Source organism: Macrotis lagotis, chromosome X (assembly GCF_037893015.1).
Source record: "Macrotis lagotis isolate mMagLag1 chromosome X, bilby.v1.9.chrom.fasta, whole genome shotgun sequence".
NCBI lineage: Eukaryota > Metazoa > Chordata > Mammalia > Peramelemorphia > Peramelidae > Macrotis > Macrotis lagotis.
Window position 1 is genome coordinate 680,819,210 of NC_133666.1, and position 120,220 is coordinate 680,939,429.

General features: G+C 40.8%; 1 protein-coding gene and 1 long non-coding RNA gene across 2 annotated transcripts; both read left to right on the forward strand.

Annotated features, from left to right (window-relative positions):
• Positions 1-28,367: 28,367 nt before the first annotated feature.
• LOC141497978 (uncharacterized) lies at positions 28,368-43,236 on the forward strand. The gene is made up of 3 exons (XR_012471502.1): positions 28,368-28,486; positions 35,113-35,199; positions 43,113-43,236. It is a non-coding gene; the product is annotated as an uncharacterized LOC141497978 (long non-coding RNA).
• Positions 43,237-60,304: 17,068 nt separating this feature from the next.
• On the forward strand, positions 60,305-94,212 carry SRRM4 (serine/arginine repetitive matrix 4). The gene is made up of 9 exons (XM_074202247.1): positions 60,305-60,339; positions 64,735-64,833; positions 65,996-66,161; positions 83,817-83,862; positions 85,634-86,033; positions 87,465-87,683; positions 90,558-90,668; positions 91,520-91,666; positions 93,450-94,212. The coding sequence occupies exons 1-9, from the start codon at positions 60,305-60,307 to the stop codon at positions 93,712-93,714; spliced, it is 1,488 nt and encodes a 495-aa protein (XP_074058348.1). The 3' UTR covers positions 93,715-94,212.
• The last annotated feature ends 26,008 nt before the right edge of the window (positions 94,213-120,220 follow it).

A 120,220-nucleotide genomic window follows, 5' to 3' on the forward strand; every position in this document is an offset into this window, starting at 1 on the left:
ATTTTACTAGGTCATAGACCTAGGCACAGAAATGGTCATCTAGTCCAACACTTTGATTTGTTATGAGGGATGAGGGAACTGACTTCACCAGGAAGGTGAATGATTTGCCCAAGGTCAAACAGCTAGCAAACAGGATACTAAAGGTAAAAGATTGCTCAAAAGGCCACCTAGTCTAAATCATTCATCTGACAAATAAGAAATTGAGGCCAAGGGAAATTAAATGACTTACCTCATATCAAACAATTAGTAAATATTAGAAATTGTATTTGCAGCAAAATGAGGTCATAGTGCACAAAGCATCTGGCTTAATAAAAATAATAATAATGCTTGTCCTTCATTTTTGAAGGCCACAACATCAGGAAGGTGATGCTATGATAAGTACATGAATTGGCTTTAAGTGTGTGTGTGTGTGGGGGGGGGGGGGGGTTGTGCTAAGTCATCAGCCTTACTTTCTCCTCCAGATCCACATGGGTCCAAAGACCAGATATGAATCAGGATGACTGATGACCCTAGATTTTGGGCAATCAGGGTTAAGTGACTTGCCCAAGGTCACACAGTGTCTGAGACTGGATTCAAACTCCTATCCTCCTGACTCCAAGGTCAGTGCTCTATCCACTGTGTCACCTAGCTACCCCTTACCTGACTTAATAAACATTTGTTGGAATGATGAGTAAAATCCAAACCTTTTCCATTGACTCAGGCTTCTTCGCTAAACTGTTTGATAGTAAGACTGCTTCATACTTCATTTTTCCCTCTGGAATACAGGAGGTGCTTGATAAATGGTATAATGAATGAGAAAACGAAAATCAAAAGTCATAGCTGCTGAACACTTTAGAAAATGCTCCTGTTAGTGGCAACCTTGTTTCATCAATCAGCTCGACTTAGAACTTCTTTCTAGATGTCTAACTTTGTTTGAATGATTAGATATCTTCCTTTCTTTACTTTACCTTTTCTTTCTTTCTTTTTTTGGGGGTTTGATTGTTTCTTTGTTTTTTTGGTGAGCAATTGGGGTTGAGTGACTTGCCCAAGATCACACAGATAAGTGTAAAATGGCTGAGGTTGGATTTGAACTCAGGCCTTCCTGACTCCAGGACCAGTGCTTTTGCTATGAAAGAAAAGTTTTCCTTCCCTGCATCCCAGTCTAAATAAGTAAGAAACACATGTGCCACTCTGGAATCATTGCAAATCCTAAATTGGTGAGGGTCTATGGTCCCAGAAAAGCCAGAAGTCTGCTAAAGTTGAATCTGGTTGAATCTGGCTTTTGGGGAAGCCTCAGAGAGGATCCAGTACAAACAACTACATAGAGAAAGTTTACAGCAAAGCCTCAAGATTTGACTCTACTGAGTCTTCCCTTTGACATGATTTAGGTTGTCATGGAATGACAGTGCCAGGTCACTGGGCGAATGTCATACCTTTCCTCCTAAGATCTTAGAGCTGGAATGGACCATAGAGACCATTTTGTTTAGCTTTTTCATTTTAAAGAGAAAAACACCAAGGTCCTAATAGATAATTATCTTTCCCAGAGACTTATAGCCATTATAAGCAGGATTTGAACCCAGGTCTTCTTGCTTCAAGATCAGCCCTTCATCCATTACTCCCTCACTACCCCTCTTGGTGATGTCAAAAGCCACCTGATTGGGTAAACAAATGAGTCCAACTCTGAAAAGGTCATTGAATTCAAATCTTTGATTTTCGTGTCCTGGCTGTTTCAGCTTTGAAAACTAGGGGGCCTAATGGCTAGTGTTGTCTTGATCCTTGGGTATCTTTGATCAGAAAGAGGTATTGTACATCCCATACCCGACTGGAAGGTAACTTTAGAGGTCATGTGATACAGCCTAGAGAATCCTATGAGACTATATACCAGGGACTAAAGAGCCAAGATCTCCCATGCTTCTAGCCTCCCCCAAATCTGCGTTTCCTTGGGTCTCCACCAGAGCTGATAGGACTTCATCATCAGGGGAAAAGGCAATGAAAACCTTAATCAAACAGGCTGATATCCTCCTCCATCTAATCTGTGTGTGGTGGATTTTGCTTATGAAGGGTAAAGAAAAATTACAGTTAAAGGTTCAACTGTTTCCTTTCAGTTCTCTAACCAGTTTCAATATAGTGCCATTTCATCAAGATGGGAAAGTACTTCACTTCAATGGAAGGACGTATTTAGGAAGTAACAATATTAGCCATAACTCTCTGTCTCTCTCTCTCTCTGTCTCTCTGTCTCTCTCTCTCTCTCCCCCTCTCTCCCTCTCTCCTCTCCTTCCCCTCTTTCTTTCCTTTCCTTCCCCCTCTCCTTCTGTCTCTCCACTCCCTTCTATCTCTATCTCTCTCACACACACATACACAGTAATGTTTCCTCTTCTCTTGTCTCATTATCTATCTCCTCTCTTTTTTTTTAAATTTTCTTTCCTCATTTTCTCCCATTCCCTCTCTCTTACATTCTCTCTCCTAACTCTTCTTTCTCATTATATATATCTTCTCTCTTCTGTCTGTCTCTGGTTTCTGTCTCTGTCTCTGTCTGTCTCTGTCTCTCTTTCTCTGTCTCAGTCTCTGTCTGTCTCCCTCCCCCCATACACACACATATACCAATTCTCTTTCTGACCTCTACTTTTCACTTTCCAACTCCTGTCTCTTTTCCTTTCTCTTCTCTTTCCTCGTTCTCATTCTCTCCCCTTTGTCTCTCTTTGTTTGTATCTTTATCTCTGCCCCATCTCCTCCTCATTCCCCCACTATCCCACCAAGCTTCTTTTTAAGGATTCAGCATTTTCAGGAGACTATGGAATGTTCTCAGATTTATGACCAGGATGTAGATAATGTGGATAATAGAAGGTTGCAGCCAATACCTCTCCATCAGTATTATCTGTAACCAGCCTCCCCCTTCTCCAATCCATCCTTTACACAACCCCAGCACATCTGGCCACATCTCTTCGTTGCTCACCAAGTCCCAGGACACCTTGCTTCCAGGATCAAATGCAAACTTCCTTACTAAGCCATTAAAGCCCCTCTGAATCTGACCCCACCCACATTTCCATGCTTCTTATATATTACTTCCCTTCACATATTCTGCCTTCAAGAAAAATTGACTTATTTGCTATTTCATATACACATCAAGCCCATCCCCCCATGCTGCTGCAAGACTCTCCCCTTCCTCCAATGCCCAACTCAAATCACCTTTCAAGTTAAACTTTCTCCTGATTGCTTCCTTGGTCCTAGTTCCAAAGTCACATTGTATTGACGTCATATCTTTATACATATATGAACATGTTATTTCTCCCAAGAGAATGTAAGCAACTTGAGGGCAGGGGCTTTTGCTAAATTTTATCTCTGTATTAACTAAATTTTATCTCTGTATTAACTAGAGTCTAGCACAACACTTCACAAATAGGTGAGGAGTTTGGAATGGATGGGTTTTGAGTTTCTTTCCACCTCTAAATCTGTGGCCCTATGACGTCATTGAGCCCTCTTACTTTACAGATGAAGAAAATGAGGTTTGAAGGCAATCATTCGACTAGAATTTGTGTCTGCTATTTTCTAGGCATTATGATAAGTTCTGGGGATAGATAAGAAAAATGGAAGGGGGACAGAACCAGTCCTTATCCTCAAGGATCTCCCTGTCTAATGGAGGAGACAACATGTGAACAACTTTGTAAAAACAGAAGATATATATATATATATATATACATATATACATATATACATATATATACATATCTATATGTCATGTTTGTCCTTCATTCTTGAAGAAGACCACAACATCAGAGAGATGATGCCATGCCAAGCCCAAGAGTGAGGGAGGACAGTGCTAAGTACCAGGCTCATTTTCTCCTCCAGAGTCATCTGGGTCCAGTGACCAAGTATGAATCAGAATGACTGGAGATGACCCTGGATAGGAGGCAACCAGGGTTAAGTGATTTACTCAAATTCACAGCTAGAACGTGTCAGAGGTTGGATTTGAACTCCCATCCTCCTGATTCTAAGGTTAGTTCTCTATCCACTGAGCCACAAGGTGTCCCTAAATCTTAGAGAGAAGACACAAAGATTGGGAAAGATAGAATCCAGGCAGTCACTGAACAGTCAATTATTGAGCACTTAGTTGAAGAATGAAAGGAAGACTCATTAGATTAGAGAATAGGGGACAGACTGGAAAGGATTTTAGATGCCAAACTCAAGCATCTGTATATGTTTGTGTATATACATATATACATATATGTGTGTGTGTGTGTGTGTGTGTGTATTTTTAAAATTTGATCTCTTTTATCTTCCAAAGCAATTGGAGTTAAGTGACTTAACCAAAGTCAAACAGCTAGTTAAGTATCAAGTATCTGAATCCAGATTTGAACTCAGATCCTCTGGACTCCAGGACTGGTGCTCTATCCACCATGTCACCTAGCTGTATTTTATCTAAAGCCAAGGGGAAGCAACTGGAATTTCTTGAATAAGAGGATGACATGCTCAGAATCTGATGTCAGATCTGAGCTGAATAAGTATTCCTTTGGCCATTATATGGAGGATAAATCAGAGAGGATAGTCAGGGATAAATAGAGTCAGGGAGAAGAATTATTCCAGGTTCTTTTCACTAGATTTAGTGAAGGTTTAGAATTGAGGAAATGGAGGCTTAGAGGGACAAAGGCTCCAAAAGTTTTCAGCTACTTACCCTTCAAAAATTAGGTTTGTTTTTATGTGAAATCACAAATACTTTCAAAACTAAGGGGAGTGAGCACATTCTCACAGGGAGACACACAGTCCCTAAGGATGAGTTTCCTCATGTTTGGGTGTATGTCCCTGACAGACTCACCTGCTATCTCCAGAGCTGAATTCAGAAAAATCACCAGATTGTTGCTAGTGAGCTCAGGGTAACTGCTGCTTAGGGGTGGGGAGAATATCATGTTGAATTAAACTTGGCCTTGATGGGATTGGAAAATAATTATCTCCATCAATAATGCCTCTCCATTGAAGAAAAGGGTTTTTTCCTTGTTTCTGCAGAGAGCCTGTGGCTGTCTCTTGGCTAAAGGGAAGCTAATCCAGGAAATAGATTCCCATTGACCTAACTCAGGTCTACCCTTTCCCACCCCCCTAATTCTGCCTAGAGTTGTTTCTGAGCCCTTGGGAATACTGATGCTCAACTGTTCAGGCTAGTCTTAAAGACAAGACATGCTCGGATCAAGGTTCAAGCGGTAGCCATTGAGCTCTAACCCTTCTAATGCCAGTTAAGAGAGAAGGAGGATTAGGTCTGTCACTTTTAGAAAGATACTTTATTCTCTGAACCTCAGCTTCCTCATCTGAAAAATGGGATGGTAACAAAATTAGACATGGGTCACAGTCAGATGATTCTGATTTTATTTTTAACAAGGGATGACCCATTTGAATGCTACATAATATGATGACATGACTTTAGTCTAATTAATACACTATTACTGCTTCATCTTCCATCATACCAGAAACAGGGCTATCTATCTGAGATCTGCCCTGCCCTACTCCTGCAAAGTAGCACGGATTTAATAGGCACAGAAAAAAATGTGATTTTAAAAACAGAGGCAGGTGGTAGCAGTGTCTGAGCCCAAAAAGATGAAGACAATACACCGAGAATGACAAATGTGGGAGCTCCAGGAGTTGTCTCTGACAAGGCCCACTCGCCAGAGCCCGGGAGCTCTCTGCTCCACTGTGTGTGATTGGAAGGTAATGAGGACAGTGCTCAGGAGTTCTGTCTGCCATCAGGATTGAGGGCTTTACTCTTGTCTCCCCAGGAGGAGTTGGGCAGATCACTCCATGATGCGGAGAAGGTTCTCTGGAACAGCTTCTGAGACTGGGGCATTGGGCTTGGGCTTTGAGGGGCGGGAGTGTCAATTATGCTGAGGGATGGATGAGGGAGAGGAGAGGAAAGGTGGATACAGGAGATTCATCATGTTGTTCCTTGTCTGAATAAGGGAGAGGGAAGGAGAGATGCAGACAGGGAGGATCAGAGATAGATACAGAAGAGGGTGTCAGAGAAACAGAGAAACACAGAAAGAGATGGCAAAGGGAGGAGAGAGAGAGAGAGAGGGAGAGAGAGAGAGAGAGAGAGAGAGACAGACAGACAGACAGAACTGTCAATGAATCGATTGATTCATTGATTATCTATTTGTATGAGTGTTTGTGTGAGACTGTATGCTAGTTGTCACGAATGTGTACATTTTATTTGGTGTGATTTTGTATTCAACTAAGGACACCAGTAGCAAACAGCAATAGTGATGAGGAAATACATCTTTAAAAAAAATCTATACCCTATTGCATCCTTTTAAAAACTCATCATTCACCATCTGTATTGTTGATAAGGTCCAGAGTGTCACATCAAGAAACCTCTAGATGGGTAGAGAAAGAGTTATTATACTCTTGGACAGAGGAGGAAGAAAACAGAAAGAGGAGGGAGAGGGGAAATGATCCATTTCTGAGTCTAAAGTGGTCATTCACACAAGAGATTGTGGAAACTTGGTTCTATAGCTAAAAGAAGAGAATCAGTCTATTTCTACCTTCCTACTGTGTGCTAGCAGCCACTGGGAGAGCATTTTCTTTCACTGATGAAATTTCCCTAACAGGGGATTTTATGGCCTGCTTTAGACAGATGAAATTAAACACAACTCAGATTCATTAGTTAGGAGGTTGAAGGTGAGATTTGGGAGCTCAGTTTTCCCCAAAGGCGTCAAACAAAATCTGGTGTCTATCTTTTTTGTCTCTGTGCCTAGCTCCATGGCTACCTTATAAGAAGCCTAAGTGACTGAAAAATTGAATTGAGAGGTGGGGTATCTGGGTAGCACCTCCCAGTCAGGAAGTCATTTTTGTTTTGTTTTGTTTTTTACAAATCTTCATCTCCACTGGGCTAGGAAAATCCTGACCATGCCATGCGATCATCACCAAATGGTCTTCAGTTTGCTTCCAACACTAAATCTACATATTTCCCACCTCCCCTTGTTCTCGGTTCTGCCCTCTTGGACCAAATAGACCGAGAATTTTTCTTGTTCCATATATTCGTATGGAATCCAAATGTGCTCATATCCATATCCATATATAACAGGCTAATAGACCTAAGGAAGCTGTGACTTCCCCAATGGCACACAGGCAACAAGTATAAGAGGTAGGCTTTGAACCTAGTTAGACATGTGTTGTGTCCCTCACTCTATGACCTCATTCATTGCTCTACCTCAGTGCCACTACTTCATCTGTCTGCACCTAATTACGCCACTCTTCTTTTTCTGTATCCATTCCTTTTTCTGTGCTACCCTGGTCTTGATTCCTCACCTTCCATCCACGGCTACTTTCTTGCTTCTAATCAACGAATCACAGAATCCCAGAATTATAAAACTGACTCATAATCAAAGCATTAAAACCTTCATCATAAATAGAAAGAATTCTCTTGAAGATCTAAAATGAGAGGGAGTTTCTATTCATAAGACAGTCCATTGCATTCTTGGGATGCACTAATTATTAGGAAACCTTTCCTCATTTGAATCAAAATCAATCTCCCTCTCACTTTCATCCTCTGGTCCAAGTTCTTTCCCTCAGGGTCAAAGAGAACATGACTAATCCCTCTTCCATGTGACAGCCTTTCAAACATCTAAAGACAGCCATCAGGTCCCCACCCCCAGGTCTATTGTCTAGAGAAACATCCCAGTTCCTTCCACTAAGGATTAAAGGGGAAAAGCATTTGGGGGGAGTAGCTTAAAGGAAAAAGCATTTGACCAAAAAATATGGTTTTGCTTCTTTCTAAAACCTGAATGGTTTCTATTATTCTTCTAAACCCCAAGGGATTATTCTATTGCTATATTGAGAAATACTTTCTACCTACCCCCCCCCCTTTTTTAACCTTGATGCTACAAGCTTATCTCAAACATTTGGTCAAGGTCCATCTGTGGGTGGTATTGTGTGAAGCAAGCTAAATAGGCATGACTCCTGCCTGCAAGGTACAATTGTATAAATATATCCTATTTGCATTTGCCTACTCCCAGTTTCGAGAAATCATGAAATAAGGGTGGCAAAAAAAAACGGATTTGGTGTGAGAAGACTGGGGTTCTAATCTGGGCTTTGCCACTTATCAGTGGCAAGGCACTTAGCCTTTTCATGCCTCAGTTTCCCCAAATGAAAATGAGGGGGAATGGACTAGATAATTTCTCTGTGCCTCAGTTTCTGCTTATGTAAGATGGAGGTAGTAAGACCAACCACTTACCAAGACTGGGAGAGTCAAAGGAGGGAATATAAGTAAAATCCTTTGTATGTCATAAAGTACTATGTAAATGCTACATTTTCACATTTTAAAAAAATCATCTTAAATTTAAACTTTTTAAAATTTAACATCATTTAAAATTTTTAAGATTTACAAATTTTAAATTTTAGAATCTTTTTTAATTACCATCTCTGAATAGAAAGTGAAGGAATTAGACTAGATGACTCCTAAAATCTGTGACCCTAATCTCATTTTACTCTCTGTAGACAGCTACCTGGTAAAATATCTAGGGCATTAGTCCTGGAGTCAGAAATACCAGGGTTCAAATGACCCTGGGCAAGTCACTTTACCCCTGTCTGCCTCAGGTTTCCAATTTGTAAAATGAGAATAACAACAATAGGGCCTGATCCAGTAAGATAACATTTGAAAGTCTATGTAAATGCTAGCTATTATCATTGTTCCCGTGGCCTTGTCATTGTTCCTGCATGGTTCTTGAGGAGCCCAATGACATCATGAGGGTGATGCCTTAGATTTAAGCGAGACAGACCTGCAGAGTCATCCACCCATAGGCTCCTTCTAATAGCCATCTGACATACCATGAACATATTCCATATTATCCTGCTCAATGGTAGAATGTCACTGGTTCTGGAATCATAAGAGCGGGGTTCAAATCCTTCTACCTCTGACATTTAATATTTGTGTGATTTCGTACAACTCAATCTTTCTTAGTCTTCATTTCATTAACTGTAAAATGAAGGGGCCACACCTTCCATCTCCTGCTAGAAAGAAAACAGCCCAGAAATATGGAACCAAACCTGCATTCTCAGGCACACCCAATTTCTTGATTTGTGCTGCCCAACTATACATATCTGTTAAAAGGAAATGTTTCTACTGGGAGATATTTAGCTGTAACTCATACAGATGAAAAGTAATGGTGTTTTGTGTATTGAAATTAACTCATTTTACTCTAAATGGTTATTAAACAAATTTGGGTGAGGTGATAAATCCATGTGCTGGTTAACTGAAGATCGACAAGGTCACCTATTATATCCATTGCAACAGTTATCTTAACTTTTGTTCCAGATAATTCTGGAGGAGAGAGTTAGACTGTTGGTTTGGGGAAGCTCTCACTTCCAATTCACATGCAAGTCAAGACATGGTTCTCATGATGTCACTGGTTTTCTTTGAGGAAGAAGAAGGAACAAGAATAACATTTTAAATGTAGTTTGAGTAATTGAACTACAAAGTCATAGGCAAGTTGGAAGAGGATATAGAATAAATGTTATCTAAAGGGCAACAAAGAATAGAACATAAGCTCCTTGAGGGGAGGGGAGGGTGCATTTTGGTTTTGTCTTTATTGAGGACCTAGCAAAAAGTGGTCTCTTTTTTTTTAGGTTTTTTTTTTTGCAAGGCAATGGGGTTAAGTGACTTGCGCAAGGCCACACAACTAGGTCATTATGAAGTATCTGAGGCCATATTTGAACTCAGGTCCTCCTGACTCCAGGGCCAGTGCTCTATCCACTGTGCCACCTAGCTGCCCCCAAAAGTGGTCTCTTGATAGATGTTTGTATAAATCAAATGCTGAAAAATTAATTCAGTTTAGTTCTACTTAACATGCTGAGGGATTATGCAAGATTTCATTCCTTATCTTCCATATTTATGAGATTATTTGATCATTTTGCTGATGACTATTAACTTTACAGTAAAGCCATTTTTTTGAAAGAATAAAAAAAATCAAATGAAGAGATTAGAGTAGTTGTCCTTAGAGGTTCCTTCTGGCTCTAGATTCTTGATGCGTTGAATTGACTTTTTCTCTCAGCACTGAAATAGTTCTTTTCCCCCTATCTTTACTACATAAAAATTTCCCTAACATTCTGTTTAAATGTCTCTTCCTTCTTCTTCCCCTCTAGAAAACTGTGCCTGAGTTTCCTACCTCAGAAGGTTAATGTGTGATCCAATAAAAGAACATTTATGAAATATTTTGAAAACCCTAAAGTCTATGTAAATGCTACCTATTATAATTGTTCCCGTGGCCTTGTCATTGTTCGTGCATGGTTCTTGAGGAGCCCAATGACATCATGAGGGTGATGTCTTAGATTTAAGCGAGACAGACCTGCAGAGTCATCCACCCATAGGCTCCTTCTAATAGCCATCTGACATACCATGACATATTTGGTTGTACCTCTCCTAGGTACTTAGTTTTAGAAGTGAGACAGTGAATCTTTATTAAGAAGGTTGCAGATATAAAAAAATATGAGCACAAAGAAAGTCAAGTCTTGACCTCAAAGAGCTTAGTTTCTTACCTTCTCTTTCCTTTGCGTTATAGTTACTTGTGCTTATAAATGCCACTGTGGAAAGTGACTTGGAGTCCTGAGTTCAAATACCAATTCTAATCATTTAACCACTTTGAGAATCAGTTTTCACAGCAGTAAAATGGGGTTGACAAATCTTGCATGGAGATTACTGTCAGTAGAGTGAAAGTTTCCCTGATAACAGATATGTCTTTTCTCTCCAACTAAACACTAAGCTTCTTGAGGGCAGTGACTTAGATTTATTTGTCCTTGCTTCTTCCCTAGAACAAAGCATTGTATTTTGTAAATTATATATCCTTAATGAATGATGTCTACATGAAGGAATGAATAATAGAGGTATAAAGTTGTCTCTCTTCCAAAGATGTAAAACTTGCTGATGTCCGTGAATAGCTAGACTCTCAAGAGACCTCCCATCCACATCTCTAGTTGGACCACAGAGTGAATTTTCTCATTGAAATGAAATGAAATGACAGGAAATTGTTAGTTGGAATTAAAACTGTTCCATTAAGAATATCACAGGATTTCAGAATTTTAGAGCTTAGAGGGATCTAATCCAATTATAACTGAACTGAAATCTTCTCTACAAAATACCTGAGATCTCCAGTGAAAACATTGTGTTTGGAACAGGAAGGCAAGTAATACTCATCTATTAAGAGCCTCCTATAGATCAGGAACTAGCCTAAGTTCTGCAGATATAAATACAAACTCAAAGAAGGACATCTCCTGCTCCAAAGAACTTACCTTCTCATGAGAGAAAACAATACGCTACAGGTAACAAGGGGGGAAGAGGTTGGTTAGAGCACCGTCAAGGGAGCATGGTGGCAAAGTTCAGAGAATAAAGGATGGTCGGTCTGGGCCCCTCCTCAAAGTGGAAGCTCTGATAGGAATTCAATAAAGGCAGATTGGGACCAGAGAAGAGGGATATTCCAGGATGAGAAGAAATAGTTCCTTCTACTCTGAGACAGCCAGTAAGTTTTTCCTGACATCTAGCCTAAACTTATCACTTTGGTAATCTCTCTCCATTGCTGAGTTCTGCCCTCCATGGCTAAACAACACAAACTTAGTCCCTCTTCCATATGAATTCTTTCTTTTTTTTTTAGTTTTTACAAGGTAATGAGGTTAAGTGACTTGCCCAAGGCCACACAGCTAGGTAATTAGTAAGTATCTGAGGTCAGATTTGAACTCAGGTACTCCTGACTCCAAGGCTGGTGCTCTATCTACTGCGCCACCTAGCTGAATTCTTGCTCCTTGAATTATCTCCTAAAAATTCAGTTGTTCCAGTCCTGTTGGCTATTGCTCTTGTGTCATGGACATTGTACTTTACAATCTAGATATCAATGACTCTTCCAACTTCTGTCCTTTAGGACAATTCCTCATACTAGAAGTCAATTCTGTACATGTTTCCTGAATCTTCCATCCTCTCGGATTTTTTTGTTGCTGTTGAGTCATTTTTCAATGATATTCAACTTTTTGTGACTCCACTTGGAGGTTTCTTGGCAAATATACTGGAATGGTTTGCCATTTCCTTCTCCAGTCCATTTTACAGATGAGGTCAACATGGTGAAGCGACTTGCCCACTGTGGGAGGTTGGATTTAAACTCAGAATATAAATCTTCCTTACTTCAGGTTCAGCTCTCTATTTAACACTGTGCCACTTAGCTGCCCCCTTTTTTCCAGATAATCATCTCCAAGCTTTTCAATGAATCCTTATATAGCATAGACTCCATTTCCTTCACTGTCCTTCACTGGTTGTTTTCTAACTTGTCAATGTTCTTCCTGAAATGTGTCTCCCAGAGTAGAGCACAACCCTCTGGGTGTGATATGAGGACAGAAGGACTATCACCATCTCCTCATAACTAGATACTACTTTATTTAATATACTAAACATCACAGGGTAAATGGGGACTTATATTGTCTTGTACAGGTTAACCTTAGAATGTAAGTACCATAAATAAAAACAGTTAACATTTATGTGATGTTTCAGGTTTGGTAAAACACATGCCTCACAATTAACTGTGAGATGAATAAAACGGATTTCTTTATACCCATTTTCCTGATGAGATAATAAAGAGAAGATGAAGTAATTTGCTCAAGGTCACATGGCTATTAAGTGGCAAAGCTCAGACCTCTTAACTTTGTTTTTAACTTGTTCTTTCCAACACACATTAAGCATCTGTTCATGGGAAAATCTATTCTGGGCTTCCACTTACTGACTTACAAATTGCATTCTGAAGGGCAACCCAGCCCTGAGCTAGGGACTTTATGTATTTCAGACACCTTAACAACCCAATCAAACAGCTACTGAACAATTTGATTCATGGCTGGGCAGTGGACCATAATGCTTGGGGTGGGAGGAGTAAAGGGAGGGATGAGGGAGCAAGTTTAGAGTTGATTATAGGGCATAGTATAGAACTGGCCTAAGATGACAGTTTAAAACAATCAGGTTTAGATTTTACATGTTTCTTGACTGAGACATGTAAAAAATACTGAATTGATTTCTCTTCCATTTGCATCCTTTGACCTGACCTAGGTCTATAGTGATTCCTATAGTCTCTCTCAAATGTTCTCTTTCTTTCTTCTTCTTTCCCTCTCCTTCCTTTTTTCCTTCTCCCCATCCTTCTCTCCTTTCTTTCCTTTCTCCCTCCCTCCTTTTCTCCCTCCTTTCCTTTCCTTTCCTTTCCTTTCCTTTCCTTTCCTTTCCTTTCCTTTCCTTTCCTTTCCTTTCCTTTCCTTTCCTTTCCTTTCCTTTCCTTTCCTTTCCTTTCCTTCTCTTCCTCCCTTTTCCTTCTCTTCCTTCTTCCTTCCTTCCTTTTCCTTCTCTTCCTTCTTCCTTCCTTCCTTCCTTCCTTCCTTCCTTCCTTCCTTCCTTCTTTCCTTCCTTCTATTTTTATATGTCTAAACCTTTCAAAATATTACAAGTAAGGAATTTTAAAGAACAAGATAATAAAGGATATCAGGGTAATGTCTGAAAAAGAAAATGGATCAGTTACATAGCAAGAACAAGGAATGCCAGGTTAGCTTGGTGTCTTTGAGATGCTAGGAGGAAGAAGGATAGACTATAGAATGATGAGCTAAGCCCCTGTGGTAAACTTAGGGGAGAATATGGATGAGTCACGGAGGATGGATAGCTGAGTTTGCTATTTGAATCCCTAAAGAAATCTGGTGAATCTATGATCCATTAGAGTATTCCAGTACTTTGGTATCCACCCCAGGACCCAGCTCAGTTCTTTAACTAGAGAAGGATCTTAATAAGTATGAATGTAATTAATGAATGGGTGCACAAATGAATGAATGGAGGAAAGAGTATGGTAGGTTCAATAGTGTTTGAGTTTGGATGATGGAATTATGGAACATCAGAACTAGAAGAGACTTGAGAGATTATCTAGTGCACTTCTTTCATGTTACCTTGGAGAAAACTGAGGCACAGAGAAGAGCCTTTGCTCAAGGTCAGACAGAGTTTACGACCACTGTCCATGGTCCGCTTCCTGCCATGTTTAATCACTGCTATGCTAGGCAAGGCGGAAGGATGCCTAAGGCTTAGGATTTTTTTCCCCCAATAATTCTGTTATTACTAGGGGAATGTGAATGGGAAAAGATTCTAATTGATTTCTTGTATATTTGAGAATTCTGAAGGTCATTGGGCAGGTTTCCAAAAGGGCATTTGGATGCTTCAATCTATTGGGAATCTTGGAATGTAGCAACATCTTGACTTTTCTTTCCATTTTACTAGCTTTGAAGTGCTGAAAAGGGGGAAGCTGAGGCACATCTGGTTGATGCAGAGGATTGGAATGCTGGTCAGGTAGATCAGGATTCCAATTCACTTAATTAATCACCAAAGATGATATAATATTTGTAAAGCATTTTACAAACCTTAAGGTCTACATACATTTTAGTCAATATTGTTATGATTATCATACCTAGAACCTAGAATTATAGAATGACAGAGTTGAAGGAGACTTTAAAACAGAATATCAGAGGGAATGTCAGAACTGGGAAGGGTCTAGAGAACATATAACATTAGAACTGAGAGGGACCTTAGAACATAGAATGTCAGAACTGGAAAGGTCCTTTGAATAGAAAATGTTAGAACTAAGAGGAGCCTTAGAAGAAGAAATGTTGGAGCTGGAAAGGGCCTTAAAAACAAAGAAACAAATGGAACAATAGTCCTCAAACAATAAATTTAGTGCCTATACCAAGAGACCAGTACAGAGAGAGCAGATGGACTATCCTGGATCTCAATCTCCTTTTTTGCCCACACAGTACATACAGTTGGTAGATAGAAAATTTTGTCCTCAGTCCTTCTTGTATCATTTTGACTCATACTTGAAAGAAATCTTTGAGGCAGAGCTTTTGAGATCATGTTTGGTTTTTCCAGATCTTCAGGGTGTGTGTGTGTGTGTGTGTGTGTGTGTGTGTGTGTGTGTCTGTGTCTGTGTGTGCACATATATATCTATAAGATAACTTTTAAGTATATATCTGATAACAATAAGCACAGTGAGACCTCACATTACCTAGATCTTAAAGATCATTCAGTAGTCTGATTGGGGAAAGATTCAGTTTGGTATTTGCAAATTGTTTTAGAAAGCCTACCTATTTCCCCTTCAGTTTCCAGGAGGGTTTCTTGGAAACAGAAGCAGATCTCTCTCAGCCCAATGACATAAGATAGCAGGAATAACTTATGTCTTCTCAGTCACCTCTTAAAAATACATGGCATTCATATTCTCTTCCTTTCTTTTTTTGGGGGGGAGGGGATATTCTTCCTTAATAGAATGAGATCTCCTCGAGAGCAGGGTTTGTTTCTTTTTCTTTTTCTGCTTCATTTTTCAGTGCTTAAACATAATAGGGATTTATCGTGATTGTCCTATTTGGAATTTTCTTGGCAGAGATACTAAAGTGGTTTGCCATTTCCTTCTCCAGCTCATTTTTTCCCAGATGAGGAATTGAGGCAAACAGGATTAGATTTGAATTCCAATCTTCCTGATTACTTACCTGGTTCTCTATCAACTGCTGCTATAAGTGCCCATATAATAAAGGATAGAACTTTATAAAGGTTGGTCAGTTGTTGAAGCTTCGACAGTTCAACAATTCAGAATCTGGTGTGCATCGACACTTAAGGGCTGGAACTACCTCTAGACTTAATTGTTGTCAAATTTAATGTCTCTTTACATTTATAAAACTGAAAACCTAGAGCTGGGAGGGTCCTCTGGGACTACTGAACCCAAATCCCTCAAGGTACAGAGGTAGCTTCTAATGCCCAAAGTCACACAGTTAAGCCAAAACTTGAACTTGACTCTGGCTCTCTTGCTGGAGAGTTCATTCCACTTTCTTAAGATGCTGTTATTTTAGGTTTCTAAGTTCAGATAGGGAAGCTGAGAAAATTCTGGACTGGAAGGCAGAAGGTTAGAGTTTCAGTCTTGTCTCTGGTCTTAGTATCCTAAGCTTCAAGATGAAGTAGAGAAAGGGGAGAAGAAAAAGGGAAGGGGGATGGGCATCTGGGTATGTTGAGAGATAGGACAGCACATGAGGAAATCTTGGATTAGGAGTTTGAAGGACTGTGTCTGGGTTCTAGTGCTGAGGGACTTAAGGCAGAAAAATCCCATCACAGTTTTGTACCTCAGTTTCCTCATTTATAAAGTGAAAGGTTTGGTTTTGGTGACCACTAAGAAAGGTCACCTCCATCTCTAAATCTATGCTTCTGTATGTGTATCTCTAGTGGCTGGGGGGATGAGCCTGGTGATTGCTGAGGAGGAAGCAGATAGCCAAGGAAGAATGTATTTCTAGACTGAAATAGTGTAAGTTGAAAGACCAACAACAAAGAAAACTAAATGCTATATAATAATTATACTGATCAAATCTGGCACTGGAGAAGAGATAAGAAAATATGATTCCCTCCCTTTTCATTCAAGGTGGAAACCTATGGGTCTGGAACGCTGTATGTACTGCCAGATTCAATCAATGCCTTAGTTAGTTTTCCTGGATGGACTGCTTTAAAAAAAGCAAAAGAAAAAAAGCTTTTTTATATAAGAGGATGACTCATTGTATGGGAACAAGTGAGTGATACATCATATATATATATATATATATATATATATATATATATATATATATATGAACATGACATCAAAACAAAATATAAGTAAAATTCAAAATTTTAAAACAGATCAGATTCTGTATTAAAATAATGTGGGAAGAAGAAGGGAGGGAGGAAAGGAAGGGAGAGAAAGAATGGGAGAGAGGGAAGGAAGGAAGGAAGGAAGGAAGGAAGGAAGGAAGGAAGGAAGGAAGGAAGGAAAGAAGGGAGAGAGGGAGAGGGTAAGAGAGAGAAAGAGAGAGAGAGAAGAAGAAGAAGAAGAAATAAACAAACAAAACATTGAATGTTGTGTAATCTTAATGATGAAACTCAATCACCAAAAAGAAATTAGAAAATACAGCTCCCTCACTTCTTCTTTGCCAAAGTGGTTGACTGTGAATGCTAAATATTGAATATACTATTAGGCTGGGTTGATGAGGGTTTTCTCCCCCTGACCTGCTTTATTTCTTTTCTTTCTTTTTAAGCTCTGTTATAAGAGATGATTCATTTAGTAGGAAAGAGGGCAGGAATATATTTGAAAATGAATAATGTAAGAACAAAATAGTAGGTATCAAAAAAATCAGACTTCTAAAAAAAAGAATTATATAGAAGCCTTTGATTTCTGAACAAGAAGTCTTCTATGTCCACCAATACTCAATGCTCCCCACTCTCCAACACACACACACACACACACACACACACATTAATATAAACCAAGCTATTAGTTCCTGCTAAATTCAGTCAGTCAAAAGGAAAGAATTGCACCAAGAAGGGATTAAAATGAAGGGGCAAGGAAAGGAAGCAAGAAAGGGAAGGGAAGAGGAAGAAAATAGAAAGGAAGAGATAGCTGAGCTCTAATTTAGTTCACTGAACCACATGGTGAGGAAAAAACTGAAGTTCAGTTTCTTAACCTACTGAATTGATGGCCCCTGGGATGAAACAGCTGTTGAAACAGGCTGAACTCCCCGGAATACCCTACCCTGCCCAGAGATCTGTCTCTGCTGGCACCATCTGCCTTCCTGGCCCCAGAGCATCCCTGTCCCTCACCTCCCGCACAACCCACATGCCAGAAGTCTACATCACTTTGCTGAATGAATGGATGAACGTTTTAATCTATCACTTCCTTGATCTCTTGGAAATTGAAAAACTGTCTCCCACCTCCCAGCTACCAGATGAAGAGAAATGTGGTTTCTTTCCCTTGTAGGAAGGCCCTGGGGTGTTAAGAAATGAAATAGAAAGGCATTTATTTAAACCCTTCCTAATAACCTAGACACAAAATTCCTGACTTTGAAGAGTTCATATTCAAATAGAGGGAAAAGACACATAGATAGCAATAGCAACAATAATTAGCATTCACAGGGCTCTTTAAAGTTTATAAAGCATTTTTCCAGATGTCATTTAATTTAATGCTCACCACAACTCTGGGAAGTAGGTGTTGCTATTAATTCCCATGTAACAAATAAGGAAACTGAAGTTGAAAGAGGGCAAGATTTGCCCATTGTCACATTAATACAGAAGAAGGCAGTCTAAAGATCCTTAGGGATCCAGGGTAAGGTGGGTGACAAGGCTCAGGGTATATTGTAAGCAAAGGGAAGTCATGGTGGCTTGTGGGAGAGAATGGGGTATATAGGGTAGAGAAGTTAAGAGCCCTACAAGACCCTGCCCTTTCCAATGAACTCTCTCCTTTGCCATAAAGTAGTTATGGAGTCCTGTTTGTCTTAAGACCTACAATCCAGTATTAGTCTCCTGCTTGGTAATCGTGGATAAAACATAGCCTTGAGGGTCTCAGTTTTCCTATCTGTCATATGGGAATAATAATTACTGATACATCTCCACAGTACATTGCATAATTTGTCTCACTTAAACCTCCCCAAAACACAATGAGGTAGATATCTGTATTCCATAGATAAAGTGTCTTACCCATGGTCACAGAGCTAGAAAGTGTCAAGAAAGGGGAAATCAAACACTCAGGTTACTCTGTATTTACTCTTCTTCCATCTGTACATATTTAGTTTTTTCCAGCATAATATAAAACCCTTCAAGACCAAGTCTATTTCCTATATGTATTTGTGTGTATGTGTGTGTATGGGAGCATGTGTGTGGATATGTATGTGAATTTATGTCTACATTGGATCTGATATATAGTAGGTATTTTATTTCTTATAAATTCAATTGGAATTTGTAAAGGGCTCACTATGTGCTAAGCTCTATGTAGGTGGTAAGAGATACAAAGACAAAAAAGTAATACGTCCATCCTGGAGATACTTAAATTCTACAAGGAGAGACTGGACTTTGAATAATAGAGAAGACTCTAATAATCAGAAGAGTCAAGGGATCTTCTCTATGATAGGAAGACACATGAAGAAGAAGAAGAAGAAGTAGTAGTAGTAGTAGTAGTAGTAGTAGAAGATGAAAAAAGAGAAGAGGAAGAAGAAGAAGAAAAGAAGAAGAAAGAGAAAGAAAGAACGAAAGAAAGAAAGAAAGAAAGGAAGAAAGAAAGAAAGAAAGAAGAAAAAGAAAGAAAGAAAGAGAAAGAATCTGTATCACATGAATGGTCAGGAGCCTCTTTGAGTTGTATTTAATCCCCCAGCTCAAGAGCTGGTGCCCTCAGATTTTATCAGCAGGCACATATACAGTGACTGTCTCTGTTGGATCTAAACAGTCGGCACATTCAAGGCTGCATTTGGCTCCTTCTCATTCTCCAAGTGATCTGGATTTGTGCCCCCCACCCCTCCCAGTTGGTAGGCTTGGGGGATTGATGGCTTGGCCCTGCATTCCATTGCAGCCCCTGCCAGCCTCAGAATCATCCTGAGATGCCATCCCTTTCATCAGCATGCCATCCATCTAAGCTGATGCCAACCTGGCCAGCTCTCACCAGTGGGGACCTTCCCTCATTTCATTAGCACCTCCTACCTCCTAGGGCACAAGGCTGCCTTTTTCACTTCTGAGAAGCTGGCCAAACAAACACTCCAGAAAACGACAGCATCAGCATATTCGGCTAAACGCAGTTTAATTAACCGGATTAACCTTGAGGAGGAATTGGAGCACCAGGACCAGGGGGTCAGAACATCAGTACGGGTGCCATCACCTGCCCCAAGAGCCGCCGACACAAATTAGCCACGATCCATCTTGTTTCCGTCCACTGCCAAGTGGCCGTGGCTTCCCTCCCTGTAAGAAGAAATGTTTGGTTGTTGAGTGTTGGGGAGTCTTGGATTCTCCCTTTTATTTTCTGCTGAGGCAGGCAGAGTAGATGGATATGACTGAGTCAGGAAGCCTAGGAATAAATTCTCATAGCCATAAGGAGGTTCTAATAATTGGCTGTCAAGAGACCCGAGTCCTACTCCAAACTTGGACACTAAATGGCTGTGTGACCTTGGGCAAATCATTTAAGATAAATCTATGATTTGTTGAACACTGGGCTCAGTTTCCTCATCTATAACAAGAAAGATTTAGAAGAGATAGAATATCTCTGCAGATGAAAGAAAAAGACAGGTGGGGAAATGGGGTCATGAGAGTCCCGTCTATATTTGCCATGACATTCCTGTGCTGAAGTAACTGCTTCTCACCCAAGCCAAGGTTTGAATGTGCCCCATATGCTGACACAGAGCCCAGGAAGAGACACAGCTACTTAAAAAAGCTTCCCATCTCTTCTGCACTTATCACCATTCCAAATCCCTTCTCTCCGGGCAGTTTGACATTACCTTCACCATTCAGACTACAGATCTCCCTCCCTGATCAACCAAATGCCCTTAAAAAGCCAAGGTCAGATAGGAAACATGGTGTGAAATTTTTATTATTTTTTTGTTGTTATATCTATGTTTACATAGTGCTTTGAGATTTGCAAAACAACAAATTATCTCATTGTTGATGGTGTTTCCAAATCTTCCAAAGATTTTAGAGTAGTTTGCCATTTCCTCCTCCAGCTTCTTTTACAGGTGATAAAACTGAGGCAAAGATGATTAAGTAATTCACTCAGTGTCACAGAGCTAGAGTCTAAGGCCAGATGTGAACTCAAAAAGGAGAGTATTCCTGTATCCAGAACCACCTAGCTGTCCATTATCTCATTAGCTGGAATGGAGACAGCCTTGCAGTCAAAAAGATCTGAGTTCAGTTTCAGTATATCCCTGACATATACTAGCTGTGTGATACTAGGAAAGTCTCCTCGATTCAGTAAGGCAAGGATTCATTAAATTAACATAGATAGATAGGTAGATAGAGATAGAGAGATAGACAGGTAGACAGATAGGTAGATAGAGATAGATAGATAGACAGACAGGCAGACAGGCAGACAGGCAGACAGACAGACAGACAGACAGATAGATAGATAGATAGATAGATAGATAGATAGATAGATGATAGATACAGTTGGATAAAAAGACAGGTGGATAGATATAGATGATAGCTATAATTAGATAGATAGTAAAGGATGGAAAGATAGATATAGATGGATGGATGGATAAATATAGATGGGAAGATAGATAAAAGTTATATTTCAATATAAATTGGTTTTCTTTACAGTCTTACTTATTTTATTTCATATGTATAATATAAACATTTTCAGCAAGGGTCCATAAGCATTACCAGTATGCCCAAGGGATCTAGGAGACACAAAAGGTTATGGATCCCTTCCTTCTGTCTATAAATTGCAGAACAAATGGCAATCTGCAATGGAAGATGTTTCTTCACTAAGAGTTCCTTACAATAGGGAAATCACAGTTCTAGTTCTCTTCCTTCTCTCTGTTTAATTGGGAGAGGCAACATGTTATAGTGAATAGGAGGAAGCCTTTAGAGCTGGGAAACCCTGGATTTCAATTCTGTTTCTGACCTATGCTAGCTGTATGACCCTGGGCAAATCACTTGCCCTCAATACCCCCAGAAACTCTCTAAGACATTAAGTTATGAAGCAAAGGGTCATTCATCTGTGTTGATAAGGGGAGTTTGCTCAGCTGCCTCATCAGATAATGGCTAGACAGATGAAAACATAGATATGCTTACAGGGAGGAAGGGAGGAAGGAAGAGAAGGAGGAAGGGAGGAAGGAAGGAGGGAGGGAAGGAAGGGAAGGAAGAAGGAAGGAAGGGAGGGAGGGAGGGAGGAAGGAAGGAAGGAAGGAAGGAAGGAAGGAAGGAAGGAAGGAAGGGAGGGAGGGAGGGAGGAAGGGAGGGAAGAAGGAAGGGAGGAAGAAAAGTTGAAGACAGCAAGGAAATAGCTGAAGAAGTGGGACAGCTAGTTCAGGTGTTTTACTGATGAGAAAAGAAGAGAAAGGAGCCCAATGGGGCTGAGGTCTGGTGGGACACTGATTCACATGAACTTGACCTTGGGCAAATCAGAGCTTTCCTGGGCTCCCAGATCTGGGGTCCTTTGGCTTGGGTAAGAGGAGTGATGACAGAAAGGGTGAACAAGGCTTTCTTGGAGAGTTCTCTGAAAGTTCAGCTCTGCTCTTATCGGAGGCGAATCAGCTGGTTGCCATGACAACGGAATAGTGCATCCAGTCCTCCTGGTCCCTGATTAGGAGGAGGTAGTGAGGGGGAGAACCACTCAGGAATTCATCGCTCGCCTCCTTCTTCCCTCCTTACCTCCCCACAGCTGGAAGTTGAGTGCGTTGGCCCTTGACTCTTATTTTGTCTCTCCACTGAAGGCTGGCTTCTTTTAAGGTGGCTTCCAAGTTGCCTGGCTGGTAGAAAGGAGAAACTACAGAAAAACTAGGGTTTCCTTGGAGTTTGAGATGTGGCCCAGGTACTAAACTGTCTGTAAATACATTCAGAGAAGAATGTTAAGCTGGAGATGGACCACTGAAGGACCTCAGAGAGGGCCCTGGCTGGGAAATAGCTCTCTTTGTCCTTCTAGCTGAACCTTAAGAATCCCTTCCTTCTGTCTATAAATTGTAGAACAAATGGCAATCTGCATTGGAAGAAGGTGTTTCCTCACCAGGAGTTCCTTGCAATAGTGAAATCACAGTTCTGGTTCTCTTCCTTCTCTCTGTTTTATTGGGAGAGGCAACATGTTATAGTGAATAGGAGGAAGCCTTGGAGCTGAGAAATCCTGGATTTCAATTTTGTTTCTGAGCCACGCTAGCAATGTGACCCTGAACCTTGTTTTAGGTCAGGATTCTCATCTTGTCCTTTGTGATTAAAGAGGACTAAAATTGACGTCAGTATCTTTGAGACAAATGACAGCGTGTCTTACTGTGGCCAATCAGATCAATAGTTTGGAATGCTCTACCACAGGTCAGGCACAAATAGTCCTTATGAACACCTGGGATGGGTACTCTCAATTTAATAGATGAATATGGGTTTGGGCTAAGTGACTTGCCCAAGGTCACACAGCTAAGTATGTATTAAGTGTCTGAGATCAAATTTGAACTCAGATTCTCCTGATTCTAGGGCCAGTGCTCTATCCACTGTGCCACCTAACTGCCCTGATATTTTATATTCTAAAGGTCCCTTCTCACTCTGACATTTTCTTTTCTAAAATCCCTCCCACTCTGACATTCCCTATTTTAAGGTCCTCCCAGCTCACATTCTTTCTCCTAAAATCCCTTTTTAACCTGTTATTCTCAGTTTTAAGGTTCTGGTTCCTTAGAGTTACAGACACAGGAATAATCTATTGGAAAGAAGGTTGAATGCTCTAATCACAAGAGCATGGAGATTCCTGCCTGAAGCCTCCATTACAATGGGGAGAGTAAGGAAAAGAGAACAAGAAAGGAATGAGAATATACTACATAGGACATAGACAGCTAGACTTGGAGGCAGAAAAATCTGGATTCAGATCTAGTTTCTCAACTTACTGAGCTAATAGCAGGTCATACAACCTCTATTGATGTCAGGTCCCTATCTGTAAAATGGGAATGATAATAATCAGTACATAACATCCAGAATAATCAAATGAGATACCATATGGATCAAGTATTATGTAAATGCTATTGTTATTTCATTACACACCCTCTAAGGGGTGGGATCATTTATTTGTTTTGATCTACTTCCTGGGCTGAAAGGGACCTTTGAGGCTATCAACTTCAGCCCCCTCATAAAATGGAGGAGGGAGGTTAAAGAAATTATCTAGGGCCAACCAGTTGTAAGTCATGGAAGCTAAATATGAACACAGGTCTTCCTGACTCCCAAGACCAACAGTCCATTCACTACACTACTCACTTGTATGTAGGTTGCTCCCCTCCCCTCACCCCAGCAGAATGTAATATATTTGAGGAAAAGAACAGAAATATTTCTTTGTGACTTTCCATCCCAAGCAGTGCCTATCACTTAATAGTTACTAAATATGTTTTCTGAATTGAATTAACTTGATTAAGACTTCTCAATTGTAGCAGTAAGGAGCAGTAACTGGGGCTTGACCCCAAGGGCACTGCCATCCTGGAAGTTGGGATAAGGGGAGGTGATATATGCACTACCATCTTAGGTGGATATGGTAAGCTTACCTTCTCTACATCAACTACTGCCCCTGCCAGGCAGAAATGAGGTTCATATCTACATTCTTGGCCTTTTCTTTAAATTCTTTCCAATACACCCTACTGGCCCTCAGGAAGGGCAATTGAGATTAAGTGAGCAGAACTAGTAAGTGTCTGAGGATCAATTTGCTCTGGAGGAGAAAGTATCCCCTCACTCAAATCCAATTCACTTGCTTGTCATAGAATCACCTCCCAGATGTCATGGTCTTCTTTGAGAATGGAAGATAAACTTCATCATCATCACTGCCACTGCATTTCTTCATGGTTGTTCCCTTCTCATGGGATACAACCACTGAAGAATCACGATGTTGTTTTCTCCTGGCCCAATGAACTTCCCCACTCTCCACTGAGTGCACAGCTCTCTTCCCTCTCCTGGCATCCCTGTACACATGTTTGGACTCTGCCCTTCTTCTTGGCACCACCATGGCCCCCACACCCAATCACTTCTGCCCAAAACAAAAACCAACAACCCCCTCCCCCCAACCTCCTAGATACATCTCTGGTTTGCTTTGGTAACCAAAGACAGAGGTTGGGTGGGGGCTGGAATGGTTTGATTTTAAAACTCATTCCTCCTTTGTTGGCTTTCATTTTGAAAAAGATAGACTCACTGACAGTGATGGATACTTTTTCTTGCCTTCTTTTAAATATTGGCTGGGTTTGGGCTCCTTTCCCTGTCGCCTCAGGGACCACATAGCTTATCAGATAGATTGATTCTGAATCCCAAAACCTGTTTTGATGAGATGTCTGGAGGAGACTGGGGTATAAGAACAAATGCAGTTTGAGCTTACATTTTGACTGTGTGTGTGTGTGTGTGTGTGTGTGTGTGTGTGTGTGTGTTGAAGAGGAGAAAGCTGTCAAGAATGTGGAGAGGTTTTTGGCACACCAATTCACCAATATTAACACATCTTCCTTTCTTCAGTGAAATAAATGCTTTGTTCTTGGTTTCTACCATGACCTGGCTACGTGACTTTGATTGGACTAGTCATATCACTTAGGCTCTTCCTAACCTCTAAAAAGGGCAGCCAGGTAGCTCAGTGGATAGAATCCTGGGCCTAGGGTCAGGAAGACATCTTTTGGAGTTCACATCCAATCTCAGACATTTACTTGTGATCTTAGGCAAGTCCCTTAACCCCGTTGGACTCAGTTTCCTCATTTGTTGAATGAACTGGAGAAGGAAATGACGGACCACTTCAGTGTTTCTGCCAGGAAAACCTCAAATGGGGTCATAAAGAGTCAGACATGATTGAGCAACAACACAATCCTCAAAAAAAATGTCTTATAAAGTACCATCTTTATTTTCAAAATTTCATGGTCTATGATTGCAAAGATCCTTTTTTTTGCTATGATATTCTGGGTTTTAAGAACCCTGGCAATCTTATAGTCTAAGTTGGGACCATTCAATGTTAAATAGCAACTAATTACAACTCTCACAGCTCAATCCTTTTCCAGGGACTATCAAATTTTCCCTGCCAAGTAAGTGAGATGCAAGTTTTTTATAGAATCTTAGGGTTAGAAAGGATAGAGATTTAGCCTATTTGGAGGAGTTCATGCAATAACCACCCAATATAATTTACAACTGGGTCTCACAGCTCTTGACTGAAGGTTTTTCTGATGTCTAACATAATTCCACCTTGATAACAGAATGACTCTGCCCCTGACAAAACCCAAGTGACAAAATAGAATGAAAAGAGAACTGATATTGGACTCAGAGGACACAGATTCAAATCCATCCTCTGATTTGTTATTTTATGATTGTCTGACCTTGGACCACACACAAACACCTTTAAATTGTAAGCTCCAGGAGGGACTATTTTTGATCTCTTTTTTTTGTAGCCATAGAACTCAATATAGAGTCTGGAAAATAGTAGGGGCTTTGTAAATTTTTTTGAATTGAATTGAAATTAATTTTCAAAGTCCTCCTTTCTAAAAGGAGAGGGGTAGACTTAATATTCTCTCAAGTTCTCTTCCAAATAGTGATCTCATGTTTCAGCAGTGGGTGGATATTTCCAGCAGTTCCCTGCTGAGTAGGTCCCATGGTACGATTTCAGACACTCATCCTTGAAAGGGATGGAAATTAACCAATAGCTATTTTCTATTAATTATCCTAGAGTTTGGAGAGTATGAATTGTGTGCCAAAGTTGGTATTATCTACCATATGAAGGTGAAATGAGCTCAGCTTTACAGTCAAGCTACTCTGCTATACTCTGGAGATACAAAGACAAAAGCAAACCATTCCCTGTACTCAGAAAGCTTGCAATCTAATGGGAAGATACAATATGTACACACACACACACACACACACACACACACACACACACATATATATTTGCAAATATAAATCATATTTAAAAAGCTGCAAAGTGATTTCAAGACATAGATAGTGTACCATGACAACAGTCGCAAAGACAAACAACTTTGAATGACTCAGGAACCTTGATCATTGCAATGATCAATCACCATTCCAGCGGACTTATGACAAACGGTTCTACTTACTTCCTGCCATAGAGGATAAGAAGATGCAAATTAAGATACATATACATTCTATCAGTCCCACTCTTTGTGACCCCATTTTGAGTTTTCTTGGCAAAGATACTGGAGTGGTTTGCCATTTTCTTCTTCTTGTGTGTGGTCCAAAGTCAGACAATCATAAAATAACAAATCAGAGGATGGATTTGAATCTGTGTCCTCTGAGTTCAATACCAGTTCTCTTTTCATTCTATTTTGGGTTCTGTCAGGGGCAGAGTAATTGTGCTATCAAGGTGGAATTGTGTTAGACAGCAGAAAGATGTCTTCTCATTTTACAGAGAAGGAAACTGAGTCAAAAAGGGATAAATGACTTGTCCAAGGTCACACAGTTAGGGAATGTCTGAGGCTGGATTTAAACTCAGGAAGATTAGTCTGGTACTCTATCCACTGTGCCTTGTGGATAGATAGATAGATAGATAGATATTAATATAGATTTATAGATACAGATAGATATATAGATAGATAGAGATTATAGATATATAAATTTGTATATATATAAATGTATATATAATATATAAATGAAGAAAAGATATTACTATGATATGCCTATATCACATAATATGTATATACCCATGCACAGAAATGGATATACACACAAACACACATATAGTCACATATATACGTGTGTGTGGTATGTTGTGGTAAATATAAACATGTGAACACATGTATATATATATGCCTATATATATATATATATATATATATATATATGTGTGTGTGTGTGTGTGTGTGTGTGTGTTCTCTATGTAACTCCATATAATATATATAGGACATGGACAATGCAGGGATTACTTTTGATTGCTTATCAGATTTATCAAAAAGCATTTCGTTTTCTTTTTTTTAATGGGAGAGGGAGGTAAAGAGAAAGAAAAGGCAGATTTTGAATAATTAAACACAAAAAAATTACTTAAAATATTTATGTAGCATTTTATGGTTCCATAGGACCATCTTTGACTTAGCCCTTAGTCCAATGCCTCATCTGAGCAGGCTGTTAATAAATGCTTGTTGATTCTCCAAGAGATAGAAAAGATCACAGAGATCATAAGTTGATGAGATCTGCATATGGAGTTGGAAGCTACAAGAAAATCTTCTCCAAGAGGAAGAAAAAGAATGGGGGGGGAAGAAGGGAAGAAGGGCAGAGGGAAGGAGGAGGAGGGAAGGAAGCAAAAAGAATGATGCAGTCTCCTGTTTCCTGGTCTAATGAAAGAGTCCTGATTTAGAGTTCAAGTTCCTGGATTCAAATCTCAGTTTTTCTATTTACTAGCTTTGTGATCTTAGGTTAGTCCCTTGTCCCAGGGACCTCAATTCCCCCATCTATTCAGGGAGGAGGCTATCCTGCATGGCCTCGAAAATTTCTTTCTCATCTAAATCTATGATTCCATGAATGCCTACTATATGTACATCCTTGGAAAACTCACTCTACTTCTCTATTATCCTATCTGTAAAATAGAAAGTTTGGATCAGATGAATTCTAAGATTTTTTTCCCAGTTTTCTCCCCATTGTACCACACTGTCTTCTCTCTGGACACTGGGGATCCCTGATGGAGCATCATGAGGCCAAGCTCATGATTCCCTTTACTGAGGCTGAGACTATTTGGCTTCCAGTCATCTTCTCACTCCTCCATGGGGATGCCAAGTCTGGGAAAAATGCAATAATGCTAAATAAAAATCAAATATTGTGGTTGTTATTCATTTATGGAGCCCTCATATTTTACTAAAGCACTCCAGCTGGTACACACAGATGCCCTTGTCTCTTTGTAATGACTTTGTCTTTTCCCTCTAGCACTGAGACTCAGAGCTGTGCGGCATATCCAGCTGAGGAGGGCCCCCCCAAAAAGCTGAGGCAGCATGCAACTCGGGAGACCTCCATTGTCAATGGCTGGGAGCAGGGAAAGGCTAGCCAGGAGCTCACACCTATTCGGACACACAGGTGAGTCTCTATGCTTGCCCCTCCCTGGAGCCATAACTAAGGTAGGATAACCAGGGATTTTCCACAAGATACCAAAACTTCATGGTGAAGATGCCATTGACTGGTGGGTAGTGCTTCAGTGACAAGAGCTCTTCATTTGGAGTCAGATGACCTGGATTCCCATCATGGCTCTTGCCATGTGTTGACAATCTGAGCCTGTTTCCTCATTTGTAAGAGATGATTGGCCTAAAGGTTGGATCTGGAATAAGATGACATAAGTTCTAATGCCAGCTTTGCCACTTGCTACCTGTGGAACCTCGGGCAAAGCACTTGCCAACTCTTGCCCTCATTTTCCTTCTTTGTAAGGATGACCTGAAAGGTCTTCTTCCAGATTTTGTACGTGGACAGTCCAAGATTTCATCTTCCCAAGGACAGCTTTTAACTGTAGCTTTAAATTCATATACACACCCTGCCTTCTGCCAGGCTCTCTGTCAAGTAGTTAATGATCTGTAAACACTGAGATTTCCTAAGGGAGGGACCAAAGGAGCCCAACATTTTCCCTGTGTAAAGGGGAGAATCCTTTCATGGAGGGGAATTTATCTCTCCTCTAATGTATGAGTTTTGTAAATTAAATTTTTTCCCATGAGAAACTTTCCTTCTCTCCCTCACCAATATTTGCCAAGAATTTTACATTATAGATGCAGGTCAAGAAAGTCATCTCAGTCACCTAATCTAGAGAAGGTTCTGACACACAGGAGGACCAGATCCATGCTCTAAAGTCTTGTCTCAGTCTTCCAGGACAGCACGATTAGAATCCTCTCGGTCAAACCCTGTCTAATCACATTACCAGAAATTATAACATCCTGCTCAGAGGCCAACTGGGAGAAGTTTGGCAATGTCCTTGAATGTCCAATCTCAAATCTCCAAAGCTCATTTGGAAGGAGCAAGGGAAGAGGAAGGGCATAGAACACCTGGGTTACTCCTCCCTTTTTTCCTCTATGATTCTATGTCCCCTCATCTGTTGGGATGACCCTAACCCTCCAAGGACCATGAGGTTCAGTGGCAGTTGGCCCTTTGAAATCATCGAATGTGGCTCCTTAAGGACAGAGACATAAAATGACTTGTCTAGAGTCTAGACAGCTAGCTAGAAAGTAGTAGAACTGGGATTCCAACCCAAATCTGGAGATGGAAGCTTTGAAACTAATAAAGACCTTATTGACCTCAGTTTTACATATGAGGAAACTGAGGTTCATTTGTGCTTCTACTTTTAGGGTTTTTTTTATAAGACAATGGGGTTAAGTGACTTGCCCAAGGCCACACAGCTAGGTCATTATTAAATGTCTGAGGTCGGATGTGAACTCAGGTAGTCCGAACTCCAGGGCTGGGGCTCTTTCCACTGTGCCACCTAGTCGCCCTGTGCTTCTACTTTTGGATCCTGAAAGTCCAAACTTTTTAGGCTGAGCCACACTACCTTCCAAGAGAATGAGATAAAGTCCTCGTCAATGGGGAAGTTAGCATCAACAACAAAGGCAGCCAAAGTTTGGTGGGCCAGTTCAAAGACACCCACCGGCCCGCCCACCCCAAGTTCAGCCTGCTCTCCCATCCATGAGCCACCGTTTCTTTGCTCTGCCTTCTGAGAATGGCTACAAGAGCAGAGGAGGGACGCTCCACACTGTCATATCTGCAGCCTGCTCACCTGCCAGGCCCAACATCCCCGTGGCAGGGCTTTAATTAGACTTTGATTACAATCGGGCAGAAACAATTAAATCCTATCAGCCCGTGAGAGCCAAGGCCTGGCTTCAAAGGCAGAGGAAGTTATCTTCAGAAGACAGAGAAGGGATTTCTGCTCAAGGCAGGCTGGCACTGAGAGAGGAGGGCAGGGGGAAGAGGGGAGGTTGGAGCCTTTAATAATTATCCAGGGAGCAAGGGGGAGGGGAGCTCGAAGCTCATGGTCTGACTTTGAGAAGGAATGTACAGTATCACTGAACATTAGAGGAAGGGGTGTGAGGACACACTATGTTAGAGCTGGGAGGGGTCTTAGAACAGGGGATAGCAGAGCAGGAGGGGTCTTAGAACAGGGGATGGCAGAGCTGGGAGGGGCCTTAGAATAAGGGATGTCAGAGCTTGGAGGGCCTTAGAGCATTAAACTTCAGTCTAGAAGAGATGGTAGAGGTCATCTATTCCAACTCTTGTTTTCAAGGTGAGACTCTTATCTGGGAATTTATGGAGAGGCATTTACCCAAGGTCTCCCAGCCCATGCAGAATTTAACCCTAGATCCTTCTCTCAGGCCAGTTTCCTTGTAGTTGTAGACTTCAGGTTAACATGTCTATGGTCACCTGACTTGAATATAGCACAACAGCCTCTCTCATCCAGAACACAGGTCACACTTCTCTGTTCTCCAGCTTTTCTTCTTTTCCTTTAGCACAGGCACATAGGAGGCTTTTCATATATGCTGGTTGACTAATGAGTAGCTAGAGGACCCCACAGCGCCCTGGAATCAGAAGACCTGAGTTCACATCTGGTCGCAGACACTTACTAGTTGTGTGACCCTGGGAAAGTCACATCATTCTATTTGCCTCAGTTTCTGCATCTGTAAGTTGATCTGGAGAAGGAAATAGCAAACCACTCCAGTATCTCTACCAATAAAACCCCAGATAGAATCACAAAATTTCTGATATGACTGAAAACAACTGAGCAACACAAGCAACACTTTATTTTCCCAGGACTAGCAGTACAAGGGCTATCATTCATAGGCTAATCCTCTCCCATTCTGATTGGCAGAGTAGCTGTGCCTTACTGTCTCTGACCTGGACCGATCTCTATCTTAGAGCACATGCTCCTCCACCCTTTATACCCAGTCCCCCTACCCACCTCCCTTGCTCCTGAGGGCTCACCAGATTCAAGCTAAACTTACTGTAGATCTCATTGCCTTAGTTATGCATCAGCCTCAACCTCTCTGGCAATTGGGATTACAGGTGTGTGCCACTAAGCCCAGCATCTTTAGAATCATAATAACTAATGTTCATATAATGTTCATAAGTCTTTTTAAAAATTTATTTAAGGCAATGGGGTTAAATGACTTGTCTCAGGTCACGCAGCTAGCTAATTATTAAGTGTCTGAGGTCAGATTTTGAACTCAGGTCCTCCAGACTCCAGGGTCATTGCTCTATCCACTGCACCACCTAGCTGCCCCTGCATTATTATTACCTTCCTTTTACAGGAGAGAAAACAAGCCTTGTTTGGGGTCACACAGCTAGTAAATGTACAACCTAAGATTCAGACTCAAGTCATTCTGTCTCTATACCCATCAACCTCTCCACTATTCCAGGATGACTTCTCTCAAGAAAGACGCAGATAGTTGGCACTACAGTGTATAGAGTGCCAGATGTGGAGTCAAGAAGTCCTGAATTCAAATCCAGCCTCAGACCCTTACTAGCTGTGTAATCCATGGCAAGTCACTTAACTCTGTTTGCCTCAGGATATCTGTAAAAACAGGGATTATAATAGCACCCACCTCCCAAGGTTGTTGTGGAGATCTGTTAAGATAATAATTATGAAATACTTAGCATAGTGCCAGATATGTGTATTTATATAAATATTCAATAAATATTAACTATTCTCAATGGAAGTCCACTTCCATTTCTAGTCAGACATGTCCTTTGCTAGGATTATAACTCAAAGGCTCAAAGGGATCTCAGAGGTCACCAAGTCTACCTGCTTCATTTTTACAAATGTGTTAGCCAAGGTCATGGAATTAATATATGGAAGAGCAAGATTTGAATTCAAGTCCTTTGACTCAAGTCAGTGCTATTTCCACATAATAGACATCAATCACTTTCAGTAATGTGCTCTGATTTTCTGTGAAAGATAAAGATACACTCATCTATTTTCCTGCCCTCTCCAATACTGAGGAGATCTGTGATCCCATGACCCTGGGATTCCAGAAATGCAGATTACATCGCTGCCTGTCCAGCCTATGGAACTCTTCTATCTCTTCCACTAACTTGATGCAATAAGTCTATCCAATATAGTGGAGGCCTTTTCTGATTTCTTCCAAAATTGCAAATTTGCAAAACTATTCCATTTTCTCTTCGCCATTCCCTCCCCAATTCTCAATTAATAATCCATTGCGCCTTGCCCATATCACCATGTGTCTCTCTCCATTGTGTTAGGAAGAGCCAGGTTTCCATTTCTGCCTCTTTTTGGTTTTTGGAAGCAATGATGTTCCAGGTTTCACTGTCACACAGTAATAGTAAAGTGTTAATATTGAAATGAGGCGGCTTGGCTTTCCTGGAAATCTTAGGGTCCATAAAAGAGCTTTGCAACTTCCTAAAAGTGAACCAGACCGCTTCCCATTCAATTCAGGGAGATGGTAGCTGATAGAAAACTGGTCAGAGGGAGGAGGTAATTCAGATCATCCTGGCTGAGGTCAGCTCTCCACCTCAACACACAGTAGGTGCTTAATAATGTTTAAAAAATAGACTCTATAATCACACTTATTTTTCCTATTCTCACTGGCCAAATTTTTCAGGGTCATCTTGGCCTTCCCCTAGTTAGGGTGAATTATTGAAGTTAGCCCACATTTGCATTTCTGAATGCCAAATGACTCTTCATCCCAAATCATCCCTTTTTACTCCTGAAATTGTGTGTTTAACAGCCCTCAATCCAGTCCCATTATCCAGGAGATAGCTTGAGTTCATTTGCCTACCTCCTGTGCATTTTAATTTAATTGAGATGGAACCTGCTTTGCATGGTGAAAAAATGCTCATGCCTAAGGATTAAACCTTTAAAGGTGGCCTCTGGGGTGGGGGTGGGGTGGGAATGGAAGTATTGGTGATGGCTCTCATTCCATCACACTTTGGTAAATACACTTTTAATATCAGCTCTTATTTAACACATTATTAAACTGCAGTCAGAACAGTAGAGGCAGCCGTGACTCCTTGGGGCCTAAATGCCAATTAATTATTTAAAAAGTTATTTATTTACCAAGGTGAACCTTTTGAGTGTGCAATAATAAATCTATTACTGAGCTGTTAACCTCCATAAATACACTGAATATAATCAATTGCCACTTGGGTAACATACCACCCTTCTCATTAGATCTACATTAACTCCTTATTTGAGATACTTAATTTGAAGTGTGACCAAATTAGGCACGGAATGTTAATTAAGCATTGGCCCTACTTATTGGATGAACTGGGAATCAGGATCCCTTAGGACTGGCAATAATCCCTCGGAACCTGATGGTAGGATCAATGAAACCAGAGTTGCAACTAGTCATGTTTTCATCCCGGGCATGGGATGTACCTCAAATGTTGGGGGGCCAAGGGGGGACCAGAGCAAAGGGGAAAGGAACAAGTTGAGCTGTTGGCAGAGATGCATGAAAATAGAGAAAACCATCTGGGGTGTTGTCTCCACGAGGAGAAGCATGGCAGCCATTTGGGAGTGTCGACAACCGACTAGTGGCAAAGTAGTATACTGGCTAGAACATTATCCTCAGAAACAGGATTCAAGGCTCATATTTGCAACACTGGACAACCTGTTTCACTCCTCAACATCCAGGTACATCTAAGCTCTATTGCCAAGAAGGAGTTGATCTGCATTGACAGAGGAAGTTTCTTTACTAGAATTCCCCACATGGTGAAATCACGGGTCTAGTTAAATTTTTTTTTAATAAATCCAAAAGCATCTATCAAATGACCCCCTAAATATCAGACTCTGTGCCTCCTATTGGAGATGCCAAGAAAAAGAATGAGATAATCCCAACTCACAACAAGCTTACATTTTAATTGGGGAGACAAGGTCATGTAAAATTTTGTTCTGCAATAAAGATGAAGTGAATTGTTATAAGATGGTTTTCAGTGGCACAGCTGGGAGTGCATTCCACCTGGGTGAAGGAAATTAAGAGAAGTTAGGAAGACGTAAATTCAAATTCAACCTCTGATACTTCCTAGCTATATGACCCTAGGCAAGTCACTTACCTCTGTTGGCCTCAGTTTCCTCATTTGCACAATGAGCTAGAGGTGGAAATGGCCAACCATTCCAGAATCTCTACCAAGAAAACCCCCAGAAGGGGTCTAGAGATTCACTGGACATGATCGCAATGACTGAACAGCAACAATTTTGTAAGGGAGGGTACTGCCAGCCAAGATGGTTCCTGAGCCAGATCAACATTTATTAAGCACACAAGATACTGCCATTCAACTAAGTATTAGAGGAAATAGAGGAACCCTATGGGGGGGGGTGCTAAGGAGAGGATGTATTCTAGGTATATGGGATGGTCAATACAAAAGACATGATGTGATGTCTGAGGAAGAGAGAGGAGGCCAAACTGATGATTAAAAGCAGAGTCTGTAGACTGTAATGGATTGGCCTTGGGGTCAGAAAGACCTTAGTTCAGAAGCTGATATATCCCACCTGAGTGACTCTGGGAAATTCACCACAGCCCCAGGCAACTCTCAATCAGATTATTTAAGTGACAGAAAACTTGCCAGTCCTCCCAGGTTCAATTCAAAACTGAACAGCACATTTCTAAGACTTTTAAAACATTTTTATTTCTAAGCTGCCAACATAATACCAACACCATCCCCAACTGCCCCACCGTAGTTACAGCTCCCTTAATGTTCATCCTTTGTATCTCCTACAGTGCTTTCCGAGACAAGGACTTGACTCCACCACCTTCCTCCAGGGGCAAGAAGAAAAAGAAGAAATCGGCCCGGAAGAAGCGAAGGAGGTGAGGTCTTCCTAATTTGGAGAAAGAACAAAGGGGCATCAAGGAAAGAACACATTGTAGTTTTCTTGTCTGGCACCAAGCTGGAGAAGCCCCAAGTTGAGGTCAAGTAGGCTGGAAAAGTCTGGAGGACAGGATTTGAGAACTGATTTTGACTTTGTGTGACCAATGGACAAATCATTTCACTTCTCTGTGAACCTCAGTTTCTTCACATGTAAGATAAGGAAAAAGTCTCCCACATACATTGGGACCTTAATAAATACTTGAATTTAACTAAATTAAAAGTATATGCCAGATTGAAGTATGGGGAAGGGTGATGATCAAGGGGAACTTTAGTCATTGGAGTTCCCCAAACACTTGCTGAAATGCCAACTCGTGTTTCTAGGGAAAGAGCCAACCAGAGCATACGTCCAGCTCCATAGGCTATCTAGAGCTGTATGGGATCAAACTCCAAAGCAAAGGCTTAAGTCATAGCTAAAGATACCTGCTAACTCTATATTGACTTTACTGTTTTCACTCAGTCATTTCAATCATGTCTGACTCTTCATGACCTCCTAAGGGATTTTCTCGGCAAAGACACTGAAGTGTTTTATCATTTCTTTCTCCAGCTCATTCCACAGATTATGAATGGAGGCAAATAGACTTCAGTGACTTGCCCAGGTTCCTACAGAAAATACATATCTGACACTCAAGTCTCCCTGAGTCCAACTCCAAACACTGTACTACCTAGGTGCCTTTTGCATATTGACTACAAATGACTGTTATCTAAGTTCTAATATATTTTTATTTTTATTTATATTATTTTATTTATATATTATTTATTTTTGTGAAATAATTCCCAAATATATTTTAATCTGATGCTGGTAGCACTGGGAAATGTCATGTGATGATACCAATCACCTCACACATACAGATGAGCAAACTGAGGCATTGAAAAAAGGGAAGAGATGCACCTAACGTCTGGCAGAACCAGACACTAAGTCTAATCTCCCAGCTTCAAATGCAGCATTCTTTCCATTTATCTTCCTGTCTTCCTACCCACAAGATCCTGGCACAGTGGTCATACCACAATCAGAACTTAAATGCTTTTAATTGATGCTAAAGTTAGAACTTAAAGGGGCTTTAGAGATCATTTAATCCAACCTTTTCCCCTGCGTTTTAGAAATGAGCCAACTGAGACCAAGGGAGGTAGAGTGATAAATCCAAGGAAAATTTGCAGTCAGACCTGTAACTCCAAGTACAATATTTTTTCTACTGTCCCAGCCTCCTTCAAATTGTTCATCAGCCCAGTTTCTAAATCTTATTTCATGTAATCATGTTATCATCAAACTAGAATTAGAAGAGACCTTGAATTTTATTATCCCAACCCTCTCGTTTAATAGATGAGAAACCTTAGGCATGGAGGCTAAATGATTTGTCTAAGGGCACAAAGGTAGTAAATGAGGTGGGATTTGAACTCAGATCCTCTGACTCCACATTAGCTTTAATGGTATTTTCTAGCTTTGCCATTCCAGGGGTTATTAAGGAAAACTGGAGAAGTATTGAGCATATTTCTAATTATTGAGGCAGGTATTTCATTCAATCCACAAGCCTTCATTTAGTTTCTATTATGTGGATAGAAGTCCCTAAGAATAAAAAAATGACACAATCCCAACTCTCAAGGAGCTCTCACATCTACTGAGATTTAAGAGAGAGCTGAAAAGGGGGTTGGACCCAGATCTGGGGGGGGCTTCAAAAATACTAAGGAAAGTCTCCGACTTGAGACCCCATCTGGGAGAAAGCATGGAGTTGATGGGAAATGTCACCAACCCTGAAGGGATTCTAAGTGTGAGCCAAGAAGCTTTTCTCAATGAACCGACTATGTACCAAGCTCTATTCTAAGATAAAAGTGAAAAACAAATTCTGATCCTCTAAGAGCCTACAACCTGATGGGAGACACAACATATAAACAAATGATCAGTGGACAGTCATTTATTGAGCATCTAATGCTACTGGGCTTTGGGCTCAGATGTAGGAAAGCTTTCTTGACTTCCTTCAAATCTCAACTTCGATAAGAAACCAACCCAATCCTTCTTTTTTGTTTTTTTTTTAATTTCATTTATTTAAAGAACTAGGGATAAGTGACTTGCCCAAGGTCACACAGCTAGACAATTATTAAGTGTCTGAGGCTACATGTGAATTCAGATCCTCCTGACTCCAGGGCTGGTACTCTATCCACTGTGTCACCTAGCTGCCCCCTATCACAATCCTTCTTAATCTACTTTTTTTCCCTGAGATTTCACCCAGTTTATCAGAGAAAGACAGAGACACACAGATGTGTGTGTATGTATTAAGAGAGAGTAAATTAGTAAATAAATATTAGTAAATATATTTGCAAACATAGAGATAGCTATAGTAGATTAGTAAAAATGCATACAGAAACCAATCTATAAAGAGTAAATTAGTAAACAGGTATCTAGATAGACAGCTGTAGTTGATTTTTTAAAATTAGGATTTTGCAAGGCAATGGGGTTAAATGACTATATATTAAGTGTCTGAGGTCAGATTTGAACTTAGGTCCTCCTGACTCCAGGGTTAGTGCTCTATCCACTGCACCACCTAGCCACCCCAGCTGTAGTCAATTTTAAAAGATATTAGCACTCAGATAGATTGATAGATAGGATGGATGAATAGTTAACTAGATAGACAGATAGAGACAATGGATTGATTATGATGATAACGTTTGATCTTTATTCTTGAAGAAGACCATAACATCAGGGAAGGCGATGCCATGACAAACATGAATTGGATTTGAGTGAGGAGGGAATGCTGTCTAAGTCACCAATCTCACTTTCTCCTTCAGAGCTATCTGGGTCCAGGGGTCAGATATAAATCAGGATGACTGGAGATAGCTCTGGCTGTGAAGTAATCAGAGTTAAGTGACTTGCCCAAGGTCACACAGCTAGTACGTGTCATGTATCTGAGGCTGATGATAGATAATAGATAGATAGAAGAATAGAATGGATGAATATATAACTAGAAAGAGAGAATGGATGAATGATATATACACAGGCAGATAGATAAACACAGACACATAGACAGATAGCTAGACACATAGACACACAGATGGATATATAGACAGAGAGACACATAGACAAACACATAGATGTAGACAGACAGACAGATAGACAGACACAGATAGATACATAGATCAATACACAGATAGACACACACATAGACAGACACAGATGGCTAGATAGACAGACACATAGATAGATAGATACATAGAAAGATAAACACACACATAGACAGACCAAAAGACACATAGACAGATCGATAGACAGACAGATACATAGATAAACAGACACATAGACAGGATAGAATGGATGGATAAGTAGATAGGTAGACAGATAGAATGGATAAATGATAGATAAATAAATAGATTGATAGATGGATGATAGATAGATGATAGATAGATGATAGATAGATAGATAGATAGATGATAGATAGGATGAATTGACAGAGAGACAAACTGGTATCTAGTTAGATAGATCTTTTTTTGTCCATAGTTGTTTCCATGTAGTTTCTCTCATGAGACTATAAGTTCCTTGAAGGCCAGAATTGTTTTTTGTCTTCTCTGATGTCCTCATCCAAAGCACTTAGAATAGTGCCTTACACACACACACACACACACACACACACACACACACACACAGTAGAAGCTTAATAAATGCTCCTTGACTGACTGGAGATACAAAGATAGACAGGAACAGTCTCTGTCCTCTAGAGACATCCAGTCTTGGGTTAAGGACCTTCAATGTCCAGTTCTTGCTCAGGAAATGGGCCTGCAAAGAATGAAAAATCCCTACTTGAAAGGAGACTCCTTGGTGATATTGCCGTAGCCAGAGGAGAGCTGGGTAAAGAGTTGGGACAACATGATTCCAGGCCTAGGGCCTTTCAAGACGAGGTAAGGATGTCCCTCCAGAGCTCAACTGCATCTTTGGAAAAAGAGATGCCTCAGCTCTTAAAACAGTAGTCAGAGGGTAGTGCGCACAGGTGCCTCCTGGGGGCAGCAGAGAGCAACCCCAGAATGCAGTCCCTGCTCCGTATTCCCATGGGTTTTCAGCTTCTCTAACAACCTGATGCCTGGAGCCTTTCTGCAGATGAGCTCCCTTCACCCCACCCTTACCCCAAGACTCTTATAACCTTACACACAAAAGGCAAGTCAGGCTTGCCCCAATCCAAACAAATAGGAGATCTATGCACAGGTCAGCCTTGGACTTCCAATAAAATGGAGCTCTATAGGAAGCGACTAATCAATAGATAAGTTCATCTCCCACCTCCATGCCTTTGTACAAATGTCCCTCATGCCTGGATGGCATTCCCTTCTTATTCTTTGCCTATGAAAATTCTCTGTATGTGTGAACAGGTTGGTTAGATGATACAGAGGATAGAGCACTGGACCTCTGTTAGGAAGACTCATCTTCCTGAGTTTAAATCTGCCTTCAGACACTTACTGTGTGATCCTGGACAAGACACTTAACTCTATTTGCCTCAGTTTCCTCATATGTAAAATGAACTGGAGAAAAGACAAACCATTCCGGTATCTTTGCCATGGAGTCACAAAGAGTCAGACATGACTGATCTGTCATTCACAGTGGATAGACCATTCCATTGGAAGTCATCAATAGTGTGGTTCACATCCCACCACTAACATTTACTAGCTGTGGGAGTGTCTCTGTGTCTCAAATTCCCCATCTGTACTTTGTACTCTATAGCCTCTAAAGATTCAATAATCTATAATCCCATTGTCCTAATTTTGAATTCCCAGTTGATTTTCTCCCCAAAATCAATCACAGAAGTCTGGGTAGGCCAAGGGAAGCTGGGGCAGTGGGTACTGTAAAGAAAGTCTAGCCAGAATTGGATAGAATCATAAACTTTGAGTGGTGGAAGGGAACCTTGGAAATCATTCCTTCTCTCCTCCTCAAAGTACAGTTGAAGAAACTGAGGCCCAGAGAAATGACATCTGTGACAAATCACAGAGGATATGTGCCAAAATAGCGGGGTCTTCTGATTCGAAGAGCAGTGTTCTTTTCAATTCTCTTGGTGTTAAAATGACTTCCAAGCCCTGAGGCATGCTGGGATTCCAACTGCTGAACCATTTTCAGGCAGAATTTAATCATCTGGAATAAAAAGAACTCATTAAAACAAACACCTGGGCTATTGGAGGGACCCAGGGTTGCTGGAAAGATCTCACCCTGGTGGAGTAAATAGGGAAGGAGAGCCATCTTCCTAACTTTGCTATTAGGGGAGGCATCTTTCTTATACTGCGCACACACCTCCACTGACCAAAGGAGTAGAGCCAAGACCAATGGACAGGGTGGTGACAGCTGGACTGTAAGCTTGCTGAGGACAAGAAATGATTCATTTTTGTCTTTTATCTGCACCACAAGCACACAATGTTGGCTGAATGTTTGTGAATTGGATTGGGAGAAACCATGGACACACTAGGTCAGGTCAGGTCAGGTACTCTATCCACTGCATGAATTCTGTGGGGTTGGCCTCAGGAAGACCTCAGATAGGGTAGTTAGGCTCCTTGGGCCATGGCCATCAGGTCCTGGGGGTCAGTGATCATTCACAATATGGTAGATGAGTTTTTTACATATGAGTTGTATTGCAGTGACTGGAAAAGTTGTGGAGCTATAATTCAAGAACGTATTCTAAGAATATAAATGGCGGGGAGGGCGGCTAGGTGACACAGTGAATAGAGCACCAGCCCTGGAGTCAGGAGTACCTGGGTTCAAATGCAGTCTCAGACACTTAATAATTACCTAGCTGTGTGGCCTTGGGCAAGCCACTTAACCCTATTGCCTAGCAAAAACAACAAAAAAGAATATAAACTGGGGAGTACAGCCTATCTTTTGTCTCTCCAAAGCACCCAGGACAATATCTAGTCAGCCCATAATATATATTTGTTGAACTTGTGCAGGAAAGGGAGTTTTGCCAGATAAGCCTACTTGGGATTGGGGTGAAGAAAGGAAGGAGGAGACCTGGTGATTCACTTTGAGACCCTTGGAAAGGTACCATATCATCTAACTATTAGCAATCTTGGACATATTGAAGCATACTCTGGATGTAATATGGTTGATACCTAAACAAGTCACTTCCCCTCTGTCTAGATAGAATAATCTCTAAGGTTCTAATTCCAATCCACCACCCAAATTTCTCCAGCTCTGACACTCTATTCAGAAGCCTCCCACTTCTGTCATTCTCTATTATGAAGTCCTTCCTAACTGACATCCCTTGTTCTCAGGTCTCTTCCAGTCCTGACATCCCCTTTTCTGAGACCCCTCCAAAAATCCCAGCCCCCTACCCTCCTGACCACCCAGGGGGCAGAGCCCCTCTTCCCTCCCATTTTCCTAAACTGACTCAAGACAAGTAAAGATAAGATGTTTAGAAGCAGAGTCTTGGAGCTACTGTCAGGATATAAGCATTGGGAAGAAACTCAATCCCTTTAGGACCCCATTAAGATAAGGAGCAATCATTAGAATATTCATGTGGCTTGAGGATGGCAGAAGAGTGATCCTCTGGTATTCAATACATTTAATGGAACACTGGCAAGAGGAGAAAATAGAGAGCATCAGGGAGAGCTGGACTCCAAAGGGAGATAAGTGGAGGGGGTCCTCCCTCCATCCCCCCTTACCCACTCAGTTGCTATTTCTGCTCTATGGTCCTCACCTGCAATAGCATCATTATCTTCCCAGAATCCCTTGGTGAGAAATCATTCTTTCTTCCCCTCCTACCTCATCAATCCCACCTGGACTAAAGGCAGATGGCTTTCCCAAGCTGTGGTCTTTGAACACCTCCTCCTTCCTCCCCCAGGCTCTTTCAGGAATGAGACTCTACCTCAAATGTGTCCCCTGCATTCAACCTCTGAGGTAGAAAAAGCATTGGACTTGGAGTTAAAATGACATCAAATCCCAGTGCTGAAGTTTCCTATGGACATGACTGCAGTTAAGTCCCCTCCCCTCCCTATGCCTTGTTCTCTTCATCTATAGTAAAAAAAATTACTTCATATTTTTTTTCAGAGTAGATATAGAATGTTGCCCTTCTTACAAGGCTTTGCTGCTTTGCAGCTTAATTAAGCCCATTTTTTTACTCTTTATATCTTATTTTTTACATTTTGGTTTTTGCAAGGCAATGGGGTTAAGTGACTTGCCCAAGGTCACACAGGTAATTATTAAGTGTCTGAGGTCACATTTGAACTCAGGTTCTCCTAACTCCAGGGCCAGTTCTCTATCCACTGTGCCATCTAGGTGCCCTTCCTTATATCTCATTTTAAGATTTTTGTTTTCTCTTGAGAGACAATTAATGTTAAGTGACTTGCCCAGGGTCACATAGTAAGTGTCTGAGGCTACATTTGAATTCAGGTCCCCTTGACTCCAGGTCAGGTACTCTATCCACTGCATAATAATTTTTGAGCATTTATTTTTGTATTTTGAATTCTAAATTGTCTCCCTCCTTCCAGCCCATCCATTGAGAAGGCAAACAATATATATATATATATATATATATATATATATATATATATATATATATGAAAGGAGGCAACCCATTGTGTATATATATATATTTATATATATACATATATGAAAAATCCCTCCTCTTTTTTATTCTTTGTTACAATAAATGCTTCTCTGGCAGAGATAAGGATGAAAAAGATTTTTGGAAATGCAGAGAAAGACCAAACAAAATGTATCAATTTTTTAGATATGAAAAATATTTAAATTAAAAATATTAAAAATTTAAAAATCTACTTTACAGATGTGAGAAAAGTTGTTAAAAAGTTGTCAGCTGTGAATTGTCATTGTTTTCAAGCCCTCTGCCTCCCCTCCCCCATAAGTCCTTTTTTAAGTTGTATGCCTTTTCCTTGACAGGTCCCCTTCCTATAGTCCATCGCCAGTTAAAAAGAAGAAGAAGAAAAGTTCTAAGAAGCACAAGAGAAACAGGTATTCTCCCTCATTTCTGGAAGCATAAGTTTGAATGGCTGGAAGAGAAGAGATTAGGAGATCCCAGGAGTCATCTTGGCCATTCTTTGGCTCCTTTTATAATTCCATACACAACCCATTTTCCCCTATGGTGACCATTTTCAATTCATGGAGACTTTGGGGACATCCATCAGGTGTCATGGAGCGAGACATGGTGTTAAACTCAGAAGACACCCTCCAGGAGATTAGACTCTGCTGGAGGAAGGGGGAGAAGTGTGCTACCACATCAATCAAGCAAATAAATATTAATTAAATAAGACTCCAATAGTGCTAGGTACTGATCATTTCTTTTAAAATAGTCTACTATGGGCTAGACCCTAGGAGCCCAAATGAAACAGTTTCTGCCTTCAAAGAGTTAATAATTTATAGACAGGAAAAGTAAATACAAAATATTCTTACAAAGTAGTTGTAAGAGGGAGAACGAACGGACACATGGGAGGATCAGGCGAAACCTTGGATTGGAGATGGCCCTTAAGCTAGGCTTTAGAGGACACAGGGATCAAGCTGTATTTAAGACTTGATGGAATCCCAGGGATTTGGGCTTCTGTTCACTGGGCTCTGCATCCCCCTGGCTTCAGAATGCTGACCCATGAGGGTCTGCCTCCCAGGCCCAGGGAGATGCTGAGATTCTAATTCATGAGCAATTTTCCAAAACAATTTCCCCACCTGGAAAAAAATTCAACCTCAAAGAGTCATCATGAAAACACCTGGGCTTGGGAGCTGGAGAAGGAGGGAGTTGGTTCCAGAAATAAAAACTGCTGTTTTGGTCAAAAGCAGGCTGAAAGATGAAGGGCGGGTAAGGAGCTGATTTAGGTGGAAAGATTAAAGAAGGAAAATAAACACATCTCAGCTAAGTGACAAGTGAGGAAAGAGAAGATAAAAAGCAAAGCAAATATTTAAAAGGTGGAAACTTGGCAGGAGGGAAAGAAGTGTATTTAGTCTGGGAAAAGATCAAGGGGATGTAATTAAGAAAAGGCAAGGTGGGGACTTGACCATGGGTTATCCTTCCTTCCCAGGAGGCCAAGGGAATGGGAAATACCTCCTTTCTTGAAAAACTTAGCTTCAGTGAATTAGAGCATAGTGTTGGCAAGAGCAAGGTCAGGATTTGGATACCCTTTTGTGCTTGGCATTTCACTCTCTTCCATGGCTCTGGGTCATATTATTGATCCTGCCCTGCCATCTTTGAAAGGTGTCCTCAGGGCTCTAGGAGTAGAGTGGGGAACTATCAACAGGTCCCTGCTTCTGCAAACAGCAAGCTAGCAAAGATAGCACAATGGATAGACAGTTGGACTTGCAAATGGGGAAACAGCTTTCTCGTCTATAAAATGACAAAAATTCTAGCTAGGGTCAGTGTGTGTAAAATGCTTTGCAAACTTTAGAGTACTATATTATTTTATTACTGTCACTTGATAATGCAGTTCTTATGTTACTAGTGATTTATGTTTAAATTAGGTGGGTAGAGTATTCCGGAGTGGTCCTTCCCCAGGACTTTGAGGATAGATGTATAGGAGTGACAAAAGGTCTCTACTCTCCCATGACCAAGATTATTTCTGGATCTTGAACAAATAATTTAACTTAGGAAAGTGAATATCAAGTAACAGCAGGGAGGCAAGACCTGGGAGAAGTTGGGGGAGAGGGAAGAGAAATGGGAGAAAAAGCATCATATTGGGAGTTTGGAAGCCAAGAGGCAACATGGGGTATACAAATCACTAGATATGGAGTCAAGAAGCACTGTTTAGATTCTACCACAGATACCAGCTGTGTGACCTTGGGCAAATCACTTACTCTCCATCTACCTCAGTTTCTCACCTGTCAAAGGGGCTTGGATATGATAGCCTCTGAGAGGGTCCTGCCAGTTCTAGACTTTAAATCCATGTGATCTGCTAAGTGAGCAGCTGCTAGTGACCTCCTTGCCTGAACCTTTTCATTCTTCCCTTCTTGTAAACACATAAAGCCCCTGGGGCCTCTAGGTTACCTGCCAGTAATTTCACTTAAGCCTCATTAGAGTAACTGGGCACTACTTTCCCCATCAATTACCACCACCTGAGCATGGGAGGCTTCTGGGCCTGGATTTTCCAAGTGCTTGAATTAATGGATTTATTTGTTGAGTTTATATGAAATTTAAAGGCCAGAATAGTTAGCCAGGAAAAAGGGTTGGTTTTTGTTTATTTGTTTTTAATTTCTCTCTGTTAAGCAAAGTTCCATTAAAGAGTCTGAAAAATGGTAAGTCAATAAAGTATCAACTATTTTAGTGGCAGTGGAGAGAGTGCTGGGTCTGGAGTCAGGAAGACCTTAGTTCAGATGTGGTCCCTAAGACTTATTAGCTGTGAGACCCTAAACAAACTCATCTGTAAAAATAGGTTGTTAGGATCAAATGAGATAATATTTCTGTCTGACTTCAGAAACTGTGACCCTGGGTAAGTTACTTAACCTTTTTTGCCTCAGTTTCCTTATCTGTAAAATGAGCTGGAAAGGGAAATAAATGGTAAATCACTGACATTTTTGCCAAGAAAATTCCAAATCGAATCACAAAAGGTTGAACACAATTGCAAGTTGACTCATTAACAACAAAGGTGCACATGGCTACCTTCTCCAAGAAGCTTGTATCTGGTTCTTGTCCTTCATTACTGAAGAAGACCAAAACAGCATCACACATTTCTCAGGTCTCCCCAAAAGGGAAATAGAATGGAACTCAATGCACAATATGAGTCAAGTATGGGAGAGCTATTTATTTCCTACCCACAAAAGGAATTCTTAAAGACTCAAAAGGCTCACCCCCACATTAATAAGAGTTAAACAATTGATAACTCAAAATTTCTAATTGCTTTTGCAATCTGGCAAAAGGTTGAATCAACACATCAGAACATAAAGAAGTCTATGGGACTATCCACCAGGACTCCACATTTCACCTCAATGCTGCACTCATCTTCTCATGGCCTATGTGTTCTTATAAGCTTGGGTTGAGTTGAGTTTATCTTCTGGATAATGTACACCTCGTCTCAATGAGATGATATTTGCAAAGCATTTAACATAGTGCCAGGAACTTGTCAAAAACACAAGATAGCCTCAGATTCTGTAGCCACAAATGCCATTTGGGCACCTGTATTAATGAAGAATTAAACAGAAAAGAGATTGCCCTAAACCTATGATCAAGCTCACCTAAGAAAGACATGGACTTTAGCTACCATGTTCTGATGGCCGTATGGAGGCCAGGGTGGGCAAATAGAATGAGTTGGCTTTCCTTCCCCCTCATAGCAAATGACTTGAAATGGTCCTTATTCAACTAGAAGCCAAGAAGAGAAGAGAGCCAGAGGAAAGGTCACTGTCATTTTCAAGGTTGACCCAGTCATCAGCTCATTCTGCTCAGTGTACACTAAGGAGGTGATTCCTCATTTCAGAACTGAATCACAAGTTTGGTTGACCAGAAGCATCCAAGTGCAGATGGATGGAAAAAAAAGAAGAGAGAGTTTGGTGAATTTCTTATTCACCATTCCCTTGTTTCTCCACTGACTACCTATGGGTGTGATCTTTGGAGGTCATATCTCTCTGAATTGGTTGCCTCCTCTGTAATGACCTTCCCAGTACCTTTCTAAGTCTTTATGACTTTATGTCATTAGGAGCCTTGAGGAGAATGGTTGTATAGGTGTTCATAGTTGGTCATCCCATAAGTATCTCATAGATTTTAAAGTAAAAAAGTAGCCAATGTAATACCCTCCTTTGACAATGGATGTAGCTGACCCTGACAAGGAGCAGCACTTTTCCAAGATCATTGCTTATACAGTGGGTTCAAATCCGCCTAATCACAGATTCCTCCTGTTACTACTGCTCTTGCCAGCTGGGGCCAAGCAAAACAAAGCTGATCCCTCTGTCACAAGATAGCCTTTAAGACCCTTGAAGAAAGTTTTCCTGTGTTTGCTAAATCTTCTCTTTTCCAGGCTAATTCCTTGTTCTTTCCATTGCCCCCCCCCCATGACTGCATCTTGATGACTTTCATCCCTCTGGTCTTCTCCTCTGGATACTCTCCAGTCTATCCATGACGTTCCTTTGTTCCAAACACAGTATTTCAGAAGGCAGAATTCAATGGAACAATAAATTGGTCCATTATAATCAAGCATTTGCAAAGAAACTATGGTTTTCCAAGCACTATTAGATGCTGGGGGTACACATATGAAAAAAAGAGATAGTCCTAGTTTCATGAATTTGCATCCCCTTTCCTGTCCTGGATGCCACGTCTCCTATAATGTAGTTTACCTATGGTTGTGTTAGTTTTTGAGGCACTAACATACTGAACGGCTGTTGAGTCATTCTATCAAAACCCCTAGATGCTGAGATGGTATCTAGACTCTACTGTCTTGCACTGGTAAAACTGATTGATTGATCTAGAAAACTCTACATTTGTACCCATTCAATTTCAACTTATTATTTCCATCCTAATTGAACTATGGAGATATTTTCTCCCCCCGCTCTGACTCTGCCATCCAGTGTGTGAGAGTCTTCTCAACTTTGTGCCATCTGCTAACTTGATAAACATTCCGCCTGAACCTCTATCCAAGTATTTGCTAGATCCAGATCCTTGGGGCACTCCGCTAGAGCCCTCTCTCCAAGCCGACATCAAACCATTAATGACTGTGGTGGGAATTCAGTCATTCAGTCAATTATAAATCCACCTATTGTTTTACCCACATCTCTCCATCTTGTCCCCAAGAATGTCATGAGAAAAAGCAGTTCATTAAAATGTCAGCAAACTACATCTACACAGTTCTATTATTTTATAGATTCATAACTTTGTCAAGAAAGGAGATGAAGTTAGTCATATTCTGAAGGGGTAGTAGACAGAGGCCTTCTTCACAAAACTTGAGAATTGCAAGAGATATTGGCAACCATCTAGTCCAATTCATACACAAAGGGAATCATTACTCTAGCATACCCAATGAGTAGCCATTCAGCTTATACCTGAAGACATTCAAGGAAGGGAAATCATGTACGTCTTTAGGCATATGATCCCATTTTGGGACAGTTCTAATAGATTAGCAGTTTTTCCTAACATCCAGGCTCAATTGGATTCTTTTTTTGCAGCTGGTTCTCTTCCCTCCTCCATATGTCAGTTCTTTCAATTATTCCAGATATGTATCCCCAAGTCTTCTCTTCCCTAGGCTAAGCATTCCCAGTTCCTCAAACCAGTTTGCATTTAGCATGGACCCCAAATTCTTTATCATCCTGGTTGATAAAATGCTCTTCTGAATATAGAGTTGAGAATAATACCTAGAACCGTTAGAAACCAACCAACAAGTAAGTTTGGAACTCCATTCAGAAGCTATGTAGTCTAATACACAGCTGCTTCCCAGACTATGTCACAATCCCTTTAAAGAGAGAGCTGTCCATGTTGAAGTCCTGATTCCAAACATGTTCTTCTTTGGACTTTAATCCTATTTTTTTGTTTATTTGTTTAGGTATTGGGTTTTTTTTAATGAATGAATACCTAATGGTGAATAGCAGGCAATATGAAATGAATCATAGAGGTATTCAGCAGCAAATTCAGATCAGAGTAGCTAGGAGGAGAGAGGGAGAATAGGATGAATCTTTAACGGCTAGCATGGTTATCATCACATTCCCCCTCATTCAAATCAATTCACTGGCATTTATGGAGCTTCCTATGTACCAGATACTGTGCTATACCAGATGAAACAATGGATGTAAAGTATTTTTCAAATGTTGCAGTACTCTAAGAATGAGAGCTATCCCATGTTACGAATAGCCAGGATAATTTGATGAGAGGATAATAACTCTAGCTCCAGAATGGAATCTCAGAGGCCAATGTGTTCCATGCCTTCATTTAACAGATGAGCAAACTGAGGCTTTCATTGTGCAATAGATTGCCCAAGGTCACACAGGCAGCAATAGAAAGAGGGAGGATATGAAGTGGATCCTTGGATGCTAAAGTGAATAAGTTTTCCACCATACCAGACTGCCTCCCCTAATCTCTTATTCCATAGAATCACAACTTTAAAGTCAGAAGGAATCTTAGAGGTCATCAGGTCAAAGAGCCTCATTCTTCAAATAAGGAAACTGAGACACAGAAAGGGGTCGTGATTGGCTGAAGCTTATTCATGATCCTTCCAAAATGTACCCTTAACTCCTCCATCATTCACCCAGTATTCCTAGAAAATGTCCTTCAATGTACATCATTAGGGCACAGTTGAATCTAATAGCTATTTTAGATTTCTCAATATTTATCAATGAATAATGAAAAGAGAGCAGGAGATAAGAGAAACTTGTGCCACTGGCAAGCCTTGTGAGCCTTAGTTTCCTTTGTAGTATTTTGTGGTATTATAACCCCAGCAGTACCTAAATCACTAGGTTGTGGGGAGAAACAGAGAGACAGAAAGAGAACCAGAAACAAAGAGAGACAGAGATAGAAACAGAGAGAATATGTCTTCAAAATGTCTTGAAACCTTTAAAAGATGTAGAAATCTCAGATTTGATAACCTTATTCCAAGCCAGGGCAAAGTTAACCCAGCCGCTAGCAACAATCTATATTCTGATGGTTGTGGAGTTTGGATGAACTGCCAAGTTCAGCCCGAGGCTCTTCATTAAATTGTCTAACATCTAAACATATCCTTTGACCTACAGATACTTGGGCAGGGAATGGGTAGCAAGAGGAGACAGGGGGAGAAGGTGGAGACAGGAGAAGAAGTTTTCGAAATTCCTTTGAGATTTTGGGAATTCATGTATGTTTCCCTTCCAGGAATAGAGGACCAGATCCCATTGTTGTTTTTTGTTTGTTTGTTTCCCACAGGTCTTTCTCCAAGAAGAGAAGACACAGGTAAGAATCTGTTTAAGTTTTTGCTGCTTCTTTGTTCCTTGAAGCCTAAATATCATTACTGGCTCCCTTGGGACTCAGAATAACTGTGGGGGAGGGAGTCAACGGTATGAAGTTTGTGCTTCACTTTTTCATCTTTAAAGTGAGCAGGTTAAAGGGGGAAATAGTTGGAATCGATGATCTTATGATCCCTTCCATCTCTGATATTCTGTGATTCTATTGGACAGCTTGGTAGAGTAGAATGGGCATTAGACTCAGAGGTTCTGAATTCTGTCTCTGCTACTTACTTTCCCTCTCTGGCCTCAGTTTACTAATCTGTGAAGTAGCTGACTTCTAAGCTCCTTTGCAGCTCTAGAGATTTCATCACATATTGAATAGGGCACTGAATTTGGAGTCAGGAAGACCTGGTTTTCAATCCTGCCTCTGACACTTGCTAGGTGTGTGACACTGTACAAGTCTCAGACTTGCCTTATCTTAAAATTAGCTCAGAATCCATGCTCCTGTGATTCTAATTGGAAGGCCAGCCAGGGACCGCCTCTCTCGGCTACTTCCCACATTCCAAATGTTCAGTATCACTTAGACACAGTCTCCATCCAATCCCTCTCCTTGGAAACCTTGCGTCATCAGTATGTTTGTTTTTCCACTTGATAAACCTCGGGCTGGGCACCACAAGGTTTCAGTCGAATGCCAGCCTGGTCTACGAGAAGCTAGGGCACTGATGATCAGACTTAATTCATTATAGTCCCACCCAAAGGACACCTACTCTTCCCTTAGGTTCAAAGATGTATGAATAGTAGAAGAGAAGGACTGGAGTCAAATTCCTGAATCAAGGATTGTCGATCTTTGAGTTCAAGCCTAGGAAGCCCAACTTGGCACCCCTCTCCTTCTACCCCCCACTGACAAGGCTGATATTCATAATTAGTGGCAAATGGGGAGCTAAGAGAAATTTTGGGATGAGGAGCATCTGGGATGAGTAGAATTCTCAACTGGCTTAGTTCCAATGGAACTTGCAACTCATGAGCTGGCAATCTCCAAAGGTCTTCCCCACATTACTTGGAAGCATTCAAGTAAATGGGATGAATTGAGTCCTAATAATGGAGGGTTATGGAAAACTGGTCTCCTTTCCTCCTGAGGCAAGACTGGTTTGAGACAACACCAATAGAGAAGCCCCCCTGTAATATAATCAATCTCTCTCTCTCTCTCTCTCTCTCTCTCTCTCTCTCTCTCTCTCTCTGTCTCTCTCTCTCTGTCTCTCTCTGTCTCTCTCTCTCTGTCTCTCTCTGTCTCTGTCTCTCTGTCTCTCTCTCTCTCTGTCTCTCTCTCTCTCTGTCTCTCTCTGTCTCTGTCTCTCTCTGTCTCTGTCTCTCTGTCTCTCTCTTTCTCTCTCTCTCTCTCTCTCTCTCTCTCACACACACACACACACACACACACCCCTCCCTAAGCATATTTCAACCATTCCATTGGATTATAATAGCCAACAGGGTCAACTGAATCCATATATTGACTTTCCAACTTCCTACCAAGTGACTTTGGACAAGTCACTTAACTTTGCTAGGCCTCTGGTTCCTCTACTGTAAAATGAAGAAGGTGAGTCATTATGACCTCAAATGTCCTTTCAGATCTTCATCTACAAACCTATGATTTCTTTAGGTTCCGTGGGCCCAAATGGTCCACTGTTGCCTTCTCCTTCCATCATTCTATCTCTTATCCATTCAACAAGAATTCAGATGCAATTCCATTCAGTTAAGCAAACATGTATAAGTGCCTACTGTGTGTCAAATTCTTTAATGGGCACTGCAGATACATGTCAAAAAATTAAACTGTGCCTTCCCTCAAGGATCTTACATTCTACTCTCCACCATCATAAAAAATAGAACAGACAAGGACTCATCTAGGATGATCTAAAGTTACTTACCCAGGAAGCCAACCCCACTAGGATTTATCAGGCACAATTGTGGCTGGGGTCTGCATGAACCATTTCCTCCTCTCTTTTCATCAAACTCAAAATTAAACAGTAGGAACCATAGGTTAGTGGAAAGAACATTCTGTGCTTAGAATAAGGAGATATGGGTTCAAATCCCAGATCTATTTCCTAAGTGACCTTGGGCAAATAAATTACTTCTCAGAACTCTAAAGTAGGGATGATAATTCATAAACTCAAATGATTGTTGTATATCAATAAAAATGCGTTTATTAAGGGCCTGACGTTTTTCAGACACCAAATTAAGCATACAGCTTAAAAAGAAAGGCAGAAGACAGTCTCTGTATTCAAAGAGTTCACAGTCTAATGAGGGTAGGGATGAGGGACAGACATCAAACAACTATACACATACACGTTTAAATAGGATATGATTCAGAAGGAATGAATGAGGGTTGGGAGAGGAGAGACAAGAAAAGCCTCTTGAGGAAAGTGGGATTTGAGTTGTCTTAAAGGAAGCCATGGAATCTAAGAGGTGGGAGTAAGGAGGGAGAGCATTCTAGGCTACTGTGCAAAGATGTGGAGGTGGACAATGATGGGCTGTATGCTAGGGACAACTAAAAGGCTAATGTTGCTAGATAATGGAATAAGAGGAGAGGTGGAAAGTATAAGACGTTTCACAGGTAAGAAGGGGCCAGTTTAAGGAGGTCTTAAAGAAGCAAATAGAGCATTTTATAGTTGATCCCAGAAGCCATAGGGAGCCATGGGACTCTTTGGGGGAGGGAAGAGGAAAAGTGGTCAGCCCTGGAATTTTAGAAGATCACTTTAGTAGCTGAAAAGAAGATAGACTGGAGTAAAGGGAGACTTAAGGCAGGTACACCTACCAGGTGTGAAGTAATGAGGGCCTGTGCCAGGAGGAGGGCACTATCAGAAAATAAGACATGCAATCCTCAGGAGTATGAACTGAATCTCAGATTTCATTGATAAAAGTAACCCTCTAGATGAGGAAGATCCTTCAGCCCACTCTTTGTAAACTATAATCAGAGAACTTTCTAGAACATTAAGAAGTTGTGACTTGCCCAGATCCACAAAGCCAGTATATCCGAGGAAGACCCAGGTCTTCCTGGTTCCAAGGCTAACTTTTCTCCTGGCCACAATGCCTCTCCAAATTTAAGGTGTTATAGAACTGTGAGTCATCAGCATCATGGTTATTCACTAAGAGATGTAAAAGGGCAGCTAGGTGATGCCACACTTCATACAGCACCAGACCTAGAGCCAGGAAGACTCATCTTCCTGGGTTCAAATTTGACAGACCCTGGGCAAGTCACTTTATACTGTTTGCCTCAATTTCCTTATCAGTAAAATGAATTGAAGAAGGAAATGGCAAACTACTCCAGTATCTCTGCCAAGAAGTCCCCAAATGGGGTCACAGAGAATCAGACATATCTGAAAAATAACAATGGCAAAATATCTACCTGTCCATTGTGAACTCCCCACATTCCCCATAACCCATCCCTCCTCTCTATCACTCCAAGGACCAATCAACCTCATATAAATGAGCAACCTTCTTATTTTGAGAGACCTTGAATAAAGGGACACATAAGAGTGGACAGTCATAATTGCTCCTCAAAGTTCCATTTTTCACTTCTCTTTCCCTGGTTATTCTGGAAGGAAAACATCCTGAGAGTAAGGAGTCTCTGGGAAGATTCCCAGAGAAGGCAAAAGAACATGAGATAATCATCCAATACAGCCTAAGAGCACAGACCCTCCTTTATCAGTGTTTCTCACGCAAATACAAAATTATTCAGGGGTTAACAGGATGAAAAAGAATGAGAAAATTCTCAGCTCAAACTCGGGGTCTTTTGTGAGTTTGGAAGACAAAGGATGCTTAGGGATCGAGGGAGGAGAACTCCATGCCCATGGAGTATTGACTCCATTCCAGTGATTTCTGACCCACTAATTCCTGCATTTTGGGCCCTCTCCTCCAGTTACAATATTTTTTGATTCCCTACCCTCATACCTTCCTCAAGATTCATTTACCCAAATGTTTTCTTTTATTCCCATTGCCATCCTACCCCAAATCCCATTCAAAAAGTGATTCCAACTACTGTCTGGGGAAGAAAGGGGGTCAGAATTTTACACTGTGAGGGCTTGGAGGGACCTTAGGAAAAGGAATGGAACTGAAAAATGGAAGAAAAATTTTGAACACAGAATGCTAATGCTAAGAGAGATCAGAGAGCAGAATGTCAAAGATGGGATAGTAGAAGACCGAATTCAAAAGCTGAATGGAACCTTGGAAAATAAAATGTCAGAGCTGGTAAGAACCTTAGAACAGGGAATGTCAGGACTGGGAGAGAATTTAGAACAGAGAATTCAGAGTAAGGCAACATCAGTACTAGAAGAAGCCTTAGAATAGGGAATGTCAGAGCTAGGAAGGATCTTAAAACAGAGAATTCAGAGAAAGGAGGACGTTTAGAATTCATTGTCAGAACTGGAGAGGCTTTGAGACATGAACTATCAGAACAGGGCATGTTCTTAGAGAAAAACTAATCTAAAATATCTCTCTTGGCAAGCACTGATCTGTACCCCAAGTTATCTGATTTTTCATATAGTGGTTTTTGTTTGATGATGGTGGTTTTCCCACCCCCACCCCCACTTCCCCTTTGTGAATGATAAGAACAGAGCTGCAGGAAGCTTGGCATCATCCAATAACCCTGGCACCCTTAAGCCCAGTCTTTCCTGCAGAGTTTTCCCCTGGGATTCCATGCATTTCCCCTCACCTCCTGGGCTACCATCTGCCTCCACCCACATTAACTCTGTGCTAGTCCCTACTACTGTGTGCAGTGCTGCCTGAGATAATTTGACCTTTGTTAAAGAGGCTTTTCCTTGATTTTGCTTTTTTCTCTCTCTACTATTCTTACTATGTCTCCAGTTCCTTCAGTCAATAGACCCACCCCCTTCATTACTCTCAAGTTGGAGACTTAGTGCCAAGAGACCTGAGTTCGAATCCCAGTGCTTCTACTTAAGCCCAGGGCAACTTTGAACATGTCACTTCACTTCTCTCTCTATTTTTTTTAAAAACTCTAAGGCAAGGAGAATAGAATCTGTCCAATCCTACATCTATAATCCTTTGAATTCATCCAAAAAAAGATCCAAAGCCCTGCTCTTTCTCAGTGTAACAGTAACCATAACAATAACAGCACCTTCAAAATCCATGGAAGATAATTTTTCTAGATTTGTTAAGATGATGCGGATCATAGTCCAAAAAAAGCATGAATTGAGAATCTAAGTCTTGACTTCCAACTCTGCCTCTGTTTTAGCTCTCTGGGAGTTTTTTCCTTTCTTGCCTCAGTTTCCTTATCTGCAAAATGAAGGAAATGAATTAGGCCATCTCAAAAGATTTCTCCCAATTCCAAATCCTATCATCTTCTGGTACTCCAGAGCAAAAGGAAAAGAGGAAAAAAAATGTTACTCAATGACTAGGAGCCACTCTGTTCCCAGAAAGCCTTGGTCTGACTTCCTCGGCCAGTTCTATGAGCATGTGGATTTTGAGGAAAGGAGTTTGAATGAGATGGCTAGTTTCATAGATTCATAATCAATGAATGACTGGATACACAGTATTGTAGTGAGTAGCATTTTCTTGGGTTTCTGATAAGGTTTGGTCATAATGTATTCCTGACTATTTTGTGAAATAACTGTAGCTGAAGCTGCCTCTGGAGATAGAGGGGGCACTCTCTAGTGTTTGACAGAGGGGGCAACTCGGTGGAGTAGTGGATAGAGTACAAGACCTGGACTTAGGAAGACCTGAGTTCAAATCCAGTTTCAGACGCTTACTAGTTCTCTGACCCCAGGCAAATCATTTCACCCTGTTTGCCTTGATTTCCTCATCTGTAAAATGAGGCGGAGTAGGAAATAACAAACTACTTCAATATCTTTGCCAAGAAAGCCCCAAATGGGGTCACAGAGAATTAGACACAACTAAAATGACTGGTCAGCAACACTAATTTGACAAATCCTCCTAACTATTCTCATAAGAAAAACAAAAGTAGGTCAGGGAGTTGCTAGGTTAGGTGGGTTAGAACTTTCTGAATGACTCAGCCTGAGTCACTGATGGTCCTGCGTTAACTTGGAAAAAGGTCTACAGTGGAGTGCCCCAGGGAACCACATAGTTTAACATTTTTATCAGTTCCTGAGAAAAGGATGTAATCCGTATCCTTGACACATTTGCCAATGACAAACAGTTGGGTGGAATGGCTAACACAATGGATGACAGAATCAGGGTTCTAAAACATCTTGGCAGGCCAGAATCTTTGGTGAAATATAATAAAATGAAAATTGAAAAGACAGGAATGTAAACTCTCCTCTTGAGTTTTAAAAGGGCAAGATGGAGGGTGGGATTCCTAGGAAACAGTTGTTGCTTTTGTCTGGTAGTCGTTTGGTTGGTTGGTTTTTTAAAAGATCTGGGAAATGGAGAGTTAATGATTTTGAAGTTTCATGAATAACAGTGTAAAATGTCAGCCAAGAAAGTGAATGAGTTTATTCTGTATTCAGTGCTCAGGACTAGGGTGGTGATAAGTTTTCTGTACTCTGCCATAATTAGATCCCACCTGGAATAGTACATTTAGTCCTAGGGACCTGTCACATTTTGGGGAGGATGCTGACAAGTTGGAGAATGTCCAGAGGATGATGACCAAGATGGAGGAGTTCTTCAAGTTCCTGCCATATGAAAGAAAATTTATCTTTGTGCTGTGAAACAGCTAAACCTGTTTATTGAAAATTCAAGTGGGTTACTTCCAGAGATAAGGGTTTCTTCCACAATCTTGGCCTTAAGGAAAAAAACAGTTAAGGACTTGCCAAAAGATGCTATAGCAGGAATTGTGATTGAGTTTGTCATTAGACTCAATAGATTTAAGGCCTCTTCTAGCTTGAAGATGTTTCAGCATGTCCAGTTCTTCCTTCTCCCTGGAGACTTGATTGACACTTATTAGGAAAGTTATAGAGATTTTCATAAGTCCATGGGTTGAGCTAGATGGTGACTGAGGTCCCTTTTAATTCAAAACTCTGAGGATTCGATAAATTGGATGTACATGCGGTGCCTGTACTTATAATTTAGCCTAGTCATTCAGATAGCAAACCTTTGCAACAGAAGGTCTTTGGGAACTCCTCAAACCAGGAGACCTTGTTCCCAGGACTTGGATGTATATCCTCACTTAACCACTTACTTGCTGTGGGATCATGGACAAAACACTCCCCTCCTCTCATCCTCTATTTTAAGTGAGAAAGTTGGACTCAGTAATTTTCAAGATCCTGAGGTTTTATCTTCTGCCAGTATCTCTGGTTGACCATTTTAGCAGAAATAAGGAGTAGAGTAACAGACTTGAATAAAAATCAGAATCACAGAAGCTCAGAATTGGAAGAGATACTAGAAGTCATGGAATCCAATTCATGTCTTAACAGGAATTCCTTCCACTGTCCCATCTTGGTCTTGGGCCATGATTGGTTTATAATTCTACTTAACAAACCTATATTAAATGTTTAATATATAGAAAATCCAACAATGATGACAAAGTTGCCAATCTTGAGTAACATGTCAGAGGCCACAGGCCCAACCACCTCAAGCATTTTAATGTTTTGAGATTCTATTATTTGTAAGCATGCAACATCTTCCAATTAATTAGCTATTTCTTGTTTAGTTCCTCAAGCCCCAAAGGCAAAAGAAAGAAAGAAAGAAAACATCAGAAACAGTAAGTAAAACTGAATGAAACCATCCAGGTTGAGATGGTGGGTAGAGCTCTTATGGAAATGAGGTCCTTTTGGTTTCTAGATGAGTGTGTGTGTGTGTGTGTGTGTGTGTGTGTGTGTGTGTGTGTGTGAAAGAGAGAATGGTATGTCTATATGAATATATGAAAAGGATAGGGAAGAAAAGGAGAAGAAATAAGGAGGGAAGAGAGAGAGGAGAGAGGGGGATAAAATAGATGAAGTGAGGAAAAAGAGAAGGAAAGTGAAAACAGAAAGGACAGGGAAGACAGGTGGAGAGAGAGACAGAGAGAGAGAGAAAGACAGAGAGAGACAGAGATAGAGACAAATTAATTGGCTGACATAAATCTAAAAATACTTGGGTTCTAATTTTGCCTTAGACCCTTATTAACAGGGTAACTCTAGAATCTTTTAATTGCTTTCAGCCTCAGTTTCCTCACCTATAAAGTAGGTAAAATAGTAATTATAATACTTTTCTTAGATTTCTGTTAAGGATCAAAGGAGATCTTGTGAGTCAAGTACTTTGGCAACCTTTGAGCAGTGTACAAATGTCAGCTATTCTGCGAGAGTAGGGGGTGACTTGGATGAGTACCCATGCATCGCTATCTTGTATTTTAGCTGGAGTCACTGTAATCGTTAAAGATCCTAGAGAGTTGGCCCTGCAGAGTCTGGCTGTTCCTGTTTCTTTCTATTTTTTTTAATAGCTGGCAGTAGAAATTCAAATCAGAGCAGAATGATGCCTGCAGAGTTCAGTTCCCAGCCAAATTAAAAGTAAATTTGGTTACAACCCACCTATTTTATGCCCTGCAAATGTTAGTGCGTATGTTTTCCAGTCAACAAAATAATATTTTATCTCCCGCCAAGAAGCTTCTAATGTGTGGATCAAAGGCAATGGGAATAGAAGTTGGAAGACTTCTTGGTGGGAAGGATCTGGGATCAAGGAACAAATTCAGAAGAGGACAATAGAGAAGAGAGATCAAGAGTAAGATCTTAGTGTCCTAGCTGCCTAAGTTCAGTGGCCAGGAGCTATTTCCCTTATGTAATCTAGGGGAGCCTTAGTTTCCTCACCATCAGGGTTGTTGGGCTGTGGGACAGGCTACAGCAAGGAGTCATAGAGCTTGGTGTCCTCAGGGTCTCTAAAATTAGGAGACACCCATTTATTTATCCAACATGATTCTGCTACATTCTTTCCAAGTGGTCCCAGGAACATATCAGTCAGGCCAAGATTCTAAGGGATCCAGAATCAATTAATCATCCAATAAAATTCAGCTTTCTGAGTTAAATGTTGGGAACATAGATGAAAAACAAAAAAGAAGCCTTGCCCTCAAGTTGGAAAAAAAAAGGAGATGATGTAAAGGTGGTACAGTAGATAGATCACTGATCTTTGGGGCCAAGAAGATACTAGTTCATATTTATCTTAGATACTTTCTAGTTATGCAACCCCTGAACAAGTGATGTAATTTTTCTGAGTCTCTGTTTCCTCATTCATTAAAATAGAAATCAGAGGATTGGATTCAATTCAGGGGTCCTTGCAACTCTAAATCTATATTTCTTTTTGTAGAAATATATATATATATATATGTATATATATGCATATATACAGAGAGAGAGAGAGAGAGAGAGAGAGAGAGAGAGAGAGAGAGAGAGAGAGAGAGAGAGAATAATGTTATAGAAGAAAGGGCATTAACAGGTAATGTGTCAGGAAGGCAGCCCTTTCCCAGAATAGACTAAAAGAATAAAAGAGTACTTCAGGTCTCTGAAACTGGATGAGTACTGGAGATTTCTAATGGACACGGGAAAAAACAATGGACTCCAAAATTACCCAAGACAAAAGACACAGGAAAAAAAAAGAGGACACTGGGTGGTTTCTCCCAGGCAGTATTCCTGCCTTTAGAAAGAGTCTACATTGATATTTATTAAATTTACTTGGAAAGTTTTGTATTATTTATTTTTTTAAACCAAATTCTGGATTTATTTTTTGCTGCTAGGGACCTGGAGGTCTCTCTCACAAATTCCAATAGCCCATCGTGGTCTAGTCTGGCTCCATCCAATAAGGTTCCATGTGCATCATTCACATTTATTAATGACAACTTTATGGCCTTGAGAGCCACCCATTCAGAAAGTAAGTTGAAAACATGTAAAAGAACTATGTATCTTGCACAGGCTTGCCTACAAGTCATAGTCAGAATTACTTTAAAGAAGGTACCATCAGGGGCAGCTAGGTGGCTCAGTGGATAGAGCACTGGCCTTCGAGTCAGGAATACTTGAGTTCAAATCTGGCCTCAGACACTTAATAATGACCTAGCTGTGTGGCCTTGGGCAAGTCACTTAACCCCATTTGCCTTGCAAAAAAAAAAAAAAAGGTACCATGCAAGTTAGAGGCCTGCTTCCAAAGGCCTTTATTCCCTAAAGTTTTCTGTGGAAGCTCTGGGTTACTTGGTGCAGTGGAAACATTGCTACATTTGAAGCCAAAAGGGTAGGATTCAAATTCTGGGCTTTCAATGATAACTTTGGGCCATCTCTTTGGGACCTCAATTTCCTTATTTGTAAAATGAGAGGATTGGACTTAAAGACTTCCAAGGTTTCATGCTGCAGGTCAAGTACCCAATGAATTCGTCCAGGTGAGCTTGGGCTATACTGGTACAATCATATCCAATCTGCCATGACTAGAGTAAAGAAGGGAGGAGAATAATGGCGGTAAATGAAAAAGACGGATATATAGGTCAAGGAGGAATCTCAGAGATCCTCTGGTTCAACCTTCTCACTTTATTCATGAGAAAATGGAGGGATGAAGAGACTGGGATACTTACCCAAGATCACATGACTCATTGGGAATGTTCCACATAGATAGGTCGGGTTCTCAGCATTAACACCATTGCTTCCCAAGGGAAATGGCAACCCAGTCAGTCTCTGAAACTCAGTTCATGAAGATATCCAAAGGATCTTCCACCTCCTTGATATCCAACCCAAATGGTCTGTCATCCCTGATGAAGGGAACCTCTCAGAAGGAAATCCTGATGCCTCATTCTCTCTTCCTTTCAGATTCCAGGTCTCCTAGGATCACTTTTTCTGTGTCCTACTCTGATTCTTGTCACAGAAAAGGCAGTATGATGGAACAGCTAGTGAACCAGCCAGTCGTGGATCAGATTCCCAGTTTTCATCTTTGCCAGGCACGACCCTGGCAAAGCCAGTTAACTGGGTCCTGGTTTTCTAATATATAAAATGGACATAATTAAATATGATGTGATATAATGGAAGGAATGCTAGTTATGAGGTCAGAGGATTTGAATTCTGCTTCCTATCATTGTGACCTTCACAAGGTCGCAACCTCTCTGGATCTTGGCATCCTAATCAGTAAAATGAATGAGTTGTACCCTACAACCTCAGAGACTTCTTCCAGGTCTAAATCTAGGAACCAACAGAAAATGCTTCATAGTTTTTAATATTGTACCTGTATCCCTCAATCAGCACAGGGAAGGGAATAAGAGAGTGAACCTTAGAATCTGGAAGACCCAGCTTTAGGTTCTGCCTTGGATAAAAATAGGATTGTGTGATCCTGAGGAGATCACTTAACCTCTTGGTCTACCAGGTAGAGCTCAGGACTTGGAGTAAAGGAGACCTAGATTCAAATCCTAACTCACTTACTGGTTGCATGACTCTGGGAAAATCATTTAGTCTCTCTCTAGGCCTTAATTTCCTCAATTGTAAAATTAGGGAGTGGAATTTGATGGCCTCTAAGATCCCCTTTAGTTCCATAATGATACTCTTTTCTATAGCCTTATGAAGCTTCATGAGATTCGGGAGGAGCATCACAGACTGTCTCCCACTCCCCCTTAGGACCCACAGCCCAAAATCACAAGAAGATTAGCTGTGATTAGGAATGCCTTCTGGGGGTGGCTAGTTGGTGCAGTGGATAGAGCACCGGCCCTGGAGTCAGGAGGACCTGAGTTCAAATCCAGTCTCAGACACTTAATAATGACCTAGCCGTGTGGCCTTGGACAAGCCACTTTAAGCCACATTGCCTTGCAAAAAAAAGGAGTGCCATCTGGGTAGCCCAGGAATAAAATAAACTCAAGTGTAAAGTTAAACCCATATGATTCTAATCTTCTGAGCTATTGTGGTATAATATTTGGAGGACTGGACTCTGAAATAAGAAGATGATGATTCTTTCCTCTACTGACTGTGTGACCTGGGCAAGTCATTTCACCCCTCTGGGTTTCAACTGTGTAAAATGATTTCTGAAATCTACTTTAACTTTTGATCTCTTTTCCTATGACTTCTCTCAGTCTCAGTTTCCTCACATAAAATCTGGGAATAGTAAGAACACTTACTTCACAGGATTGTTTAAGTCTCACATGAGACTGAAATGAAATAATGAACTAAAGCACATTGTAAATCTCCAAGTACTCATCAATGTTCATTATGATTATTAGCAATATTATTATTATTATTATTATTGTCATGCCCAATCATCATCTTGTTTGATCCTCACAACAGCTCTGGGAAGTAGTTGATATAATTCTCCCCTTTTGATAGAGGAGAGTGACATAAATGAAGATGAAATGAATGGCCCAGAGACTCTGGGGATGCTAGGAATAAAGAGCAAACATTCAATCAACAATATTGTGTACCAAATACTGTGATAGCTCTAGGGATTAAGGACCAAAATTCAGCTTTTCCTGGCTTCAAGAAACTTGTCTTTTGCCAAGGAAACAGCAGGTAGATAGATAGATAGATAGATAGATAGATAGATAGATAGATAGATAGATAGATTAATATGCAAAATAAATTCAAAGCAAATCCAAGGAAATTTAAGAGGTGAGTTATTAGCATCAAAGGGAGATCAGGAAAGATCTCGTGGAGGATGTGGCAGTTTAATTGAGTCTTTATAAAATAGAGTAGATATTCTAAGGCGGGAAGTGAGGAGGGAGTGTATCTGAGCATAGTTCATAGGCTGTACAAAGATAGGGAGATGAGAGGTAATATGAAAGGTGTGAAAGACAGCAAGAAGGTCTGTTTGATGATACCCAAAGAGTCATCACATTTAGTCGATTTGTCAAGGGATTGTTCTGAAGATGGAATTTGTTATCATATACAAAGTGACTTGCAAATCTGAAAGCATTGTAGAAATGCTAGTTACTGTGAAACCCGGAAAAGTAATTTGAGGCTAGGTCAAAAAAGCTTTGTAAAAACAATCTACAGGGGGTGGCTAGGTGGTGCAGTGGATGGAGCACCAGCCCTGGAGTCAGGAGTACCTGAGTTCAAATCCAGCCTCAGACACTTAATAATTACCTAGCTGTGTGGCCTTGAGCAAGACACTTAACCCCATTGCCTTGCAAAAAAAAAAAAAAACCCTAAAAAAACCAATCTAAAGGATTTTGTTTTTAATCCAACAGGAAGCAGGGAGCTATTGGAACTTCTTGAGTAGAGAGATAATGTGATAAACTCTGCATTTTAGAAAAAATAACTTTGGCAGTATCTTGAAGAAAGTATTCAGGTGGGCCCATAGGGGAGTCAGGAAACATAAAAAGGAGATTATTAAAATAGTCAGGAAAGAGGTGAGGAGAATTTAAACTACAGTGGCAGCTGTATGAGTAGATGATTGATGGATAGATCAAATGAATAGATAGAAGAATGATAGATGTATAGATAGACAGGATGGATGGATACAATGGATGGATGATAGCAAAAGAGAAATAGGATAGACAAGATTGATAGAATGAATCGGTAGATCAATCAATAAATAGATGGTATATAAATAATAGAGTTAAGAAATAGAGATACAGACATCAATTAACCAATAGATAAATGGTAGGTAGAGTTAAGGAATGGATAGATAAATGGCTAATTTTGTTAGCTATACAGAGGATGAGTAGACAGATGATAGATAATCAGATGATAGGGGGTAGAGGAATGGATGGAGATAAAAAATGGATGAATGGATAAATAGATAATTAGATGACAGAGAAAACAATGCACAGAGATTAGGAGGGATGAATGGATAGATGGATAGATAGATAAGAATGGATAAAGGTAAGGAAGGATGAATGGGTGGATGATAGAGATAAGGAGGGATGAGTAGATAGATGATAAATGATTAGATGGATAATTTATAGAGATGTGGATGAATGAACATGGATGGATGGATGAATGAATGACTGACTGATGGACTAGAATACTTATTAAACCTTACTTTGTACCAGACATGAGGTGGAGAAAAGAGGACAAGGGTGAGAGATGTGGAGTCACTTCAATCATCTACACCCTCCCCTGACCTCCAACCTCACAATTTTTGGAAAGAAGGTTAGGGATGTAGGGGCTTAGCTGGGCTGCCAGCTAAATAAGCCAATAGGTTTGATGTCCCGAAAGGATAGGCAGACATTGCCCTGGGACAGTGAGGCAAAGGAAAAGTTATCTATCACTGGAGGTCCTGTTCTTTGGATTGTAGAGTAACTTTTTTCCCCAAGGTGGTAGTGGGAGATGCCAGAGACAGAAGAAAGGCCTTGCCCTCAGGAAGTAAATATTTCAACGAGGAGACAATGTGTAAATAATTATATTCTTATAAGAGTAAATGAGGGTAATCTCAGAGGGGGGAAGCATTAGAAACTAGAAAGACATCCTACAGAAAGTAAGATTTGAGGTGAATGGGGCAGCTAGGTGGAGCAGTGGAGAGAGCTGCTACCAACCCTAGAGTCCAGAGGACCCGAGTTCAAATTCGATCTCAGATATTTAATAATTACCTAGCTGTGTGACCTTGGACAAGTCACTTAACCCATTGCCTTGCAATCAATCAATCAATAACTATTCGAGGTGAGTCTTGAAGGACACCAAGAAGTGAAAAGATGGAGGGGAGAAGGAAGGTGAGTGTTCCAGAAGTGGGGACAGAAAGTAGAAAGGCATGGAGCTGGGAAACGGAGGCCAGGTTAGAGGAAAGGCACGATCCGAGGGGGCGAGAGCTCTAGAAAGGCCGCCCCAGAGTCCTCTCAGCTGCTCTGATTTTGGTCAATTTTCCAAAGATCCCGAAGCCGGCCTCGAAAATCTCACCGCCATCGTCACCGCCGCTGTCACTCGCGGTCCCCCAGCTCTGAGTCTCGCTCCTCCAGCTGCGAGAGCAGGTAAGCCCCCCACCCCTTCACCCCCCCATTCCCCACTGCCCCCCCCCACTCAGCCCTCCACTCCCCACCCCCACTCTCACCCCACCCACCCTCCACTCCCCACTCACCCCTTCCTTCCCCATCCCACCCCCCAGTCACCCCTCCACTCCCCCCCACTCCCCACTCACTCCCCCATCCCCAGTTTCCCTAGGATTGTCACACTTACAGTGAAACCCGGGAAGCAAGGTTCAGCTTAGTCTCCCACTGTGGATGCCACGATCCCTTGTCGCCCCAGCCTCCTCCTGCTGGGGAACAACTCGAGTGGGCCATTTCATCGGCTTGCCAGGGAGGATGCGGGGAAGGAAGATAAAGGATCCTTCCTGCCCCTCTTTCTTCAAGGGCTGTTGGAAGCCCTGGAAGCTTAGAGTCGCCAAGGAGGTCATACAATGCAGGAACAGCGCCCTGGTTTTGACCTATCCTTCTTCACTAGCTGGGAGACCTTGGACAAGTCCTGTTCTTCTCCTTGTCCCATATTCGTCCTCAGGATAATGAAGAGATTGAACTAACTTGATCTCTAAGGCCCCTCCCAGCTCAGACACTCCCTCTCCTAAGGCCCCACCCAGCTCTAATGCTCCCACCTCCAAAGCCCTCCCAGATCTGAAACTCCTCCTAAGGCCTACCTTCCCTGTTCCAAGACCACCCCCCCCACACCCAACCATCTCATTCTCTCTCCTAAGACCCCTAACAGAAAATGCTGCCATCTTCATATTGGGTATTTGATTTTGAAGCAATGAAAGGCTAAAACCCCGTTATAGTCTTTGAGGCAGGAAGTCAACATAGTTTGGATGAACACTGGACCTGGAGACAAGAAGACCTTGAAACTCAGTCTCAATTGTTTGACCCTGGGCAAGTCACTTGACCTGTGCTTGCCTCAGTTGCCTCATCAGTAAGATGGAGATTAAAAATAGCACCTACTTCCCAGGGTTGTTGTGAAGATCAAATGAGAGAATAATAGGAAAGTGCTTAACAAGGTATTTGAGCTCTAAAAATGTTAGCCGAGTCGCCTCATTATTAATCAGTTATCTTCTCAGTATTCTATTAATGTCAATCACCATGACTGATGGGCTCCTTTGCTCTCTATCTGGTCACCTAGACCCCCCAAATCTCTTTCTACTCTTGGCAGGCATAGGGTCAAGTCCCCCGAAGAAGGGCATAAGTCCAGGCGGAGGCGCCCCCGGCCCTGCTCTAAGGCTATCCAAAAGGGAACTGTGAGCAGTGGTGAGACCCGGTCTGGCCACCCCCCTAGCCAGTCCCTCCAGGTCTACAGCTTCCTCTCATCCAATGAAGTCGTAAGTAACCTCTGTTGCCTTCTCTCTTTGTGCTGGCCCATGCCACTCAGGGTTGAGCTTGGGGGTGGAGGGAGACACCAAAGTGGAGCAAAGTATGAACTAGTAACTCCATTTCTGAGACATGAGCTCATTATTTTAAAACCTCCATTATTCAAGAAAGACCCTACAGTGCCTGGAATCATTCTCTCCAATACCATTTGGTCTCTAGGAGTTGGAAGAGAGGATGCGAAATTACAGCCCTTTTATACAGGAATGGTTAATAAAATAGTCACCTCCTAGCAGAAGCTTTCTATGGTGATGCCTTTATGAGCTACTATAGTTCAAAGGCTGTTCAAGGGAGGGCAGGAGGAAGAGAGAGCTCTTTGTTCTAGTTAGAACCATCCACTGGTCTTCATGTGTCAGAAGGAATCAAGGGCATGAAAGATCTTGCACAACTAGGTCACGCTTGGTTGGTGACATTGGTTGGCAGCCCGGCTTCGATGCCAAATGAGAAACACAAGCTTGGACTCTCCAAGAGGCTTTCCCTCTCAGGGCTCCCCTAGCTCTTGCTTGGCTTATATAGACTTGCTCAACCTCCTCATGTCTGGGTGCAGACTGGGGAGAGTTGATTCCAACAACCCTTTCGTAAAGGGGAAAGCAAGACATGCATCGTGGGTTAGAAAAGCTGCTCAGAATTGTTAGGCAAGGCAATGGCGAAACCCAGACTCAGATCTGATTCTGCCATCTTTCCAGTCCAATGGTCATAGCAGGAAGAGAAAACCCATATCTACTTTAACTGGTGACCTTTCGTAAACATTTTTTTCCCTGTCAGGCTGGTATTCTTAACTTGGGGGGGGGGTATTTAATTATTCAATTGAAAAAATTGAAAAGTATTTCAATATCATTGGTTTCTTTTGCAATCCTTCCTATTTTGTTTTATAAATTTAGAGCCATTCTAAAAAGAATTCTATAGGCTTCACAAGGCTTCCAAAGGGGTTCAAGACACATCAAAAAGGCAAAAAATCCCTGCTTTTATTAAATCCCAACCCTCTGGGTTCATAGCTGCCCTGTATGTCTGTGATTCACTATGAACTGTGGAAGAAGAATCCCCTAAGTCCATGTGATCAGGGAGAGACCCTTTGCAACCCTCATTCTTAGAAAATATATTGTAGGAGCATCTGGGTGATGCAGTGGAAAGAGCATCAATCCTGGAGTCAGGAGAACCTGAGTTCAAATTTGGGTTCATTCACTCAATAATTACCTAGCTGTGTGACCTTGGGCAAGTCACTTAACCCCATTACCTTGCAAAAACCAAAACTATATATACATATATAGATATAGATATATATATATATATATATATATATATCTTAGAAAGCAAAAAACAGCTATAATGGAGTCTAGGGTGCTATGGTAAAATATTCATTGGGGAGGTAATAGCTCTGTAGACATCAAGACATTCTGGGAAAGGGTTATTCCATTGTCAGAGATTTAAGGTTGTCATCATATAGATGATCATTAGGAGGCAGGTTTTGCCACTTCACCGATCAGCTCAGCAAGTATTCCCAATTTTGTATAAATATCAGTGTTGGACCTCTATGAATGCCTAACTACAAGAAGCAATTAAATTTCAATTCATCGTCTGTTCTTTGACTTTGTATCCCCACTGACAGGCAGTGTAAAAAGCCCATAGGAGGAACTTAAAATATTCTCTTTGAGTTTTGATTGGTTCAGTTTAGTAATTATTTAATTTAATAAATGTAAAATAGGGGCTAGTCTTCTAGATACTGGGGATATAAAGACAAAAAGGACAAAGGACTTTGCAGTACTGTATGAGACTTGAGTTCTAATCCTACCTTGGCTCTTGTGTGACCATGGTCAAGTCAGTCTTTTTTAAAGCTTCATCTTTTGGAAAAAATGAACTATGGAGGAAATTATTTCCAGAGTCTCTTTCAGTTTTGTTAGAGGATTCTGATTATGCATCAAGAGAGAACCTTTCCAATAGAGATAGGGAACTCTATCCTTCCCGTGTTTCCATCTGGTAGCAGGCAGAAAATTTGAGTCACTCAAGTGATCTTGAGTTCATGTTTCTTTTGGCATGACCCCTTGGTCTACTTTTGGGCATGTAAACAGTGTCGACAAGAGGCAAATGGAAATAGCTAATACATCAGATGATAAAGTCAAAATAGGGATAAATGAAAAGTCTTACACTTGGGTTCAAAAATATTGGCCTCACATATAGAATATGGAGGAGGTGGGGAGAGATAGTAGTTTGTTTGAAAAAGGACATGGGGGTAATAGTGAGCCACAATCTTAACATGAAGCAATGGTATGATTATGGCCTCAAATCTAATACAATATTGGACTATATTAAGACAGTCAAAGTATCCAAGACTAAAGAGATAGCAATCTTACTGTATGCTGACTTGGTCAAAAACACACAGTTCTTGGTGCCATATTTTAGAAATGATTTTAATAAACTGGAGAGCATTTAGAGGAGAGCAATTTGGATGGTGAAAAGTCTCAAGTTCATACTTGAGGAAACTGAGGCTCTTTAACCTATATAACCTATATTCATGCAAAATTTGACAGGAGAGAGGAGGAAGGAAACAGCATTTGAAAGACTATCTCCCTGAAAAGGAATTTAAATTCTTCTCCTTGGCCCCAAAAGATAAAACAAGTAACCATGAAAGGATGTTGGAAAGAAATAAAGTTAAATCTGACATAAGAAAAAGACTCCTATAATTTAGAGGTATCAAGTGTAACAAGGTCCCCATGATCAGAGATCCTCAAGCCAAGATTGCATGTCCACTGGCTGAGGATGTCATAAGGGAATTTTGTTTAGTTTGGGGTGAGACTTTATGGCCTCTGAGGATCCTTTCAACTTTAAAACTCTGGATTCTGTGTGACCATCTCTGCCTGTCCTCTCACCTTTAGCAACACATAGATAGATAGATAGATAGATGGTAGGTGGGTGGTAGAATGGATGGAGTGACAGACAGAAAGATACATAGATAGATATAGATAGATACATAGATAAATACATAGATATATGGATAGAAAGGTAGGATGGATGGATGGATAGATGGAAAGATAGACATAGATGATAGAGATAGATGTTCTATATCTGCCTATGGAAAAAAATAAGTATATATATATATATATAGAGAGAGAGAGAGAGAGAGAGATCTATATCTATATCTAATCATCTATATCTATCTCTCTATCTCTCTATCTCTATCTCTATCTCTATCTCTATCTCTATCTCTATCTCTATCTCATCTATTTTGCAAATTCAAGCATCTTCTAACTCCAAGCTTTCTCTACCAGCCCTGTCATCCCTAGAAACTCCAAGAGAAACTGCTGTCATACATTTTGTCATACATGGTCAGGGTTTTCTAATAAGACACTGGGACTGGTATTTGTGAAAATGTGGAGGAATTCTGCCTCTCTTCTCCCTTACAGTTTATGGCACTGACTGATAGGTTTCTGAATATAAGTCCTCCTTGAGGATGGACAAAATGATTCTTTGGCCTGTCAGGTAGTCGGACTCCTGTATCAAGGAATTTTTAAAAATTACAAATTAAATGGAGAAGGCATTAAAAATGCTTTATAGGTCCATGAATTCAGACTCAGTAGGTAATGAAGTCCTTCCATTCCTTCCCTCTGCAGAACTGTAAGACTGCAGAACTGTTGGGTGTGTTCCAGGAAAAAAAAACTGTGCCTCCATCATTTCTTTTGCTATCTGTGTATGCCTCAGACTGTGACTTCTTTTGGGGCTGCCTAATTCAGTACACACCCCATAATTCTTTACAGAGCCTAAATTATCCAGATTGGATGGAGATCTAGATTTCTTCAGATCTCAGATTACTATTCTATTCTCCCTTCATTTTTTAATACTTGCACAGGAGAGTTCTAGTCTTTGGACTCTCTGTGGTACAAGTAACAAACTGGGTTTGGTCAGAAGTCCTGGGTTCAAGTCCCAGGTCTTCTACTTACTACCTACCTATGTGACCTTACACAAATAACTTTCTCTCTGGAGGAAACATATTCCATGAGACAAGATTGAATTAAATGACCCCAACCAAATCAAAATCTATAACCCCATAATCTTTTTTTTGGACGTTATTTTAAATTTTTCAATTATGCCAAGATAGTTTTCAACCTTCATCTTTCTATAAACTTTCGAATTCCACATTTTTCTACCTCCCTCCCTTCTCCCCATGTCAGCAAATAATCTGATATAGGTATAACACCATAAATTTTATGTGGAGCAGTGGAATGTGGGCTCAGAGGACTTTAGGTTCAAATTCTAACCTTGTCACTAAATACCTGTATGAACCTTGGGATAGACACTTATCTTTTGTGCCTCAGTTTGCTGATTTGAAAAATGAAGGGACTGAATTGAGAAACCCCTGATGTCCTTCCAACTTTAAATCTGTGAGTAACGAGCCTATTATGAGATGTGATGGAAAGGTCATGGAATCTGACATCAAAGGATCTGGGTTCAAATCCATACTCTGATGTTTGCTATCTGTGTAATCTTCTCTTTGTGACTCAGTTTCCTCCTCCATAAAAAAGAGGGTAGACTTCATAGTCTTGTGGGGATCTTTCAGCTCTAATTCTAGGATGCCTCAGCTATAATCTTGACCATATTTTTTTTTTTATAAGCACTATTGTGACTGGATGTTTTTTAAAGGACATCCCTACAGAATGGAATATACTTTTTCACCAGAGTAGGTGCTTAGGTTGAATTATGTTCCTTTGTTGTAAGGGAAGGATTCAGCTTAGGGTGTGGAATAGACATCATGAAGAAGGGCTGTGAGAGAAGAAATAAAAGGCATCAACAAAACATATTGAAGAAGAAGAAAAAAGAAACAGAAAGGATTGCTATCTAGCTTTGACATCTCTCCAAAACTGCTTTTCCTCTGACTGCTCTCTCCCTTTTTCTCATGGCTTGTCTCCTAGTTCTTGCTTCCACTTCTTTGGAGCATTTAATAGCTAAAATCCTGATTTAAAATGTATGAGAATGTGATACTGAATGTGAGCTGCTTCTTGGATACCCCAAAGCTGTCCCCCTCCACAGCTTCTATTTTTAAATACAATCCCCTTCACCCCCAAACACAGTGAAAGACTGTCTCCCACCACTTCTACCTTGGAACAATGAAAAGGGAGGAGATACTACAGCTGAAAACAAAACTGGATGGGCTGGCATCTGAGAAAGACCCTAGAGTCACAACTGGCCTCAGTTTTCTCCTCTGTAAAGTGTGGGGGTTGTATGGGGTGATATCTACTCAATTAATCAATAATTAAACATTTTTTAAGTGCCTACCATGTGCCAGAAAATGTTCTAGCTGCCGGAGTTCTAAGGCAAATATGAAACACTACCTGCCCTTAGAAAGTTTATATTCCAAAGTTTCTTGTAGCATTAATCTATGTGTGTGTGTGTGTGTGTGTGTGTGTGTGTGTGTGTGTGTGTGTGCATATGTCTCTTTATATTTTTCCTCAGCCTATAGATACAGTATGTGTGTGTATATATACATATAAATATATATTTTACACACACATATATTTTACACACACATATATGTATATAAATATACACACATATATGTATATCTGTGTATGTATTCTTAATTAGGGATCTGTACATTTGAGGTTTTTTATTTCAACAATGGTATTTAGATATAATTGTAATCCCATGTATTTTACTTTAAACATGTTAAAATATGATTCTGAAAAGGACATAAACTTCTTTCGACTGCCAAAGGGGCCCAGGTTACCAAAAAATAAAATTAAAAATTAAAAATTAAAAAACCCTGTGTTATGACTGAAAATTAGGAGAGACCTAACAGGATGCCAAGTTCAGTCTCCCATTTAAAAGAATATAAATTTTATTAATAATTTAAATTTTTACATGATAATTATTTCTAGTAATAAGAAAATAAGTTTTATTAATAATTCTAATTTTTAAATCATAATGATATCTAGATTTCCTTCTCCCCTCTCCCATTTTGAACCTATCATTATGGGAGGTGGGAAGGGGAGGATCAATCAACTCTATCCGATGTAGGGACCATTTTTTGTTAATGTAGTCATTCTGCTTAATAGTGCCTGATTTCTCTATGGAGATGAACCAATTCTATTTTGTTTTGGTTTTTTACAGAAAAAGAAACTGAGGCTTTTAGATAATCAGAGAATTCTAGAGATATTATTTTAAACTTCCCTCATTTTACAAATGAGGAAACTAAGGCTTAGATTGATGAAACAATATGTCCAAATTCACCCATGTAGTATGTAGAAAGAGCTCCATTCAAACTCTAGTGACCTACCTAGTCCATGGACCTTCTCTCTCATGCCATGGGGAAATGGTTTTCCCAAAGTCACAGTAGTTGATCAGTCACAGAACCAATCCCCAGGATGCTCTGCACACTAGGCTACATCACCTCAAATTCATTTCATTGGTGGATATTTGCTGACATCTATCAGTGAAAAGCAAGGCAGGGGGAAGTTGCTAAGTTAGACAATGAGACAGCTCCACAATAATGGTACCCAAGCGGTTGCCTTCAGCCCTCCCTACTGAGCTGGTATTTTCCAATCTGTCATTTTTAAATGGCAAAATCAGACTCCTTCAACACCCTGCTGCAGCAGCCCTTAAAAAATCAAGGACAAGACCACTAAATCAAGTGGGGGTTTGTTTGCATAAATGAATATGCAAACCCAGGCTTGTGTCTTATTTAAATACTAGGCAGGGAGCCAAGCTAACTTGAGGCTATCTCTAGGTCTATGGCAAAATACAAGTGATGTGGACAGGGCATGATCCGACAGGACAGCAGAATACTGGGAAACAAAAGAGGCTGGGGTAGGGGAAGGAGGGGGCGGAGAATGGGAAGGGGGGAATGAATTGGAGATGGAAAATAAAATACAGAGTTCCCAGGGGTAACTGTATATTTACATATAAGCTCCCACACACACAAACACCTATGCCCTAAATTATCTCTTTTCCCTCATCAAGATCAAACCCGAACATCTATTATTTGTAATGCCTTATGTTAAGAGATAGGATGGGAGCACAAAAATAATACCAGCAAATAATAATTATAGGTAACATTTATGAGGTTTCTGAAGTTCTGAAAAATATATAAATATATATACACATATGTTATTGTATGTGTATCTACTTATATAGAAAAATATAGTGTTTATATACACAGATGAATATATGGGTATGTACATAGAGAGAGAGAACTTCAGAAACCTCAAAGTACCATTGAAATGTTACCTATAATTATTATTTCTTCTTATTATTCTTATCGTTTTATACTCCCTCATTATCTATCCATCCATCCATCCAACCAACCAACCAACCATCCATCCAACTGTCCATCCATCCATCTATATATATATATTATATATAAACATATATATATATAATACACATACACACATACACATATATACACACACATAGACATAAATATCTTTGTATCTTTGCAACAACCTTGGGAGGAAGGAAAGAGCTATTAATATATTCCATTTGACAGACAAGAAAACTGAGGCTTGAAGAGATTAACTTTTCCCATTGCAGACAACTAGTGAATATCCGAGGTATGACTTGAACTCAGGTCTTCTGGCTTTACAATGACTTTTCTAACATGATAGCAGAGTCATTAAGCTTGTAACCCTCTTCACTCAGATTAAAATGTAATTTGGTAGTGTTTAACAAAATAAATAAAAATGCATTGTAGATGCCATTAATTTTCTAAGATAATATGTAGCCTGTTTCTAATTGACTCCACTGCACTATTCAATCCAGTTCAATAAACATTTATTAAATACCTACTATGTGCGAGACACTATGCTAATCAATGTGCTATTATTTATTTATATATTTAATATTTCTATAGTCCTTTAAGGTGTGCAAAGGATTCTCTATATTTTATCCATTTGGATTCTCATAAAAACTGCTCTGCCCATCTCTGTCCCCTGGCAGCCATAGTGAACAAAGGCCTTCAAAAGAAAGTTCTCCATACCCAAATCTTTGGTACAATCAAATGAGCCACCATTAGAAAAACCATATGGATTCCTCCTCAACAAGAAATTCAATGTCCTCATTTTTCTGAACCTTGATTTCCTTATCTGTAAAATAAGATCTGCTCAACCAACATCTATTAAGCCAAGCCCTCTGCTAAATGCCAAAACCACAATGACGTAAGTGAAACAGGAGGAGCTTACGTTCTCTTGGGTTAGGGATGAGGAAAAATCATATTCTCACATAAATTAATGAAAAAATATATATTATAATTACAAAATATATACCATAGAATATATATAATATAATACATGTGTATAATATAGTAACTGCAAAAATGCATATTATAACATATATGCACATGTAATGTATACAATATAATGGAAGAACATAGATATGATTTACTCTTTGAGTCAAAGAGAACAGAAGATGCAGAATGGCACATTCTACTGGCCACACTGGCCATCGGTAGCAATCAGCTGATAGGCTTAGCCTTGTTTTTGAGACATAGTTACTGCTGAAGACAAATCAATATTCTACTTGTGTCTTAGACACCACGAGAGCTAAGATTGCTCCTATTCAGCTGTAGAGGCCACATGGATATGAACCTTCATGTGGAACAAATGGGACCAGACCAAAATGGAGTAAGACTTGTCTAAACTGGAGGGAGGGAGAGAGAGAGGGAGAGGGAGAGAGGGAGAGAGGGAGAGAGGGAGAGAGGGAGAGAGAGAGAGAGAGAGAGAGAGAGAGAGAGAGAGAGAGAGAGAGAGAGAGAGAGAGAGAAATTTAAGAGACATAGAGACTCTGCCCCTACCTTGCAACTGATACCTCTTCTCTTCACAATAAAATATGAACTTCCTGAGAGCAAAGATTGCTCAGTTGGGGTTTTTTTCCCTATTTGTACCCCCACCCAGGACTTAGCATACTGTAGGCACTTAATAAATGTTTGTTGGTATTGTAATTATGCCAGGCACTGTAGTAGATGCTGCAGATGTGAAGACAAAAATGGAATTGTCCCTGCCCTCAAGAAGTTTGGATTTTATTCAGGGAATATTTCTTTCCCCACCTCCACTCCTAACTTAACTCAGACCTACATTTATTGGTTCCATTAATAGACTTCAAGTCTGAATGTTCTGAAGGCAAATTACTCATGAAGTCTGCAGTGATATGCCTTATTGTCATCCCCCAGGTCTTCTCTCTCCTCCCCTGTCTCCTCTTCTCCCTTCCCAGTGCTTCCCAGTCTACTTCCCCCATCAACCCTCCAGTGAACACTGGAGTTTATACAGGGGTCAGTGACATCAAGTCTCCATTGATCTTCAGTATTATCCCACAAAGGGAGATGAAAAGCAGCAAAGAGAATAAACCTAATGTCCCTTAGAAACGAGAGCTCACAAAAGATATGAGAGTCATCCTTCCAGCTAAAAAGCCAAGCCACACAGCTCCATTCACAAGAGAATGTTGCATTCCCCATATGGCGGGGGGGGGGGGATTTATAGCCATATCTCTCCAAGGGGCCATTTGAAGCCCAGTAAATGGCCTTGTTCAATTTAATTGAAATTCTCTTCCTGATTGTATTTTTGTAACCTATTAGGTCTGGCTGCCTCTCGATCTTGGGTTTCAGTTGAAATTAAATTTTGAAGTGTAAGTGAGAGGTTGCCTATTTTTCCCCATTCTTGATTAAATAATGATTTGAAACAAAAACAATAAATAACTACACAGACTTTCCCTGAGGGCTCGGAGACTCCCTGTGAAAATTGAGGGAACTGGAGTTCATAGCGGGTATTTAATTACTTATTAAAAAACGCTCTGTGTTAACACCAGAGCATTAAGGACAGAAGAGATGAGGCAGACACTAAAAGAGAAAAAAAATCTAACATGAGATAGAATGCTTAATGGGTGTGGAAATGGGAGGGGGGGGAAGGATAGCAAATAAATGATATTTTTGATGGCCATTCTTTTGTGAATAAGAAAAGTCTATCTATACCACTTATGAGCTGTGACACTGGGCAAATCACTTCATTTTTCAGAACCTCAGTTTCCTTATCTGTAAAATAAGATCAGCTCAACAAACATTTATTAAGCCAGGCCCTCTGCTAAATGCCAAAGATACAGTGACATAAATGAAGCAGCCCCTGCCCTTGAGGAGCTTACATTCTATTGCGTTAGTGGTGAGGAAAAAAATATTCTCAAATAATGAAAAATGCATACATTATAATGGCAAAACATATAACATAGTATACATATAATATACATTAAACACATACTGTAAAATGCAGGTTATAACATGTGTGTACATGCAATATAGGCATTATAATTGAAGAACATACATATAGAAGTGTTTCTATCTACATACACATAACTGTAAAACATTACGATAGTCTACATACACATAATTTAATGTAACATGTATACATTAAAACTACAACAATACATATCTTTAAACATATTAAACATGTCTATAACACACATACACACAGCATACATACACCCTAAATACATTATAAATGCAAAATCATTTCAAGGGCAAGGGTTAATGATTGAATGATCAGAAAGGTTTCTCAGAGGAAGTCATATTTGAGATGAACCTTGAATGGAGGGAGGGATTGAAGGATGTGGAGGCTCAAGCTAGGGAGCATCATAGGGAGAGGGCACAGCCTGGGCGAAGCCATGAAGGTGAGAAGTAGAATGTTGTATATGGAGAGGAGATACGCACCTTCCCTGCAGAGTCATTGTGAAGATTAAAAGAGATGAAATAGGCTAAATATTCTATAAAACTGAACATATTTTTCAGAGCAGTGATGGTGTTTCTGCTAAAAAGCAGTGATTACAAACTTTTTATTTGAATTGGAAAGGTTTGAAAAGCTTCACAGCATCTAATTACCCCCTTTCAAATTCATTAACTCTTTAGGCACCTTCCTTTGTCAGAGTCATGGGAAAAATGGTATGTTAGATGTTTAGATATACACTTATTTTTAAGAGTTTTAATTTAGTATATTTCTAAAGGACAGAACTTTCAGAGTTCAGGATATCATATATATTGGTATTAGTTCACTTTGTCACCATCCAGTTTTCATATCAGGACCCAATCTCTGTACCTTCCTATAGAGTGCTCATGAAATAATGGGGACCCAGACTGAGGGCTAGGAAGCACCCAATGGCCATCTATTCCAACCCTCTCACTGTAAAGGTGAGATATCAGGATTACTCCAATAGATAAATCACAGGGGCAGGATTTGAACATTAATTCACTGACTCAAAATTCAGTCTTTTTCTACCATATAACAGATTTAGAGTTGAATGTTAGGGGCTATATCATAACTCCCTCATTTTAGGGATAAGGAAACTGCAGTCCAGATTGGACACTGGGGTAAAATTTATTGCATAAAAGGGCCCCTGAAACTCATCTACATACATTTCATTTATAAAGATTAGGAATCTAAACCCCAGTATGGACAAGTAACTTGCCCACATTGTCTCTAGTAAGTGGATTTGGGAATTCTGACTCTAAATTATTTTTCCTATCATATCATGCAACCTCCTGTTCAGATGGATGTCTTGGTGGAGGTTCTGGATAAAGTATAAATGCTATGATAAAAGAATAGAAGGGGAAAATGTTAAAATGATTGGGCAATGATAGAGCTGGGGGAAGAGATAGGGTCAAGGTCCCATAGATATACTCTCACTGATCATGAATTGTTCAGAAGTGAGCATCTTCCTGAGATATGCCCATTTGTCTTCCATATCTTTATGACCTGGCCACTCATCTAATGATCTTACACAGCCTAGAGAAGGTGCAAGGGGAGAAGTGCAGAGTAGTTAACATGTTAAAAAGAGAGAATTCAGAAGGAGAGGCCTAATCAAGAAACTCTAGTGTGAATTCTGAACAACTATTTTCCCAAAGTGGAGATTGGGGCAGTGTAATGGGGAGACTTCGACAGCCAATGGATGTGAAGCAGTCCATGGCTTGCATCAGCTTTAGGATGCTGCCAGAGTCTACATCCAGAGAGTGAGGTGCAGAAGAAAAAAAGGAGGGCATAGACAGAGTCTTCCTGGGGTGTGTTTGGTGGGATAGAGTGAGGGAGGAATTGTTGCAAATTCTAGAAAACAACCCATTCTCAAATCTGCAAATAGCACATCCAGATGTCAGTGGGTTATGTATTGATAATGATTAGCCCTCCCATCTGTTGACTTTATTTCATTTCTAGTACCTGGAGTTCTTACTTCTGATGAGATGATGATGATGATGATGATGATGATGATGATGATGATGATGATGTTTGTCCTTCATTCTCAAATCAGGGAGATGATGCCATGACAAGCATATGAATTATATTTGAGTGAGGGGGGCTGTGCTTAGTCACCAGCCTCACTTTCTCCTCCAAAGCCATCTGGATCCAGTGGCCAGATAGGAATCAGGACAAATGCTATTAGAGGAGAAGTGATACTTTTGTCATTCCCCACCTCTCCCCTCCAAGGAGAAGGTTGACTCAATCTGAAGGTTGACTCATCTTCGGTATCTAGGGCTTTGTTCAGCCCAACTTAAACTAGATCCAAATCTATTTTTGCTATTTTTGAAAACTCAGTTCAAGAACTACATGAGGTCTCTCCCCAAAAGTTAATCATCCCCCCCCCCTTATGTGGTATGTAGTGTCATGGCGTCATAGTATAGCACCAGAAACTGAAAGGGACTTTAGAAGTCTTCTACTTCAGCATTCTTATAGATCAGGGTCACACAACTCATAAGGGTCAAATAAAGATTTGAAACCCAATCTTGATTCCAAGGTCAGCAGTCTATCCACCATGTGACACATCCTCTCTTTTCTTTTGTATTTATTTTGTGAGGTTATATGTATACTTGGTCATACCTCCAATAGAACATAAGCTTTTTTGAGGGCAGGGGTTGTTTCATTTTTGTTGTATCTTTAGCACCTTCTCCATTATCTGGCACATAGAAGGTTCTTGATAAATATCTGTTGGTTAATCGATTGATCCCTACTACTAGAAACTCAAGCTCACTAAACAAAAGGCAAAAAGAATAGAGAGAGCAGGGTTTCAGGGTTAATAGAGAGAGGATATATGTGATAAGACAGCTAAGGGGTGGCTAGGTGGTGTTAGGGTGGCTAGGTGGTACAGTGGATAGAGCACTGGCCCTGGAGTCAGGAGGACCTGAGTTCAAATCCAGCCTCAGACACTTAATAATGACCTAGCTGTGTGGCCTTGGGCAAGCCACTTAACCCCATTTGCCTTGCAAAAACCTAAAAAAAAATAAGACAGCTAAGAAAGAAAATGAACAAATGAATGAATGAAAATCATTTATTTACTTGCTATGTGCCAATCACCATTTTAAGCCCTGGAGGGATACAAAAAGGAAAGCAGAAATAGTCCTTACTCTAAAGAGACCCACATTCCAAGGAGGGAGAGAAAAGTATAGCTGAAAGTCACATGGGAAAGTTCTGATGGTTCATAGGGTAAAGCAGAAAGGAATGCTTCATTCTTGAATGTCATTTCCTTGAATAGAAACTCATCTTCCTCTGATGATGAAGCATTTGACATTGCCAGGGACTTTGGTTCCTAGACTTTGGGGGAGCAGAGGAAGTTAATGTAGTGGTAGATTTCTTCTTGAAGAGAGTCATGGTATCTGGGAATAAGGAAACAGAATCTTTGTACTCTGTCACAGTCAAGTCATTCTGAAGTATCATGTTCACCGTTGATGGAAGACATTGATAAGCTGGAGACTACCCAGAGGGTGATGAGGAGAGCAAAAGATCTTGAGATCTTGCCATGTGAGTTTTGGTTGAAGAAACTGGGGGTGCTTAGCCTGGAGAAGAGAAGCCTCAAGATGAATGTCATTATTTTCTTCAAGCATCTGAAGGACTGTTGGGTGAAGGAAATTAGGTGCATTTTGCTTAATTCCAGGGGCCAGAATATGTAGAATGGGAAGAAGCTACAAATAGCAGGAAAATGAAAGCAATACCAAAGTGGTAAGCACTTCCTGGGGAGGTAAGGATTTTGCTCTGGTTTGGGATCTTTAAAAAAAGGATAGATGGCCATTCGTGTGTGTCATAGAGAAGATTGCTTCAGGACAAGTTGGACTAGATGGCTCCTGAGATTTTGTTTGTGTGCAAGACTTGTTTTTCCTGTTCCCAGAGATACAAGTAAGGACTTTGGGTGAGTATTGCAAATGAACAGATTTAGGCTTAATAACAAAAGCAATTTTCTAACTAGAGATGTCCCAAAGGGGAATGAACTGCCTTGGAAGGTAAATAGATAAATGGATAGATAGTAGATCATAGTAGATCACTAGATAGGTAAGTAGTTAGATAGATTCATATATAGCTACATATTTAATAAAATGATAGATAGAAATGATGGATCAACAGATACATGATAGATCCATCCATCCATACATACATACAAAGATGATAGAGATGATGGATAGATACATGATAGATGGATGAATAGAGAAATGATGGATAGATAAGTATATAGGAAAAAGTAGGTGGATGAATAGAGAGATGAAAAGACAGACATGCAGACAAGCATAGACAAATGATAGATAGATAGATGGAGGAATATCAGAGAGAAGATAGATAGACAGATGGCTATATTGACAGAAGGCTTCCTGTGTACCAGGCCTGAACTAAGCTCCAGAATGCTCCAGTCAAGGGTTAGGTGACCCCTTGCTTGGATTGTTGGAGAATAGATTCTTGTTGGAATTCTAATGCAACAGATGACCTCTAGGATTACTCCCAATTCAAAGAATCTATAATTTTTTTTAAGATGACATGGAGTTTTTGTCTTCTTTACTCTCCCATTCTACGTCTTTCCACTGGCAATAGAAGCATCCACAGATCCTCATCCATTCTCAGTGGTTGTCAATGAGACTTCTAGGATGAAGAGAAATATTTGAGACTACATTAAGTGGAGGAGGGCACCGAGAAACCAGAGCAAGAAAAGGTCCTGCTCAAGGCCTGGGCCATAGTAGCCCAATCCTCTGACTCTCAGGCCCTTTCATCATATAATGTAACCTCCTTAGGAAAATAAACCATGAGAGAGAAGGACATCATGGAGTCATTGTCCCTGGATATCTTTTTGAAAAAGAAAAGAAAACTCTAGACCCTAGACAATTTAGACATTGTTATATAAACCCTGAACAAGTCACCTACCCTCTGAAGAGGAGCTAGGTGATACCATAGTGGATAGAGCTCCCAAGATGTAGATAGGATTCCTAAGTTTAAATCTGGTCTCAAACATTTACTATCTATTGGATGCTAGGCAAGTCACTTTTCTTCTGTCAGTCCCAGCTTCCTCAATTGTAAAATGTGGGTAATAATAGCACCTACCTTGCAGGGCTATCGCAAATATCAAATAATAAAATATTTGTAAAGTGCTTAGCGCATAATAACCAATATGTAATACTTATTCCCTCCCTGATTCCTTTGTGTTAACATAGATAAGTCACTACTATTTAATACTCAATTTCTTCATCTTTAAAATGAGAGTTGAGCTAGTTGGTCCCTAAGGCCCCTTCCAAATCTTATGACTCTTCAGTTGATTTGTCAGTATTGTTACTTTTTTTTGCTAATAATGATAATTTATTGTTAAATAATGATGTCTATTAAATAATATTATTAATGCATTTCTATAATAATTTAAGAATTTAAAAGTATTTTCCTCACAACTATCTTGTAAAATGTTGTTATTATATAGAATTATCCAAGTATTATTATTGTATATAATCATAGGAGATTATTTCTCTTCTCCATTGGAAGGGAATGAGGGCCTACATGAGTGGGAGGGAGAGGGGAGAGGGGGGAGAATCAGGGAGTGTAACCATAAAAGAATTTCTTATTCAGATGACCTGGGGGGGGGATTCCAAATTCTATGATAATTCTCTTTGAAACCAGAGGATCTGGGCAGTGTAGCATGGTGGAGAGAGCATTGGATTTGATGTCACAGACTTGAGCTCAAATCTTGTCTCAGATATTCTGTGACCTTCACAAAAGTCACTTAACCAATCATCATTAAAGTCACAACCAACTTTCTCATCCGTCAAATGGGGATATACAAATTCTAGAATTAGAAGAAACCTCAGAGGCCAGTGAATCCAATCCCCTTGTTTTACAGATGAGGAAATTGAATCCCATATTGATAAAGTGACTTGACCAAGGTCACACAGGCAATAATCATCAAAGGTGGGATGGGAATCCAGATATTAGGAGCATTTTAGAGCTGGAATGGACTTCCTCAGAGACCAATTTTGTAAATGAGAAAATTTTGTAAATGAGAAAATCACTTCAGAGAGAGTTAAAAGAATGCCTGATTTAAGCAGTTTAAATTATTCTTAAGGAATCGAGACGAGACGTACATGTCTGAGTACATACAGGATGTATACAAAATAAATACAAGGTAATTTGAATGAAGTGGCACTAACAACTGGGTGGGGGTGGGGGAGGTTTAGGATAGCAATCTGAGCGCTGAGCTATCACTTATTCACTAATCTACATTTATTAAGATTTGGACCTCCCCATTCCCAAAAATCTTTGCAGGTTAAAGGAAGCAGATAAAGTAGATGACTTCAAGTACCAGAATGCTGGGAGAATGGAAAGATGGAGGGGAAAAGAAAGGGCAAGGAATCCTGGTTCTAAGTTCACTAGAGACTTGGTAGGAAAGATAAAGTATCTGAATCAGGATAACTTGGATCCAGGTCTTATCTCTGATTCATTACTGACTGTAGAACCTTGGACAGGGTATCTAATCTCTTGCTGCTCTCAGACAAGGTTCTTCCAAGACTAGAACTTGTATGAGCGTAATAATCTGCATTGATAGAGGAAAATCCCTTCCCCTCTCTGCCAAAAATGACAACACTGTGGGTCATGTAGTTTAGTTTGGACAGCTAGGTAGCATAGTGTATAGAGTGTTAGACCTGGAGTCAGAAGTACTCATCTTTCTGAGTTCAAATGTGGCCTCAGATACTTACTAGCTTGGTGATTCTGGGCTAGTCACTTAACCCTATTTACCTTAGTTTCCTCATCTGTAAAATGGGGGTAATAATGCCACCTACCTCTAGAAGGATCAAATGAGTCAATGGTTTTTAAGCATTTAATATAGTAGGTCCTATATAAATGCTAGCTATTATCATTATTATTATTATTATTGCTGTGGTTGAAAAATTAGACTTCAGAGCCAGGAGAAAAGAGGCAGGTGATTAAGTATAAGGTGTTAGGTTTGAAATATGCCACTGATTTTCCTGGAAAAACTAGTCTGAGTAGGTTCACTGATGTTCCCTTCAGCATGGTCACCTTCAGTGTGTAGAAGTGGGCATGACAGACGTAGCCTAGTAGTAAATGTCTCCCATTTGGGCTCTGGGCTCACCTCACCTTTGGGAGAAGAATATAGGCTAGTCCATCTAGGTCCTAATAGAATAAATAAAGAATCTTGGGAAGAAGTCACATTATTTGAACTTACATTACCTATTTCCATCTACTGGAACCAATAACCATGTTTAGCATAATTATAACTTTAAATATTATGGATTCAAATACATTTGATCTCTTCATGGGATTCACTATTTGCCCAAATTGAAATCTGGATGTTTTCCCCATACCCCAAATTCCGGTCTCTTTCCTCTTCTCCCCCTCCAGAGCCAACTTAAGCCATTGACCACTAACAGAGTGGATTTGGAATCAGGTAACTACTCTGAATGGCTCTCTCATCCCATGAATTCTTGGTGACACTGACTGGCCTCATGCATGGATAGTCACTGTCACTCTCCTGTCTCCATGACTGAATCATCTTCCCTGTGGTCAGTCTCCAAGTCCCCAAGAAGGGACTTCACTAAGCCAACTTCTACGTGAAATAGTCAGATAAATTAGACAAAATCAGGAATTGATGTTGGTTGAACACATTTGTTCTTTGATCAATAAATATCTGGCAGATGGAAACCAAACTGGGCCACCAAGCCTTTCAAATGTCACGCTGTTCTTACGAAGCATTAGTAGAAGGAGTTCCATCAACTATGACAACACAGATCCAGTTTGTGTTTTCTTTTTAATTCACAAAGACTTGGACTATATCTCCAAGATGTGAAAGGTGAAAACAATGGTATCCCTCTTTCTGGATTCCCCTTAGTCATTCCCTAACAACACTGCCAATCTTTCTAATCCAGTCCAACTGTTGGCCAACCACTATAATCATATCAGTTTCTTCTTCCTCTTTAACAACCTGAAGTAATAGGTCTACTCTTCTGGGTGTTTTTTCCTTGATTTCTTCATATATATGTGTACCCCCATATACATATATATATATATATATATATATTCAGTCTGTGTATCCATGACCCAACTTAAACAGTAATGGTGATTTAATGAGATTGGTACCTTGAGGTTCCCAATGAGAAATCAAAGAGAATGGACTATCCCTAGTGGCAAACAGCCAAGCTTAAAAAATACTTAAAATTTTAAAAGAAACTAGAAATTAAAAAAAAAAAGCAGAGAGTGAGGATTTGAAGAGAGGGTTTATGTTTTTTCTTGTAATTTGAGACTCTAATGATGGACTGATGTTCCCCGCTCTTCCCTTTTTCTTACACCTTACCTACTAAAGGAGGAAATCTTGATTGGTAAGTGGATGCTATCCGCTAAGACCTTAGGGATTATATTAGAGACCACTCCAGAGCTTTAGCTACCTTCTCCAGGGGGAAAAACACACATGCACACACACACACACACACACACACACACACACACACACACACACACACTTACACACAAATCTCTGTATAGACCTTTTTTAAAATTTTTTTCAACTGAGGATTTCATTTTCTTTTTTTTTCTGTTCTTTTCATTTTGTTGGTTTTTCTTTTTGCCCTTAGTTGAAAGGTGATAAATATTAAGTTGGTTTGCAAGTTTTCCTTTATATTTAAAGTCTCCCCCCACCTTTTTTTCCTTTCTTTTTTCTTTTTGTGTGATGTTTGTTCCATGTTCTATTCAGGAAATGTTTTTTCTTTAGAAAGAAAGTCAAATTCATTGAGAATTTGGTTCGACTTTAAAGTTTGGGGTTTATTTTTTTTCCCAAAAGAAAATATTTTTTAGTCGACATATCCCTGTTATTTTGATTTTTTCTCCAATCCACAACTCACCCACCCCCATCTTTTTTTTTGTTTGTTTAAGATTGCCATGAGGGATGTTGAATTCCCTCTCTATTTACTTTCCTTTCTTTTGTTTGAGTTCATTTATTAGAAAACAACCCTTTTTTTTTCTTTTGTTCAGTCTGGATCGCATGCTATTGATCTGTGCATGATATTTCCAAACTTCCAGTTTCCATATAAGGGGGAAAACAAGTGTCTCCTTTCTGTGGTTTTCTTTCAGGGATATGTTCTTTTTGTCTGGGCTTCTCTTCTCTCTCTCTTTTCTTTCCTTTTGTTACAGTGCATCATGAAGGTAACATTTCTTGGGTTAATTAGTCACAGCCCAGGGGAGCAAGTGCTCAGCCTTGCCCAATGGGTCTTTTTACTTTCAGATTGCTCAGTCGGGGTCTACCGTTGACCTCTTTACCAAAACAGTCAGCCCGCTCAACAAACTCGCGGCTCCCCGAGGAAGGTCCCAGGAATATGACTCAGGAAACGACACTTCCTCCCCACCCTCCGCAAGGACCAGCTCTTCCAGCCTCCAGGGTAGCCAGGACAAGGGGAGCCCTGGCCGGCCAGGCTGCGGGAGGGGAGGCTCTGCTGCTGGCAAACCCAAACTACTGCTCACCAGTGATAACAGCTCCGACTCCGGCAATTCCTTCACCACTTGTGCTTCCCAGGCCAAGGGACCCAGTTTGGAGACTCTCTCTTCAGAGCCCCAGGCCACGGACTCAAGGTCAGTGCCAGCAGATGAAGCATCAGCCCTAGAGGCAACTTAGCACAGCATCCCCCCCTTCAAATCCAATTCATGTGCTTGTCAGGGCATCACCTCCCTGATGTAATCTTCGAGATTCACGGACAAACATTAGGTGGCAGGATAGAGCATTGGCCTTGGAGTCAGGAGGAAGACAGTTCGAATCCGACCTCAGACACAACACTAACTAGTTTGTGTGACTTTGCGCAAGTCACTTAACCCTGATTACCTCATATCCAGGACCATCTCTAGTCATGCTGATTCATACCTGGCCACTGGACTCAGATGGCTCTGGAGGAGAAAGTGAGGCTGGGGACTCAGCACAACCCCGCCCCCTCCCTCAAATCCAATTTATGTGCTTGTCATGGCATCACCTCCCTGATATCGTAGTCTTCTTGGAAAATGAAAGAAAAACATTATTATTGCCTCCCTGATGCCATGGTCTTCTTTAAAAATGAAAGACAAACTTTTTTTTTTTTAAGAGAGTTACCTCCTAAACCTAGTCCTGGGCAAATGTGCCTCAAGTTCTTTCCTGAATGAATCAATAATGATCCTGTGTCCCCTTGGGTATTGTAAAAGGAAGGAAGGAAGGAAGGAAGGAAGGAAGGAAGGAAGGAAGGAAGGAAGGAAGGAAGGAAGGAAGGAAGGAAGGGAGGGAGGAAGGGAGGAAGGGAGGGAGGGAGGGAGGGAGGAAAAAGGGAAGGGAAGGGAAGGGAAGGGAAGGGAAGGGAAGGGAAGGGAAGGGAAGGGAAGGGAAGGGAAGGGAAGGGAAGGGAAGGGAAGGGAAGGGAAGGGAAGGAAGGGAAGGGAAGGGAAGGAAGGGAAGGGAAGGGAAGGAAGGGAAGGGAAGGGAAGGGAAGGGAAGGGAAGGGAAGGGAAGGGAAGGGAGGGAAGGGAAGGGAAGGGAAGGGAAGGAGGGAAGGGAAGGGAAGGAAAGGAAAGGAAAGGAAAGGAAAGGAAAGGAAAGGAAAGGAAAGGAAAGGAGGAAGGAAGGGAGGGTGGGAAGGAAGGAGGGAAGGAAGAAAGAAGTAAAGGAAGACAGGAAGAAGGAAGGCAGGAAAGAAGGGAGAGAATAGAAAAAAGCAAGAGGAAGAATAGAGAAAGAAAAAAGAAAGGAAGGAAAGAAGGGAGGGAGAAATAGGAAAAAGAAAGAAAATAGATAAAACAAAAAGGAGAAAGAAAGGAAGTAAGGAAGGAAGAAAGGGAAAATAGAAAAAAGGAAAAACTAAAAAGAAAGAAAATAGAAGAGAAAAAGAAAAAGGGGGAGGGGGATATGTCCCTATCTTTGGCCTCTAGGCCTTCCTTTCCATCCTATGTTTGTGCAGTTACTTTTGAGAAATACAAGATTAGGTCTGGGCCTGGGTAATGAAACTTCATTTATTTGGGGATCTCCCTGACTCTCCCCATCTTCAGAGGATTCCAATCACCGTGCCTTGGCTGCTCAGAGGTGAAGAAGCTGAGTCCTGCCCCCTCACCAGCTCGGACTTCCCCACTGAGAGCCTGCTCCCGGGGGAGCTCCTCCAGCAGCCCTGCCAGATCCTCCCCAGCCTCCAGCCACTCCTCCCCTTCACCGAATCACAGGGGGGCCTCCCCCAGATATACCCGAAGTCGCTCGAGCTCCTCAGGGAAGAGGTCAGTAAATCCCTTCTCAAATTTGAACCCTAGTTCTTGGGACCTAGGACAAAGAAATACTCTCTTCTCTTTTCTGGAATTCTCCCTAGAGAGTCAGGAGAGGGGGCTAGGAGTGATCAACTTCATTGGCACAGACAATGGTCATTCCAGTCATTTTCTTGGGTCACTCCAACCAACAGGTCAGAACCTTGATCATAGCTCCATCAGTTGGTCCCACCCTAGGATCATAGATTATATGTCTAGAATTAGAAGGCGGCCTTCAAAGAATAGTCATAGGCTTCTAAGTCTAGAGCTGAAGGCATCTCTGAGGTCATAGAGTTTCACTGATTCCATTTTACAAATTACAGCCCTGGGTTTGAAGTCAGGAAGACCTGAATTCAACAGGTGGTTTGATCATTGACTCTGTAACCCTGAGCATGTCACCTAACCTATGTCTGCCTCATTTTCTTCAACTGTAAAAGGGGAATAAATAATAGGACCTACCTCACAGGGTTGTCATCAAGTTCAAATAAGATAATAATGATAACACTCTTAGCAAACCTTAAAGTTTATATCCTATGCTATCATATCACATCACCTCACATCATATTCTATTCTATTACATGACATGTATTCATATACAATCATGTAACATAATATACTACTTTATATCTTGTTATATTACATTGTATCCGATCATATATTATATTGTATCACATTATACCATATTATATCACATTAATTATATATCACATTACATTATATCAAATTATATCATATCATATCCTCTATATATTCTACAGATTAAGCAGGGGTCTACTGGAAGAGAATGTTGTATGTCACTGTCTGAAGAGGTCTCTGTACTGGGAGAATGGGGGAGCATAGTATTCTTGATTGTCTTTTTTCTAAAGCTTCTTTTAGGTAGAAAGGCTGGCATGGGGAGGGAGGGGGGGATGAAAGGGGAAAGAGGCACAGAAATGACTGGGATGTCAAAACACATTTCAATGATGCTTTTTTTAATTAAAGGATGTGACTAGATGGACTTAAAGGTCTTTCTAAATGTCAAATTGATAACTCTGATCCTGGAGGATACAAAAGAACCCTAGGACAAGCATATCAATAAATGCTGATGGAAAAACAGAAAGGGAAAATGGTTGCTTTTCCAGGGGAGATGATAGTAATGATGAAGGAAATATTCTTATTAGCAATAAATGGTGAATATATAAGTAATTATTTCCCTATTAAATTAAGAATAGTAATTTTTATCATTTTAATATTAATAATAATCTCGGGATTAGAGAGACTCAGAGAGCCTGAAGTCCAGTCTTCCTCCTAATACAAGCAACCCTCTTACAAGACACACCTCCAAATACTTCCCTACTGGGGAGTCACCTACCTTGGGCAGAAATTAGAGGCTTTTACTAAAAGGACCTGACAGCTGACTGACTCCAACTGCTCCCCTTCATTAAGTATAATCCTCCCTTTGTGTCATTCAAACAGGTAAAACTGGCCTAATATTAATAATGATAGCTAATATTCATCAGGCACTCTTTACAGTTAACATCTCATTTGGTTCTCACAACACCCTGGGAGGTTATTATTATCCTTATTTTACAGATGAAGAAACTGAGGCAAAGAGATGAAGTGACTTGCCTAGGGTCACATAGCTAGTAAGCGTCTGGGTTGGATTTGAACTCAAATCATCCTGGGCCAGACCTTAAACTCTGTCTGCCTCAATTACCTCAGTTGTCAAGTGGAGATTATAACAGCACCTCCTTTTTACAGGTTTGTTATGAGATTCAAATGACATGACATTTGTAAAATACTTAACATAGTGACTGGAATATATTAGGGGTTATATAAATGTTTATTCCCTTCCCTTCCCTTCCTCTTCTTATAAACACATACTTTGTACTGGGGCAACTAGGTGGCACAGTGGATGGAGCACCAGCCCTGAAGTCAGGAGGACCTGAGTTCAAATCCAGCTTCAGACACTTTTAGTTGTGTGACATTGAGCAAGTCACGTAACCCTGATTACCTTACATCTAGGGCTATCTGCAGGCTTTCTGATTCATATCTGACCAGTGAATCCAGATGGATCTGGAGGAAAAATAGAGGCAACTTAGCTCTGCCCTATCACTCAAATCTGATTCACATTCTTGTCACGGCATCACCTCCCTGATACCCTGATCTTTGAGAAAGAAGAACAAACATTCTGGACACTACGTTAGGCACTGGGACACAGGGACAAAAGTGAAATAATCCCTGCCCTCAAGGAGATTACATTCTATCAGGGGGAAACATGTCCTCAGATAAGTAAATACAAAAATCCATTATCAAATCCATAAGGACATTTTGATAGGGTTCTTCTCTCATCAAACAGCAACCAGGGGATATAACCTCCAGGGCCCACTATTGTCCTTGACCCCAAAGCTATCTATCAATCACTTCCTATATATTCTGCATGGCTCTCCCTCATTAGAATGTAAATTCCTTTAGAATAAGTAAGGACTGGTTTACTTCTGCCAAAACCCAGCTCAGAGTCTGGAATATATTGGCACTTAAAGGAAACTTGGGTATTGAAAGCTGATAGATCTTAGGAGAAGAGCCTTGAGCTTAGTCTTAAAGGGAAGCAGACATTCCAAGAGTCCTGGATGAGGAGGGAGAGTGTTCCTGGCACCAGGGAACAAGCTGTAGATCGAATGCCACAGAGACAAGTTTTGCTGCAATGTGGAGTGTGTGAAATAGTCTCTCTACCTCATCTTCCACACTGTCATTAATTCTTTCCCTTGTACCACACCTGTGTTGTGCTGCTGACTCTTCTTCAGTGGGCGAAGAGAGTCCTGAGTGCCAGTTCTGCCAAGACCGTCAGAAAGGTTATTTCTCCTCATCCAGGTCCTACACACGTTCTCCCAGCTACTCATCCACATCTGGCAAGCTGAGTCCAGTCAGCAGAAGTCCCAGGCCCCGGCGGAGTCCCAGTTACACCCGCTATAGCCCTAGCAGGTACTTGATTCAATTTCCCAGATGTGAATCTCTCCATATTCTCCCCATTGCTTCTTTGGGGAAGCTAGGTAGCACAGTGGGTAGAGTGCTGGAACCAGAACCAGGTTGATCTGAGTTCAAATCCAGCCTCAGATACTGACTAGTTATGTGACCTGGGCAAGTCACTTTACATGTGTGCCTCAGTTTCCTCATTTATGAAATGAAGATATTAACTCCTATCTCCCAGGGTGTTGTTTAATTGAGATAATAATTGTAAAGGGCTTAGCAAAGTGCTCTATCAATCAGTCAGCAAGAACCTACTGTGTGCCAGACTCTAGGGATACAAAAAAGAGGTAAAAGATATCCCCTGCCTTTCAATAAATGTTAGTTATTTATTATTATTCTGTCTAGAAAAAGGAAAAGTCTTTCATTCACCTGGGTTCCTGCTCCCCCATGTCTATCTAGACTATGTCCACATTTCGCGAGTCTAACTCATAGAAAAGCTTGGGAAAGCCTATGTAAAGATTTTTATTTTCTCATCAGGTACCGCCCCAAGCCCATAAAAGATGCAATAAATATGAATGAAAAATAGGTCATTAAAATAAAGCATTTTTCCCTTTCTAATTTGTAGAATCAAGGGTTAACCTAATTGGCCCTTAGGGATCTTTTCCAGGCCACTTATTTTGTCATTACTATTGCCTCCTCATACCCATGCAAAGGGAAATAAAAATTGAAGCCCAGAGAAGCAAACACTTCTCCAAGGTCACACAGCAACTGGCAGACAGAGCCTACAAATGTCCTGAGGGATGGGGGCCCCTATCTAAGTACTTGGCCATAACTATTTATCCCATGATTCATCCCTACCCACCTAGTAGAGACAGAGAACGAGACCACAAGTATGGACCCGGTGAAAAGGAGACCCCTCGGGACCGAGAACGGAGACGACGGAGGTCTTATTCCCCCATGAGGAAGCGCAGGAGGGATTCCCCCAGTCACCTAGAGGCTCGTCGGATCACAAGGTGAGGGGGGCCTAGGAATTGGGGGGAGCAAATATGGCAGAGTGAGTACTGGACTGGACTTGGGGTCAGGAATGGGTGAGTTCAAGTGGGTTCAGATCCCACCTCGGACACTGACACGTCTCCACCTTAGTTTCCTCATCTGCAAAATGGGGAAAATATCTGAAGTGTCACTAGACTAGCTTGAGGCTGAAATGGGAAAATGGATGGTCAGCCAGGATTTGTTACGGATGAACACAGGTGCGGTGATTCAAAGGGAAAGAGGGAAAACCCTAGATAAATGTCAGCTATCAGACGGAAATTGTCCTGATGGCGGTATACCCCTCTATCTTCCTTTACTCTTTTCGGTCTCCTTTCTCTTTCATTTTTTTCCTTCCTCCTTCCTTATCATTACTTCCCTCTTTATTCCTTCCTTCTTTCTTCCCTCCCTTTAGCTTTCTTTCTTTCATTCCTTTCTCTCTCTCTCTCTCTCTCTCTCTCTCTCTCTCTTTTTCTTTCTCTTTCCTCCTTTTCATTCCTTCCATTCTCTTTCTTTTCCTTCCTTGCTCCCTCCCTTGCTCTCTTCTCTCCTTTCATCTTTCTTTTTTCTTCCTTCCTCCTTTTCTTTCATTCTCTCACTTCTCCTTTAATTCCTTCCTTTCTCTTTCCTTTCATTTCTTCCTTCTTTCCTTCCTCTATCCCTCCCCTCCCCTCCCATCCTTTTCCTTCTTTCTCTCTTTCTTTGAAGTGGCTTCCCTCCTTCCTTCCTTCTTGCCTCTCTCCCTTCTTCTTTTCTTTACTTCCTTCCTCCCTTCCCTTATCTATCCTTCCATCTTTTTTCTTCCTTCCTCTTTTTCTTTCTTTCTCTTCCTTTCATTTCTTCCTTTCTCTTTCTTTTCCTTTCTTGCTTCTTTCCTTGTATCCTTCCCCTCCCATCTTTTTCCTTCTTTCCTCTCTTTTTTTTTGAAGTGGCTTCCCTCCTTCCTTCTTCCCTCTCTCTTTCCTTCTTTCATCCCTCCCTCCCATCCCATCTCTCCCCCTTTTTCTTTCATTTCTCTTTCCTCCTGTAATTCCTTCCTTTATTTCTTTTCATTTCTTCCTTTCCTTCCTCTACCCCTCCCCTTCCATCTTTTTCCTTCTTTCTCTGTTTCTTTGAAGTACCTTCTCTCCCTCCCTTTTTCTTTCTTTACTTCATTCCTCCATCCCTTCTCTCTTCCTGCATCTTTCTTTTTCTTCTTCCCTTCATCTTTTTCTTTCCTCTCTTTCTTCCTTTCCTTCCTTTTTCTTTCTTTTCCTTTCTTCCTTCTTTTCTTTCTCCCTCCTTCCCCTCCCTCTTTTCCATCTTTCTCTATTTCTTTGACATGACTTCCCTTCTTCCTTCTTCCATTCCTCCTTTTATCTTTCTTTCTTCCTTCCTCTCCCTTCCCTTCTCTTTCCCTTCATTTTCTTTTTCCTCCCTCCCTTCCTCTTTGTCTTTCTCTTTGCTTCTTCCTTTCATTCCTTCTTTTCTCTTTCTTTTACTTTTTTCCTTCCTCCATCCCTCCCTTCACATCTTCTTTCCCTTCTTTCTTTTGTTCCCCTTTTACAAAGGAATCTAGGAAGCCTAGGAAGTTTCGATGACTTAACCAAGGTCACAGATTAGGCTTTCATGGCCAAGGTCACCTGGGCTTAAGGATTGGTGTGGCATTGCAATCTAGGTGGATTTCAGCCCTGACTGCCCATGATTTCAGGCTAACCAAGTCACCAGTTCTTGTCCTTAACCTTTGCCTCTCTTTGCAACCCCTTCCTGGCTCTATCTCCCCATCAGTGCCCGGAAACGCCCCATCCCCTACTACAGGCCCAGCCCATCCTCCTCCAGCAGCCTCAGCAGCTACTCCTCCTGGGACAGCAGCAGCAGCCGCAGTCGCAGTCGAAGTTACTCACGTAGCAGTAGTAGCAGCCGCAGCCGAAGTAGCAGTGAGAGCAGCAGCAGCGACAGTGATGGTGCCAGTGAACCTGGGAGCCACAGCAGGAGCTGGAGTCACAGCCGGAGCTATGCCTCTGAGGGCAGCTATGAGAGCACAGGCCGCTAAAGGAGGTCTCCCAGCCATGGCCTCCAGACTTTGGCCCTTCTTCTTACTGACAGAAGCCTTGTGCCCCGGGGAGACTCTAGGTCCCCCACTCACCCCAACCCCTCCCTTTACTCCAAGGAGAAGAGAAAACCACCAGCTCCACTCTCTTCCCCTTTGCAGCCAGCCATGAGCCACGCATGCCCTGCCATTCTGGACCAGAATCTAGTGGGGGAATGGGGAAAAGAAAAACCCACCCAAGGCAGAGGGAGCCCTTTGTATGATCCAAGGACCACCAGCCAATGGTTCAAATATGGGGCTTCATGGGGGCACCAGGGATGCCACTAGGCTTACAATATCCCATTCAGTTAAATCTTTTTCCATAATAAGGGCATACCCAATGGGTAGATGGACCCCACTGGGTGCCATTTGAGTCTTTTCCTCTACACTGGCACACACAGACACTCTGCCATCATTTTCACCATCCTAATATCAAGCTGCTATTTTGCAGCTCATCTTAAATCCAGGTCGATAGAAGAGAGAAAACCAAAGGGCAATATTACCCTGGGGAGTAGAAGCTTATTGGGGCACACATCCCTCCAACTTTGCTTTTCCTCACTTAATGAAGGAATGTTGAGTAGCCACACCATCCCAGTGGGTACCTCTGGTTATGGTGACTAGGGAGGATGAAGTGAGAAAGAACCAGCTGTAGCATTTTATTTAGAAATTGTTGAGCAGAAGGTGGGTGGGAGGAATGTTTGCTAGAATGGGAAGATGGAATGGGAAGGGAGACCCCCACACTGGCTCCTGACCCTGTGGAGGTTTCAAGGCCAAGAGACCTTTGGCCCAGAAGGAGGAAAGAAGGACTATCCTTGTCAGCCAGATTATCTCTTGGGAAAGGAGAAACAGCTACTTGGTTTGACTATTTCGAGTTCCAACTTGCTTCCGAGCTTGGGCAAGTACTCACCTCTCTGTGGGAATGATATCATGAAAGATGCCAACCTGAAATCACACTGGGTAGAATCTGCCTTTGGAAGGCTCCATTGAGGCAGGGAGTAATGATCTTGGCAAACAAGAGGAAGACCAGACCAAGGAGAGAGGATAGTCCCCCATTCTTTATTGTACCTAGTGTTTCCCATACAACTAACCTTCTCACCAGGCTATCTAAGCCATCAACTCTGGGGCTCCAAAGAGCCACTCAGCAGGAAACACTTGCCCAATCTCCTCTAGGCCTTTCAGCAAGGTCCCAGTACAACAGGCACCGACATTTCCATTATCAACAGGGCTTTCCAAATAGGGGAGGCAAGTGATAAAAAGCCACCTGCAAACGAGCAGCTAGATCCCAAGTGACTCATAGAACGTGTGATTCTTTTCCTGAAGCCCAAGGACAGAATCTGATTCATGTCGCCCCAGCTGGCACCTTCTTCATCTCATTCTAGACACCAATTGGAATTACCTTGAGTGTCACTGAGCTATACCAGTAGACATTGCCTGCCAGTCTGGCCTCACTCTTCCCACAACATCCTTCATTCCCAAATCCCATCCCCCAGGCTTCAAACACCCCTGAGTCATCTTGTGATACCTCTTGGGTCAAGGGTGGCATCAATACCACTATTTCTCTGCTTAGATCCATTTTCCCAGAACCCACCTCACCTCTAGGGAATTTAGCTTAGTTCAGCCTAAAATACTTGGTCCTGAAGCACAGATCATGTCCAGCTGGGGTGGGAGGGGTAGAAGTTGCCAACTCACAGCTCTGACATTCAGCTGTTGCCAGCTTTCAGTTAGGGGGAAGCCCCATCCTGGTCTAGCCTTAAACCCTGCTCCTTGATGTCACAGGCAGCCTGGTGCCAGGTGCATCTGTAAGCTGATCACCAAACCATGGACTGAAATCATATGATGGGAGGAAGAAGTTTTAAATAACATGCAGGCAGATCCGTTTTCAGGAGTGGGGGAAGGGTGAGAGTCTCACTGCTTAGGGCAACAGAGACAGGAAAATAAGGTGAGGTGGAAGGGGCTGGGATGATATTCCAGTTTCTGTTATTCCTCTGGGGGTGGGGATGATGATTGACAGAAGACATGGTGTGGAACATTTTGGCCACTCACAGCAGCTGAGAACTTTAATTATTTTGGGATTGTTGGAGTTCTCACTGCCCCTTCACCTCATTTCCCATCCATTACCCCCACCCACCCCCATACCCACATCCACACCCCACATACCCCTACCTTGGACTGGCAGGCTCTCTGGGACTCTGAGCTCTCAAAAGCCAAGTACCTGGTCCATCAAAAACCATCAGATAATCTATGGGGGAACCTATTGGTATTCATACTTTTTAGAGAAGAACCAAGTTAGTCCAACTGAAGTTTCCTCAAGATTATAAAGATTGCTAATTCTTGGGATTTTTCAATGGGGAGAAACATAGGTGGGGGAAAGCAGTGATATTGTGGGTAAAATGGCCAGGAGTCAAGGAAGACACACCACCCACCTTCTCACATACCTTGGGGGTATCTAAGAGGTCTCCCCTTACTGTTCCATCCTCACTTGCTTCTGACCCCCTGGCTTCCTCCTTCTGCTTTAACCCAAATCCCCCCCCCCCACCTCCTGCTTCCAGGGTCAGACCAGTTCTGCTCCTAGTTCAGCTTCCTGACCTCAAACTCATGACATCACCACCATAGAAAAACAAAAACAAAAAGACAAGTTGTGTCCCAGGCACCAGGAAGGACCTTGATGGGGAAGTTGGAAGGGGTGTATAGATAATGTGTATATATATATATATATCCACCAGAAGGTGGAGACCTGACTTTCTTCCTGGAGATCTACAGACAAAAGGTCATCAAGTGCCATCCAGTCTCCTCTGGGAAGGCAGTGAGCTAACTAAGGAAAACAGTCTTAGGAAGCCAACTCTCTATGAGGTCAACACTGGAATTGGTTTAGACCATTTTTCAAGGACTGGTTCAAATCGTTATTCTGTGGAAGCTACTACATGTTGGGGTTTCTTGGTCTGCTGAGATGCTGGAGAAAACCCTACTAACTTATTTATTTATTTATTCTAATTTGTTTTTGGAGGCAACTGGTCACCAAATAGCAGTATTTATTTATTTATATGGAGGGATAAGCAGGGGGGGTGGTTGGGAGGGCACTTTTAAGTTATTTTTATGTTTAATTTATTCATGTCACTGTGGAAGTCTAAGGGTTTACAAGAAGGATCTTGGGACACCTCAAGGAACTAGGTTGGGAGCCTTTGACTCTTGACCTTTCCAATGGTGTAACCAAAGTATTGGCTCCTATGAAATCTTACAATGAGAGCAGCATGGGTAAAGGCACTTTGTGGGATAGGCTGGAAGGACAAGCCTGCTGGTCTTTTCCAACCTAGCAGAAACCATTAGGCTGGGAGGCCCATCCAACCAGTCACCTGCTACCTCACTGGGAGGTACATCTGATCGAATTATTTACTGTGGTTATAATTCTGGGTGCTGTGAATGTGGAGAGGTCCCATTGCTCCCTGTGATGAGCAAGGGGGAATTTCAGAAGTTCAATGTCCTATTGAGAGATTTCTACCCTCCAGCAGCTGACTCGAAGATTCAATTTTGACTCAAGGGGGTCGGTTTCCAAAACACTTCACTTATAAGGGACCCAGAAATCATGTGACTGACAACCCTGGAGAGAAAAGAGAGTCACCCAGATGTTTGTTTTTGAGTCAGGTGACTCCAAAGACCACCTCCCACCCCCAATGCTGCCCAATAGGCTATTTAGATCTTTTGCCCCTCTTTTTCAATATTGCAATTTCCAGCCCCAGAGACATTTGCCTCTGTCAGATCAACCCATTAAATTTGGGTCTGTTTCTAAGGTCACTGTTATTCTTCTCCTAGTGATGTGACTCTGTTAAATACAAACCTGTTTAAATGATCTGGTCTTGGGTTTGAAAGAATCCTTACAGTATGGTTTATATTCCTGAGTATGTGTGGGGGCTCCTATGAGGAGCCATGTTTTTTTGTGGGAATTAGGACACTGAACTACTGTATCTTATAAATATGTGAATAATTGTGAATTGGAAAGAAGTCAATTGTCATCAAGCATGGTGGTCCCCCAGAGGACTCTGGGAAGGTCAGAAATGGTTCAAGGTCTTTGTCCAAAGACCTAAAATGTCTCAGCTAAAAATCCTCATGTCTCCCAGGAAACTACAGAGTTTTTCCTTCCCATTCTCTATCAATCTTTCTTATTTCTTCCCTCTGTCCTCTAAGTGAAACATAATCCTTATCATGTCAATAAAGAGCCTCAATTAACCAGAACCCAGTTAACTGGGAGTCTCTTTTGCCCAGAATTTCTTAGCATTCTGCTTTTAGGAAAAAGAATGAAGACCACAAAGGAACAAGTTCTATCAGAGTTGGTCTCTATGATAATAAAAACCGATATATCCTAAGGTTCTGGCACATTCAACTCAATATCCTGCCCTTTCTGAATCTCCACCCTGTCTGAGACAATGTAGAATTGACCAAAGATGATAGGATTAGAACTAAAATGGATGGTAGTGACCTTCTAGCCCAAAGTCTTAATTTTACATATGAGGAAACCAAGGCACAGAGTCACCATTTGTAGATCTAAAGTCCCACAACAAGTAGGAGAAATCGTGCTTACACACAGATCTCCCAGATTCAATGTCAATATGCCATGCCATTAAGGACAATGACTGAAGTGTTTCTAATGCATTAACATTTAATTGATTATATTAGATCAGAAAAGACTGAGATTAACATTGATGACAAGATCTCTCTGATACAGTCTAGAATAACTTTCTCTTACAGAAGAAGAGATTGAGACATAGAGCAGAAGGGACTTACACTATGATTTGTACAATTTAGAAGCATTTTTAGCAAGGCTCAAAACTGAAAATTGGTGTTACCTCATCCTAACTTAACAGAAAAAATGAGCCAAGCAGTATCCCTCCCATTGGGTATAGAGTCAGGAAGGATGGTCTGGGTTCAAATTCCTAGAAGCTTCCTAGCTGTGTGACCCAGAGAAGTCTTTTAAGTTCCGTTTGCCTTACTTTTCTCAGCTGTAAAATAGAGATAATTATAGTTTTTACTTCCCAGGATTGTTGTGAGACTCAAATGATCTATTGGGAAAATGTATCTGGGTAGAATGTAAGCACCTTGAGGGTGTGAGTATCCCAGTCATTTTGGGGTTTGACTCTATTACTCTAGATTGGGACCTAAAGTGCTAATCCAAAAATTCCCAAGTTTCAGAAACCCAAGGGAATTTAAAGATGTGAGATTCGTGGTCAAATCTTTTTTTAAATGCATTGTATTTTGGATGTTAATTCTCTTCCCCCCCAAAAAAAACCTTTTGCCTCTGAAGTTAGTGGGTGGGGCAGTGCCTAGAGTGAGTGGAGACAGAAGGATCTGAATTCAGATTCTGAGTCAGTCATTTGCTTGCTGCATGACCCCAGGCAAGTCACTTTACTCTGAGTAGTAATCTATTTTCTCCTGCACAAAAATGATAAGATCAGATCTCATTACCTCCAGAGTCCACTGGTCAGTCCAATATCCTTCTCAGCCTTTTACTTCTCCCATTCTTGAACAGAGGGAAATTTCTGTCCCATTTCTCTGAGTTTATTAATCTCTCACCATTCAATAGGAGTTATTTACATGTATGTATCAGTATGTATTCATATATTTATGGAGAGAGAGAAAGAGAGAGAGAGAGAGAGAGAGAGAGAGAGAGAGATTTTGGTCCTTCATTCTCGAAGAAGACCATGATATCAGGAAGGTGATGCCATGACAAGCACATGAATTGGGTTTGAGTGAGGAGGTCTGGGCTAAGTCACCAGTCTCACTTTCTCCTCCAGAGTCATCTAGGTCCAGTGGCCAGATATGAATCAGGACAACTGGAGATGGCCCTGGATGTGACGCAGTTGGGGTTAAGTGACTTACCCAAGGTCACACAGTTAATGAGAATCAAGTGTCTGAGGCTGGATTCAAATTCAGTTCCTCCTGACTCCAAGGCCAATGCTCTATTTTGCACACACAATGTGCATGTGTACATTTACATGTACATGCACGTGTGTGTACACATGCGTGTACACACACGTGCATCTTTGTGCATGCCAAAATCTCCACAATATTCAAATCAACTGATTGGAAAGCAGCAGTGGTTAAAATAAGGCTCTGAATGAAAGTTAAAAGATCTGGGTTCTCATCCTATTTTTTTTTTTTTAGGTTTTTGCAAGGCAAATGGGATGAAGTGGCTTGCCCAAGGCCACACAGCTAGGTAATTATTAAGTGTCTAAGACCAGATTTGAACCCAGGTACTCCTGACTCCAAAGCCTGTGCATATATTTACTTATTTAAATATTTCTAGTTTGGACTATAGTATGACCACTGTTCATCTAGATTATCTCTAAGGCCAAATCCATTCAAAATGAATTTACTTAGCTCCTACTAATTGATCAACACTTATTAAACACCTACTGTATGCTAGATGCTATGCTGATTGCTAAGAACACAAAAAGGCATTGTGACCTTTGTTGGGGATACCCATCGGTAGGTACTGCATCAGCCATTGAGAATACGGAGAAAAGATGGGGTAGGGGGAATATCTGCCTTCAGAAGAATTGTTTGCAGTCTTATCTGACTCTCCATGACCTCATTTGGAGTTTTCTTGGCAAAGATGCTGTAGTGGTTTGTCATCTCCTTCTCCAGCTGATTTTACAGATGAAGAAACTGAGGCAAAAAGGGTAAAAGGGCTTGTCTAGGATCACACAGCAAGTAAGTGTCTGAGGCTGGATTTGAACTCTGTAAGATGAGACTTCTTGACTTCAGCTCCAGAACTCCAAGCACTATGGCATTAGCCAGTGGCCCCAATATAAATGATTGAGTAAATTCAAGAACCTTTAAGGAGGGAAGAGTTCTAACAACTAGATGCATCCTACAAGGCTTCCCCTGCAAAATGCTCTATCTGAGGCACCAGGTCCAGCCCTCTTTGTACTAAACTACAGAAACCTCAACCAATCATCAAGCACTTATGAAGTATCTGCTATACAGAAGGCTCTGGGCTGAACATGTGGGATACAGTGCCAGGAGTTAGAGCCTGCCCTCAAGGTGCTTACATTCTACCAGATGCATTTTCCCAATAGATCTTGTGGGGGTTATAAGGGGCTCTTACTGGAAGATTCTTCCCAGTTCTAAAATTTGAAGAGAGACAGAGACAGAAACAGAGACATAGAGACAGTGAAAGAGAGAAGGAATGAAGGAAGGGAAGGGAAAGAAAAGGAGAGAGACAGATAGAGAGAGAGAGGAGGAATGAAGGAAGAGAGGGAAAAGGAGAGATAGACAGAGATAAAGAGAAGGGATGGATGAAGGGGGCAGAGAAAGGGAGACAGAGAGTTACAGAGAGAGGGACAGAGACAGAGTGAGTCAGTGAGAGACAGAGAGGAGGGATGAGGAAGGGAGGAGGGAGAAAAGGAGAGGGAGAGACAGAAAAGGAATGAGGAAGGGAGAAGAGAGAAAAGGAGAGAGACAGAGAGAGAAGAGAAAGAGAGAGAGAGAGAGAGAGAGAGAGAGAGAGAGAGAGAGAGAGAGAAAGAGAGAGAGAGAAAGTATGAGGAAGGGAGGAGGGAGAAAAGAAGAGATAGATCCAGAAACAGAGAAAAGGGATGTATGAAAGGAGAACAGAGAAAGGGGAAAAAGAGACAGAGACAGAGAGAGGGGGATGAGGAAGAGAAGTGGGAGGGAGAGATAGAGACAAAGAGAGATAGAGAAAGAGAAAGAAGCAGTTGAAAAACCTAATGAAGTGAATAGAAAACAGGATTTGAAGCTCAGAAAGACCTAGGTTCGAATTTTGACACATAACTGTCTATGAGATCTGATTTTGAGTTCTCAGGGTCTCCCAGTCCTGTAAATTAAAGCCTTGATTTACAAAGGAGATGTGAATCATGGGGAAGAGAAAGTCCATGCTGGGAGTTCCCTATAACTGCTGAAATCACAGGTTTGAACCCCACTCCCAAAATATATAATGGGAAAAAATATATCTAAAGTCAAAAGAAATTCTTGCTATCTTTCTTATTCCCTACATGTCACTTTCCAGTCCTCTTTGATATCCTCTTCTGCACACATATCCACATACCCATGAATGGCTGTATACACACAACTTTCTCAGAGAAATAAACATTCACTTATTTGCATACATATTCACATTTGTGTGCACATGAATGTGTGTGTCTGCACACATACATGCCACACACACATTGACATATTCATATAAGTACACATCTCCACATGTGATTTGGGTTTGCATGTCTATCTGCATGTGTGCGTATATGCTTACATAAATTTCACACAAGCCACATTGGTTTTGATTATTTCCATACTTAGAATAAGGACTTTTCACACACACACACACACACACACACACACACACACACACCTTTGTTTAGCCCGGGTTCTGAAACATATTAAGCTTGTTTACTAAAAGATCCATCACCTCCATGACCAACTGAATAGGGTCCTTTATGCCTCAGTAATACTGCCTACATTCAATGAATTCATAGGGTATCATTAAAATTGCCCCAATTTAAAATAATCAACCTTTTTTGAAACAGAACTGGGTCATATGACCATAAAAACCTTGTTTGAAAATCATAGTTTCAAAGATTCAAAATTGACTTGGACCTCATGGATCATTAAGTTCAATCCCTTCATTTTACAGAAAAGCAAACTGAGACCCAGAGAGGTCCCAGTAGGGGAAGTGAATAAATATTTCTTTTTTTCTTTGATTTTTTTTGCAAGGCAATGTGGTTAAATGACTTGCTCAAGATCACATAACTAGGTAATTATTAAGTCTCATGTCAGATTTGAACTCAGATCCTCCTGACTCCAGGACTGGTGCTGTATCCACTAAGCTACTTAGCTGCTTCAGGGATAAATATTTCTATAGCACTTACTATGTGCCTGTAGCATTTTTAAACCCTTTATAAATACTACTTCATTTGATCCCCACAACAACTCTTCAAAGTAGATACTGTTATTATCCCTATTTTCCTGAATAGGCAACTAAGGCAGTTTATGGTTTACAAAGGGCTAACAAATTTAGAGCTATAAAGGACCTCAGAGGCCATTAAGGCCAGTCCTCTTATTTTACAGATAGGGAAACTGAATCTAAGAGAGGTCATAGTATGAGAAAATAACAGATTTAGAACTGAGACAGAAGTGATTTGGCTCACAACTACTAAGTATCTGTGACTGGTTTTGAACCCAGGTCTTCTTGACTCCAAATCCATTATTCTACCCACTATACCACTTTGCTATTCCCAGACTTAAAGATGGACAGGATCCCAGAGGCCATCTAGTTCAATCCCCTCACTTCATAGATGAGAAACTCGAGCCCAGAGAGGTTAGGTGATTTGTCTTCAATCACATGGTAATCATTCATTTGACTTTTATGTTATACTAAGCTTCAGTCCATCCATTAAAATACGCCTTGGCTATACTTTGCAAACACCATGAAGCCTGGTGTGCAATAGGTCATCATTTACTCCTTAATAATTTATTTTCTATTTATTGAATGATATGGAAAAAAAGATTGACAATGTCTCCTGCCATTGGTTCTCTTCGACAAGCCCAAGGCTGCAGGATCGACCATCAACAGGCATCATTACATAGTTAGCAGGAGCCCAAAGCATACCACAAATTGGAACAGGCAGAAATGGAGGCTTCAGACAGAGAAATTAAGTTCCAGTAGAACTAAAACACTGGTTATCTCCCAGAAAACCTCATTTAGATGGAAATTAATCGCCGAGCACAATTCCTGTGCAGGCACCAACTTCTATTAAAAAAGTCACAACTCCCTGAAAAAAATGCTTTCTTAGGTTACTAGAAGCCGTGTATGACTCCCATCATAAGAGGAGGCAGAAGGCTTCTAGAGCCCTTCATTTTCTCACCTCTGAATTTAAAGATCACTAGCTCAACTCCTTCATTTTTCAGAGATAGAAACTCAGACCCAGAAAATAAGTGATTTCCCCAAGGTCACAGAAATAACAATTAGAAGATTAAATTAAATTAGTAGGATTCCACAATAAAAGCAGGTTCCTCTATGTCACATCATCTCTCAAATTTTTTTTTCCATCTCTGACATTCCATGGTTCCATGTCCCAATTTTCTTCTTCCTTTGATCTCACTTCCTTTGATCTCAGTTTCCTCATCTATAAAGTGAAATGGCTAGAATGAATGACTTCTGAGGGGCAGTTAGGTGGTACAATGGATAGAGCGCTGTCCCTGGCGACAGTAGGACCTGAGTTCAAGTTTGACCTCAGACACTATATGCTTACTTAACTGTGTGACCCTGAGCAAGTCACTTAAACCCATTGCCTTGCAAAGAAAACCAAAAAATAAAAATGAAAATGAAAAATGCCATCTATTATGTCTCAATTTAAAATCTCTTAGATTCAGTTTCCCTATCTGTAAAATAAGAGAGTTGGATTTATTGGCCTCTGAGGTCCTTTACAGCTCTAGAACTATGATCCCTTTTGTAAATCATAAAGAAACACACTGATATTTCTGAGTTTTAATAGAAATAAAAGCAGTCATGTCCTTGTGTATAGTAATAAATATTTGTTGACTGAGTGATGAACAGAAATCATAGAGTCTACTCTCTCCTTCATTTTCCGGCACTACAAATTTATTCACTTACCTAAAGTTGATGACGAGGAAATACTAGAAAGAAAACTTGTGCTTTTTTATGTTAACTTGTTATCAACCAAAGAAAAATGCCCATCCTATGTAACTGAAAAGTATGTTATGTTTTTCTAACATCTCCGGGAAAATATTTTTATTTTGTGCCTCTCCTTGAGCTGATAGAGATTATCTCACATACTCTCTATCTAATCCCCTTATCATGTACCCTAACATCTCCCATACATGATTTCAAAGCTATCATGCCCCAGAGTGGACCACAACCATCTGGCCCTCTAAAGCACACCAAGAATGTGGAGATAACAATGTTGCCCAAACAATGAGCAAACTAGCCTTGACATTTCTGACGTGATCCCCTAAACCACACTTGTACAGAAGGAATCCTTTCCTAAGTCCTCCCCAATCTCTTTCCACTCAACCCCTTACTTGTCTTTCCCTTGAAAAGTTCTGTTTACTCTTCCACAAGTTGTTAATTCTTGGAACTCAGTCAATTCAGAAAAGTATAATAAACTTATTTATCATCCATAACTTTGGACGCCTTGTGAATTCTTTGATTTGCTCAACCCAAAACCAAATTTCAGCAAAGGCATGTAAGTCAACAGAGTCTAGCCTAGAACTCAATTTCCTTCAAAGGCAAAAAACATTGCTTTTCTCAGACATATCTTATTTCCCTTATACATCACCCTCCTGTGATATCATCTTCCCACTACTGGCCAAAAAAATTGGGGGGGGGGGGAGAGACAGACAGACAGAGACAGAGAGAGACAGAGAGAAAGAGACAGAGAGACAGACAAACAGAGAGACAGAGACAGAGAGAGAGGGAGGGAGAGAGAGAGAGAGAGAGAGAGAGAGAGAGAGAGAGAGAGAGAGAGCGAGCTATTCCCCTGGAGAGTTTTTAGATGAGTGGGTTGGGATTGCCCTCTCCCTACAACAGTTCCCTCCCATGACCCTAAGGAAAACAATAGCTGTTTTCCCCATAGAGGAGCCTCTGCCCTCACTCAGAGTAGGATAGAGAGCTTTGGAGTTTGGCAGTTCTTAAGCATTTCTTAGTTCATCCAACCTGGGAGACTCTATTCCCTTATCAATCCAAACCCTCAAGTCCTGTCCAAGAACCAAATTTCCTCTTATCTGAGACCAGTCTCCATCAAAATCCAACTCCAAAGAGACCCAGTTTGAGGATGAAGTAAGACATTAGAGAAAAAGGAAAGTGGGCCTCCTGAATGACTTCTCTCCATGTTTTTTCCCTTTCTCTTGAGTTCTTTCACTGAGGGTTGTTGAAGCTGTTGGGCTTGTTTTATTTCCTTATAAAGCTACCTGTGATCTCCACTGTTAGGCATTCTATCCTTTAGTCTCGCTGAGTTATTTGATTTGATGGTCTATATAAAACAAACTTTTTTAAGGCTAGGTTATAAATAAAAAGTTTACCATGTTGAGTTTTCATGAAGGGTTTGTTGTCTTCCCTTGGAATTGGGGCTTTTAGAAGGGAAAGAGCCATTAAGGGAAGGCATTTATAACCCTGGAGCCTCAGAGAATTTCTCAAAAGCAAAGAAAAGCCCCACTATCCTTTGCCCTGATCAGACCACACCTGAAATAGAATGTACACTTCTGGGCACCATTTTTTAGGAAGAACACTGATGAGCTAGAGAATGTTCAAGGAGGGTGGCCATGTTGGTGAAGGGACCCCGAGGCAAAGCCAGGAACAGTGGGTAGAAATTGCAAAAGAAAGAAAGGAAACAAGCATTTATGAAAAGCCTACTATGTACCAGCTAACTTAGTTTTTATGGACTAAGCATTCCTTCATTTGATCCTCACAACAAACCTGCAATGCAGGCACTGTCATCATTCCCATTTTACAGTTGAGGAAACTGAAGTAGACAGAGGTTAAGTGACTTGCTCAAGGGCTTACAGCTAGTAAAGGAGAGGAAAAGAAATAAGCATTTATACACCACTGATCATTGTTAGGCATTACGGTAACTACTTTATCAATATCTCATTTGATAGTAAGGGTCCAAGGTTAAATTTGAACTCAGGTCTTCCTGAATCCAAGCCCAGTACTCTAGCCATTGTACCTCTTCTTAGCCACAAAGTGGAAAATTTAGGCTTAATAGAAGATTGGAGGGGTGGAGCTTGTGGCGGGAGGGGATATCTTTCCCAATATTAGAACTATATCAAAGTGGAATAGAATATGTTTTGAGGTAGTGAGTTTTCCCTCATCATCTTCAAACTGTATTGGGTGATGCTTTACTGGATATGTTGTATTGAACTAGGTGGCCCCTGAGGTCCCTTTCACCCCTGAAATGCTTGGATTCTCTGATTCTAGAACACTGCATCTGAACTTCTGTTCTGAATGGTTCATAGAACTAGTGAGGAGAGCCTAGAATGGTGAAAAGTCTTGGGTTCTTACCATATAAGAAACAGTTGGGTGGTGCAGTGGATAGAGCAGTGGTCCTTGTGTGGCCCCTGAGGTCCCTTTCACCTCTGAAATGCTTGGATTCTCTGATTCTAGAACAGTACATCTGACCTTCTGTCCTGAATGGTTCATAGAACCACTCAGTGAAGAGAGCCTAGAATGGTGAAAGGTCTTGGGTTCTTACCATATGAGTGACAGTTGGGTGGTACAGTGGATAGAGCAGAGGACCTAAGTGATTCTCACAACAAACCTGAGTTAGGTTTATTATTATTATAATATACATTTTAATGTTTGTCCCTCATTCTCAAAAGAAGATCATGATATCATGACAAGCTCATAAAGTAGACTTGATGGGGGCTGTGCTAAGTCACCTGCCTCACTTTCTCCTTCAGAGCCATCTAGGGCAGATAGGAATCAGGACAACTGGAGATGGCCCTGGGTTCAGGACAAACAGATTGAAGTGACTTGCCCAAGGTCACATAGCTAGTAAGTGTCAGAGGCTCGCTTTGAATTCCCATTTTCCTGATTTCAAGGCCAGTGCTCTCTCCACGGTGCCATCTAGCTGCCTTAGTCATATCAGTTTGACGGATGAGGGATGACCCTTTTGAACTCAAGGCCTCTAGACTCCAAATCGAGTCTCTATCTACTTTATCAGCTCGTTACCCATTGTGACTGTGTGAGCCCAGGAAAGTTTCCTAGTCAACTCTGTTGGACCGTAAGTTTCAGAGGGAGTACCACTGGAGGAGGAACGACCCCCTCAAGAAGCATTTATTAACCACCTACTATCAAATGAGGTAACCTATATAAACTTCTTTGTCAGTCTCAAAGCAATATGTAAATTCTAGCTATTATGATATTGTCTTACAAGCAAGACTGGAACCCAGGACTTTCTGATTACCAAGTCGGCACACTTCCCAAGCCTCTCACACGTGGGTCTCACTTACAGCCAAGCCTTTGGCATTTATTGTTTCAATAAGTCCTTATGGCAAACCTGCCAGGTATGTCCTACAGGTATCATTGTCCCCATTTTCCAGATGAGTAGCTAGAGACTCATAGAGGTGAAGATACAAAATGTATACAGCGCAAATTACAGTCGCTGATCTTTCTTGACAGGGAGTGTCACGTTTGTAAAATATCTCCTTGGGATAATGTTTTGAGATTTTGAGGGAAAAAACTAAAAATAAGAACCAATCTGGTAGTTCTTTGTGTCCCCGCCAAGAGCAATGACAGGGGAAATATTTGGGGAAGGATAGTAGGAAGAACCCTAGATTTGAAGTCTCTAGATCCATCATGCACTCACTGAGTAAGCCTTGGACCAGTCATTTCCATCTCTGGGGGAGTTTTTACCATCAAAGAGTCAACTGACCAACCCACAAGCATGACTACATTGCAGATACTGGATGAGGTCTTGGAAATACAAATACAAAAAAAGATGAAAATCACTTTTTGGAATTTTAAATAAGCCTCATTTAATTCTCAGCATGACTCCCTGAGAAAGGCAAGGGAAGAATCATTATCTCCTTTTTATCCAAGGAACTTTTTGGAGGGGGCAGGCCTGTATACTCTTATCAAAGACTGTCAGCTTAATATCAGCTTAGCATTCATACAGTTCCCTGAAGTTTGTAAACAACCTTGTTGAGGACCTGTGATTTCCATGGTGTGAGAGTTCCCAGTGTGGAAATCACCTTCTCTGGTTTTGATCGACAACTCCTCAATAATTTACAGTTTTATAGAAAAGACAATGGCACTTAAAGAAGTGTCACAGAGTGGGTACCTATAAGATAGCAACTTAAATTGGCTACTTCTGTCTGCTCTACTTCTAATCTGGTATTATACTCATTTTACAGATTGGAAAACCGAGGGCCAAAAAGATCCTAGAAATATCTAATTACAATTGGAAAGTCCCTTAGAGATCATGGAATCCAATCCTTTCATTTTGTTGCTGTTGAGTCATTTCAGTTACATCTGACTGTGAACTCACTTGGGGTTTTCTTGGCAAAGATACTGGAGTGGTTTTCCATTTCCTTCTCCAGCTCATTTGACAGATGAGGAAACTAAGGGAAGCAGGGTGAAATGATTTGGCCAGGATCACACAGGTAGGAAGTGTCTGAGGTGAGATTTGACTCCAGGCTGGTTCAAGGTTCTATCCACTGAGCCATTGCATTGCCCTTCATTTAAGAGACAGGAAACAGAAGTCCAGGGGGTCACCCAAAGAACAGATGGCAGGACTGGGGTCTCCCAGTTCCTTTAAACCTAAAGTCAGCATTTTTTTCCTAACATGTCACTCCCAGGTTTAGCCCAGGACAGAGGGACAGGGCAGCTCCCAGAAAGCCCAGGGAGGAGAAAAGGCTGGGGAAGCTGGGATTTCTTGACTACAATCCAGACCTCCTCCCTTAACCCTTCCCATTGAATTGCTCCAAGCATACCAGTTCCCAGTGATTGTTTCCCATTGTACCTCTCACTTTAAAATCCCGGGAAAATGATGAGTGAGACTTTGACATAGAAATTATGGGGAACTCCCTTTCTTTCCCTGCCCATCCTCTGTACACACACACACACACACACACACACACACACACACACACACACTCCAGTGGACACACATGCTCACAATAGGCATATATACCATACATATACCTCATCACACTCATTCATACACATCCAGATTCACACACACTCTTACACTCAATCATACATCCACACACACACTCCAGTGGACATACATGCTCACAATAGACATATAGAGCCCACACAAATGCACTCGCACACACTCATTCACACATTCATACCTATATAGACTCTCACACATGCTACATGTACCCATACTCATACAATACACACACTCATACACCCACATGCACTCCAATGGACATATATACTATACCCACACATACTCACATACACTCATTCACACACATGTGTAATCAAATACATACCACATGTACACACTTATACAATATACACACACACACACACACTCCAGAGGGCGCAGAAGTTCACAATAGACACATATATACACTCACACAAATATACTCATAACATATTCATTCACATTCATTCATATACACATATACACACATACACACACACACACACACCAGTGGGCACACATGCTCACAATAGACATATATGCCACACACATATGCATTCACACAAGCTCATTCACACATTCATACCCATACAGACTCTCAGACATGCTACATGTACCCACACTCTTACACAATACACACTCATTCACACATAGACACACACTCAAGTTGACCCAAATGCTCACAATGGACATATATACCACACACACACACACACACACACACATACATACACACACACAAACTTGCATACACTCATTCACACACATACACAAACACATACCATGTGTATACACCTTTACAGAATATATACTCATTTAAACACATACACACTCCAGTGAACCCACGTGCTCACAATGGACATATATATTTCACACACACACACACACATACTCACATATACTCATTCACACACATACACAATCAAACACACACCACATGTCCACACCCTTACACAATACACACCCTCCTTCACACACAGGCACTCCAGTGGACATACAGGCTCACAATAGACATGTATACCCCACAATACACTCATTCACACACATGTGCAATCATACACACTCTTATACAATACACACACTGCATCTTTCATTAGCTCCGCTGCCTGGTGACCGAAATAAATTAACAACATTTCATGGCAAGTGCCTCCTCGCAGAGCTAGAAATAGAACAAATTCCCCCTGGAATGATATTAATACTGAGCAAGTTCTCTGGGATTAATGTCATTAGCTTGAACAAACACTGGAGGAATTAAGTCATGAAGTATTTGGGGTCCAAATGGCCCCTCCTGCTTCTCTCCAGAAATCGGCAATGAAATGCCCATAGGACCACCTGAATTTTGATCCTGCTTCAAATACTTACTGGCTGTGTGACCCTTTGGGTCTCAGTTATCTTTTCTTCCAAAATGAGAGTTGGATTCAATGGCCTTGACGATCCCTTCCAGTTTAAAGCTGTGGGGCAGTGCATAGAGCTAGGGGTCTAGAGTCAGAAAGATTTGAGTTCAAATATTTACTAGCTGTGTCCCCAAAGGCAACTCACTTAACCTCTGCTTGCCTCAGTTTCCTCAGGTTTTAAATAGAGATAACAATAACATCAACCTCCCAGCATTGTTACAAGGTTCGAATGAGATAACACTTGTAAAGGGTTTAACATGTTGCCTAAAGAATATTTATTTCATTCTTTAATTTTTATTATGATCTAACCAACTTTCTGTCGATAGGATCCTCATGGTAAATGGTACAGCTAATCATTGCTATGTATAGAGTACTTTAGATAAATTACCTTTTCTGATCTTTAAAAAGACTCTGTGAGGTGAGACACTTCCATTTTGAAAATGAGGAAACTGAGCGTCAAAAGGTAACGTCATTCACTCAAAGTCAAGTTGTGTTGAGGGTCAAAGGCAGAATTAGAACCAGCTTTTCCCAAATTCCAGGAAAATTTCTCCTTTCTGACTCTCAATGCTCTGGAGACTTCAATGAACTATTCCCAAACCCAAATCACTCTTCCCTGGACTCTGACTTGTGGTGTTTTCTTCAAGCTCTCTAATGAGAGGAGCCCACAATCGTATCTCTGCCTGTTATCTACCTTTTCTGCTTAGTTCTGCATTCTGGGCTCAAATAGAATAAAGTTAAACTGTGTTGCATATGATAAACCTTTAAATGTCTGAACATAGCTCATATTCTCCTCCTCCAAGCAAACATCTCCACTTCCCTCATCATTGAGAAGAAATTAGATCTATCATTGAGAAGGGCATTGAATCCTTTACTGTCCTTCTCAATAATGTATATAATTTAGGCTAAATATACAAAGTCATTGACCTCACATAGGAAAACACTGAAAAGAGATGAAATTCAAGTAATATAAAACTGCCCCGATGTATCCCCTTCCCTTTTCTTAAGTTACAAACCATGGTAATCTCTAGCTCTCTTGTCAACTAGTGATTAGTTGGAGAGAAATGGAGGAGACTTGATGAATTGGATAAAGGTATAGATAGCATGTTCCCAGACAAAGATTAGGGGCAGGGATGGCTAACAGCCTGAGTAAACATTAGAATCTAAAAAAATATCTTGACAAGCTAGAGAAATAGACTAAATCTAGTGAAAATAAAATTTAGCAAATGTAAAATTTTACACCTGGGTAGGAGGAAAAAATCAATTTCCCAAGTACAAGGTGGCAGCAACATGATTACATAATAGTTTGTCTAGACAAGATCTGAAGGCATTAGTGGTATGATGTGGTAAGCCAATTAGCCAATGTGCTCTTCATCATATTAAGAGAATCATGATGGGCCAGCTAGGTGACCCAGTGGAAAAAGCACCAGCCCTGGAGTCAGAAGGCCTTCTCAGACATTAGTAATTACCTAACTGTGTGACCTTGGGCAAGTCAATTAACCCCATTACCTTGCAACCCCTCCCCCCCCAAAAAAAGATAAACATGAATTATCAGAGAAAGGTGATAGTCTCTTTGTTACAGTGCCCCATTCTGTGTCTAATTCTGTAAACCACCATTTAGGAAGGATGTTGCTAAGCCATAGAGTATCCAAAGGAGGATAATCAGAATGATTAAGGGTCTTGAGTTCTTGAGATATGAATATCAATTGGAAGAATTGGTTATGTCAGGCAGAAAGAAGAGAAAACAAGGGACATTAAAAGTTCCCTTAAGAATGAGAAGGGCTGTCACATGGACAAGGGATTATACTTGTTTTGTTTGGCCCCAGAAGGCAGAATTAAAAACAATTCATGAAAACTGCTAAGAGGCACCTTCACCATCAATAAAACAATCAAAACTGAATCCTGTCAATGTTATGATCAGTCTTGACCCCAAAGATGAAATGTAGGAAGGCATCTTCTTCTCATCCCTAACTTCTTTGCAGAGGTGAGGCCTCTGCATGTAGAATGTTGCATATGGATAGTTTTTCAATAGGTAGCTTCTTTTATTTAGTTTCCTCCCTCTCTCTTTTTTATTCTTCACTAAAGGATGGCTCTATGTGGGTAGCTAGGTGACCCTGTGAATAGAGCACTGGTCTTAAAATCCAGATCTTCAGACAACTCTATCTGTGTGACTCTGGACAATTCATTTAATCCTATTTGCCTCAATTTGTTTCAATTGAGTTTCAATTGTCAAATGAACTGGATGGAGAAGGCAATGACAAATCACTCCAGTAATTTTGTCAAGAAAGCCCCCAAAATGGAGTCACAACAACAACTTTATGAGGAAGAAGGGGACATATATTCAAAAATATTGGTCATGAAAAACAAAGCATATCAATAAAAAATAAAAACAAAGACAAAAGTGATGCTCCAAAATTTCTGAGAATCAATGCTACTACACCTAGGTGATTAAAGCTTTTGGCATCAACAATTCTTCAATTGCAGTACAGTTTATTACAAGTAGGTGGCCCAATGGCTAGAGCACTGGGCTTGGAATCAGGAAGACTATGAGTTCAAATGCAGCCTTAGACACTTAGAAGCTGTGTGAGCCTGGACAAGTCACTTCACCCTGTTTGCCTCATCTGTAAAATGAACTAGAGAGGGAAATGGCAAACCATTTCAGTATCTCTGCCAAGAAAAACTCAGATGGGGTCACGAAAAGTTGAACATGACTAAACAACAACAAAATTATCTTTTGAATTCTCAGAGATATTTTATCATTTCTTTTTTTATAGAAGGATTTGTCATATGCTATTTTATGAAGGATAGAGGGTTTCTGGTAGAATCTAGGATATTTGATTATGCCTTTCTAGAGCTTAGAATCATAAATTTAGAGCTGAAAAGGACCTAAGGGGTCAAGTCCAACCCTAGAATTTTACAGAAGATGAAATAGAGGCAAACATAGGTTAGGACTTGCTCAGGGGTAAAACGGCGATTTTACCTAGGCAAGTCATTTAACCTCCATCTGACTCCAAGTCCGATGTTCCATCCCTCATAAGATATTTCTCAGATAATCTAATAAATGCTAAAGTTTTCCAAACTGTTAACATGTTGGACAATTTCTACCTTTTCTTTTCAAAGTCTTCACTGACCAGCTAGTTCAGAGTCTTTACAGATGAACTTTCTACTCTTCCCAAAGGACAAACTGTGCTTACCCTTTTGACCCAGCAGTATCACTACTAGACCTATATCCCAAACAAAGGGGGGGATGGACCTATTTTTACAAAAATATTGATAGCAACTCTTTTTGTGTTGGTAGAGAATTGGAAATCAGGGAGATGTCCATTAATTGGGGAATAACTGAACAAGCTGTGGTATATGATTATGAATATTACTGTGATATGAGAAGTAATGAGCAAGAAGATTTCAGAAAAACCTGGAAAGACTTACATGAACTGATGCAAAGTGAAGTGAGCAGGACCAAGAAAACATCGTACTTAATAACAACAATATTATATAATTATCAACTGTGAATGACTTAGCTACAAAATGGTCTAAAATGATTCCAAAGGTCTCAATGAAAAATGCCATCCACATCCAGAAAAAAGCTGATGGAATCCGAATGCAGATCAAAGCATACTATTTTCCCCCTTTTTTCATGTTTTTTTTTCCTTTTAATCTGTTTCTTCTTTCACAACATGATTAACAAGGAAATATGTTTTACATGATTATCCATATATATAACTTGTATTAAGAGGGAAAAATCTGAATTTTTTAAAATGAATTTTAAATTTTTTAATGAATGTTAAAAATTATCTTTACATATCATTGGGAAAAAATAAAATACTATATTTTTAATGAACTTTCTATATTTAGTTCATAGTAGCAATAGCCTGATCTTCTATCAGTTTTAGGAACACCTTTGACTGGGTTCTGTTGAACTCAAATGATTTCTTTGATGCTTCTTTCTTGTTTGAATTGATGTGGGTGTTACCCTTAGAGGGCCTTTTGATTCTTAGCTATTTCAAAGGTTCCATCTGAAAAGAGAATACTAGGTTCATAGAACCATAGCTTTAAACATGTGGACACCATAGAGGCCATCCAGTTGAACTCCCTTCCTACATATATGAAAACAGAGATTAAGAAATGTCAATTAACCTCCCAAAGCCACAAAGGACAATGCAGTAAGAGGCAGAGTTAGAATCTAAACCCCAATTCAACACCCCTTCCTATACCATGCTCCCTTAAATATATTATTATCAAAAATGTAATTTTAACTCAGATCTGATTCTCAATTCAGTGTTCCTTCTGCTATGCATCATAAGTTACTTTAATAGTTACAGTGACCTATATCCATAGTAAGACATTATTATTGTTACCTCGTATTCATACAATAAATATTTATTGATTGAATGAGGGAGAATTTATTGAGGAAATATTTCTATGCAGTTTTAAATTATTGATCATGCAGTCTAAGAATTTTTGTCAATCCTCTTCCTCCTTTCAGACAAGGAAGCATTGATCTTTCTGTAGCCACCATTGGGGTGGCAAGCTACAAATAAACATATTTTTACTTATAGACTTTCCAAATCCTTAGGAATCTGTTTTGCTGTTCCAAAAGTGAACTTTGACTACTATTTCATGGGTGTTAAATTAACCTAAAATGTTTGTCTTGCTTGACCTTTGACTTCAGGATACCTTTCAGGGTAAGTTGTTTGAAATTACAAAGTCACAATTCTTTCCTGGATAACTCTGTGAACAAGGTGACTTGCTGACAGAAGACTGAAATGTTCCATGTTGCTATTGTTCAGTCATTTCAGTCATGTCTGACTTTGTGATTTCATTTGGGATTTTCTTGGCAAAGATTTGGGACATTTCCTTCTTCAGTTCACTTTACAGATGAGAGAACTGAGGCAAACAGGATGAAGCAACTAGTTCAGGGTCACACAGTAAGTGTCTAAGGTTGGATTTGGACCCATATCTTGCTGATCTAAGGCATAATGGCCTATACACTGTGCCATCTGACTGCTCTGAGATATTCATAGCGCTCACCTTTGTCTACTGGTTCTGTGACCTCCCAATTCAGCTTCAATCTTCAGCCTCTATTTGTCCTTAGCGTATTTAGAGAATCTTATACTTACTAAGTCTAAATGACATTTTGACATTGTCAAAGCAGGTATCAGGTAGAATATCACTCCCATTGGCAATCTATAAGCCCTCACAGCACAGATGATGTTGAGTTTTGAGGGACTCATTATCATTATTATTATTATTACTCTTCCAACTCAGAGATTGGATCGAAAATTCTTGATTCCCTAATGGTCTGTGTACAGAGTTCAAGTAATTCATTAATTTATTCCCAATATTTTAATAACTCCATTTCAGTATAATTGGTTTTCTTTTTTATCTTCTGTATTTTATTTTGTGAACTTCAAAAAATTATTCTGAGAAGGAATCCAGAGGCTTTACAAAACTGCCAAAGGAGTTTGTGAGACAAAGTGTTAAGAACCCCCTGTTGCTGGGAGCAATAGCTATTGGGGCTCACAGTGGGTAAGGGCAAATCCCCCAACTTTATATCCAGCCATGTGATTGTATCCTATGTTCATTTATAGAAAAACAAGGCTATGTTGTGTTGCATTCCACCTCCACCTTGGATTCCCAAGGAAAGCTATTGCTTAGAGAGTTTAAAATCTTGAAAGGTAGGATTTTGCCCAGCAAGGAGAAAGTTTGAAAAAAATGTTATCTTGTGTGCTAACATGGGTCAGGAAGGGATGTTTATTTGCATTCAACAGTAAAGAATCAGAGAATGAAAAAAAAAGAAGAAAAAAAGAATCAGAGAATGATTAGACTAGAATCCAGTAACATCATAAGTAGCAAATCTTTGGGAGGCTAATATTTAAACCTCATGGGGACACCAGGACCACAAGGCTGACATTTTTTGTTTCTTATCTGTGAGATAAGCAATTTTATGGTCAACCAACAATCAAGATTTTCCTCCAGGGGCCTCTCAATGTGTTCCCTGTCACAAATCCTATGCAGTGATCACCACTGCTCTGGTAGATGCTACCCTTATCACAGGCTCTTTCCAGATCCAGTTACTGATGGAATGAAAGCTCCTGCCATTGTGAGAAGGTAGAAAAGAATCCTTCCTTCCTACAGTCTCCACCTAAGGTCCTGTCTTCTTTTCTCAAAAGCTAGTTGGCCAACCAGTCATACATACACTGCCACATTTTCCATGACTGCCATCCTTCAGACCTCCTTCCCCTCCAAACCTTCACTGGTTCCCCTTTTCTCTGGGGTTTCTCAAATTAATAGGTATTTGACTAATGTCTTCTAACATGTGGATCCAGTCTTAAGAGCTAGATTGAAAACTCCTTCAGGGCAGGGATTGTATTTTACTCATCCTCCTTCAAATAGAACTGAGCTTAGTGCATACTTTTGGAATGACTAAGTCGAGATGTTGCTGACTTTAATGACTGAGCCAGATCCCTAAAAGGTGGGGAAGGGGAGAAAGCAAAAAAGGATTTGGACTCTGATAAGCAAAAGCCTCACTCTGGCTGACATCATCTACCAAGTCAAGTCAAATCAAGTCAATAGGCATTCGTTCTATGTCACATTTAGAATGGATCAGACTCATAAAGCTACCAGACCACAGACTTCTGACTCCTGGAGAGATATAAAATTAGGTCAGTCCCTTTTTTCCCCCAAGGCTGACCTAGATTCATGGGTTTTTTGAGCAATAGAATGTAAACCCTTTGAAGTCAACAACAATTATTTTCTTTTTCATCTTTTTTTTTTGTTTTTTGTATCACCCCACCTAGCCTCTCAGTCAGTCAAATATCATTTTTTAATGCTGTGTTTCAGGCCCTATAGTAAGTGCTAGGCAAACAAAAAAAGTAAAAAAAAAAAAAACACAGTCCCTGTTCTGAAGGAACTCACAGTGTAATGGAGAAGACAACATGCCAAAAACACACACACACACACACCCACACCCACACACACACACACACACCCCACAAGGATAACTAGTTGAAGCAGTGGAGAAATCATTGCCCCTGGAGCCAGGAGGACCTGAGTTCAACTCCAACCTCACTTACTGTGTGACCCTGAGCAAGTCACTGAACTCTATTTGCCTCAGTTTTCTCATCTGTAGCTGGAAAAGGAAAGGAAATAGTAAAACACCTAACTTTGCCAAGAAAACTCCAAATGGTGTCAGGTAGAGTCAGTCACCATATAGACAAGATAAACTGGAGGTATTTTCAAAAGGATGGCTTAGATTAAGGAATATTAGGAGCTGACAAATAATAAATGTGTAACTTGAAAAATGCTTTGCAGCCGGGTTGCCAAGTGGGGAGAACACTGAGCATGGAGTCAAGAAGACCTGAGTTCAAATCCTGCTTCAGATACTTCCTAGTTGTGGAACCCTGGGGAAGTCCCAACTCTGTTTGCCTCAGTTTCCTCAACTGTAAAATGGGAAGAATAAGAACACTTATTTTCTGGGTTGACTGTAAGGATCATACGAAATAATATTGGTAAAATACTTTGCAAACCATAAAATGAAATATAAATCGAACTGTTATTATTATCCAAAGATTATATAAACTTCTTCACTCCCCATAGAGAACAAAGTCTGGGCAATCAACAATGAGGGGATGGTTATAAAGTCAAGAAGCTACAACACTTGCCAACCCCACCCCCCTTCTCAAAGGCTGAGACACTGAAGAAAGTGTCCCCGCTCCATATTAGGAAATCTTAGGAAAGACTTCTAGCCAGATTCCCCATGCTGAAATGGGGAAGCCTTCAGGGGGTTTCAGGGTTACTGGAGAAAGAGAAGGAATTTCTCCCAGAGCCTCCCTTCAAACACACCCAGAGGAAAATAACACAGACACTTTCCCCAACAAATAAACACTGCCACATTCTTATCTCCTAACCAGTTCCCAGAGAAACCTATTTACAGTCAAACATCTCTCCAGAGAAGCTCATTTCTCCCCCTCTCCTCCCTTTTGAGATTAGACTATTCGATAAGAAATCAGATCATGGACCCAGATGCCCATAGCAAGGGAATCCTTGGGTCCCTTCCCACATGTTTTTCCTCTGGGTACAGAACTGGCTTGGATCAAGGTCGGAGCCACCTGCCCCATTTATGAAATCAGCCCAGTCTGAAGCTCCCCAACTCAGCACTGGTTTCACTGAAAGAGCAACATTCAGTTTAGTCAGCCATCCCACTGGAAAAGGCCACTTGGGTTAAGTCACCCACAGCTTCCTGCTGAGCCAGTCTTTCGGGGGAGTGTTTGGGAAGGTGGCCTCCCACGATTTTTATTTTTATTTTTAAGCCTCCTACTAATAAAAGCAATACCTACCACCTGTTGTGGATGGACACTCATTAAGGATTTTAAAACCCTTCCCCCAGAATAGCCCTGTGACCTAGTGGAGGGATTCCCAACTCACTTGACAGGTAGGGAAACTGAGGCCCAGAGAATTGAAATAGGAAGTAGCATTTATTATATAGGTCCCTGGGCAGGTAAGTCACTTCAACTTTGTTCCTCAGTTTCCTCATCTGTAAATTGAAGGGATTGAGTTTTGAAATTCACACTCCTGGCACTACATCAACCTACGAAAATGTATTCTAGGTGTATGGGAGTAATTTATAGAAAAGGGAGGTGGAATGTCTTATATAAGGAATTTGTCCAGTTCAGTAGCAAAAAGGAGTTTATCAAGGATCTTACTATGAAAGAAAACCAGAAAGGTAGGTTATGTGCATGTGTGTGTGTGGGGGGGATATCTTTTACAAAGGACTGATACTGTAAGAGCTCATGTGTTTGTATCCCTAGGACTTAACTCTTGATTTTCTTCAAAGGAGACCCTCCATTTTATGACTCCAGGAATTTTCTCTGAATGCTGACCCTCTTCATCTCTGACGTCAGCTTCCCAGCTAAAATTCTGTCTTCTAAAGGAAGTCTTTCCCCTAATCTCCTTACGGGGAGTTCTTTCCTTCTGTTGAGACACCTTCAGTTTGTCCAATGGACTGATCATGTTGTTGGAATGTCAAATGTACATTTGCCCAAAAGACATTTTATCAGGAAATCATGTAAGACAAGTATTTACAAGGTGATTAGAAGTAATTCAAGGACACTCAAGGTCTCTTGGAGTTTTGGTATTGACTGGGAGACCTGGGAGACACTGGCACAGGTCCACCCAAAATGGTGGGCCAGGATCAAAGAAGGCACTGGGCTCTATTAGCAAAGAATTGTGGTAACTCAAAAGAAATGAGATGTGAAAATGTAGGTATTTCCACTCCAAATGTTCATGATGACTATTTGTGCCAGACCTGTGAGAGAGCCTCCTGAGCTCATATGCGTCTGATCGGCTAGAGTTCAACATACTGTATCTTGACCCCAATACAGTGATGTCATTTTGGTCCTCTTAAAGAAAACTAAGAATGGCAACCAGGTGTTTCCATATTGAATACCTCCATTA

Coding starts and splice junctions, on each gene's coding strand:
- SRRM4 (XM_074202247.1), top strand. CDS start 60,305: ATGCTGCAGGTCAAGTACCCAATGAATTCGTCCAG. Junction 64,834..65,995: donor TCCTCCAGCTGCGAGAGCAG/GTAAGCCCCCCA, acceptor TACTCTTGGCAG/GCATAGGGTCAAGTCCCCCG. Junction 90,669..91,519: donor ACCCGCTATAGCCCTAGCAG/GTACTTGATTCA, acceptor CTACCCACCTAG/TAGAGACAGAGAACGAGACC.